At 40.2% G+C, this 144,179-nt stretch overlaps 1 protein-coding gene and 1 long non-coding RNA gene across 5 annotated transcripts; one reads left to right on the top strand and one right to left on the bottom strand.

The window, feature by feature from the left end:
- Nucleotides 1–43,122: 43,122 nt before the first annotated feature.
- Nucleotides 43,123–56,297, bottom strand: LOC105705625 (uncharacterized). The gene is made up of 3 exons (XR_001104713.3): nucleotides 56,095–56,297; nucleotides 55,338–55,509; nucleotides 43,123–45,668 (listed from the first exon to the last, which is right to left on the bottom strand). It is a non-coding gene; the product is annotated as an uncharacterized LOC105705625 (long non-coding RNA).
- Nucleotides 56,298–56,549: 252 nt separating this feature from the next.
- Nucleotides 56,550–142,944, top strand: TGFBR2 (transforming growth factor beta receptor 2). 4 transcript variants are annotated; one of them, XM_064378589.1, is made up of 9 exons: nucleotides 56,806–56,924; nucleotides 72,308–72,382; nucleotides 93,671–93,839; nucleotides 98,814–99,004; nucleotides 110,382–110,487; nucleotides 120,891–121,695; nucleotides 123,669–123,810; nucleotides 137,279–137,406; nucleotides 140,276–142,944. In XM_064378589.1, exons 1-9 carry the CDS (start codon nucleotides 56,831–56,833, stop codon nucleotides 140,453–140,455), a joined length of 1,890 nt encoding a protein of 629 aa, XP_064234659.1. In that variant the 5' UTR covers nucleotides 56,806–56,830; the 3' UTR covers nucleotides 140,456–142,944. The 4 variants fall into 4 exon arrangements, with proteins under 4 accessions (XP_064234658.1, XP_021522110.2, XP_064234659.1 ...); XM_064378588.1 differs by lacking the exon at nucleotides 110,382–110,487 and having other exon boundaries at nucleotides 56,550–56,924; nucleotides 120,893–121,695; XM_064378590.1 differs by lacking the exon at nucleotides 72,308–72,382.
- The last annotated feature ends 1,235 nt before the right edge of the window (nucleotides 142,945–144,179 follow it).

Below are 144,179 nucleotides of genomic sequence, written 5' to 3'. Positions count from 1 at the left end.
GGCCAGAAGAGTTCACATCTCACAAAGTCTCAGGCCTTGGCCAAGATTACATCTGAACTAGTCATAGGTTGTTTTCAATGCCTGGCCAGCAACTCTTCACCCTTATTTACATTTTCATGAAGTTTTTCCCTTTACTTACAGTACCAGTAGTTACGATGAAAATGCTCCCTATCTGCACTATGCAATGTGGTAAGCTTTACCCACATGTGGCTACGGAACACTTGAAATGTGGCTAGTGCGACTGAAGAACTAGATTTTTAATCTGATTTCGTTTTCACGGGTTTAAATTTAAGTGTGTATTTCAATAGCCATACGTAGCTAGCAACTACCATATGAGACATCACGAGTTTTAAATTGAATAGGGTTCTGATTGTCTACAGAACAAAGAAGAGTGCTGAGGATTTTCTTTTTCCACAAGTGACATTAATTATTGTTCAAAGGTGTCTTTAGGTAGGAGACCCACCCGATCTGACCTGCTACGTTCTGTACCTTTCACTAGGCTCCCATCCTTCAAAATGTATGTATCCCATGTCTCATTTCCGAAACTCTTGTCTCCCAGTTACTTACCTGATAAATTAACACAGTAAAAGATAGCCAATAAAAGCAGAAATGTCAAGAAACAGTGCCTTCCCTAAAGACACTTTTAAGTCTAAAAAGAAACATCACAAATTTATAAGAAAAAATAAATCTATGTATGTGGGGCAGGAGTAGAGGGTATATGGAAAATCTGTGTACTTTCCTCCCAATTTTGCTGAGAACTTAAACCTGCTCTAAAAAATCAAGTTTTGTAAAATCCATTAATTAATTAACCAGTCACTCAGGTTAGGATAAGATAGGAAAAAATCACTTAGAAATTATAGAAAATCCTTACAATATAATATTTGTAAGATCAAATATATATAAAATAATACCAATTTTGTTTATGTGTACAATCCTTAGGTGTCCAAGTTATTGTATAAAACAAAAGTGTTATGGTTTTATAAAAGGAGACACAAGAATAGAAGGGCAAAGCTGACTCTTTCATGAGAGAACTTTCTGGAAAATATGTAAAATGGAAGGAAGACTTATATAACCCCGGACTTATTTATTATTTAATCTGTCTATTGTAGTAATGCAATAAAAAATTGTGTCAACCCCATCTTTAAGTATCATCCACAAATCTACCATAATCTTTTCAATGAGCTTGCTGACTCATAGATGAGCAAATTATATTCTTTTTCTCTGTTCCAGTGTTTCCAGCTCAAATGGAAATCAAACACCTGAGCGACCTCCCTACAACTGAGAATTGTGTGGGGACATCCTACAAAGTCTCACCAGGCAGTTGTGAGTGGAAAACGATTGCATCTTTAAAGAGTTTTAAAGAGTAGAATGTGCTTTCCCCCACATGGCATTCCTTTTTACCCAGTTCGCACATTTTTCTTTTAGAGCAATTGCCACATTTCAACAAGTAATTGGAAAGAACTGGTCTACATTTCTCTACTCAGGGCTTAGCCACATTGCTGTTTTGCTTCCAGGCAGTGCTTACATTACTCATTCTCATTCTGATAATAAAAAGTGACTTCTCCAGTCACTAAGTCGAACCTTGGGAGAGAGAAAGCTGCATATTTTTATAAAAGAAAAAGGCTCACTCCTTTTTATTTTATATGAGTTCCACCTAACCCACCTAAAATCTACCTCAAACCTCGGGGGTATTTAACCTCAGCTACCTTGTTGCTATTTATTTGCTGTCATGTTCTATTTTCAGTTGTCTATGTTCTGAATACTTTTCAAATTTATATAATTAAAATGTTTTTCAATAAAATTCTTAAGATATATGAAAAATTAAATTAACATTTGATATGTACATAGAAAAAAGATATTTTCGTTTTGGGGGGACACCAATCATGATAATTGACACAAAGGTATGTTTTGGTAAACTTAATATCAAGAGAGAAATAAATGTCAGTAAAGCTAGTGCCTTAATTAGAGCTCACACACTTTTACAAACTCTTTGAGGTGACACAATAAAGACAAAAGTGTACTTCAACTCTTTGTTTTGAATTACCAATGACAGAAGGATGAAAAGGGGAAAGTTACATAGGAAGGGGGAAGCACAAAACAATTGTGTCAAAAACGTAAGGTCCACGTAATACTTTAGTCCACAAATTATGTACTGAGAAAGAAAACTAAGATCCTGAGCCCCTCAACTGACTAAGCAGACTCCCTCTTGGCCAAGGGACTGCAGAGAAACGTTCTGATTCTTCACCATGACAGGATGATTAGACACACCTCAGTATGCTCCTTCCTTATTAGCCTTTAGAAAACAAGAAACAAATCACGTATTCTTTTATTGCCTTTAGACGCTCATCTGAGGACACGACCAGACCTCCTTCTTTGTAATTTCAGCTTGACAGGTCACCTGTTTCACAATGCACCCCTTACTAAAAACTGACCACCATCCCCAGACTAGTTTTGGCCGGCTCATGGAAAAGGGACAGTGAGGGTTTTCATATTCTCTGCTTCACTTTTCAATATGAGAAGGCCAAAATCACCACCGTATTATGCTGACACAGCTGGTTTTTGAACATGCGACCCATGAAGAGGCATGAAGCCCAACTGCTCATGTTCATGTTCCTCCTTTCCTGAAATATTCATGGCTCCTCCTATGGCCTATTGAGTATGTGTAATACTTAGCCAACCCACTCAGCGTACATTTCTGTTCCCTTTACCCTGCATCCCCTCCAAGCATTTGCCCTGGGCTTCCACCAGAGACTATGCTTCTCTGTAGGATGACCAGCCTGCAGACTAGAAACCCTTTATGAGAAATAAAGCTCTCTTTTCCAAATGTATGAATCTCACCATTTTTCAGTTGGCAGCGACAACCGTATCAATACTCAAGATTAAAACTGTCAATCCTCATCTGCACTTGACAGAGACTTCTCCACTTGAGTCTGTCCCTACATTCTAAGGAAACTAGGGAAAGGTCCATTTTTGAGCCTAGAGCTCAGGAAAGGAAAAACCTGTGACTTCTACATTAACCCAGGCAGTCAGAATACTTTCCTGTTCTATGAAGTGGGCCCCAAGTGACATTTATAAACCAGATATATTTTTGTGACATAGTTGTCAAATCATGAGCTAAAAAGGGAGTTTCTGTGAGTAGAGAAGACATTGTTTTGAGCTGAGCTGTGTTCCCCTAAAATTCCTGTGTTGAAGCTCTAACCCCCAGAACCTTAGAACAGGAATGTTTTTGGAGCTAGGCCCTTTCAAGTGTAATTGAAAGGCCCTAAAGTGTAAATTTGATTAAATAAAGTCATAGGAGACAGCCAAATGCCTAGGCAGATAAAAAGGGGTCCCTGGAGAATTGCCAACCAGCCCCACAAGTGTTGACGTCAGATGCTTTTGTGCAGATGAGGAAACCTGCCAGGGCCCTGTCTGAGCATGCCCACGTGTGCACTGGGGGACAGGGTGGAGCCACAGTTTGCAGGAGGAGCCTGGCTTCTTCAGTTCCTGTGTGGTGGCCTGAGATTGAATCTGTGAGGTGGTAGGCCTGTTAGCAGGATGCCATCATGCTCTGCTGTTTTGTTGTTTTATTTTGCTTTCCCTCTTTTTGCCCAGTAAAATCCTGCTCTACTTACCCTTCAATGTGTCCGCATGCCTAAATTTTCCTGGTTGTGTGTCAAGAACCCGGTTTTAGCTAAATTAAGGAGCAAAATTCTGCACCAATATGGGTGGGCCCTAATCTAACATGACAGGTGCTTCTGTAAGAAGAGAAGATCACAGACACACAGAGAGGGAAGACCACATGAAGACCCAAAAAGTGGACCTCTGCCAGCCAAAGAGAGAAGTCTTAGAAGAAAGAGAAGTCTTAGAATTGGCACCTTGATTTGGGATTTCTAGCCTTGAAATGGTTAAGAAAATAACTTACTGCTGCTTAAGCCACCCAGTCTGTGGTTCTTTGTTATGGCAGACCTGGCAAACTAATACAGGCACCTCTCCAAAATTTCTAAATCCAGTTGTTTCTCAGACTAAATGGCACACAGAAGAGCGGTTAAAATGAGTCCTCATGACTATGAAAAGAGTGTCATCAACCCTGGTCTGACTTCTACAAGTCTGTCATGCTGATGGCAAGACTTTCTCACTCCACTTTTAAACACAAGATTTTCCCCAAGCCAGAGAGGATGCTGCCTGTTCACTTTTCTATTTAAAAATGCTTAGCAAATGGAGCTGCTAAGTAATTGATAACGTATGGTTAACAGGAGAAAGAGAATAAAAGAAAAGGACAATCTCTCCATGGCATTGTTCTCCAGACCTTTTTTCCAGCTGGGCTTGTACCAAAGGAACCACTCTGAAAAGAAGCAAGTGAGGAGCAGTCTAAAATGTGAGACGCAGGAAACCATCAAGCTCACTTCCCAGCACTTGTGTCTTTGTCAAGCAACAGGAACACCAGAATTGCCTTAATGGAGTGGAACAATGACCTATTTATTCTGATATCCTGTCTCCTACTGAGACTTATGCCAGGTTCTTTTCAGGAAGGGCTAAACACCACATAAGCACCCTATTGTGTGCCACTTGATTGCATATGGAGTTGGGAGGCTTTGGAGAGTGTGGGAAGGGTGTTTTTCTTCCTGAAACACGTGGGATGTATAAACATTATCCAGTCATTTGCCCCCCTAATTTGAATTTCTAGAGACATCGGCTAGCAGGATTTCTGAGCTGCAAAGAATATAGAATAGCAGTAGTCACACACACCACTCTGTCTTTTATTATTTTCATCTACCATTTGGTTTCTGTACCTTGTCTGCTTTGCTCTTGTGATCATACTACCACCTTTTTAAAAATTGTTATTTGGACCTTCAGTAAATTTCATGTATTCAATTTCCCATGCCTGCATACAGAATATGACTAGTTTCTAGTACTCCATACTGACAAAGTAGGAACAGGGCTTCATTTCAGTTCATCCCCACTAGAGTGTTCTCCCATGCATTCCCACTGATCGCAAAACCCATACCGCCACCTGACACTGTACCATTAACTCAAGGCTTTAGTCATAGAAAGAAAATAACGTTCTATGTTGTTTTTCTGAGCTTTCATCATGTTTAACCATGCCTTTTATTCAAAGAATTTCAGGAAGTGACCTTAGGAAATCCAAAATATCGAACCCAGGTTGCAGAGTGTCTCACCTCTGGAAGAAGTGCTGGACAATCGATTACTCAAGACAACCATCATAACCAGACAACGCTGACCTTCATACCTTACCCCTGATATCCATTCCTGTGCTTTGCCTAATACCCCAGCTGACTCTTTTTGGAGAGTGAGTCAGGGAATTCTCTCTTGTGCTGTCTCTCTTATGCCCATGCATGAGCTCCAATGAAGGCTTGTCTGGGAGAACTCTTTTGGCCTCATGTCAATTTCCATTGCACTGAAAACCCAAGAACCCACGGTTGGCAACAGATCCATGAAAAATCTATGATCCTTAACTTTGGCTGGACATCAGAACAGTATATTATTTACCTCTATTTGATATCTATTTTTGTGAGCGGTGGAAGAGATCTGAGTTACCCTGAGTTAGTTACCGGCAGCAAATCCGGACGGGTTCACAGCAACTTCAGTCCTTGCTTCCTCAAAAGAAAGAATTTGACTGAGGGGCGTAAAGCAGAAAAAGAGGCCAAGGCAAGTTTCAGAGCAGGAGTGGAAGTTTATTTTAAAAGACTTTAGAATAGGACAGAAAGGAAAATTCACTTGAAAAAGGACCAAGCAGGCACTTGAAGATCCAGGAGAGAAAAGAGAACAAAAGAAGACAGCAAAAATAATCTTTACCTATGATCCTAGGACTTTGTAGGCTAACCTCTTTCCCATGGTTCTTCCCTTAGGGTGGGTTTTCCTCATGCTCAGTGCTCTCCTTACTTTTGGGAATTGAACATGCACAGTATGTTTAGGTAGTTATACACGTGCCCAACTGAGGCTTTCTTCCCTTTTCCAGTGGAGTGTGACCCAGAATATTATGTCTTTTTCTTTTTTTTTCTTGAGACAGAATCTCGCTCAGTCGCCCAGACTGGAGTGCAGTGGTGTGATCTCGGCTCACTGCAGCCTCCGCCTCCCGGGTTTAAGCAATTCTCTGCCTCAGCCTCCCAAGTAGCTGGGATTACAGGCACCCACCACCATGCCCAGCTAATTTTTGTGTTTTTTTTTTAGTAGAGACGAGGTTTCACCATGTTGGCCGGGCTGGTCTTGAACTCCTGATCTCATGATCCATTCGCCTCCACCTCCCAAAGTGCTAGGATTACAGGCGTGAGCCTCCTCCTGATCCAGAATATTATACCTTAACATGCATGCCCAGGAAGTTGCTTCTCCCCGGGGCCTGCATTCAGTTCACACTTTGATGTTAACAGCTATGGACGATCGGAAAATGGCCTCTCCCTAACACTGCTGAACTATCATTTGTAGAGAGGCAATGTGATAATTGCTGAACCAACTCCTGACATTTCTAGTGGGTGGGAGGAGAGCCCTCTCCCTCCCTGCTCATGCCTAACTACCTGTAACATTTTCACGCAGCTGTAAACAAACAACAATAGGAAAAAAACTACTTTCTCTTTGGAATGCTTTCAAAACCTCAAATTCATCCTTGTATTTCCTACTCCTTGCATTATTTTGTTAGATATCTAATGCTGACCCAATTATTAGCTTTTGTATTACATAATGTTTATTTCTATTTATGAAGTTTCAAACTACACCAACAATTTTAACTTGCTAATGAGTAGCTGCTGATGGGGCTTAGAACACACCACCCCAAAATATGACTGTAGATCTGAATAGGCCACTCCAAATATGCCTTTTTCCACATAAGGATTATTTTGAGCTGGTTATATTCACTAAGTAGGCTGACACAGGCATAGCTCTTAAAAGTTACCTTTCTGTAAAAGAAATTCCATTTGTAAGGGTATACCTCTCTGTACCGAGAAGCGAAGGACTAAATCACTGAGACTCCGTAATCAATGGAGAAGGCACCTGCATAACAAACCTTACCTTTCACTTCTCTTCTCATCTCACCTTAGCTGGGCCTTTCCCCACACCCGTCGCTGTTTCAGAATATGGTGATATTTAAGTCTGAAGTTTAAATGCCTTCTTCGAGATCCATTCTGGAGACTTCTCATTTCTCTGGTTTTCTCTGACATATACATGAGGAATACATGTTAACTAACTTCTATTTTTTTCTCTTTTTTTTACATTTTTAAAAATACATTTCTCTTTTTAATGTCTTTTGTTAGAAGGAGTCCCAGTTAAGAACTATGAAGGATAGAGAGAAAATTATTTTTCTTCCCCAAGCTGTATATTCTCTTAAAAAGAAATTTACAAATCTAATGGCATATTCACATTCTAACTGTCCCTGGTTCTATTATTTGTCACACTGGTGATATGATGCCCTCAAACTGTACAACGTGAAATCTTTTATATGGTGAGAGCTATAAGAAGATAGATAAAAATTTACAGAAAACATTGTCAAAGCAATCTTCTCTGAACAGAATGCCCTGACGAAAGTGACAATGGAATTCGGATGGAAGAAGGCTTCATTAGAAACACAAGAAACCCAGGGCATGTTTAGAGGACTCTTCAGGGTAACCTGAGGGAGTGGATGAAACACAGGAGAAGATGAAGGGGCTAGAGACATTGACATTCCATTTGAGCTTTCATTTATTCTGGCAAATCTTTTGTTATCGAGTAATTTATGTTGTATGAAAGTAATTGTATCAAACTCAGTGCATCCACTGATTCAAAAAGCAGAAAATACAAAGCAATGTGCCCATGTAACCTGAAGCCTATAATAATGCAACCAAATGGGGGAAATATCTGAAAAGGAAAAGATAAGTGTTTTACATGGGATAAATAAGAAAATGGAAAGACCAACAATTGAATCCTGTTAATTAGATTCGTGCAATCAATGAACAGTCCTAGTCCACATCACTTTGCAGGATGCTTTGCAGAAAAGGCAGAGCACATTTCCCATTTGGTCACATACTACCTTATACTAAAAATGTTCACAACTCACCACTTCTTAGTATTCTGGTTCATTAGAGAATGAACAGACTTCATTTAATCGCAGGGAAAATGCTAAATTTAAGAGTATAATCTGCTACAAAGCCTTTTATTGTATAACAGGGTTTGGAAAAAGTTTTCTATAAAGAGCCACATAGTAAACACAAGATCAGGACCGCAGTGAGGCAAGTCAGGCACCTCAGTCACAACATTTAAGGAAGCTCTTACTAATCCTGACCCTAAATAAATACTTTAGGCTTTGCAATCTAGTTGGTCTCTTACAACTACTCAACTTTGCCATTGTAGCCCTAAAATGGCTAGAGATTATACTAACTGAATGGGTGTGGCTATGTTCTAAGGAAACTTTATTTATAACAATAGGCAAAGGGCCAGATCTGGCCTGAGGGTCATAGTTTGCTGACCCTAGTTTTATGGGAATACATAAAATAAATATAAATATTTTATTATTTAATTTGTACATAAAATTTTGTCAGTATGTAGAAAGTGTTTAGTTATACCAAGTGATTTTTTTTAAAAGAAAAAGTTTCTAGAACACGATTTGAACTTATATAACACTGGAAAGAAGGTTCCAGAACTGGGATCCAAAATGTCACTGATTCCTTTGATACTCTATGCATACATATGCTCACATCTTTTAAAAATGTTTTCTCCTCTCACCCACCTACTTTCTAGTTCACCAGTAAAAAATCCTACTCATTCTCGCAGTGACTCATGCCGGTAACCCCAGTTCTTTGGGGGCTGAGGCGGGTGGATCACCTGAGGTCAGGAGTTTGAGACCAGCCTGGCCAACATGGTGAAACCCTGTCTCTAATAAAAATACAAAAATTACCCAGGTATGGTGCTGCACTCCTGTAGTCTCAGCTACTCGGAGGCTGAGGCAGGAGAATTGCTTGAAGCTGGGAGGCAGAGGTTGCAGTGAGCTTAGATGGCACCACTGTACTCCAGCCTAGGTGACAGAGCAAGACTCTGTCTCAAAAAAAAAAAAAAAAAAAAATTATTCTCTCTAGGAAACTGTCTCTCCTTGCCTCATCTCCTCAAATACAAAATGACTCGCACTCCCTCTGTGCTGATACAGCTTTGGTTTGGAATTCTATACTGAAAGTCTTCAAATTGTCTTGGCTTATAATTAACTAATTAACTATAATTAACTTATATATGTGTCTCTCTCCTTATGGGACTATAAGGGCAGGGCTATCTTAAACTCACCTAATTTTTCTGAAATAATAAAGTATATTGGATTCTTGATGGTCTTAAATATGGATTGAAATAAAATGAATTGACTTTTTTTGGCAATGATTTGTTCTTTAGGTTTTATAAGGTGCCACTCTTAAATATCTTGCTCACACCACTGCACTTGAGAAAGAAGTGCCCTGAAGCCATGTGGGGAGCATGTGTGGCAGACTCTTGGCTCTAGACCTTGATCACAGCTCATACTTTGTGTTTTAACAAGCTGATATACCACCCACCAGTTAATAATTACACTCTAATTTTCTGATGCTATGTAACTCCTAATAAGAAACTCTAAGAGTTCAAACATGCTATCCTTTATTAGAAAAAGATTCATTGCAAACTATTTTTCAAAGTTATTAAACCAAATGCTATGATGTCTGGAATTTTCTTAATAATAAGCTGGTGAGGCAGGGGAAGAAGGAGCATAAATGAAATGAGAATAGTCATGAGCTGATTATTGCCATACTTAGGTGCTGAATAACTGGGTCTCATTTTACAATTCTCTCCAGTTTGTATATGTTCAAAATATTTCAATAAAAATTCATAATAGCAATTACACTAAAAAGTAGAATATTTTGAATTCTTCCTTTGCTTTTAGTGTACACATACACAGACACATACACACACATATTATACACACTAAAGGCCTTTGCTTTTGCTTTTCTTCTTTTCTTTTTTTTTTTTTTTAGACAGAGTCTTGCTCTGTTGCCCAGGCTGGAGTGTGCAGTGATCCAATCTTGACTCACTGCAACCTCCGCCTCCTGGGTTCAAGCGATTTTCCTGCCTTGGGCTCCCCGGTAGCTGGGATTACAAGTGCACACCACCAAGCCCAGCTAATTTTTGTATTTTTTTAGTAGAGACAGGATTTCACCATGTCAGCCAGGCTGGTCTCGAACTCCTGACCTTAAAGTGATCCGCCCACTTAGGCCTCTTAAAGTGCTGGGATTACAGGCACGAGCCACCACGCCCAGCTAAACGTTTTTCATTTTTCCTCTTTTTCTAACTTTTATTTGTCTTCCCTCAATTTTTTCTAGACCTTCATTCATTGGTCAGGATTTATGTTTACAGCTTTAGTAATTTTTTTTATTGTTCAGAAAAAGCCAAAAGCATAGTATTTTGGGATAATGGGGGTGAAAAAAGAATTCTCACATTAATACTAGCTAGCATTTATTCAGGGCATGATATAGACCAAACACTTAAGTGCTAGATGCTGATATACTTTATCCTCCTTGTACACCAGCTAATGAGTATACAATCCTATTTATTACCCTGTTTTAGAGAAGACTTTATGTAACTTGACCAAGGACAAACAATTTGCCAATGGAGGATTGCAAATTAGAACCCATTTTATAAAAAAAAAGACATTTGGCAAAATTTAAAGAATTTACCCAACCAAATTTATATTCCCATTCTCAGTGGCTGACCCTACTTCCCAGCTTCCAGTCACAATTTCTTCCTTAGCTTATCATTTTTGCACTTTTGCAACTTTCTCCTTGGACTACTTCTCGTCAATGAATTGTTGAATCCTCTTTGTATGAGTTTTGCTGCAGTAACAAAACTTGAAATTCTTACTGGCTTACAACAACAAAGGCTTATTCCTTGCTCATGTCATGTTTCAGCTGTGGATTGACTGCAGCCAAGCTGTAGGTCTGTTTCACATGTCTTCTCATTCAGTGAAATAGATGAGAGAGGAAGCTTGATGGCACAGGAGAAGAGCAAGGGCTCTGCTGAAAATTCGTGATGCTTCATAAGGTTTCTATGTGAAATTCACATTCCATTGGCCAAAGTGTATTCCATTGGTCAAGCTTAAAGTTGATAAGATAGAATGTTTACTCTTCTCCCAGGAAGCAAAGCAAAATGTATTGGAATAGGAAGGAATGATTGTTCTCTGATAAGAAAAACATAACAAATAATTGTGAAAAGTGATTTAGTCTATTACTCTCACTTTAATATCCATCTATATCACATTATTCACTTCGCCAATACTCTTTGATCATTAGGTACTGTTTTAGCATGCCTCTACATGCTACCATTCTCCATTCCCTAGTTCAAGGTTTTTCTTGAATCATACAAATACATGCCTTCAGAGTTCTTAAGTCCAACCCTCTCATCTTAGAGAAAATGGAACCTCTTACTCATTCTTATTAGAACACAGGTCTCCTAAAGTGTTTTCTAGTGTACTGTCCATGGTTCTCCTCAGAATGGAGAAATAAAAGGCTACCAGCTCCCAGAACTTTGGTGACCAAAGTTACATCTGGAACTAAAAAAGTTTTGTTTAGGGCTTCATGCAAAACAAAGAACATACACCCTAACTCATGGCCTTAAACATCTAAGGGGTCCATTTTCCCCACATGATTAAAAACCCCAACGGAGACTTTCCTGACTAGTACAGTCAAGAACCCAAGTTCCTTCTAATTTTCTACATCACCTATATGCAATGTTCTACTTCATACTTACATGAAATAAACTGCCTCTCTGGCCGCATGTCTATGTTGTACACAGACAGAAAGGTAGAAGAATGGAGAGTCATGCAATAGTCTGCCCTTCCTAAGTAAGATAAAGTGGCTAACCCAGGATCACCACCTGCTTATATCTCATTGGTCAAAATTAGTTCACTAGGGAATCCTTATTTCCAAGGAGTTCTGAGGTCAGTATCTTTATTTTGTTTAAGTTTTTATGTTGAAATAATGACAGACTCACAAGAAGCTGCAAAAATTACATCAAAGATCCTCTGTAGCCATGATGTTGCATCCCTCAAAGGTAACCCCTTACATAACTAGAGTACATTTTCAAAATTAAATTTACATCAACAGATCACAGTTAATTAGTGTAGATGACAGACCCTCCTAAGATTTCACTAGTTCTTGTGTACATTCAGTTTTCAGGTTCTTATATGTTCGTGTACATAGTTCTGTGATTTTATCACCTGTATAGATTTCTATAACCATGGCCACAGTCAAGATACGGAACAATTATATCACCACAAAGAAACTCCAGGTGATGGGTCTTTTTAACTACATACATTGCAGTCCTGAACATAATCAGAGATCCTGCTAGGAAGGAAGAAGGGGAAATTGATTTGGAATAGGCAACAAGCAGTACCAGCCACAAAGGACAGCTATTTTTAAGAGAAGGAGTTTTCCGTGATCTTGGAAGTATAAATAGAGCCCATCCACCCCCATCCTTCCTCCCGACACATACACTTCTTTTGTTCTTTAGAAACCACTCAAACAAATGCCATACAATTTAATTTATCTCATGCTGTAAGGCTGTAATGACTCCAGTGAGATGTGGAATTCAAGATTTCAAGAAACAGCAAATATGTGTCTGAGTTCAATACCACTAAAAACACCCAAGAGACCAATGAAAGAACAAAGCGTTTTTGTTGTTATTGTTCTAATGAGAATAATTCCTTGACACAGGACCAAAAATCAACCAGTGGAGGGAAATGGAAAACCCAGAGGGTCTCAAATTACATCATGTTTGGGCAGGGGGGTGGGGGAAAGAATGGCCTCTTAAACAGAGGTCCAACCATTATGTGCAGTCCAATTCCAGAATTGCCTGAATAAGATCCATCAGTTTGCTTACTATAGGACCTGGGGAACATTCCATGTTGTTCTTGCACAAGAAAGTTCTTAAAGTGACAACAATGAGGAGAAATGAATATGAAGGTACATATAGAGACTGTTCCTATTCATAATGAGATAAATATATTTCCCAAAATGTACAAACATATGTGAGAAAATAGGGCCATTTACTAGGTGATCTTTGCTTAAATGTTGGACAGAACAAATGTTCTATCAAAACAAGGGCAAGTTCGATCCGATTTGATTGACTGGTGACTAATAAAGGCAATCTCACGATATTCTAATAGTTTATTCAAGATTTTTTTTTCCCTACAATTGTTAGCTATTAGTGAGTCTACTGAAAGCCCTGCTAATATAACCAGCAATAGGCTGATCCAACTCCGGGAAAAATGGACCCAGTTCAAGTAATTGAATAGCTACCAAGAAAGCAGTTTGCCTTTTGAGCACATCTTTTAAAACACTGCATTTTTCGCAACATTTGAGGTAGGCTTCAGGATAAGATGATTGACATAAGACATCAGAGTATGCAGTGTAAAAATAAGAGTCTGGGCTGGGCGTGGTGGCTCACGCCTGTAATCTCAGCACTTTGGAAGGCTGAGACAGGTGGATCACCTGAGGTCAGGCCTTAGAGACCAACCTGGCCAACCTGGTGAAACCCTGTCTCTACTAAAAAATACAAAAATTAGCTGAGCATCATGGCAGCCACCTGTAATCCCAGCTACTTGGGAAGCTGAGGTAGGAGAATTGCTTCAACCTAGGAGTTGGAGGCCGCAGTGAGCTGAGATTGTGCCACTGCACTCCAGCCTGGGTGACAGAGCGAGCCTGCATCTCAAAATATAAAAATAAAATAAAATAAGAGTCTGGACTGAAACCCTAGTGGTCAGACTTCAAGACAGCCAGCAATAGTAACCAGACAGTGATGACCATTGTTATGTTCCAGCTCTCCCACCATTGAGCAATGCATGCATCATTTCTCTCTTCCTTCAATTCACTATGGCCCTAGTTCTAGGACCTACCCTCAATAGCTTCAGATGCCTAAGTACTGAAGGAAGGAACACTTTTTCTTTTCTTTTCTTTTCTTTTCTTTTCTTTGAGATGGAGTTTTGCTCTTGTTGCCCAGGCTAGAGTGCAGTGGCGTGATCTTGGCTCACTGCAACCTCTCCCTCCCAAGTTCAGCAATTCTCCCGCCTCAGCCTCCAAGTAGCTGAGATTACAGGCATGTGCCACCACACCTGGCTAATTTTTTGTAATTTTAGTAGAGACGGTGTTTCTCCATGTTGGTCAAGCTGGTCTCAAGCTCCTGACCTCAGGTGATCTGCCTGCCTCAGCCTCCCAAAGTGCTGGGATAGCAGGCATGAGCCACCATGCCAGGCCGAGTAATACACTTTTTAATGTACTCATTTCGTTTTATGTTGGAGGTTAACTTCTGAGCTCAAAAATGCTAAAGATCAGAGAGGGCCATAGAGCTAATGAGACCTTCTCGAGTTCCAGGTGCTAAACAGGCAACATACAAAAGCAAAGCAGATCAGCGTATCACAATAAGGAGTAGTAAGGTCTGTGCCTGAGTATCATGAATGGTGTACACAATGCCTTAAAACAATAAAAACATACTACAGAAAACATCGACAAAGCACAATGCGTTTGCTGGATACTCTGAGGGACAAATTCAATCTGGGATCCTCCACTATGAGATTGCTACCAGGTATAAGGCAAATATGAGACCCCTTGCATTCTTCCAAAACGTCTCACTTTTTCTTTGTTGAATAACTTAAATCCAATTTTCAGCCTTTCTCATAGTTCCTTCCAGTCATAAGCATTTTTGCAGAATATTTAGCACCTGGAACTTGAGAAGGTCTCATTAGCTCTATGGCCTTCTCTGAATATTTTACTATCGGTCTCTAATACAGGCTATTCATTTTTCAGTTGATATACAAAGCCTGAAAGTCAACATGCTAATTAGTCTTACAGATTGAATACTGAACTGTGATGACTGGAGTCATCAAACAGCTTCTGGTAAGTAACAGATGCCTAAGCACAGAATTGTCAAGGTCTGAGGGCTTGAGTTTTCATGTGGCCCAATTCTCAGAAGAGAAAATAGAGATAGCTGATTTTAAAAAGAAATCCTGTGTTTCACGATACAAAATAGGTTTTAGTGCTACTGAGAAAATATTAAATGATTAGTAGCACAATGTCTTTTTGTGATCAAAAGTCTTCAAATGAAATTTTTTTCTAAAAGAATTTAAATTATGTGTATCCTTATATTGAAAAGCTTTAGCTTTTCAATGCCACTGAAGAAGGAATACGGTCGCATGAAATGATGTAGTGACGCATGTCTCGGACTGGACCAGGAAGGTATATTCTTGATGTAGTAGAATAAAGATGGTTGGGACTTCTCTATTCTCTTTCCATTGGGATGTGGAGTTTAATTCTTCGCCCCTTGAATTTACATTGACCTTTTATGTCATGCTTGAACAATAGAATGCAGTAGAAGCTACATTTTGAAACTTCTAAGACCAAGTCTGAAAACACTTTGCTACTTCCACCTGGGTCTCTTGGAATACCGACTCTCTAAGGAACTTGAGCCACTATATGAGGAGTCTAGTTGCATTGAGGCTGCCAGGCTGGATAGGTCATGTGTAGGCACTTTCTTTGACAGTCTTAGCTGAGCTCAGACTTCAGACCAGACCAGCCACCAGACAGGTACCACTGAGTGACCCTAGTCAGTTCTTTGAGCAGCAGAAAAATTGTCCATAGGAGGCCTCCTAAATTTTCCACCTACACAATCATGAGATAAAATGTTTGCTTTTTAAAGCTACTAAATATTAAGCTAACTTTTATGAGGAATCGATAACTAGAACCCAGATGATTTATAACATGGTGTAGTTCAAAGCTCACGGTAGAGCAAGCTCTAAATAGGATAATGGCAATCACTAATATAATACTTATGTCCCTGGCACTGTTTTAAGTAGCACATGTGCTCCTCACAAAACTTCATAATCAAGTACTGTTATAATTCATATGAGGAAACTGAGGCACAGAGGATTATGTAACATGTCCACAGTCACTCAGATAATAGGCAGCAAGGCTGAGATTCAAAGCCAGGCAACCTGGCTTCAGAATCTGCATTCTTAACACTTACATTGTAATCACAACACTTTTTTTCAAGAAGTTAGTTTTCATCACTCAACCCAAGCAAAGGTTATCCTAGTGTGCCCACGAATCCTTTTTAACAGGTCTGTTTAGACTGACTCTTTGTTTTTCTGTGCTTTATATTCTGTGCAATAAGCTTGATGAGCCAGGTGTGGTGGCTCACGCCTGTAATCCCAGGCTTTGGCAAGGTGAGGCGGAAGGATCGCTTGAGGCCAGGAGTTTGAAACCAGCCAGGGCAACATAGTGAGACACCATCTCTGCAAAAAAAATTAGCTGGGCATCATGGTGTGCATCTGTGGTCCCAGCTACTCGGGAGGCTAAGGTGGGAGGATCACTTGATCAGTTGATACACAAAGCCTGCAGTGAGCTATGATCGTACGACTGCACTCCAGCCTCAGTGACAAAGTGAGATCTTGTCCCGCCGCCCCCCCGCCAAAAAAAAAACAAAACAGCTTCACAAAGGACCAGGCACCCTGGTGAGATGATGGAGGCAGAGGTCCCAGGATACCATACTACAAAGCCTGATTACACCACACAATACTCTATTTATAAAAATTCTCAGGGAATAATTCCTTCCTGACATTTGGATCAGGAATAGTTACAGTTGTTCTGAACAATTGGTTTGCTTCAAATAACTACTAGTACTTGGTTTAAAAATAAATATATGGCCCCACCATATAGCATCTCAGGTTATGCTTTTCTCTATTTCTCTTTACCTAGGCTCTATATCATGACTCAGCTCTTGCTTCTCTTTTGACTTTGCTCTAAGTCTTTCTATGTAATGTGTCTGTAATTTGTGAATAGTTATAAGTTTTTCTAAACACATTTTGGAGGAAAGCAAGGTATATCTATTAATCAATGTTTTAAATGATGTCTAACAAGATTGTTTTGAGTGCTGGTGAGAGTTACAGAATTTACCTTTGGGTATTCTGATCTTGAATCTGAACTAGAAATGTACATGTGTGTGTTGTACATATTACACCACTGGTCACCCAGTTAGAAATGCTTTCAATTTTTAATATTATATTACTTCAAAAGGTTCCTGGGAAAATATTCCACTAAGAGAAGATGACCCAGTGAAGAAGAAAAAAGTTTGTTATAAACAACATCAATTAGAATGCTCTTAGGTACAAGAAACAAAAAAACAGCTAAGAAGGCCTACAATTCAAGGATATTAATTTTTATATAACAAGAAACTTAGAAGTAGACCCTTCTGGCTTTCAGTTATCAGCTGCACCATGGTCTGGCAGAAAACAAGTGTCTCTGTCATTCTTCTGGCCTCTCCTTGGGATGACGAGGCAGCTGCCACCATTTCTGATATAACTTTGTGTGATCACTTCCAAAGGCAAAAAGCAGAGGGCAGCCAAAATGTCAAGAAAGCTCTCTTCATGTATCCTGCTGCTTTTATCACCAAAAAATCCTTTTTCATGCTGGCTCCAGAAGAATGTCTCTTATGTTCGTTCAAAGCTGGGTCGCATGACCGCTCTTCGCTACAAGGGAAGCCAAGGTTAGCACTGGCTTTTTCATCCTTTTTCCATCCTGTTGTAGAAAACAAAAAAAGCCCAAATGAGGATGGAAATGGTTGTTAGGCAGCCAAATGTTGCTTTCTTTCACAACAATTCAATCAAAAACACGGGTGATATAAAACAGTTAAAAATGGGTTTGCTGCTGGCCGAGCACGGTGGCTGATGCCTGTAATCCCAGAACTTTGGGATGCCAAGGTGGGCAGATCACAGGTCAGGAGTTCAAGACCAGCCTGGCCAATATAGTGAAACCCCATCTCTATTAAAAACACAAAAACTAGCCGGACGTGATGGTGGGCGCCTGTAGTCCCAGCTACTTGGGAGGCTGAGGCAGGAGCATTTAACCTGGGAGGTGGAGGTTGCAGGGAGCCAAGATAGTGGGACTATACGCCAGCCTGGGCAACAGAGAGAGACTCAAAAAAACAGAGGCTCAAAAAAAAAAGGGGGGTGTGTGCCAGGGAAATAACTAATCAGAATCGAGGTAGCCTTGAACATCGGGTTAGACTGTCTTGGGGCTGGCCTCTTTCTTATATGTTAGACTTGATTAAAAACCACATTCCCCCACCCCCACAAATGTTGGTGAAATTCTCACAAGAATGTTCATGTTAACTTTTTGGTTCTTTCCAAGGGGAGATACAAAAGCTATTGTTTAATCAAGTTTTGAGGGCAGAGGAGAACTGGTTGTCAGTAGTCCACGGGCATGGATTACCTCTTGAGGCTGAAGGGCAGGCCAAGTAGGCCAGTCTTGAGAACGACAACCTGCCTTTGTCAGAGCAGCTGTTTTCTTTCCATGCTGGGTTTAAAAAAGCATTTAGCTGCTAGCAAAATGTCTGATAAACACAAGTAATCTGTTACAGCTGCAGTGTAGGGCTTCCCAAAGTGTCATCCTCATCAGAATCTCCTAAAATCTAAAATTCAGTTTCCTAGATCCTATATCAGGCCCATAAATTAGGTTTTCTGATTCCTAGATTTTTGGTAGGGCCCAAGTTTCTGTATTTCAAGTAAGATTGCAAGGTTCTTCATAACCTATACTGCCCTAAAAAGACACCTCTTTAAATAATTGGGGATGTGTCTAAAGATTAACATATAAAGATGATTGGTTGTTTTTAATTATATTTTTTAATTTTTCTTTTTCTTTAAATTCTTGTGTTTGACATTTGGCTTTGAAATTCTCTTAGAGAGTCTGAAATTACGTGTCTGGTTTCTCTTTGCTTGTGTCCGTGTAAAGGGTAAAATATTCATTGAAAATGTTATGTATAAATCACTTCTTGGCCCCTGCCAGAAATGTTTTATTCCTTTCATCAATGAGGCAATATTTTAGAATAATTGTTTTAAATGCCTGATATGGTTATTTTCCCCCAGGAATTTAATAAAAACAGGCAAGCACAGACAAATGCAAGTGGTTTGTAAATGGCGGAAATTCAGGTGCTCTTTTATTAGATCACAGCACTGTGAAACAGATTAAATTTCAAGCATGGAGACTTTCAATATTGTTCTTGTGATTGCAAAGCATTCAAATGCATTCCTTGGCACTAACAATTACTCTCTCCAATAATGCAATTGTTCTAGAAATTAAACAGACAGGTCCTAACTAAATTATAGTTTCTTTTTGTTTCTCACAGTAGTCGAGAATAAACTGTAGATTAATTAAACTCTCTTGCATTAGTTTCTATATGGTATTGATTTTCAATTCAGAGGTAAAGCTTATCCTCTCATACTAAAAAAGCCTGTTTATAAGATCATTTTAATCCTCTTCTGAAAAGATTTAATTTATAATTGTGTTCTCTACTTTAATTGATTATAACGAATGACACAAATGCATAAATTATGCTTCAAAAATGCCCTTTATTACATGGAAAATTGGGACTGAGAGCATTCTCATACATCGACTTTCAGTATGTTTTCACAATTCTTCTGGAAATGGTATTATATTTGAATAAGCACCCTCTGCTATTACAATGGAAGCATTAAACAAAAGAATGAGAGCATGGATTTCTGTCACTGAGGAAAGTCCAGTAGACTCATCACAATCAAGAGCAGCAGCATTGTTTAATGGGCAACAATGATAATTCTGTTCAGGCTTCCTTTCCCCAGTCTTTGCCTTCTTCTGGTCCCCTGCTTTTCTTTCCTCCTTTTAATTCCAATTACTTTTCACTTCTTGTTAATCTTTAAAATTCCTTATACTTTGTGTAGTTTAGGAAAATATTAAGGTAATAAGGAAGAAATAAAAATTGAAATGGGCAGTGAGCGGTAGTACATTGCAAGTAAAGCAAACAAACAAAAACGTATCCCTAACTTACCAAACCAATTAACACGAAATGTTAGCACCAGGAAAAATGAGTATGTAAAGAAAAAGCAGCAAAGATCGTTCGTACCTTGATTAACTCTTTCACCATAAAAATAAAAGAGGTTCATTAACATGTAGAGAATCCGTACTTTAATTTTGTCTGTTCAGTTTGGGAACTTTCATTTGTTTCATTTCCATTTCCATTTGTATTTATATCTTAATAGAAACAGCCAACATAATCCCAAATGGACCTCAAAGTCACGATGTAGAATGGAAACCATTGACAAAAGATAATCCTCCTTTTCTCCCAGCCTAGTGGGTACAAGCTGGATGGATTAAACAGATTTGGACCAAACTAACAATGGTTTATAAAAGGTGAAGCTGTGAGCTTGGCATCAGATCAGAAACCATTTTTTGGATGCTCTGCCCATAATAAAGGAATAAAGTCAAGCTCCTCTTTATAAGCATGATGGAATCACTAAGGAAACCCAAGAATAAAAAATCTCACAAAATTCAGAGACCATAAACTGGCCTGTAGATATGTGTTTGTCTCATTAAGGTTTTAATTTTCAACATTTCATTTCCAACATTCAAAAGCATAGGATTGAACATTTAAAAAGAAGGTAATTGATCTTTCTGGAGAAGTAAAAGTATCCGGCAATACCAAGCCTGCCTGTGGCATTGATTGGTGAATATGGAGCAGATGCTACCTGCTTGGGACAGAATGTGGGCTGCCTGGTTTTTACAGTCTCCACTCCTCCCTTTTACTCAGTCCTTGCCATCTGCACTCACGGTTATTACCTGCTAGCCTCGGTAGGGATGTGTGTGTCTTCTGATGTAGCCTAACATCTGCACTTTTTCATATGAGGGGAGACTCAGTTGTAAGAAAGAAAAGCCTTGACTAAGGTTGCAAGCTTACAGTTGGAATCAGCTGCTCCCTCAGTGGGTAAAGGAAATTGCAAAACAGTAAGTCAAACTCCTTCCTGCTGAAAAGATGATGTGGTAACATTCCAGACGCAGGTGAGCGAGAATCTCAGAGGGCAAGATGTGTGGACAGAATTCCTTACCTGGATATGCTTCTGCTTTCTCCTAATAAACTTCAGAGTTTCCTACTGAAACCGAAGATTAGACTTACTGTAACCTGATTAGACTTGCCAAACTTGCCTCCGTTGGTTTTAGTCACTTGCTTTTAGATGACTTTGAAACACATCTAGCCAAAAGTCACATAGTTAAACAATATATATCTAAACTCTCACCAGTTTCTTTATAGATAACATCTCCAATGTATGGGTCACCATGGCAACAATTGCTTCAGTTGTTTTTCAAGAATTTGGGGTCAGTTCTTGTCCAGTAAACCACCTGAGGCCACTGGCCCTTCAACTGGGCCTATGTGAATGTTTGATAGGTGACCTTTTGACTTCAGAGGGCGAATAACTCCACCTTCCAATCATGCTAACCACACCATTGTGTGAATGAGTCTTGTGAAGAGCCATAAAGCTTGACCACAGTAGTGTAGATTACCAGCTGCCTAATATTTCTTTACCTCCAATCACCTTTCTCCATGCCTTGGACCACTTTGCTCCTCTACGCAATAAATATCCTTAAAACTAGTCTATGGGCAGTGGATTTGAGATCTGTTTTCTTATCTCCTTACTTAGCTTCCTGGTGAATAAACTCTTCCTTTGCTACAGAACTTTTCATCTTAGTGATTGATACACTGAGCAACAAGTAGAATGGGCCTGATGCAGTATTGATACCAGGGATTTGAGGTTTACTGGTATTATTATTCACAACAATATTAACCTTAATAAAAAGACAAAGCCTATTTTCCAGTTCCTGATTAGAAATGATTTAGCCCTACCCTCTATCAGATTTTCCAAGAAGAGTGGCATTCCAAGGCTGGGACTGCCAAAGTTGTCAGCCTCACGCACAGTGCAGTAAGACAGATGTAGTGCATATAGCAAATGGTAAAGCAATATAAAACTAACTAAAAGTCAGTCTACTTCATTAACACTATGCATTAGTGGGGAGGTAGAGCAAGATGGAATAGAGAGCTCCACTGATTGCTTCCCTGCACCCCAGGCATTAACACCAAGTTAACAACTTATCTTCACAGAAAAATACTTTCATAAGAACCAAAAATTAGATGAGCACTCATAGTACTTGGTTTTAACTTCATATCACTGGAAGAGGCACTAAAGAGATAGAAAACACAGTCCTGAATCACCAAAGCCACCCTTCCCCCATCCCCCACAGCAGCAGCATGGTAGGAAGAGCATCTCTGGGCACTGAGGGAGGGAGAACACAGCAATGTGGGGGAGACAGTGAACTCAGTGCTGTCCTGTTACAGCAGAAAGAAAAAAGAAACCAAACTCATCTGAGGCCCGCCCATAGAGGAAGCATCTAAACCAGCCTGGGCCAGCGAGGAACTGCAGATCCCAGAAGTCTGAATTTGAGTGGCCAAAAACCTCATCACTGAGAGTCGAAGTGCTCTCAGTCTCTAAGTAAACTTAAAAGGTAGTCTCAATTATAAGGATTAAAACTCATAGGTGACTACTAGGGCTGAACTAGGCCCAAAGAGAGGGGACTGGGGAGACATGTGACATACTGAGACACCAGCTGGGCAGTCAAGAGAGTACTGGAGTCACCCCTCTCTTAGCGCCAGGCTGCATGGTTTATGGCTCCCAAAGAAACCCCTTTCTTCCATTTCAGGAGAAGAGAGGGAAGAGTGAGAAGAAATTTGTCTTACATCTTGATACCAAGTCTGCCACAGCAGGATAGGACACTCTCAGCTTTAGGTGGCTCAGAACAGAGAAAGAGAGACTCCGTATGCTTGAGAGAAACTATGGGATGAGACCAAGAGTCTCTGCCTGGTAATGCAGAGAATTTTCCCAGATCTTGTCCAAGACCATTAAGACGGTACCTCTACAAGTCTGCAAGAACCACAGTGTTATTTGGCTTGGGGTGCCCCCAAAACAGAAACAGCCCAGGTCACAACAGTCAAGTCCTTTTAAATATCTGGAAATCCTTCCCAAGAAGGGATGACTACAAATAAGCCCAGACAGTAAAGACTAAAATAAATATGTAACTCTTCAATGCCCAGACACCAGAGAACATCTACTAGCATCAGTGTCATCCAGAAAAACATGACCTCATCAAATGAATAAAATAAGGTACCAGGGACCAATCCTGGAGAAACAGAGATATGTGACCTTTTAGACAGGGAATTCAAAATAGCTGTATTAAGGAAACCCAAGGAAATTCAAGATAACACAGAAAAGGAATTCAGAATCCTACCAGATAAATTTAACAAAGAGATTGAAATAATTTAAAAGAATCAAACAGAAATTCTGGAGCTGAAAAATGCAATTGGTATACTCAAGAATGCATCAGAGTTCTTTAACAGCAGAATGGAACAAGCAGAAAAAGAATTAGTGAGCTTAAAGACAGGCTATTTGAAAATACACAGAGGAGATAAAAGAAAAAAGAATAAAAAACAATGATGCCCACCTACAGCAGGATCTAGAAAATTGGCTCAAAAAGGCAAATCTAAGAGTTACTGGCCTTAAAGAGAAGGTAGAGAAAGAGCAGTAGAAAAGTTTATTCAAAAACATAACAGAGAACTTCCCAAACCCAGAGAAAGAGATTAATATTCAAGTACAAGAAGGATATAGAAAACCAAGCACATTTAACTCAAAGAAGACTACCACAAGGCATTTCATAATCTAACTCCCAAAAGTCAAGGATAAAGAAAGGATCCTAACGCCAGTAAGTCAAAAGAAACAAATAACATACAATGGAGCTTTAATACTTCTGGAAGCAGACTTTGCAGTGGAAACCTTATAGACTAAGAGAGTGGCATGACATATTTAAAGTGCTTAAAAAACTTTTACCTTAGAATAGTATACAGTGAAAATATTCTTTAATCATGAAGGAGAATTTATGACTTTCCCAAGAAAACAAAAGCTAAGGGATTTCATTTATAACAGACCTGTTCTGCAAGAACTAAAGAGAATACTTCAAAAAGGAAGAAAAGGACATTGATGAGCAATAAATAATCACCTGAAAGTAGAAAACATACTGTCAATAGTAAGTATACAGAAAAACACAGGTATCAGAACACTGTAACTGTGGTATGTAAACTACTCATCCTAAGTAGAAAGACTAAATAATGAACCAATCAAAAATAATAACTACAACAACTTTTCAAGACACAGTCAGTACAATAAGATATAAATGTTAACAAAAAGTTAAGAAGTGGGAAGATGAAATTAAGGTGAATCATTATTAGTTTTATTTTTGCTGTTGCTTTGTTTATGCTAAGATGGTTAAGTTGTTATCAGGTTCAAATAATAAGTTATAAGACAGTATTTGCAAGCCTCATGGTAATATCAAACCAAAAAATATAATAGACACACAAAAAATAAAAAGCAAGAAACCAAATCATATCCCCAGATATGATTTCATTAGAGGAAGACAGGAATTTAAAAAAAAAAAGGAAGAGAAGACTATAAAACAACCAAAAAACAAATAACAAAAAAAATGGCAGGAGTAAGTACCTACTTATTAATAATTATATTGAAAGAAAATGGACTAAACTCTCCAATCAGAAGACAGACTGGCTGAATGAATGATAGAGCAAGAACCATTTATCTGTTTCTACAAGAAACACACTTCATTTATAAAGACACATAGAGTCTGAAAATAAAAAGATGGAAAAGATTTTCTATGCCAATGAAAACCAAAAAAGAGCAAGAGTCACTATACTTACATCAGCCAAAATGGATTTCAAGACAACAAGTAAAAAAAAGAAACAAAGGGGGTCACTATTTAATGATAAAGGGGTCAATTCGTCAAGAAGATATACCAATTTTTAATATATGTGCACCCAACATGGGAGCCCCAGATATATAAAGCATATATTATTAGAGCTAAAGAAAGAGATAGACTTCAGTACAATAATAACTGGAGACGTCAGCCCACTTTCAGCATTTGACAGATGTTCCCAAAAGAAAATCAACAAAGAAACATTAGACCCAAACTGCACTATAGACCAACGGATCTAATAGATACTTACAGAAAATTTCATCCAAGAGCTGCAGAACATAGATATATTATCCTCAGAATATGGATTATTCTCAATGATAAACCATATGTTAGGTCACAAAACAAGTCTTAAAACATTCAAAAAATTGAAATAATATCAAGTATCTTCTCTGACGACATTGAAATAAAACTAGAAATTCTTAAGAGGAATTTAAGAAACTATACAAATACATGGAAATTAGACAATATGCTCCTGAATGACCAGTGGGTCAATAAAGAAATTAAGAAGGAAAGTGAAAATTTCTTGAAACAAATGATAATGGAAGCACAACACATCAAAATCTATGGGATACAGCAAAAGCAGTACTATGAAGGAAGTTTATAGTTATAAGTGCCTATATCAAAAAGAATAAGAATTTTAAATAAACAATTTAACAATTTACCTTAAAGAACTCAAAAAGCAAGAGCAAACCAAACCCAAAATTGGTAGAAGAAAAAAATAATAATAAAAATCAAAACAGAATTAAATAAAATTGAAATGAAAGAAATAAAAGATCAATGAAACAAAAAGGGTTTTTATGAAAAGTTAAACAAAATTTGCAAATAAGTCAGACTAAGAAAAAAAAAAGAGAAGATCCAAATAAATAAAATCAAAAATGAAAAAGGAGACATTGTAACTGATACTGCGGAAATTCAAAAGACCGTTAGTCAACGAGCAACTATGTGCCAATGCATGGTAAAATCTAGAAGAAAGTGACAAATTCCTAGATACATACAACTTATCTAGATTGAACCTGGAAGAAAACTGAAACCTGAACAGATCAATAATAAGTAACAAGATCAAAGCCATAGTAAAAAGTTTTCTAGTAAAGAAAAGCCCAAGACCTGATGGCTTCACTGCTAAATCCTCCCAAACATTTAAAGAATAAACACAATCCTACTCAAACTATTCTGAAAAATAGAGGATGAGAGAATGCTTCAGAATTCATTCTATGAGACCAGTATTACCCCAATACCAAAACCAGACAAAGACACATCTCAAAAAGAACAAGCCAACAGCTCTGATGACTGTTGACACAAAAATCCTCGACAAAATGCTAGCAAACAAAATTCAACAATACATTAAAAGGATCATGCATCATGACCAAGTGGAATTTATCCCTGGGATGCAAGAATGGTTCAACATATGCAAATCAAGCAATATGATACATCATACCAACAGAACTAAAGATAAAAACCTATGATAATTTCAATTGATGCCGAAAAAAGTATTTGACAAAATTTAACATCCCTTCATGAAAAAAAGCCCTTAAAAACTGAGGATAGAAGAAACATGCCACAACATAATAAAAGCCATATACAACAGACCCACAGCTAGTATCATACTGAAAGAGGAAAAGCTGAAAGCCTTTTCTCTAAGATCTGGAACATGACAAAGATGCCCACTGTTACCACTATTATTTAACATAGCACTAGAAGTCCTAGTTAGAACAATCAGACAACAGAAATTTGTAAAGGGCATCCAAATTGGAAAGGAAAAAGTCAAATTATTCTCACTTGCAGATTATATGATCCTATATTTGAAAAAATCTACAGACTCCACAAGAAAACTATTAGAATTGGTGAACAAATTCTGTAAAGTTGCAAGATTCAAAATCAACATAAAAAATGAATAGCATTTCTATATGCCAACAGTGAACAATGTGAAAAGGAAATTTAAAAAATAATCTCATTCACAATAACCACACACACAATTTAATACATAGGAATTAACTAACAAAGTGAAAGATCCCTATAATGAAAACTATAAAACACCGATGAAGGAAATTGAAATGAACACACAAAAAAATGGAAATATATTCCACGTTCATGGATTGGAAATTGTCCATACTACCCAAAGCAGTTGACAGATTCAATGCAATCCTATCAAAATATCAATGACATTCTTTATGGAAATAGAAAAAACAATTCTTAAAACGTATATGGAGCCTGGCACAGTGGCTCACACCTGTGATCCCAGCACTTTGGGAGGCTGAGGTGGGCAGATCTCAGGAGTTCGAGACCAGTCCGACCAACATGGAGAAACCCTGTCTCTACTAAAAATACAAAATTAGCTGGGCATGGTGGTGCATGTCTGTAATCCCAGCTACTCACGAGGCTGAGGCAGGAGAATCGCTTGTACCCGGGAAGTGGAGGCTGCAGTGAGCCAAGATCGCATCATTACACTCCAGCCTGGGCAACAAGTGTGAAACTCTGTCTCAAAAAAAAAAAAAAGTACATAGAATTGCAAAAGACCCAGTATAGCCAAAGCTATCCTAAGCCAAAAGAACCAAACTGGAGGAATCACATTATCTGACTTCAAACTATGTTACAGAGCTAAACTAATCGAAACAGCATAGTACTGGCATAAAAACAGACACGTAGACCAATGGATTAAAATAGAGAACCCAGAGACAAATCCACACACCTACAAGGAACTCATTTTTGACAAAGGTGCCCAGAACATAGACTGAGGAAAAAACAGTCTCTTCAACAAATGGTGCTGGGAAAACTGTATAGCCATAAGAAATAGAATGAAACTAGATTTCTATCTCTTGCCATATAGAAAAATCAAATCAAATGGGTTAAAGACTTAAACGTAAGACTTCAAATTATGAAACTACTACAAGCAAACTTTGGGGAAAATCTCCAGGATGATGGTGTGGGCAAAGATTTTTTGAGCAATACCCCACAAGCACAGCAAAAGCAATCAAAGCAAAATTAAACAAATGGGATCAGATCAAGTTAAAAAGCTTTTCACAGCAAAGGATACAATCAACAAAGTGAAGAAATAACCCATAGAATAGGAGAAAATATTTGCAATCTATCCCTCTGACAAGGAGTCAATAACTAGAATATATAAGGAATTCCAAAAACTCTATAGAGAAAAAATCTAATAATTTGATTTTAAAAACAGGCAAAATATTTAAATAGACATTTCTCTTAGGAAGACATACAAATAGCAAACAGGCATATGAAAAGGTGCTCAACATCCTTGGTCATCAGACAAATGCAAATCAAAACTAAAATGAGATATCATCTCACTCCAGTTATGCATGCACATAGTAAAAATGGCTTATATCCCAAAGACAGGCAATAACAAACTCTGGTGAGGATGCGAAGGAAAAGGAACCCTTGTACATGTTGGTGGGAATGTAAATTAGTGCAACCATTATGGAGAACAGTTTGGAAGTTTCTCAAAAAACTGAAAATAGAGCTACCATATGATCCAGCAATCCCACTGCCGGGCATGTACCCAAAAGAAAGGAAGTCAGTATATCAAAGAGATATCTGGACTCTTATATTAGTTGCATCCTGTTTACAACAGCTGAGATTGGGAAGCAAACTGTGTCCATCAATAGATAAATGGATAAAGAAAATGTACATATACATTATGGAGTAATAGCCATAAAAAATAATGAGATCTTGTCATTACAACAACATGAATGGAACTGGAGATCATCGTGTTAAGTGAAACAAAGCAGGCAAAGGAGGACAAACATCACATGTTCTCTCTTTTTGGTGGGATTCAAAAATAAAATCAATTGAACTCATGGACATGAAGAGTAGAAGAATGGTTACTAGAGGCTGGGAAGTATAGTAGAGTGTTGAGGGGGAGGTGGTGATGGTTAAGGGATACCAAAAGATAGAAAGAATAAATAAGACCTACCATTTGAAAGCACAATAGAGTGACTGTAATCAATAATAATGTAATTGTATATTTGAAAGTAACTTAAAGAAGGTAGTGGATGGTTTGTAACTCAAAGAATAAGTGTTTGAGAGGATGGATACTCCGTTCTCCATGATATGCTTATTTCACATTGCATGCCTGTGTCAAAACATCTCATGTACCCCATAAATATATATACCTACTATGTACCCACAAAAATGTTTTAAAATAATTTTTTAAAAATACTATGTACTTGCAAATCTGAATAATGTCAGTGACGTAAAGATTTTCCTCTGTAAAAATTGAAATGTGTTGTTGGTTTAAGCTCTAAAAGTTGCTGTGGTTATAGTTGAATTTTAACCATATATATCTGTGTGTGTGTGTGTGTGTGTGTGTGTGTGTTTTAGTCATTTTGTGTGTGTGTGTGTGTATGTGTTTTAGTCATTTTGTGTGTGTGTGTGCACTGCTGGAAAGGACACCACAGACTGGGTAATTTATATTGAACAGAAACATATTGGTTCACAGTTCTGAAGGCTGGGCAATCTGAGATCAAGGGGCTGGCAGCTTGCAAAAGCCTTCATGCTATATTGTTCCATGGCAAAAGGGCAAGACAGGGTGAGAGAGAGAGAGAGAGAGAGAGAGAGAGAGAGAGAGAGAGAGACAGAGACAGAGAGTGTAAAAGGGTGCCAAACTCTTCCTTTTATAACAAACCCATTACCACAATAATGAACCCACTTTTGCCATAATGGTATTAATCTACTACTTTCCTCTTATGGCCTAATCACTACTTATTAGCACTCACATTTCAACACTATTATATTGGAAATTCAACTTGATACCTGTGGTGTAAGAGGCAGAAGAGGCAGCACCATCAATCTCCAAAGTGCCTTCAGGGTCATTCTTCCAGTGTGCCATGGCTAGGCTAGTCTCTGGCTTCACTCTGTCTATACTAATCTCATTGTCGAATGGTCTCTTGGCCACACCCTTGGTTTCCTCTTCTGAAAAAGTTCTTTCATTTCCTACAACAGGGCCAGATTGAGAATCATTTAAATCCTAAAGTAAGTCTAAAAAGTTTCATATTTTTACTACCGTTCTCTTCTGAAACCTCACCAGAATCATATTACTGCTCTGTTTATGGCAAGACAGCCTTTTTCTTGCCTGTTTCTCCAAATTCTTTCAATCTCTGCCCATTACCACCAATTCCAAAGAGCCTTCCACATTTTCGGGTATTTTCTATGGCAACACTACACTTCACTAGTACCAGTTTCCTTTGTCCATTTTGTGATGCTATAATAGAATACCACAGACTGGGTCATGCATAACAAACAAAAATGTATTGGCTCATGGGTCTGTAGGCTGAAAAATCCAAGATCAAGGGGCCAGTATCTTGCAAGGACCTTCTTGCTATGTCATTCCATGGCAGAAGGGCAAAGAGAGGGTGAGAGACAGAGTATGAGGGGGCCAAATTCTCCCTTTTATAATGAATGCACTTCTATGATAATGAATGCACTCTTGTAATAATATCGGTTTTAATCCATTCACTCCACCATCATGGCCTAATGGCTTCTCCTTAGGCCCTACCTCCTAACACTGTTGCATTGAGGATTAAGTTTTCAACACATAATTTTGGGGGAAACACATTCAAACCATCACAATATATAAGTAGCAAATTAGCATATTTTATAATTTCTACATTAATAAATTTTATATTCTGCATGAAAATTGAGAGAATCCTCAGTGAGATAGCTTGACCCAGAACACCTAGACTCAGCTATATAAATTCACTTTGAGAGGAATTCGTAACAGTTTGAAATCCTTTGAGCTTGCTTCAGGCTAAAGTTCTATTTCTAACTCCTACTGCACTACATATTCCTGTGTTTAAGCAGTAGCGTCGAAATAAACAATGATAGCATAGTGATTGCACAGACAAGAAACAAAATTTAGGTGACTTTAATATGTCATATGATGTTTTAATTTCTGTTTACAATTCTTCAAGAGCAGAAACATTTAGAGGCTTTAGAATCAATTACGCTATCAAAAAAGAAACAAAGTTATGGGTAGTTGCATTTTCTGAAATTTATTATAAAATGGAATTGTTATCATCTCTGCCAAATGTATCCTTGTGTTTAAGGCTTTACATAACTATTTTGTATATGTTGCTTCATGTTAAATACATTTTCTGAAATGAAAAGTAATCAAATGTATTATTTGATCAACTATGAATGAAAATGGGTAAAAAACTCTAGCTAGACTATTTTGTTTTCAGGAGTATGGTGAAGATGATTAATTTTGATGAAGTCATCAACAATGACAGAAATTAAGCCTCAAACCAAACTAATATAATTATTCATTAGTATAAGTGACCAGTATGAAGGTATACATATTCCCCTTTGTTCAGAGAATTGTTAAAGTAATTACAAATGTTAATCTATTACATTGTATTTCCTTTCTGGTCAGTTTTATTGTTATTTCTTTTACTTCAGGGTGAATATTGAAAATAATTTTATCTTATAAGAAGTGTGGTGTTAAGTAAGATAGGATCAGCTCTGGGTATCAATTATGCCAGATCTTTCATAATGCAAAGCACTACCTTCACCCCAAACTCATGATTTGTTGGATGTAGGTAGCAGATTTTCAACTGTCCTGCATCTGGACTGAATTTAGTGCCTGCTTATTATCTACATTAAAATTCTTTGCACTGCGATGTTTTCCCAGAGATCCCATTCCCAGAGAGGAAGACAATAATTCTCTCCTTGGTTGATCCTGTTGCACTTTGTCCACAAATAACTAAGTCAGGAATAAATAGATGGCTGACTTTCTTAGGAGACATGAGCCCCTATGAAACGTGGAATGTGCATTAATTAATTTCTACTACATTTCAGGCTCTCAATAAATTTCATTGAATAGATGAATAAATGCATGCATAAAAGAATAGTGCTCTCATCTGTGAACATGAATACATGCAATTTATATTCCTATGAAATTAAATAGATACATTTAAAAGGAATGGTACTTTTAAAGAGCATATTCTAATCTAATGTCATTGATATCACTGTAAAATCAAAACTTGTATTTATCAGTAAATCTGAATAAATTATTTCAAAATTCTCAAATAGCCAATCAATGAAATGAGAGCCCAGAATAGTCTAGTTTCCCAAACATCAATCACTGCATACCACTTCATTATTTATTTATTTATATATATATGATTATTTTGCTCTAGCTATTCCTATTTAAAATAAAAATCTTAAACACATACCTTATCCCTGTTGTAAGAAAGAATATTCATGAATATTAGGGTTTTATGTGCCTATTACATTTTTTAATGCACGCTAAAATAAGTGCATAAATATTGAAATATATCATGTCTACCCTACTACTATCTAAAATCACCTTGTATATAGCATGAGAAATTCTGGCAGAGTGGAATAAACATAGGCTTTGGGGTGAGATGAACTGGTATTCATCTTTGCCACTTCCAAAGTAATATAACCTCTTTATATGAAGGAATTGTATCAATGATTCATATAAATATAGAGATAAGACCAGCCTCAGAAAATTTTTGTGAAAATTAAACATGTAAATCACCTAATGGAAGCCCTGCATAGATTATTAGGTACTCCACAGTTACAGCTGCTAAGATGATACATGATACATACGTTCACCTTTCAGAACAGACTGCACTCCCTCTTTCTCCACTTCTCACTTTCTCTAATAATCTGTTGGCCACTCTTATTCTAAATATAGCCTCAAAGAAGAAATGGCCAGATGTTTTTTGTTTGTCTGTTTGTTTTGAGAAGGAGTATTGCTCTGTCACCCAGGCTGGAGTGCCTTGGCACAATCTTGGCTCACTGCAACCTCCGCCTCCCAGGTTCAAGCAATTCTCTGCCTAAGCCTCCCAAGTAGGTGGAATTACAGGCGCCTGCCACCATGCCCAGCTAATATTTGTATTTTTAGTAGAGAGAGGGTTTCACCATCTTGGCCAAGCTAGTCTTGAACTCCTGACCTCGTGATCCACCCACCTTGGCCTCCCAAAGTGCTGAGATTACAGGTGTGAGCCACCACGCCCAAAGTGACCAGATTTTATGCTAAATAGATATTACTTATAGCATTGTATGGGATAAAAAATAAATATGGACAATATAGTGTAAGAGCAAGAGACAGAATCGAGGCTTCTTCTCCAGGTGCTGCCTCCATAAGTTATCTGCCACCTCAAATATATCAAATGGGCTCTCTGGACCTGTCCCTTTATTTAATAAAATTGAAGGAGAAAATTCTTTTTCTATTTAAAAAGTTAATGAAATGTTTCAATATTTGACATCCTTTTGCTTTCTTATTTTTTCTCTCTTCAATTTTTTTCTTATTCTTACTGTGAGAGTATTTGTGGGGCAAGGTTCACTGTGAAATGAAAGGCCTTCTACTGGAGTTTCACAAAAGGGTTTTGCAAGTTCAAATAAGTTTTAACTTCAGGTCTCTTAACCCTTCTATTTAACCATCAACTGAGACCCTTATCAGGGTATTCTAACCTCCTCCTCCTCTTTTACTCAGGTGGCACTGACTCGCTGGTATTTATTCTTCTCTTGTTGGAGGACTTGCACTCTCAGAGAGAAAGTCAGTTAAAAACAAGAGCAGAAATCAATAGCTGCAATCTTACCAGTGGACAGGAATCTTAGTTTACTTTTTTTTTTCCATAGGGAGAAGAGTGCTTAGAGTTTTGATTGTATGGTAGAGACCTCTAAAGCATTTAATTAAGATGTCTGAAGCAGATAATAACAAATTTAGAGGGCTCCTTGAATGATCATCCAGCAGACATCCTGGAGACAAACACACACCAAAAGCAAAAACATGTTTCTCCTTCTGCCTCTTCATCCTGTGGACTCAGCAGGCTGACCAAGCATGTCCCCCAGAGGTCAGTCCCACTGTGGTTAGAAGAACATAGATTCTTCCTTAAGGCAGACCTGAGTTATTATCCTGGATCTACCACTATCAACAGTAAGACTAAAAGTTACTTAAGCTCTCTCACTCTCAGTTTCTATCTATAAAAATTGAGTTGAGAAATAAAAATAAGATCCCCTATCCCCTAACCCACTGAACAGACTCCCTCTTGGCCAAGGCAACTCCAAAGAAACCTTCAAAACTGGGTTCCTGGCCGTAACAGGACCAGAGGTTGGATACGTCTCAGTATGCCCCTTCCTTATTAAACTTTAACCAGAATTCTTTCCTAAGAAGTAAGCAGAAACAAACTCTGGAAAACTAGCAAGAAAGGATTCATTCCTTTATTGCCTTTAGCTAGTCTTTTCAGGCTGCAACTGGACCCCCATCCCTCTCTGTGGTTGCAGCATGACAGCTCACCCGGTTTCACAATGTATCCCTTCCTAAAAACTGACCACTATCTCCAGACTGGTTTGGCTGGCTCACAGAGGATGGACAGTGATGGTTTTCGTGTCCTCTGCTTCACCTTTTGACGTCAGGGGGCCAACCCAGCCCCCCCCACACCCCTGCCTGCAGACCATGCTAAGGCTGCTGTTTTTTAAACATGCAACCCATGAAGAGGCATGAAGACCAGTTGTGCATGCCCTTGTTTCTCCTTTCATAAAATATTCATGACTTCTCCTATAGCTTATTGACTATGTAAATTCAGCCACTCTGCTCAGCATAAATTCCTGTTCCCTTTACCCCTCCCTCAAAGTGCTTGCTCTCATCTTCTGCCAGAAGTGATGCTTCCCTGTAGGATGGCCAGCCTGCAGACTGCAACCCTTTATGAGAAATTAGGCTCTCCCTTCCAAATGCATGAACCTCGTCATTCTTCAGTTGACAGAGATGATACAGAGTTTTATGGTTTACTAATCAAAACAGTTTACCGATAAACTGTTTCCATTATTTATTACTGCATAACAAACCACTCCAGAACTTGGCATAACAATGAGTATGTTATTATGCCCATGGTAGGAGTTCAGATGACATAACCAACATGGCTTGACCATACTCCACAATGTCTGGAACCTCAGTTTCGATGACTCCGACTTGAATGGCTGGAGGCTAGAAGTATCTGGAGACTTCTTCACCATCAGGTCTGGTGCCTGGGACGGAAGGACTCATAGCTAAAGCTCACTGGCATCTCTCTCAATGTAGTCTCAGGACTTCACCTTGCGATTTCTCCTCCAGTCCTCTTCATCATGTAGACGTCAGGGTGGTCAGACTTCTTATATAGAGCTCAAATGCCAACAGTGAGTGCTTCAGCAAACAAGGTGGAAGCTGAACAGTCCATAATAACCTAGCCTTGAAAATCACATAGCATCCTTTTTATCATGCTCTGTGGGTCAGTGCATGTTCCAGCCCTGAGATTCAGGAGGCACATATATACTATATTAGAAAGCATCAGTCCCCATACCTGGAATACTGCTGGAGTTCCAGAAATGTTATAGATCATATTGCCATAAATCAATTATCTGTTGTAATAATACTGTAATAAATAAATCATAAAATATGTGAGCCTATACTTTATAAGGTACTTTTACATTCATTAACTCGTTATGTCACAATGTTCCTCTCTGGCCAGATAAATCTTTTTCCTTATTTTGGAAATAAACAAAATAAAATTCAAGGAGGTTAAATTAGTTTACTAGAATCACGACAGCTAATAAGTGGTGCCACTGAGGACAAAACCCAGGATTTCTGTGGCAGGGTGTGGTGGCTCTTGCCTGTGAGTCCAGCGCTTTGGGAGGCCAAGGCAGGAGGAGTGTTTGAGGCCAGGAGTTCAAGACTGGTCTGGGCAACATAATGAGAAAACATTTTTAAAAACTTAGCCAGGTCTGGTGGCACACACCTGTAGTCCTAGCTACATAGGGGGCTGAGGTGGGCGGTTTGCTTGAGCCCAGGAGTTACAGTGAGCTATGATCCTACTATTCCAATCCAGCCTAGGCAAGAGAATGAGATCCTGTCTTTAAAAATACCACCACCAGGCTGGGCACAGTGGCTCACGCCTGCAATCCCAGCACTTTGGGAGGCCGAGGCGGGTGGATCACGAGGTCAAGAGATCGAGACCATCCCGGTAAACATGGTGAAACCCCGTCTCTATTAAAAATACAAAAAATTAGCTGGGCACGGTGGCGCGTGCCTGTAATCCAAGCTACTCAGAAGGCTGAGGCAGGAGAATTGCTTGAACCCAGGAGGCGGAGGTTGCAGTGAGCCGAGATCGCGCCATTGCACTCCAGCCTGGGTAACAAGAGCGAAACTCCGTCTCAAGAAAAAAAAAAAAAAAAAAATACCACCACCAAAAACAAAAACAACAACGACAACAAACCCAAAACAAACCAGGATTTCTAATTCACGATGCAATCTGCTTCACTTTGTAGAGTGAATGGTAAATAAAAATACATATAGATATGTAAGTATGCAGTGTCTTATATTAGGAAGATCTGGTAATCATTGACAATTCATCTCATCAACTATAAAACTTGCTCATACGTGTGTGTGTGTATACTTATATATAATGCAAGTTCTTTTTATTTACATTTCTTTTTACTAAGTTGTTAGAAAAATAAAGAGGTAACAACTCACATTTGTAATATGTGACAATATGTTCTGTGAAAATATTCTTTGGCTAAATCCTCCCCTTTTTGCATTACAGGAGATAAAAATTCCTGACAGATAGCCTTCCTAGAAATCATTAACAGTTATTTATATCTCAACACAAATTAGTTCTCAGACTTTCTCTCGCTATGAATTGTGTACCTTGAGGGTGACACGCAATCGTCTATTCCACTTCTCCCTCAGTGGGAACTGATCTTATATCAAGGTGTGAAACTGATGGGTTAACATTTAATTCCATCCTCCTTATTAAAGAAAGTTTCAGGAATGATCATATGACCACATTTTGGCTAAGAAGCAAGAGAAAGTTTGTTGGGGCTTCTTAGAAGGTTTTCCTAACTCTTTTGAAAGACTCATAGGAATTTTCTTTTCTCTTTCTTTTTTTTTTTTTCTTGAGATGGAGTCACCGGGGCTGAGTGCAGTGATGGATCTCAGCTCACTGCACCTTCACCTCCTGAGTTCAGGGGATTCTCCTACCTCAGCCTCCTGAGTGGCTGGGATTGCAGGTGGGTGCCACTAGCTCAGTTAAGTTTTGTATTTTTAGTAAAGATGAGGTTTTGCCATGTTGGCCAGGCTGCTCTCTAACTCCTGGCCTCATGTGATCTGCCTGCCCTGGCCTCCCAAAGTGCTGGGATTAGAGGAGTGAGCCACTGCGCCTGGTGGACTCATAGGAAATTTAACACTCTGACTCCCTCAGGATCTGCATAAGAAAAGCAGGTTTTCCAAGTGTGAGGGGAAATGCTGAAGATAAAATCCATACATAGAGAAAGACATGTCCAAGAGAATCAGAAAGATGCAGCCACATTAGATGCTGCGAGTGCCTTACTCTGATCCCCAAACCAACTAAGCATACCACCACTAACGGCTGTTCTTTCCGCCTAAGAATTGCTCCCTTTAGATGAGAAGCTCGACTCCCCTCTGCTGGAAGTTACGCACCTGGTTCATCCCTGAAATAACCCTCAGCAAATGTCTGACTGCCATAAGGGTACAGAAGACCACCTTCCTGTTTCAAGGTGGGACTGGCTTTGTGGTGCAATTCATGCCCCGAGTTCCCTGTGGAATTAGGCAGAAGCCAGTTCCAGTTGATACCACATCTTTGCTTCACTCCTCCTCTGCCCCATCCTATTTTCCTCACTCCGTTTCTTCAGAGGGCGTTTCCTCCACAAACTACATAGACCCAAACACCTGTCTTAGATTCTTCTTCTTGGGAACCCCAACTTAAGGCAGTGCCTGAAAGCATTACTCAGCCGTGCATGACACCTGCCCTGTCTGTGTTCCGCCAGTTGTGTGCATTAGTACAGTTTCTTGTGTTTGCAGACAGTATGTATAAGGTTTTTCTGTGACTTGTAGCCTGAAGTTTCCTAAGGAATAACATAGAAGTGAATGGACTTTGACTGGGAAATCTGAGCCAGAAAAGGTACATGGCATGAGCTAGGTATAAAGGACCAGATTTGACGTTTAGTGTAGGACAGAACAAAGGAATCTTGCACTCAGTGAAGGGCAAGGGGTTTCTGAGATAAACATTACTGAAGGTATGCAAAATATGTGTTTCTGTGAGGTAGTATTTGCGTCTACACCTTAGGAATTCTAGGAAGTCAAGCCAGGTCATATCCATTAATGAAACTGTAAGACGACTGAGAGCAATGAAGCAGGAGGAGTTGACTCAAATGACCAAATATCACTGCCACTGTCACACACTACAATGAAGAAACAACTTAATCCCTAAAGGGGTTATTTGGGATATGGAATTTTAAGGACGGATCTTGAGTCACAAGACCCATGTCCCCATCTTTAGGGTGTACACAGATGTGGTAAGATCTGGCCTGTGCTGACCGATACGATTGCCATTCATCGCAGGTAGCTACTGAGTGCTTCAAATGTGACTTGTCTGAATTAACATGTACCGTAAATACAAACTATAAATGAAAATCAAAGACAGTACAAGAAAATTAATACGTCTCTAATAATTTTTTAGTGATGTTTCTTCTGAAATTTTAATGTTTTGTGTATATTAGGTTTGATATTATTAAAATTAATCTTATGTTTCTTTTTATATTTTTTAATGTGGCTGCTGGAAATTTTTAAATTACAACAGTAGTTTACCTCAAATGGCTAGTAAACAGCACTGATTTGAATAGTTTAAGGCACAAGTCTGTGTCATGCCAATAACATGAAGTTCAGGTCTGCATCAAGATACTAAAATTTCCTAAAGAGAAGCAGCTTGTATTTATAGGTAATATTAGCATGAAGACATCATGATTAACTAGATAACTAAAAGTCAAACATCCAGGAAATCTAGTGAAGATTAAATCATAATATGTTCAGTTGAATACTTTACAAAATGACATGCAATACGTATAAATGTGTTTTTTTGTGGCATAGTAAAAATGGCTGAAATAACATCAAGGTACAACGTAGCAACAAAAAGCATTTGTCAGTAAACTTACTCAGAAATTCATAGACGACACTGCCAAATGTTAGAGCAACTCGCACAATGTAGGAAGATGATCTACAAGCTGAATAAAAATACAGATGTGTTAACTCATCTCAACTAAGGTTATTCGTTAAATTTCCTTTGTGATGCACCAATGCCTTGAAGAAATACATTTTGGAGACTGTTAAAAGGAAAGATGTGCATAGAGGAAATAACATATTCTTAAGATATTTTAGCAAAGCACTGTGACTGCTTTGACAATTAATAGAAAAAAACAAGATTCTGAAGCAAAATGGCAGAAACAGCATTCTCTTCTTCTGTGATAGTTGGATAATCTTCAGCTAAAAGATTATATTCTCCAGTCTTCTTTACAGCTGTGTTATGGTCAAGTGATTAGATTCTAAACAATTAGAAGTTATTGGAATCTCTGAGAAGTCCCCTTAAAAGGGGAGAACACAGAAATAGGATCCTTCCTTTTTTCCCTTCTTGGGCCCAGATATGATGATCAGGGCTCTGGTTGCCACCTTATCACTTGGAAAGGGGAAGCCACATGAGAATATGGGGACAGAAAGGTTTAAGGAGCTTATGACACCATGGAGCCACCATATTGGCCCTAAAGGTCTTATTTTATATAAGAGAAAAAAGTTTGTATTTTCACATTTTTTAAACTGATAAAGGCATACAACCAAACATTTTTGGAGATCCCTGGCCTGTGAGAAAGCTGGAGCACCCATGATGGGTGGTAAGGACTGGATACAGCAAAGAGTGAGTAAACTAGGTCACAGGGGAATAGGAAAAAGTTTAGGGAGGAAGAAAAACGCCTTTTAGAACTGCACCAAGCTCCACTAAGGTAATAATTGAACCTGAAAGCCAAGGAGCTCTCCTTTGCTTAGGTTCCTTCAGAGCACACTAGAGCTTTCTTGAAAGAATAAACTCCTTCATCAGCCTTGGCCACCACTCTGTTCTCACTTCCTGCCACTCCTCTTCCTCTCTTTTGCTCCACCATTCCTTTTGAAGACTTGTTCAAACATTAATTCTTTATCAAAAGGGCAAAGTCCAGCGGAAGAGTGAGAGAGATAAAAGCAGATAAATGTAGATAGGCCGCATTAAAATCATTAAACTGCAACTTATGAACAAGACCAAGTGGCCATATTATTGGCTGACGGTTAAGTTTTGATTGTAAAAGGTTGTAAAACTCAAGAATCAAGGCAAATTTTTATACAGACAAATAGAAGAGTCCATTTGTTGCAAAGCATCGTGACACTAACTTCAACAGAAGTCTCATGGCTATTGAACTCACTTTCAACATCATAGTCAAAGAATGAATTTTTGCACTTTTCTCTTTATTCCGTGCCTGTTAATGATATAAGGCATATGGTTTCAATTTTTGAATGAGAATATTTAAGTTGCATCTCCACTTTTTCACCTTCAATAAATAAATTTTTCCAAAAGCAGATTCTCCATGTAACAGATTGACTTTGAGCCCTTTTTGAACTCCTTATGAAATCTTACCAAAAATCTTTGCCATATTTATTCATTCAACAAATGTAAGGTCAAGATCTTAAAAGCTCAGACTTGTGTCTTCATAAAGAAAACATAAATCTGATAATCATAAATATATATATATAATATAAACACATAGATCATTTCACAAAACCCTTCGTTTAAGGAAACTGAGCTCGAAGGACTATATGAGTTACACAATGGATTGTCATTGTTTACACAATGGATTGTCATGATTTCAGAGTCCTAGCCTTAGCTGCAATGAAACATTGGTCTTGTTTCTTTTTAATATAAAGTATTTGTATTTATACTCAAATCATGATTTGACTGACAACTAAAAACAAATTAATTATACAGAGACAAAATTTTCTTTCTCTTTAATATTCACATTTGACCACTTCCTTAAATTATTAAATGTTTTGTAGCAAGCAATGTAATGTTAGATATACAATTGTAATGCTTTAAGGATGTAACTAAAAAGGAACATATGTAATCAATGCTATTATTATTGCTAGATAATGCAGACTTGAGTGTATATTTACATTATTTGCAGTGTGTCATTTTAAATAAAATAGATTTTAATTTAAAAAGTAATTAAGATTGTATCAGTAAGGACCCCCTTCATATGCATGTTATAGAAAGCCCTATTCAGATTGATTAATATAAGGAAATGTATTGACTCATGAGGTTGAAAAGTTCAGCATTAGGGCAGGTTTTAAGTTTGATCCAAAGGTCCACAATGTCATCAGGTCTCATTTTCCTGGAATTCTCTTAGCTTTACTTCCTCTGTATATTTTCTTCATCCTTTAGCTGGCTTCCCTCATGTCAGAATGTTAAGAAGACAGCTGCCAGTGACTTCTAGGGCTCCAGGCCTTCTTCTTCGGTGGAGGAGATTACTTTCACCACAACCGTCAATTAAAAAAATCACATGATTGTATCATCCTTCATCATATTATGACTTTCAAACTAAAGATATCAGAAAAAAAGATGGAATTATCTTGATTGACTTGGGACAATTGTGACTGCTAGAGTTAGGGGTGTAGTCAATCTCATATGAACCTCATGTCTGTTATTTGGGGTAAAGAGTGAAACAATCCATGAGAGACCATCAGAATGTTTCCTGCTAAGGAGATAAGCAGTATTTCTAAAGCATACTGTTTATTTGCGCTATTAGTATGTCCAGTCATATGAAAATATACGGTTCTTACACTGGAAGAAATCACGCACTAGACTGTGTAAATTTTACCTATAGGGAAATTACAGTCTAGGAGAGGAGATCAGTGAAGTGATCAATAAATGCAATATTGTGTGACAAGAATTGCGTAATCAAAACATAATCTTGGAATTACATCAAGCTTGAACTCAAGCTCTGCTATACTACTGTAGTTGTGAGGCCGTAAACACATTCCTTGTGCTATGTTGGTGTTTGCCTTCAGTGTTACCTTCATGTTTGCTAGATGGCTTACAGGGGATGCAACCATCTCTTCATACAGCCATGTCAACAGACCTCAAAGAGAAAGTTAAGATGTTAATTATAGGGGACAGTGGGTGGGGGGGGTATATGGGAACTCTTTGTACTGTCTTTTCATTTTTCTATAAATCTATAACTGTTCTAAGCAATAAAGTATATTTTTGAAAAGAAAAAAAGGAAGTTATGCATCTCTTGTTAAGAGCGACAAAATTGGGCCGGCGCGGTGGCTCACGCCTGTAATCCCAGCACTTTGGGAGGCCGAGGCGGGTGGATCACGAGGTCAAGGGATCAAGACCATCCTGGTCAACATGGTGAAACCCCGTCTCTACTAAAAATACAAAAAATTAGCTGGGTGCCTGTAATCCCAGCTACTCAGGAGGCTGAGGCAGGAGAATTGCTTGAACCCAGGAGGCGGAGGTTGCGGTGAGCCGAGATCGCGCCATTGCACTCCAGACTGAGTAACAAGAGCGAAACTCTGTCTCAAAAAAAAAAAAAAAAAAAAGAGAGAGACAAAATTCTGTCAGAATCCACCTCTCCCATCTACTCACTATTAGTCCCAAGCACACAGTAGGTATACAACAAATATTCGTTGACTAAATGAATGACATACCCTAAATAAGTGGTAGCAGTTTGCACTACAATTTGATTCACTTGGGAAGGTAACCAAAATACGTCCTCCTAAACCACCCTCACAGGTAGTGTGTGGAAGGATCTTAGCATAGTGTATAGTAATGCAAGAGCTCAATCAATGGTTATTAATGTTGTCTTAAAAATATTTCATCTGATCAGGGAAGCTTTCCACAAGATGAGTCACTCTGACCATTGGAGACAGAGGCAGTGTGAAATTTCCCAGTTGAGAAATGACAAAAGAAGGAAGCCAGAATTAGTGAGTGGGGAAGATAGACAATTAAGGAGATGCTAAGTACTCAATTTCCAGTTTGACATCATCGGGTATAGAAGAGGAGTCTAGAAAGACCTCAAGCTTTCTGGCATAATGGAACTAGTGTTGGTAGATGTTGGTGTCATTTGTTAAGAAATGAATGCCAGAGAAGTGTCTGGTTTGATTGCAGAGGCAGAGGTGCCAGTCCTGGGAGGAACATGATAAATCAGAGGTGTCTGCAGGACATTCTAGTGCAGATTTAATTGTAGTGCAAACTGCTACCACTTATTTAGTGTATATCATTCATTCAGTCAACAAATATTTGTTGTATGCCTACTGTGTCCTTGGGACTAAGTTGAATCATTGATAAGCCTTCTCTTATGTAATTTTTGTGATAGTTGGCCAGTGATCTCCAGCCATCACTTTTGAGGCCAGTTTTGGAATCCATTCACAGCCACATCATTAATAGTTAACTATCTTGTTGGCAGCAACATCCTCAAACACAAAGGCCACATTACATGTGTTAACCCAGGAGTGTTTTTATCTACCTCTCATTATAATTAGAATCAGGCCTGCATCCTCATTAACTATTTCTCTTTCCATAGACGTTGGAGAACCTGACAAACAAATGCTTGAAAATGCATTGAGTGCAATTAACTGATGAAATACCAGATTCAAACACCTGTTTAAAAAGTTTAATGTTATATACACACACATATATAAAACTTTTGTTATATACATGTACATATATATATATATATGTAACTTAATACGCATCCATACTTTACAAGTTATAAAAAGTTTTCATAGGTATGATCACATTTGATTTTCAAGAAAACATTGACAGGCACGATTTTTAAATTAAACTTTTATTTTGAGATATTTGTAGATTCACATATAGTTATAAGAAATAATGCAGAGAGATTCCGTGTACCCCAACTGAGTTTTCCTTCAGTGATAACATTGCAAAATATGCAGTGTCATATCACAACCAAGATAATGCTATCCACACAGTCAAGATACAGAACATGCCTGTTACCATAAGCTTCCTCATGTTGCCTCTTCATAGTCACACCTGCTCCCTACTGCTTTGCTCCTTCCTTAACTCTTGACAACGACTAATCTATTCTCCATTTTTATATTTTTGTAATTTCAAGAGTATTATAAACAGAAGCATATAGCATGAAAGTTTTTGCAATCAGCTTTATTTTGTTGGCATATTTCTCTGGATATTTATCCAGGCTGCTGGTATCAGGCTGCATGTATCAGTAATTCATTTTCTTTTATTGCTGAGTACTATTCCCATGGCATAGATGTATCACAGTTTGTTTAATCATTCACTAGTTGAACAACATTTGTGTTATTTCAAGTTTGAGGCTATTAGAATTTATCTGCTATAAACATTCTTGTCCATTTTGTGTGTGTGTGTGGGAATACACATCTTCATTTTTCTGAAATAATACTTAAGTCTACTTCTGTTTTCCTATTTCTTCTGGCTCTTAGTTCTCTGTTTACATTTTTCTCCCTCACTCAAACATTTTTTCCAAAAATTATATTTTGCCTGGCCTATAGTATTTTGAGTGCCTTTCTTTGTACAGCTTATTGGTGGTTTTACTGGATATATACATAACTTATTGCAGTCTCCTGGTGCCACTATTTTATCAATTTGAATGACATATAGAACCATCACCTGTCTTTTTGTCTTTAACCCTTCATTGCAATCATTGTCTTAAATATTTCCTCTACATACATTTAGAGCCCCATCAGACCGTGTTATATAATATGATTTAGAAAACTCTGAAGGAGAAGGAAAATTTATTGTGTTCACTCACATTTTTACTCTTTGTATTGTACTTTTTCCCTTTCTGATTTCCAAGTTTCTTTTATCATTCTTTCTGTTTAAAAAAACATTTTTAAGGATAAGTCTTTAGGCAACACATTCTCTTAATCGTACTTCATCTGTGAATGACTTGATTTCCTTTTTTTTCCTAAAGGATATTTTTATTAAATATAAAATTCTGGGTTTAATTTTTTTTTCTTTCAGTGCCTGACTATATTATGCCACTTCCTTTTTACCTTCATAGTTTTGGAAGATAAATCTGCTATCATCCTTATTTTTCATCTATAAGTAAGACGTTTTACTCTGGCTGCTTCAACATTTTTTTTTTTTTGGTTGTAGGCTTTCAACATTTTAATGATCATATATCCTGACATCAATTTATTTAGCCTTATTATTTTCAGGCTTTGTTCAGCCTCTTGAATCTATAAGTTTATGTCTTTTCCAAAAGTGGGGAGTTTTCAGCCATCATTTCTTCAAGTATGTTTGCGGTTCCTCCCTCTTTCTCTCCTTTCAAGACTCTGGTGTCATAAGTACTAGATATATTGTTATAGTCTCACAGATCCCTAAGGATCTGCTCTTTTTATTTTTCCTGCCTATTTCTCTTTTTTTGCTCAGATTGAACAATTTCTATTGTTCTGTCTTCCAGTTCATCAATTCTTTCCTCATTCCTCTCCAATCTGTTTTTTATTCCATCAAATGATATCCTTATTTCAGTTATTATATTTTTCATTCTAAATGTCCATGGCTTTATTTTTTATACTTTCTATTTCTTTGCTGAGATTTTCTATTTCTTGGTTGAGGTTGTAATTTTGTTCCTGGCATTGTTCCTAATTGCTTGTTCAAACATTTTTATCATAGGTGCTTTAACATTTTTAGCAGATAATTTTAACATTTCTGTTTCTTGGTGTTGAAATTTATTGACTATCTTTTTTCATTAAGTTTGAGTCGTTCCTGGTTCATGGTATGATGAATCATATTCCATTGAAACCTGGATATTTTTGCATCATGTTACATGATTTATGATTTATTATAAACCATTTGTTTTAATAATTTTGACACTGCTTCAGTGAGATGGGAGGCACCACTTTTTTACTGCTCTTAGTTACTACCTCGTTACTGCCAGAAGAAGTCTGGGTTCCCCCCTTGACATCCAATAACACCTGTGTCATAGAGGCAGGGAGGAGAGGAGCATCTCACTATTTCCGGGTACAGGTTGGAGTTCCAGCTCCCCGTGTGGTCTCCACGGATGTGGTAGTGGCTTCATTACTCTAGGCAATAGTGAGAGTCCTGAATTTCCAATAGGTCTCTTCTGATACCACCACAGCGAGGAAGGATAGAGACACCTCGTTACTGCTGGATGTGGTCCAAGCTGCTCATGTGGTCTCCACTGGCACCATGAAAACAAAGGGAAGCAGAGTGGGCATGTCATTACTAGCCAGTAGGGATGAAAATCCTTCCTTCTAACTTGGCCTTCCTTGATGCTACCCTAGTAGAAGTGTTAGGGGTCCTCATTACAGACTCACAAGGGTAGAAACCTAGGCTCTTCATACATCTTTTACTGATATATATCTGTGTGAGGCCACAGTATTTCACATAGTATATTTTGTTGGAGAACGTATTGCGTAAAATGTTTCTGTCTTGATAGGTTGCCTTTTTCCTAATGTTTTGGCTAGAGAGAAGAAGCTTTTGTTGGAGCTTAAATGTTATTTTCTCTTGCCTCTTGTGTTTATAGGTTTCTGGCTTCTTCAGCTTCATGTCTGAGATATGTGAAGCAAACAGGAAGCCCACGACAATTACTGCCATGTGCTTTCCCTCGGTCCAGGCATCCCAAACTGGCTTGTCTTTATCTTTCCTCCCTTTGTAGTCTTCTTCCATTTGCCTAATACATCATGTCTGGGATTTTATTGTACTTACCAACAGGAAGAGGAAAAATGTTCCTATGCCATCTTCATGGAAATGAAAGTCTGGCATGACTATCAAAAATAAATTGGACTCAGGAATGTTGAGTAAATTGCTCAGGGTTACTCACTTAGAAAGTGAAAAATCAAGAAAGAAGTCAGAATAACCACTCTAGGGTGCAATGGCCTGAGTTTGGTTTCTAGATCTATCACTCACTCTAAATATTATTGGCAAATTTTTTTTTTGACCCCAGGCCCCTTTGAGAATAGGATAAAAGCTAAAATCTTCTAGTTTGAAAAACATACTTATGTAGATACATATAACAATTTGCACTTCATTTGAGTTAATTCCATGAATCCTAGGTTAGGATCTTCTGTTTTGGAAAAAAAAGCACGTTGTAGGCCTGTATGTAGGGAAGAGAGAAGCCACATTTATAAGAAGAGAGCAGAGAATCACATTCTGAAAGGCAGTTTCCTGGTTCAAGTGTGGCTCTCGGAACCAAGAGGCTCTGAGGCCTTGAATGAATAGAGAACAACCACAGGGGCATGATGGAGTGTGCCAAGAGCAGTGGTTATACTACAAGACGCCATCCTCATCCCCACTCCCCCCAGGGATGATTCGCCTGACCAGGCAGCTCCACTGGGCTCCTCTGTATGTGTAGATATCATCTGCTAACTGATGATCACCAAGCTAGAGAAGCTAGAGCCATGCACTCAGGGCACTCTGGCTCCAGAGCACTTCTGGACCCTTTCTGGATAGGAAGCAAATGATATTGCTTCGATATTGATATTTCTGGATAGGAAGCAAATGATTTTGCAAATGGACTTAAGCACACCAGTGTACCCTGAGCTGGGGACAGACGTAAAAGACTAGCATAGAGTTTGACATACAGGACAACAGAAAAGAAAGGTTAAGAAAGCTATGAGGAATAGAGGAAAGAACAGACAATTTGTATTTTGGCATTTACTAGCTAGGTGGCTTTGGACAAGTCACTAATGTCTTTGAATATCAATGTCTTCATCTGTAATATGTTGATAACATAATAATAATTATATATTAATAATTTTCATATCATATGTTTTTTTTCACATCATATAGTTTTTATGTGTAGTAAGATCACATACGCAGAGCTTCTTTGTGAATTGGAGAACACTATACCAATATTATTTTCTAGGTCTAGCCAGAGATTGTATACTTCACCAGGAGTAGAATTTTATGTATAGAATTGTTACCTTTTGTAAGATATTTATGTAAAGGATTGATATGAAAACACATAACAATTCTATGGTAAAATTGTGATCTAGTTTTCTCTACTTAGAGAAAAATGTCCTAGGGAACATGGGTGCTCCCCATAAAGAAAAAATATGTTTTATTGGAGCAGATGGCTGAGGAAAAAAAAGTAGAGTGTAATAAAAGCTATCTATAAAATTAGTCAAATAAAACATTAAGTGTTACAAACATAGTTCAATGTTTTAACTGTCTTTTAGGGGTTTTACATGTGGAGGCGAAATAATGATGATAAATATCAAGGCAACCTCTCTGAACTATTTTCTCTGCAATCCTAAAGAACTGGGAGCATTCTGATAGTCTTTAGGTGAGGAATGACTAAGTGAGGAACAGATGATTCAGTTTTATTATAAGTTGGAGACAGGCATTCGTCATGGCAATTCTAAGCAATAACCAATGAGTCCATTGTCAGATTCAGGAAGGAGGCAACCCTTTGAAATGCCTGAAGGCAAAAGTATCACAGGTTGTTCAAATGATTCTGTGGGTTAATAATTAAAAACCTCTTGAGACTTGCACAAATGATTATGCAAGAGCACCTATCACACTGTGCATTCCTAACCTCTGATACACTAAAGCATAAGTGTTTTGTTACCAAATGGTATTTGTGATCTTTCTTAGCCATTAAGCTAAAGTTTCTGCATTTCGAGAGCTGTTGTGAATTGACCAAAGTCAATTTGTCATTGATAAATATTTAGTTAGCTTTCGTAGATGGGAGGAGTTAGAAATGGGTAAGAACTCAAGGTCTCCCCACATCCTTGATACCCAGGTAATGTTTAACAATAATAATAAATCTCAGATTGAATTTTCTACAGGTACAAATTTTTATTGCTAAGCCTGCATGGACCTTTTCTGTAAACTAAGTGAAGACTTTGCTCTTGATCCTTCAGCATGCTGTGACAGTATTTTGCAGGAAATCACCACTTAGGAAAAATGTGAAAAACGTTGAGCAGTAGGATACAGTTAGTCTGAGATCAAATGTCAGACTATTACAAAAATGGCATAAGACAGGACTGGATGCTTAGGCCTAGTTTACTCCAAAGGATATAAGATTGTATGCCCTATTCATGCCACAGGAGGCGTGCCGGTACAATCCTGTAAGCCAGTCTATATATTTTTTGCACAAATCATGTCAACAATGAAAATTTATTTCTGACCTCCATTATGTGAATTAACAAAGTTTCTGAAGTTAAAAGAAGAAAAGGATTGGCTGAAGCAATTGCAGAAGCTTTCCAGGGGTGCAGACTTTTGAGAAGACTTTTCCAAATGCTACCACATCTTTGAAATATTTATTTTTGATTACAGTATAAAATTTCCAGTAAATCTGAAGTATTTGTTGAATATAATTAATATGCACTCATTGTATATGTTTTAAGATGTATAGTGTCATGAATTTGAAGTACATACCCATTAAATGTAACTCTTAAAACTGTTATTATAATCTTTTTTCTGATAGCAACTAAATAAATCCACCTTAAGGTAAATTTTTTTTTAAGTCAATTAACCTATATTTGTAAGTGGCTTTGTACTTCTGAGAAATGAATAATTAAAACAATTTGTTGTAATTAAAGGAATTAATTATGTTTGATGAAGTGTCTGACTTCCAAGGTTTGTGGCATAGTTTTTTAGTAACTATTAAACTGAATGACTGTGGCACTTGGAATGTAATGTCCAAATGGGAGTGTCATCCAGTATTTTTAAGGAAGCACATATTGAGTTAGACAGAAAGATTGAAACTGTTTGTTGTAATATTCCTTTTTTAAAAATTAAGAATTTGAAATGAATGTTTTGCCATGATGAAATTTATTAACGTAACTATCAAGGATATAAATTCTCTCTCTGGAAATGAAATCTGTCTTCATCTGCTTGTGCCATTTTCAATTTCACAAAGCATATTTCAGCATTTTAAGAAGTTTTGTGCAGGTGTCTAAATTCTGTGATGAGCATTATGACCCTTATTTGGCGGTTAGGCATTGTGGGGCCAAAACTCACAACTTTCAAAGTCCCAGTTCTTAAATATTACAAATGATAGAGTTTAGTCATTGAAGCATTTTCTTATTCACTGGTATTCATTGAGCAAAACATATGGATCAGGCATAAGAAGCTAAAGATGCTAAAGACATGGTCCCTGCCTCAGGAAATCACAGCCTAGCAGGGGAGACTGAGAGGTGGTTGGTGTCATGGCAGCAGATGACAGAGTGGCTTAGAGCCTGGGTTCTGCAGCCAGGTGTGTTCAGTCAGAATTCTGACTCTGCCATCTCTTAACCTCTCTCTGGTTTTTTCCTCACCTATAAACTGATTATGTATGACACTATCTACCTCATAGGATTGTTTTGACGACTAAAGTCATTTATTCATACAAACACTCTGAATGGTGGATGGCATGTAGAGATAAATGTGCCGGACAACACATGTTGTCTATAATTATTATGTTAAGTGTAGGTTGCTTTGAGAGCTGTCTCCTGCTAGAATTTCTGTGTCACGCCATGTCAACTCAGGTAGGCATTCCTACCAGACTGAGCTCCGTATTACCTTTTTAATCTATTGACTTCCCTCTAGTCTCACGGTCATGACTTTGGTTTACGCTTTGGTTATTTCACACTTGTTTTCCTGACTGTCTTATGCCCTTGGATACATTTTCCAGACTTTCTAATCATTGACTTAAAAATCTTATCTGATTATCCATTATCATCTCCCTCCCATGATCAAAATCTCCTTCAATGTCTTTTTATTATCCCCGTTCTGAAATGAAAAACAGGGCCTCTCAGACCCCAAAAGTTATGCTGGGCCACTCTTGGGTGTTGAGATTCCTTCTTGGTGAGTAAAAATAAATAAATGCTAAAATAAAAATCAGGAAATGTTTTACATTTATGTGTCTGTAACATGGAATCACTTTAAACATATACAATATAGAAATATGCATAATTGTGCAATTCACAAGATAACTAAAAGAAACCATGCAATTCTCAATTTATAGTTGATGTGCCTGTGTATTTGGTACACAGGTTAACAGCTTATGGTAACTGAAATGTTTTCCTCTTTCAATTTCATCAGTGGATTTCTCTGTATTAGAAATGATTTGGGCTGGAACTAACAGTTTATGCAGTATCAATTATTTCTCATAGTTCTGCAAAGTGGGGATCATCTTGCTAGTTCTCCTCTCCCTGGTATTTGCTGGGGCTAGAAAAATCCAAGATGTCTTCTTCACTCACATTTCTGGTGCCTCAGGTAGGAGGGCTAGAATGGTGGGTAGTTGGCCATTTCTCCACGTGGCCTCTCAAATGGCTAGCTTGGGTTTCCACGGGGCATGATGGATTCTGGGTATTCAAATTTCTTATGTGGTAACTGATTATATTTTTTAAATTGCATTTTGTTTATTTATTTATTTATTTATTTATTTTATATACAGGGTCTCACTATGTTGCTGAGGCTTGACTCGAATTCCTGGGCTCAAGCAATCCTCCTGCTTAATAGCTCCCTAATGGTTGGGACTCCCTAGTCTCCCGAATGGCTGGGACTACAGGTGCACTCCACTGCATCTGGCAAAACTGGTTTCTGAGAGAGGAAGTCTCTTTTTGAGGCCAGTCCCAGAATTGGCACTAATGGTCAGTATCACTTCCACTATGTTCTACTGCTGAAAGCAAGTTACAAAGCCAGCACAGATTCAAGGAAAGGGAAAACAGACTCCATTCCACCTCTTATTGTGCAGAACAATGTGTGAGTACAGTGAAACAAAGAGGAGATGGTGGCCATCTTTACAGATTATCCACCATACTCAAATAATGTCTGCATTGAGGTAGTTGCTGGTATTGATTCAGTGGTTCTTCGCTGATGCTCTTGGCCTTCTTCTCATTGTTGACAGGTGATTGGAGCATCTCAGACTGTTTTATACTCTTCCAATTATGTTCAAAGGTAGGAAACAGGTGGGGGTAAGGGACAGAGTCCTTTTCCTTAGGCACTTCTTTTTGGACAGGTAGAAAGAAATTTCCCATGAGCCCCCATCACTTTTTCTTGCAGCTCACTGACCAGAACTGGATCATACACCCACCCTTAGACAAGGATGGGCCTTTTCCTTAAGAGGAGCTGTTTCCAAATCCTAAACAAAATTAGTGAACTAATGGCAAGATGGGAGAGAGAGTGGACTTTAAGTAAACAAGGAAGGATGTTGGTCATACTCTTTAACTGTATGTATAATTTAATTTGTAGATAACCCTAAAAGTCTAAATTGCAGTCCCACTGCCTTCCTTATCTTCAGCCCCCATGATAAACCTCATGGTAGTTCTTGTCTGCGAGAAACTTTGTAGTTTTACCACCTGAAAATTATTTAACCTTGCATTTCTATGATTCCTTACCCTTTACATCCCTTATATCTCTTAGCTATTGCCTCAAAACTTCTGGATAGCAAACCAACCCAGATTTAGTGATTTAAACAGCATTGACTTATTCTTACTCAGACTCCTATGGATGGGCTAGAGGTAGGGTTGAGATTGGCTGATGGAGGTCTGGCTTAGATTCAATCAGGAGGTTGGTTCACATCGGTTCCACATGTCTCTCGTCCTCCCTGCATTTGCTGTTCTTTAAGTGCCTTCCACTGAAAATAATCAGTATACCAAAGCAGCCTATTCTGGGGTGGCATTTCCTGAAATCCTTCACTGGTCAGGTGGCGAAGATGAACCATCGGATCAACTTGTTTTGGAGAGTGGAACAAGTCTGGAGCCAGACAGGACTAAGTTCAAATCTGGGCTCTGTTCTTTTACTAGCTATGAGATCTTTGCCAAATACTTAATCCCTTTAATCCTCAAATTCTTCATTTGTAAAGGGAAAGATTAGAATAGTACTGCAATGACATGCTCCAAAATTTAACGAGGATTATCTTTGGAAAATAGGGTTAAGAATCCTTTTAACTTCTGCCTTAAAAAAAAATCTATATTTCCTACCCACAATTAACATATATTACCCTTGTAATTTTCAAAAAGCTATTTTTCCAAAACATACTATTAATGCTTTCTGTACACATGTGACATAATTGCAAGTTATATTAATATCTGTGAAGAACTGCAAACAAGGCAATGGATTAGGAAAACTGATATTATTTTTCTCTCTATTGAAGACAAGAAACACACACTGACTATTCTCTGTAGAGCACAGAGTGTGGTTCTATGTTGAAAAAGGAATATTTTGTGCTTTCAAAAAATTTACAATTGGTATGGAAGCATTCCAATAAATAAATAACAATAAGGCATTCCATGTTAGAATGGGGCAAACATTTAAAAAAAATGGCTGAATAAACTAAATGCTCCCTGGGTTATCCCTGGGAAAGGAGTGAGCATAGTAGACGAAGCATCACGAATACTTCCTGGAGGAGGTAGCATCCTGGATGACCCAGCATCCTGGATGACCCACAGAGGTGTATGACCCTAACAAACTAACAACAGTCTCAGTGCTTACTGGTTTGCTTCACAATAAAAAGAAAATTGGTCAAGAGATAAGAGCTGAGAATGAGACTGGTTAATTTATAAGGAGAGGAATCTCCCTGTTGACTGCTCTAGCTGACAGTAACCTCAACAGCTACATGACAAAAAGCTCAGGGAAGCAGGAAGTTCTTCCCTCATCACAACTGAGAGATGCAAGGTTTAAATAAACCACACTTTGATTCAGTTCAACTATGTGCGTGTGTGCGTGTGCGCGCACGCACAAGTGCGTGCAGAGTTTGTAAAACTGGTAAAATAAAGATTGTCAGCTTTTAAAATTTCTGTTCAAATTGATATTTACTGTTTTTCAACTCTTTAAGGGCTTAAAAATTATCTTCCTTGTTTTTTAAACCCTGAATCAGGCTATTATTCTTTTGTTCCCATTTGCAAATGGCCCAGTTTTTTACACGTATATATTAACTGCTGATATGAATGCACAAAATATTACACTAAAGCCTTATGTGGGAAAACAATGTCTTGATTGAGGGTATCAGACATTCCTTTCAATAAGAATTTCAAAAGGAAGGGCATCACGACACTTTTTTTTTCTTTTTTTTTGTTTTGTTTTTGAGACAGGGTCTCACTCTGTCTTCTAGGCTGAAGTGCAGTGGCACAATCATGGCTTACTGTGGCCTTGATCTCCTGGACTCAAGTGATCCTCCCACCTCAGCCTCCTGAGTAGCTGGCCCTGCAGATACACGCCAACATGCCTGGTTAATTTTTAAATTTATTTTTAGTAAAGATGAAGTCTCACTATGTTGCCCAGGCTGGTCTCAAACTCCTGGGCTCAAGTGATCCTCCCGTCTAGGCCTCCCAAAATACTGGGATTGCAGGTGTGGGCCACTGCACCCAGTCTGATGAATTTTTAAAATTATCAAATTGCCATATACATGAGTTTACATCTCTATTATTTTTATTATGATGATTTTCAAAAGACTAGTTTGCACTTGCCAATGCTGAGTTCTGATTCTTCTCAATTTCACAGGAGATTGAAGATTAAATCAGAAATGTTAAGGGCAAAGAAAATCAAAATCAATGTAAATGATTTATGATGACAAAGAACACCAGTTAAATATCCTCCCATGGATTCAAATACCTAGCCTCCAACAATGTAAAGCATCTGTCTTTGTGAAAATTATGGAAAAGAAAGCCTTTGGAATCTTTTGGACATTTATTTGCCACATTGCGTTTTGAGAAGAAAGAAAGTACATGTATGCGATCCACAGGAACTTGGGCAAATGTAAGAAAAAACAACAACAACAAAAAAGAAAGAAACCCACATACTTCTCCATTCTTAAGAAAAGGAAGTAATGGTGACATCATTCTCGGCTAAAATGTAGTCTGTTTATATCTCAAACTATTAGGTAACAATCTCTTCTCCAGAGTTATGAAGTAACTAGAACGATCAATTTCCTTCTAAATTTTCTTCTAAATCTTTATTGCTTGATTCATTTATTCATCCCACATATATTTATCAAACATCGATTATGTGTTAGATGCTTAGGAACACAATAGTAAGTGGAGGGAAAGACATATCATACCTGCCCTCAAGAAATTTGGAGTTGAGTGGAGAATAGGAATAGAAACTAAAGAATGACACAAAGAATTATAAAGGGACAGCTGTAGTAAGTGCTTTAAAAGAACGGCATATGGTGCCACAAGAACCTATAATAAAAGATCTACTCATGGCGGTCAGGGAAAGTTTGCCCATCAAAGAAGTTATGATTCAATCCACCAAGACCAGAAGTTGGCCGGGTGAAGAAAAAAAGGACAGAGGAAGGAAGTCCATACTGGGGAAGGCTCTGCGCATAAAGAGTAGGAGGGATACAGAGGCACATTCACGGAATTTGGAGAAGGCTTTCAACAAGCAAGGAGAAGCCAAAGGAACGTTTAGAGCAGAGGTGGAGGCTTGAAGACACGTTCAAGTATCTGGTTTTTATCTTCTCTTTATCTCAAGAGCAGTGGGAAGCCATTAAATGATTTTAATCAGAGGGTTGGTATAACCAGTTTTGTATTCAGCTCTGGTTTGAGAAACTGAGTGAAAGAGCCCAGAATGGCCGTGGCTGAGTGTGACTGGTGGGAGACTCCTACGCAAGGGATGGCCGTGGCATGGGCTGGTGGCAGAAGAGGCAATAGGGAGAAGATCTGGAACTCAATCTTCCTCCATTGCCAAAGTCACACCAGCCTTGGCAAGGCAATTAATTGGTGGGAAAGAAGATGTCTAGCCCTCCTGATTTCACTGTGCTTTCTGTATCTTCAACATGAGAGCTGGGAAGTGTCAAAACAAGCAGAGGCAGCTTGGGTGTTAGGTGGAGCAAGAGTTAAAATTCCAGGATGAAGCGAATGAACTCTTAGAATCACAGGGAAGATCTGGGAGTTGGCTTTGGGGGAAGGCTATTTACCTTTATTCCCTGGAGACCGTGGCACAAACCCTGGCCTCTGCAATCTTCCTCTTAGGTAAAGGAATTCATTAAATGAGTCGCTGGAAGATCTGACCAGAGGGCTGTACAGAATCATATCTTTGAGAGTTGGAAGTACGTTGATCACATAGTTTATTATCCAATCAGGACATATCTGAAAGAGAAAGGGGGTTCTATTAATAGTTAAACTATAAAACAAGTACATGAGGAATGTCTTGGGCAAATCTGGTTGCCCTAGCAAGAAAGGAAATTGGAAAGTTTATACTGTCCCGCTGCCATATTACTCCTTTTGCACGTGAGAGGCTAAGTATTCTCTTTCTTGACCTGTATTAAGGGAATAAAAGCACAAGCATTCAGGTGACTCCCAAGCCCCTTTTAATTTTACAGTTTCTGCTATACTCTATACATTCTGAAAATTACATTTCCCACCATTATGGCTTCGTGATAGGTGATCATTTAGTTACTCACTCAGCCTCAGGAAGAGGCGGTGCAAAGTAGGAGGCTCTATCCAGGTGCTCATTAGAAAAGCAGAATCTCAGCCTGCCTCCTAGACCTACTGAATTAGAATCTGCGTTTTCTTTTAACAAGATTCCCAGGTGATCAATATATACATTCAAATGAGAAAAACCTCTAGACTTTGACCTACAGTAAGAAAAAATTTTACAACTTGACAGTGTATGCACATACATACTTGCCTAGAGACACAACTGAAGCAAAAGTTTGATGAAGTCATACTTACCGTTACTATTTTATTCGGGAAAGAAATGTGCTCCCGACTCACTAGATTTGAGTATTCACTTGAATCTCAACGTGTTATTTGAAAACGCATCTCTCAAGCACCTAGGGGCAGGGCAGGCTGCAGACAGCTGAGGGGAGGCAGCCGATGTTCTGATGGACCAGGGAAAACGTGGACGTTTTCTGATGTTACTTTGTGAACTACGTGCACTTAGTCACTCCTGAGTAAATCCTTGGAGCGAGGAACTCCTGAGTGGGGCGGGAGGGCGGTGAGGGGCAGCGGAAAGTCGGCCAAAGCGCTCGCAGGGGCTGGGCTAGGAAGCTTGATTGGCAGCTACGAGAGCGCCGGGGCCGGGCGCGGAGGAGCGCAGAAGGCTGTCGGCGGAGCGAGGTCCTGCCCAGCTGTTGGCGAGGAGTTTCCTGTTTCCCCCGCAGCGCCGAGTTGAAGTTGAGTGAGTCACTCGCGCGCACGGAGCGACGACACCCCCGCGCGTGCACCCGCTCGGGACAGGAGCCGGCCTCCTGCGCTGCTTTCCTCGGCCGCCGGGGGCCTCCCCGCGCCTAGCCGGCCTCCAGTCCCTCCTGGCTGGCGAGCGGGCGCCACATCTGGCCCGCACCTCTGCGCGGCCGGCCCGGCGCGGGGTCCACGGAGGGCGCGGCGCGGAGGCGCAGCCAGGGGTCCGGGAAGGCGCCGTCCGCCGCGCTCGGGGCTCGGTCTATGACGAGCGGCGGGGTCTGCCATGGGTCGGGGGCTGCTCAGGGGCCTGTGGCCGCTGCACATCGTCCTGTGGACGCGCATCGCCAGCACGATCCCACCGCAAGTTCCGAAGTCGGGTGAGTGGCCCCCAGCCCGGGCTCGGCGGGGCGCCAGGGGTCTTCCTAGGCTCCCCGCCCCTCCGCTGCGCTTGACAGTCGGGCCCGGGCACCCGGTGCCCGGGCGGAAACCAGGAAAGTTTCCCCCGCGGCACCCGCGCAACCCGACTCCCGTAGCCGCGGGGATGTGTGAGTTTTTCTTGAAAAAGAGAAGGAAAGTTCAGCTGCCAGGGGCGCAGGGCACGTTCGGGCCCCTTTGTGCGAGCAGGAAAGGCGTTGTGCGGGCCACGTTCGAGGCGAGCCCCCACCCCCGGAAAGGGAAGTTTGAGAAGTTGGTTATCTGAAGGCGGCCGGGAGCCGCGGCGCGGGGCGGCAGCCTGAGCTGCCAAAGCAGCCAGCACACCTGGGCCCCTCCGCCCGTGGCGATGCCGCGCGCCCACCCAGCTCTTTCCCAGCCACCCCTTCCAAAGGCCAGCTCTTCAGTCCTGAGCGCCTGGACACGGCCACGCATGCCCTCAGGCCCGCTTCTTGGCCCGGAGTTATTGGTTACAAGTTTCAAGAAAATAAGCGATTTCCAAAGGAAAGTTAGCTGGCTCCACTGACGCCTTGGCATCACGGATGGGTAGGGAGTGGAGACGCTCAGGGGAAACCGGGAATCCTTCACTAAATGCCTACCAGGTGCTAGGGGCTGGAGATTTTGCCTGGAACAAGACAGTCCTGTCTTCAGGGAGTTGATGGTTCTCTGCAATTATCGTTTTTTGGAAACCGAAGGGTTAAAAATCCCAACTAGGCTACCCACCTGATCGCTGTCTCTGAAGATTTTGAAGAAAAAAACACAAAAAACATATATATATATATATATATGCAGGAAAGGGGGTTCTTAACGATTTGTTATGGAAAGTGTAAAACTGAGACCTCAAAAGTTAGACTTTTTTTTTTTTTTTTTTAAGACTGAGTCGCCAAGGCTGGAGGGCAGTGGCACGATCTCGGTTCACTGCAAACTCTGCCTCACAGGTTCAACCGATTCTCCTCCCTCAGCCTCCTGAGTTGCTGGGATTACAGGCGCCCACCACCATGCCCAGCTAATGTGTGTATTTTTAGTAGAGACGGGATTTCACCATGTTGGCCAGGATGGTCTCGATCTCTTGACCTCGTGATTCAACCGCTTCCGCGTCCCAAGGTGCTGGGATTATAGGCTTGAGCCACCGCGCCCCGCCAAAAGTTAGACTTTTTGCAGCTATGAGCCAAATAACAGTATCTGCAGCTGGTCTGTGTAACCGCGTATTTAGGCAAGTCATAGAACTTTTTCTAGGCCTTAGTTTCCTCATCAGGAAAATGGCAAGGTTGAATCTGAGTAATTTTACATCATCTTCATGTTTAACATATTATGTGTCGTGCCTCTCCACTCCTTTTCCCCGGCACTTCTGGTGACTTGGAGATGAGCCATGTGGACTTTGGGTGAAATGTAGGGGAGCTGACAGTCCACATCACCTTGAGGTGCTCATTTTATCTACCCAGGGCAGATTCACCTTTAGATTTGTCTAGAGAAAAATGCACATCACGGTCTGTTGTAAATTTCAGAGTACATGAAGTAGATTGAGAACTTTTTAAAAATTATTGCTTACATTAAAGGTGACATGGAGATGGAAGTTTTTAATCAAATTATGAAGAAGCACTATTGCAAGCAAAAAGTCTTAACACAAATTTGAGTTGTATGGTTTTAATAAAATCTGAGTTTTGTTCTTGGCATTTTTCCTACATTGTAGTACCAGAATGTTCAACTGTCTTTCATTTTCCTCTAGACTCTTAAAACCTGAATTATATTTTGCTAATAAATATTTAAAATGGCACCCTTAATTTTCTGTGAATGTTCCAGTTTATAAAAGAAGGAAATTAGCAGGCCCTCATGTTGTTAGCTGGGTTCTGTTTACAAGGATAAGATTTATGATTTGCAAATTCCAGACCCAATAGTCATGAGTCAGTTTCATTTCATCTATATACACACTTTTAAACAATTAGCTTAAAAGTGTGGTGGCTTTTTATTTGGGTTTTTACACAGTTTTGCAAGGCCAACAGATTTCATATTTTTATAGAATTGAAGTTTCAAAATGGTTGAATTAATGAATCATTTTTAATTTGTATTCATTTGAGTCGAAGTAAACTTTTAAAGTTGGCTGAAGGTTGAAGATAGATATATTGAAGACGAGAAACCTAATTCTACTTACATTTTAATTTTTCATGTAAGGAGTTTCTGATTTTTTCTAACAATTGGTAAACTGAAAACATTTTTTAAAATATCTTAATGCAAGATAAGATATGAGGGAATGAGATTGTTTATAAAACAACAAGCTCCTTTTATGTCACCTATAAAAGCCAAAAAATCTGTCTTCTGTTTAGTAGCTTGACAAGTATGCAGAGGATTTAAATATAAGAACAAATTTCACTAAGAAATATATCATAAAATTTTTTTATATTTGTTTTTGACTTCGTTTAGATTCACTCTTCCTAAATGATCAAAACTGAGAAGTTACTCTTTTGGGGAAAACTGTAAAGTGTACAGTAACTCTTCAGGTCTGAAAAATATGACTTTTACTTTCCAGCTTCCTAAAAGTAGATTCTTATTGAGGACAGAGAATTTGTAAAAGTGTCTTAGGAATATGGGTTCTTCAAATCACTTTAATAACATGCTATTTTGTCGGGGGAAGAGACTGACATCATTAGGCCTCAAAGCTGATCTTTGGTCTACTTGTGCTTTTTTTCCCCCCTCATAAAACACATTTTCACCTTTAGGCCACTTCCTTTAACAACATCTTATTTTTAATGAGTTATGGTGTATACAAAATACTAATCACGTTTTGAACTCATTGCCTTCCTTTCAATGTAGCAGCCCCTAATGATGACTGTTGTCCGTGTAGTCAACATAACTGCTACCTGTTTTCTACTCAAGTATGAGCATGACTTTTTAATTTTTTCTGTAAGGTTAGTTTTAACTCTGAATCACTATGGCATCTCATGGATACCATTGCAAAAAGTGGCGACTTTTTCGTCTACCTTCTCAATCGTATTTATTGAGTATCTCTTGCCAGGCAGGACACTCAGACCTGGGACATCATCTGATGATGAAAAAGACAGACCTGGTCTTTGCCTTCATTGAATTTAGCAACTGGGAGCATGTTATGAGCAAAGAAAAGGATATATGTTTTAACCTTTTATCCTTGGAAGCATTATCGAATACTGGTGTTTTCAAAACACCTCATTTTCAAAAGCCTGCTTTTTATTGTTGCTGTCTATACACTAGGAGGATGTACATGTTGAATGTTTCCTTCTTGGTCCCCCTGAATATATTTTTGAATCAATTTATTTTCACTTTCCTATTCCTGCCTTATTACAGAGCCTGAGGTGGGCTGCCTTTAATTGCATTCTCCATTCTGTAGCCAGCAAGATGGACCCGATGTGTTCATTTAGTGGTTCTCTTTGAGGATAGTCTGGTGGTAGAAGAGTGAAGGGTATAAACTCTGGAATCAGGCCGCCCTGGTTCCAAACCCACTTCGCGTTTACTGGCTGTGCAGCCTGTTGTAGTTACTTTACCTCCTAGTTGTCCCTGTTCTCCTTTATAAAAGAGGATTGTGGAGTTATGGTGAGGATTAAATAAAATACTGTTTTAAAATGTTTAACATGGTGCCTGCAAAATAGTAAGTGCTCAATAAATATCAGCTTCTGTTATTACTATTATTAACTCCTGAATTAGGCTTACCAAGGGCCTCCAACCTGGTTCTGATTTGACTCTGCTGCTTGACATCTCACCACAGCCCACACTTGCCCAGTCTGTTTGTGTCACTGCACATACACATAGTGTGAGCGATTTAGGCAGCTGTGCCTTTGTTCAGGGTGTCTGGAACTCCTGCTACCTGGATAATTTTCACTCATCTTTTGAGACTTAGTTCCAGTGTCATCTTCTTGAGGGTACCTGCTTTGAATGCCCCAGTTTGAGGTAAATATCTCCTATGAGATACAGACCTCTCACTTAGCTGGTAACAATATCAAACTGAAGTCATATCTTTACGGAACTCTCTTGCCCAGTAAACCTTTCCTCCTCTCAATCTTATTCAGTTCTCTATCTCCGAGGTCTCCAGCAGCGCCTGCCACATCATTTAGCACCCAGGAAATGCTGAGCTGAGCCTCCGCTTCATCCTACTGTATCGAGTGCAACTGAGGGCGAGCATTGAACTAAGCAGTCACTGTTTACTAGGTGTTTTTACTTTCAGTTAGAATAGTTTTAGCTCTGATCACAATAAGCGATTTGGCTGGTTTTGAACTATGGAATTGGTTCTTGTATTCCGATGAAATATGGAAAAAGATGTTTCAACTTCTGACAAACACGATGGAAATCTGCTAGAAGTTTTCATGCAATTCTTTTAGCCATAAATTTTGAACTAGTGTAGGACCTTGAAAGCCACTGCAGGACATTAAATAAATTCACCAGAGAAATTATCCAGTAGCTGCTGATTCCTCTTTTATTTTTATTTTATTTTTTTCTAGAAGGATGTCGGAGAGAGAATGTTATTACTAATGAAGTGCTGCAATCTGAATTCAGTTTTTAAGTTTCTTTCTTCGTCGGGTTTTATGTTTTGGTTTACACGGGTGAAGCAGAGATGGGTTGAAGGGAAGTGTGGTCCTCTAGCCACCACTGGCTACTCTAGAATAGTGTGGATATTATTTAGGTCTGATGCAAACCACCAAAACAGTTTTAAATAGGTTGCAAGGGAAACATACTTTCTGGCTACAGCCATGGCGTTATTTGACCAAGTTCCACGTGAAAGCATAACTCTGGTACCTTGTTAGTGTCTACCCTCCAGGTCCTTACCCACAGCTTCAGCAGATTTAAGTTGCGATTTTCAGTAGAACAGATACGCATTCGCGGCACGAATGCCCATTGCTTATTTTGCACTCTCTACTTTCCTGGTAATATTTTGCTCCACAGATACTTGTCGCTTGTGACTGAGGCAAGATAATGACTCTTAGACTTAATTGCTTGGCATGCCAAAAGGGTTTGGAATGCTGTACCAGCAGATTGGCTCATCTCAGGGAGAAGTCGGGGAGAAGGAAGAGAAAGAGAATTAACGTTTGAGAACCTACCCTCAGCCAGCCACTTCGCATTACTTATCTAATTTAATCCTGGGAAGAAATCTCCAAGATAAGTTTTATTATCTTTATTTTATAAATGGAAAGATGGATCCTGCTCAAGCTCTCTCTGGAGATTTGCCTGGGTGTATGTGTGTGTGGCCCAAGCTTCTCCTGCTTGCATGCTGCTGGGTTCTTTTCTGTCATCTCTCTGTGCGTATGTGTTAGGAGGGAGGCTGAGGAAGAGTGAATGGATATCAGATTTGAGAGTGGGGAAGCTTACCATCTAATGTCATCAGTTGAGTGCTCCTGATGTAATTGATTTGCTTTGCTTGCATCATCTGCCTCCTTCCTGACTATCTTTGTACCACAGAAAATCAAGATAAGGCAGAGTTCCTTTTCATAAGGAAATGCTACACCCCACAGTTTGATAATGGTGCCTTAGTGGCAGGACCCATGGTAGGGGTCCTGTGGTTTAGCCACTTACAGCAGTTGGACATACCCCATTTGCAAAGATGTGTATTGTAAACCCCAAATTCTAAGCATGTAGGAAAATCATTTGTGTGTAATCAAATGTGTACAACTGCTGATGAGGGCAAGAAGAGCAGTATCAACATAACAGGAAGAAAGGGACAGTTTGACTTTTGAAGGGGACAATTTGAAAACTTGTAGTAGGTTAAGATCCTCTTCCTTACCCATGACATCAGGATTACTGCTGCCTTTTACTGGCCACAGTCAACTTTTTAGGTCTTAGCACCCAACAAGGAGCAACTGTCCTCTCGGATGCAGTCAATTTAGTCTACTTATGGCCTCATGCTTAGACTCTTAAGGATTTCCTAGCATCTGTGTTTTGTTTGGAGGTTTGAAGCTATCATTATTAGAAGAGATTTAGCTTGAGGGCCCGTACCTATGACTGGGGAGATTCTATCTGGGAAAGGTCAAGACATGTAGCTCTTTCCTTTTTTCTCTCTCTCTTTTCTGATGGAATATTTTCCTCCAATTTCTTTCAGCTCTACAACTAAAATACAGGCCTATTATATGAACAAAAGTGGCCTCTGTCCTGGGCTTTAGATGGCACTCTGCTGTCATTCTTCTCTGGTCAGAGCTGTGCCTATGGGCTAAGGTGACTTTTAGGCCTTCCAATCTTACTCTCTTTTTACTTTTAGACTATGATTTGGTTACCTGGGAACCCAAATCCCCTGCCCAGAAGCCCCTGAACTGGTATCTGCAGTTTGCATGGATCCTTGGAGCCATCTTCCTGAAGGTCTTCATTGCTACTGGTTGAACAGTGTGCCTGTGGGTGGATCAAGGGATAGCTGTGTGTGTGTGTGTGTGTGTGTGTGTGTGTGTGTGTGTGTGTGTGTGTGAGAGAGAGAGAGAGTGAGCACTTGGTTGTCCACATACGCACATATCACAAGGTCCCTCTTGATGGAGCAGGCAGTGGAGAGGAAGGCAGATTGATTATCAGGGTGCAGGATAATGTCTCTCTTCAAACCACCCATTTCTGAGGAAGCACTATGAATATTGTAGGAGTTCTAAAGTTGTACCTGGTCTTCCAAGACATTGAAAAGATATATTTGTCAGTCAAGGCAGAAGGATAAAACCTATTTTATTGAGCAGTTTGCTAGCTTGATTTGTAACTTTAAATGTTTTGACTTATGGTAAATGGGCCTCTGTTTGCTCACTTGCCTTGGGCCTTCCCATGTTGGGGGTGGGTCTGCAGCAGCAACATTCCTTTGCAGAGATGTTAGGTAGAAATTAGTTTTTTTAATTGTGTCATTTTTCCCTGGAATAGACAGCATTGAATGTTAAAGAAAAAGATAACAGTTACTTTGTAGACAGTGCTGTATTTCCTTTGGGAAATGTAGTTTTTCTTAGTGTTGTCCTGAAGGGAACTTTAGCTCTGTCCATTTGACTTGATCTAGCTGCTGTTTCACTGATCTTTTTTTTTTTTTTTTTTTAGATTTCCTAGTGTCTTAGTTTCATTTCTTTGTGTATTGAGACCACCAGAGCAAGGCAAAGTTTATCTGAATGTTTTTTCCTCCTATTGTAAATATTTTATTTGAACCATCCATGGTTCAAATAAAAAAGAGGCTTGCTTCTTCTCAAGCCTCTTTATAGAAAATAAGGAAAAAGTCTTCCCAATGCTTTAGAAGATATAAGATTGTCATTGCTTCATTTTAAAGAACTAGGGATTTGGCTGAACTAACATGAATGCCTTTGAAAGAAGATATGGGTTGGGTGCATATTTTTAGTATATGATGTAGCAGCTCTTTTTTAAAGTATAAATCATTACAAAGTCTTCATTTCCTGTGGGGGGTGGTAACATTGCTGCTTTGCGGATGACTACCTGTCATGCCCAAACTCTGCAAACTTTTCTTCATAAGGAAATGGAATTGGCCTTATGCCCCCTGTAGCGTTACTCAATAGACTTCATGGACTAATTTCCCAATAATCATAGTAGCTACCACTTAGTGAGATCTTGCTACTGCCTGGCTCATGCTGAGTACTTCAAATGTATTAACCCTCAAAACAACTCTACAGGGTAGGTTGTATTATGCGTATTATAAATCCTCCAGAGTTGATAAACTTGCCTACATCCACCTAGTTAGCAAATGAGTAGGCTGGGATTGGAACCAAGATGGTCTGTTTGGGGATCTAGACTCCTAATTGTTATACTGTACTGAGACTAGTCTGCCTTAATTGACATAAATTGCTTGTCCATTATAGCATGGGTATTGGAAGACTAGGAGTTAAGAGAAATAATAATATCCAACATTTTTCTAATATTTTGGCATTCTTCCTGTATTATCCCTTCGAATTTCCTTAGTGTAATAAAATAACACTTGGTTCATACACCAGATAGTCAAGCATCATGCCTGTCTTGTGACCTCAATGGGAAAATGAAGTATATACCTCAAGTGATAGTCTTGGCTGAATCATGGAATAGTTATGCCATCAGAGAGTTCTGAGTAAAACAGGCGATTTATTTTAAAGAACTGGGAGAGTTCATAGATGCATCAGATATGTTGGGGGTATATATGCTAGGCTCAGGTGAATTTGCTATGAAGTGCTTGAACTTAATCTTCAAGGCTACCTATAGCCTGGTATAGGACTTTCTCCTGGTTCTAGGAGAGGTCCTGGCAATGTGCTTAACAAGTGTCATCAAGTTAAATATTATTTACGAAATCTTGCAGTGCTCTGAATCTTACAGCTCACCTATAAAATTAACCTGATAAAAGTTTTCCAAATTTGGAGTCAATCCAAAAAGTTTATATGACATTACCTTCAATGAGTTATGAGGCTAAAAGGAACTTTTCCAAATTATTCAAGAATAAATTACAAATTCTGATCTACAGCTCTAAAGGGAAGACTGAATTATTTTTGTATTATCTCAATAGAGAATATTTAAAAATGTTATTGGAAGAGGTGATCTAAGAGTGTGCAACCAAAAAATATAGGAAAAGTACGTATGTCAGTCAGTTAATAAAAATATTGGTTTTTGCCGAGATCGCGCCATTGCACTCCAGCCTGGCTAACAAGAGCGACACTCCGTCTCAAAAAAAAAAAAAAAAATTGGTTTTTAAAACCCTTCATATTTGTGGTTTTTACAGCTTTTAAAAATTTGTTCTTTGTATGATACTATTTTTTTTTTTTTTTTTTCCCCAGAGATGAGATCTCACTCTGTCACTCAGTCTGGAAAGCAGTTGCATGATCATAACTCACTATAGCCTTGGATTCCTGGGCTCAAGTAATCCTCTAGAGTAGCTGAGACTAAAGGCATGCCCCACCATGCCCAGCTAACTTTTTAAAAATTTTTTGTAGAGATGGTATCTTACTATGTACCCGGGCTGGTCTTTAACTCTGGGGCTCCAAGGAATCCTTCCACCTCTGCCTCCCAAAGTGTTAGGATCACAGGCATAAGCCGCTGCACCCGTCCTGTATACCATTTTAATTTTAAATAAATATTAACTTTATTCTTAATTTTGTATTCTTATTCTTAAAGAGTGCCCCTGAAATTTGCAAGCTTCAGATTCCAAAGACCTGAGTCTTTGAGGAATGGTAGGATTTGTTTGTTGGTTTAGAAAATAAATGTTAAAAGATGCCTCCTCCTCCTTCCCCTGATCACAAACAGAGACTGAAATCTGCATTGTTATTTCACAAAACCAAAATATTTTTCCCCCAGGTCTAGCTAAACCCCTCCTCATTTTCCTACTTTAGAGCCCCTTGCCAAGTAGAAAAGAAGTTGCAAAGATGTAATTATCACAGACCTTCAACTTGGATGAAAGATAACCTGGCTCTGACCCTTAGTTTGAGACTAAAAAGACTCTACGCGGGAGACAGCTGGTAAAGACTTAAGGTTGTACCAGGAATCGAGGTGTCCGGGTGACCAGGCTGGCTTTCTTCCTGCTGGGTTTCCTTTTCCTTCCATACATTGACAAGAATTGGACTAGATAAGAGTTCCAGTATTTTCTCTTCTGAAACATTTTTTTCTCTCTCTCTCTTTTTTTTTTTTTTAAAGAGATGGGGTTTCACCATGTCGGTCAGGCTGGTCTTGAACTCCTGACATCGTGATCTGCTCACCTTGGCCTCCCAAAGTGCTGGGATTACAGACGTGAACCACCATGCCCTGCTTAAAAGATTTTATTCACTCTTATCCCTCTACTACTTTGTTAGTAGAATAAATCATTGAAGTTGAGTTAGAAAATCTTTACTTAATCTTTAGCTAATCAAAATAGAAAACTAACAAAAGTCCTAACAGGTAAGAACTGAGAAATACCACAAACTTCCACTGGTGTTTGTTGGAGATGACTACTATGAAAAAAAGAAAAGAAAAAAACCATAGCTATTTTGAGAATTTCCTACTACAGGTATCTGAGCATACATCCTGAGTAAATAGCATGTTTACTTTAGCTAGAGCTCACTCCTTGCTAAAGAAAAGGCTTAACTTGGTTTCAGGGGTAATATTATTTCTCTTTGGTTAATTATGGTGTTTTCATTCTCCCCTTCCTCTGAACTGGTAACCGTGTCTGTGAAAGCTTTTCCTAAGGTAGAAAATTATGAAATGCTCTGCTGTGCCTAGGAGAAATAAGCCTAAAGGAACTTTTATATTGTTGGGAAAAAAAGGGAAACTATCCATTATAGCATGGGTATAGATATAATTAGTGTTCTGTTACCCTTCAAATATTTCTCCACCACTTTTCTTAAAATATTCTCAGAAAAGACAGAATTTGCAACAGATTGGCAGTTTTCAGACTGCTGTTTTAGACAGGGGAGTAGCTGCTGGTTCCCATAATGGCACTTCTGTAGAGTGTTTAGACACTTGCTAGCATAGACTAGGAATCTTTCAACTTTTGCTGTGAGTGACTACCCCGTTACTACATGTTGGATTTTCATCCCATTCTCTAAAGCTCATAGTATTGGGGGGAGGGGGGAAGGAAAGAAAGAAAGAAAAGAAAAGAAGGAAAGATATAATTTGTCCTTCAAGTATGTGAAAATGAAAAAATCTAATAGCAACATATTTTATATTCATTATTTTGCAGTTCCTTAAATTGCATTGTCGTAAAATCTAATAATCTTAATCCCTTTGGGTACTCCTACTTTTATTTTTATAATTTATATTGTTAGAATAAATTTCTGTTCTCTTAGGCCTTTGTTCATTCTACTTTCTTACTACTTCAGAAGCCTCATTCCTTCCTATTACATTTCATGAGTTAGTATACGCATCGAGGCCCGAATCTTGAGCTCCAGCATTCTGACCTTGAAAATGAGGTTTCCTAACATCTTCTGATAACAGCATCTGAAGATGTTCTAATACCTTGCTGCTCCTAGGAGATCCAGGGACCAGCAGCATCAGCATCACTGATGATTTATTGGAAATGAGAATTGTGGGCCCCTCCCCTCCTGCAACAGAATGTACACTTTGACAAGGTCCCCAGGTGATTCCTGTACACATTGCAGTTTGAGAAATACTGCTGTAATAGCGTTAAATCATGTTCCAAAGAGTAACCAAATGATCTGCAGTGGTTTTAGTGGATCACATCAGGCTCGTTTCTGTCAGTGAAGAAGAGAAGGATTCAAGGAAGAGTTGTACTTATTTTTATAAGAGTCTTTTGACTCCTCCTAAGCTGTTTTAACTGCATGGTAACTATGATAACATGCAAAAGCTAGCAGAAGACAGAAGGCACTGGTGGCAAGTCAACTAAATGAGTCAGTTTTTAACCAGTCTGTTTCCCCAATCATCCTTCATGAGTCTTTTGTCCACTGATTGTCCTTCCCTTGACCATGGTGAACTGTAGAACCCAAGGACCCATTTCTATGCTGAACTCAATGCATTAATCATGTTTTTACCTCATTAGGCATTCACTCACAGATTGTCTTGACATATGTAGGCCTTAATTCATTCCGGAGCTATTAGACCTCAGCATTTCTTAAAATATGTAGCACTCTGCTCCATACAAAGTAGGTACTCAATAAATTAATGATTCGATGACAGGTTTTCAGGAAGTGGTTTTACTCTTCAACATTTTTAATCCTTCTCTTTTGTCTTGAGGAACTTATTTGTCTGATGCTGAGGAAAGACTCACTAATTCTTTCTTGAATCGCTCAACATTTGTTTTAGACTGTGCTGAGAGTGCCACTGTAGTCTTTCTCATTGATTTGCTTCTTTATTTTGATACCATAAGGCAGCTTTTTGTGCCTTGGTTACTTTTGCCTTCCAGAATTATGGGTCTCTGTCAGTTACTAATACTCTTAAGTAACATAGTGGCCACAATAACCAGTCCTTACAGGCAGTTTCTAATATTTCCAAATAATTTCATTTTCTGACATTTTTTGTTTTGTGTTTGACATCCGAACTATACTTGGCAAGAAAAAAAAAAAACCATAAAACTTTCCATTGCAACTCATGTCTCATGTTGCTTCCTGTTGCATCAAATCTCAAGTTATTCATCAGAAAAGTTACACAAAACCATAACCATTCGCTTTTATGTTTGCCCTTGAATTATGCTACAGTAACAGAAAGCTGAACTCTTATTTTTGTCATCGGTAAAAATCACCTAATTGGTTTCTGCTTATGGACATGTTTTGTTCCTTCTCTGTCAATAACACAGCCATTGCCATCAGTTAAATCTCCTCCTAGACAGCATTCTGAATAGCTGGCAGCTGCTAGAAAGCCTTCCATGGATTCTACGAATCCTAGATCATCACGGGGCCTTCCCTTCCTCTTTGAGCATGGGGACTGCCTCAGTGTCCCTTGGCTTATAAGAGAATGCCTTGTGTAGATGAGACACAGGACCAGTTTGATGACTGCACATGCAGATGAAGCCATACCTCTTACCCATCTTCTGTTCCAGCCTTGGCATCCCTCATGCCCTGGCTCCACTTGAACCCAGCTGCCTCACACATCATTTTTGCTTACAAATTTTCTAGCTTGTGACCATTCTCCACCACTTGCCCTGAGTTTTACCATTCTCTACCTGTGCCCTACAACAGCTCCACCCTTTGAAATAATGCCTGGTCTAAATGTTACTTCTTCTATTGGGTCTTCCTTGATTATCCAGCCCACTGCGATTCTTTCTCCTGCCCATAGCCTTTCTAACAAGTCTTGCATCCTCATTCATATGTCCTTGCTTGCCAAGCTACCTGCGCTATCTCTGTGTGTTTTAAACTCTTATTAGAATGAAAACTCTTTGAGGGAGAAACGTCTGTGTGATTTTGCCATAGCTCTTCACACACATTCTCACTAATTGTTTTTGTTTATGTGTTGTGTTTGTTGCTGTTTGGAATTCATTGCTTTTAAAGGCCGAGGAAACTTGCTTTTAGATACAAGGCTAGGAGTGCTACCTTTTTTTTTCTCCTAGATGGCTTACCTCACCACCAAGTGTGAATGTCAGTGGCTTAAAGCCACCTGTGGCATTGACAGAACCATAGGCTTGTGGAAAATCTCGTGTGATCTGCTTTGTGCAAATTGCTCTTTACAGTGGAGACTTGCTGTTTCTGCAGTCTTGTTTCTGTGAATTTTGGGGAGCTGTGGAGTGTGGGTGTTAAGCTTGATTTTCTCTCCACCACCAGCTCCACCTTTGATTCATTTATCCTCTCATGTGTGAATCCTTTGCAGAAGGCTCAGTGCATTATGACTACAGAGGCCAGACAAAGTCATAAAGTAAATCACACCATCTGACACAGGACAATTTTTTGCCACTCCTGCCTTTCCTCCTTATGAATCATAGATTATCTCAGTCCTTGGGATTGCTGGAATAGGGATGGCTGAAGGGGTCTCGGTGCAATGGAGAGTGCCTGAAGATACTCTTCTACCTACCTGAGGGCAAATAATCCCATGTTGCAAAGGTGACCCCCGGATGTACTTTTGGAAAGCCCTGTTAAAATGACACACGCTAAGGAGACTTAAATATGAAGCCTATCTTACATGGGTACTTAATAAAAGCAGGTTTCCAAGGAAGGTCTTGAAGGTGGCCTTCGGCCTTTTCCTCCGCCATAGTCTCCATCCATCTGGAATATACATGCAGTGTAGGTACCACAAGTAGTGTTCTCTAACACAAGCAGAGCTTCCAGATGTGTCTCCTGCCTCCCTTCCAGCCAGGTTATCACCCATGTGGCCCCTCCTCTATGGGAATTCTGGAGCTACCACTGACATCATAATGTGACATAGATTTGGACTGGCAATGCCCTACCTTCTCTGTCTATAGAGGAAAAGGAGATGAAATAAGAATTTTAATTTTTTTTTTTTTGAGACAGACTTTTGCTCTTGTCATCCAGGCTGGAGTGTAATGACGTGATCTCGGCTCCCTGCAACCTCTGCCTCTCGAGTTCAAGTGATTCTCTTGCCTCAGCCTCCTGAATAGCTGGGATTACAGGCGCCCACCACCACGCCTGGCTAATTTCTATATTTTTAGTAGAGACAGGGTTTCGCCGTATCGGCCAGGCTGTTCTCAAACTTCTGACCTCAGGCGATCTGCCCACCTCGGCTTCTCAAAGTGCTGGAATTACAGGCATGAGCCACTGCACCTGGCCAGAATTTTAATATTCTTAAGTCTTAATATTCTGTAGCACTCACTGGAAATGGTTGAAATATAATGCTTTTAATTTAACATGTTATTGTAGGTTTCAAAACTGTGAAAGCACTTATCTTTCAAGATTTTAATGATGATGTTGGTGAGAATATTTGTGGTAATTAGATAATCACTTAAATTTATTCAACACTTTACAAAGCATTTTCACAAACTCTGAGTATCCCGTTATCAGTTTATTAATGAGATGCCTGAGGTGTCTTCAGGGGATAGGAGAGAATATGTTAACTTACTAAATAACTGCTGTAGCTATAGTTAGCCATCTATGAGCCAAGCCTATTGGCTTTGTTACTCCCAAGGTAGAAATTATTTCATATAAAAGCAACTTGACTAAGTATTAGATGTCTGTATAAGTCATTTTCTGCCAGCCAAAACAATTTTGTTCTTCTTTATATCTTTCTTCAGACGTACATCTTTAATAAGTTCTGGGAAAGGAAGTGCAAAACAATGATTGACCTCTGATACAATGTACTGTTTTGATTGTGATCAGCACTTTAATAAAATTTATCATCAAGAAAGTCTTTGGAGTGAGTCCCTGAAAAGCTTGGGAAAGTGATCGATAGGGTGTCACTTTTCTTAAATTACCTTCCCATGTTGCTTAAGATGACCGGGGAGGCTAACTTGGCTCTTGTGCTCTCTAAATTGATGTGTCCTGAAGTTACAAGAAAATGGGGTGATCAAACTCAGCAGATTGTGCTGGTTGAAAGCAGCCACTTAGACCTCAGTTCGCTATATGCTTCTGTGTACTTTATTGGTGGTGACCAAGATGCAATGAAAGGTCCTGACTGTGTCCACATTTCTGCCCACACCCTTTTTGGTGCATACCTTTTGGGAATATATAAAATGTCTTTCGTTGTTAAAATAGCTGTTAAATAATAGTAAAAAAAAGTCATGAAAACAGTCATTTGTCTACTTCTGCAGGCAGATAGAAAATTAGTACCAGGAAAGCAGAAAAGAGAAGTGATTTGAATAATTTTGCTATGATTGAGACATTCGGGTGAAAGAGAACCAGAGGGAAAAATGTCTAGTCTGATAACTTTCAAGAAAACATATTGACCATGTCTAGTTATAACAATCTTTTAATAATCTCACAGTAATGGAGAGCTTCATTATTTTCTAAACAATTTCACTTGCATACCATGTGTAACCTTGAAAATAACTCATTGAGATGGATATAATTATCCTGTTTTACAGATGTGAAAATGGAGCCCCAGAAAGATGAAATCATCCGCCCAGGCTGTAATAGGACTGCCCATCCACTGACACATAGTAAAGTATCATTAATTCATCTTTTCATGTTTCTATTTTTAGTCATTGTGCTCCCTCACTGCTTAATTTGTAAGTAAATCTAAGATAAAAATCTACAGTGTCCTTGAATTTTCAGACCTAAATTGTCAAAGAGGTGGTTGGCGGCAGTGTAGTCCCCAGCGACGGATTTTTCTTGCCTCAAACACTAAAAGCCCTATTTAAGACTAGAGAATTTCCTCTTTGAGGGTTTTGTCCACCAGTCATAAGAGAGTTCAGACTATGTAATGAGTCATTTTACTTTTCCCCTTTTCTTATGGGCACCGCTTCTCTTTTGTACTCTGTGTGGTCTTCCCTCTTGGAAGTTATGTCACCATTGTCAATAGACAAATGCTGCCATAAAAGGCTGCTGTAAAAGGCTATGCCAGTTCAGTCCTGTAGTTTTGCTCTTCACTAGAACTTCAAGTTGCCTCACCTAATCAGAGATCTGGGCATCTTTACATAGGAAGTGTACTTCTTCATCATATAGACATAGAGGTCAGGTATAATTATCTTTGGCTTCCTTTCTCAGAACTTCTTAAACATGAAGGTCTGAATAAAGATACAGAGAAGACACTGGGCATGGTGGCTCATGCCGGTAATCTCAGCACTTGGGGAGGCCGAGGCGAGTGGGTCACCAGAGGTCAGGAGTTCGAGACCAGCCTGACCAACATGGTGAAACCCCGTCTTTACTAAGAAATACAAAAATTAGCCTGGCATGATGGCAGGCATCTGTAATCCCAGCTACTCAGGAGGCCGAGGCAAGATAATCGCTTGAACCCGGGAGGCAGAGGTTGCAGTGAGCCAAGATGGCACCATTGCACTCCAGCCTGGGTGACAGAGCAAGACTCCATCTCAAAGAAAAAAAAATAAAAAAAGAATCACTTTGATTAGCAGGAAGTGTGTTTGGCTTGCCATCATAGAAAGCTAAGCTATACTTCTGGTTTTCTACTACTAGCTTTGTAGCTTTATATGAATGTTATTTTTCCCCACAACATGAAAGAAAAATTGGGTCATGTTGTTTTATTTAATTTTTGTTAAAGAGCACATTAAATTAGCTCTCATATCGTGGTATGGACGTCTTTCTCTTTTCCACCAGTGTTTTTCAGGTGATTTTTCCAGTGAGCTTGGTTGGGACTGTGTGGATCTTTATGATGGTTTGTTCTCCGTGGGGATTTTCTGGCAAAGAGGAGCTTTGTTAAACAATGACCGAGTTCATGGATTTATAATTGATTTATAATTGATTATATAATTTATAGTGATTTTCTTCGACTGTAATAAATTTCAGTGTTACCTTTTTCTGAACGTCATTTTTAAAAGGGATTCCACAGCAAATCTTCTGGAATAATACCTTTTATATAATCCTTTAAAAATTGTCATTTTTACATACTGATTCCTGTTAAAGCAGATGTTATTGTATCAAGAAAAGACTCAAATTTTGAGCATATTAAAAATAGTGTTTCTTCAGGTCTGGTGTGTAGGTGATGCTCGATGTATATTTGTTTAATGGAATAAAAAAGAAAAATATCACAGATCCTAGGAAGAGAAATTAAGTGGCAGGGATAAATTGTTTGTGTAATATCTGTTCAGCATTGCGATTTTCTGAAGGGAAGGCTATCCACAACTGTTAATTCTGATCTAAGGAACTATTTGCCTTCTTAACATCTTTGCTAGATTATCTAAAGGGAGATATGCTTTCTCACATTTGTCTCCTTGAACTCACTCCTCATGTTGCCTTGTAGGGTCAAAACTTTAGAAATACAGCTTTCTCAGGAAACCTGCTCCTCAGGTCTTTCAGACACGTCTTCCTTTAAGCTTACTGTCCCCTTGGGAATTGGCAAAGGATTTCTACCCTTTAAAAAGACAGGAACTTGTACACTTAAAAATTAATCTAAAATTATTTTTCAGGAAGAATTTATACAATCACAATTAAATGCCCTGCAGCCAGTTATGTTTATGATTCCTGCCTCATCTCCAAATGGTGTTAGAGTTTGAGTCATATGTGAAATTATTTGGGTTGGGCTTGATTGTACATGCATGCATACATACATAATAAGGTTCTGGTTGTAATGCAGTTTGCAGTTTTTCTAGTTACAGCTCAAAGCAAAGATGAGAAGCATCGCCTATGGGCCTGACTGCCCTGTCCAGTACTGCCATGCCCCATCTCTAACTACTACATTTTTTCCTATTGAGTTCTCCAATCCATGTAGGATAAGTCCCTTCCTGAACTCAGTTTGTTTTTCTAACCCTGGCTGCACGTTAGGATCACCTGAGAAGTTTTAGAAGAATTCCAATGCCTGAGCCAAGCACCTAGAAATTCTGACTCATTGCCCTGGGTTAGGGCTTTGGCATCATCATTGTTTTAAAAGATCCCCAGATGATTCCGACGTGGAACCATGGAGAGAAACACTAATCTAGCCTAAACAAGTGAGGTTACAAATGAAGAATTTAACTCAGGAGGTCAAAGTACTTGATTTCCCACTGCAAAGAAATGCCATTTACTGGGTTCAAAACTCCCATCTATTGACTTTAAATCCAGTATAACAAATATGAGCAAGGTTTTAGAAGGTTTAGGAAACTTATCTGCAGAACAGAGTAAATATAGTCCCATTTAAAAGGACACCTCACAATAAAGATGGTTAAAAACAGAGGCAGAGCACTGTTGGTGGAGCTGGTGGTGGCGGGTGTGGATGACTTTCCAAAAGAGAAAACACTTGACCTGGGTCTGAAAGGCTGGGTGTGATTAAAGGCAGGCACCATTGTTCACTTGTTAGCCCCAGGGCCGCGCTACTCCGCTTTCTTCAAGGAAGCAAAGGTAAGCTGGCAAGTGCCTGCCTGGGGTATGTGTCTACCAACCATGCAGAGGCAGTTCTTCAGCACTGTCAGCCATGGCCAAAGCAGGCAATATTTGAGCCACCTTGGACCCCTCCTGAAGGGCAGCGTCAGACACCAGGCACCCTTTCAGACATCATTCTTGGAGTCTCTTCCCTCCTTCATGTAAACCTCACAGCCAACAGTGAAGGCACTGAACTCTTTCCAGGAGCTGGGTAGGCTGCCTCGAAGATGTTCTTCTTGACCTTAAAATATACCTGCTAGATCGGGTAGTGGGGTAGAAATTTTGGTGGTAGGAAAGCCAGCAGTTATCAGGTCAAAGGGTTTCTGATAAAAGTTTTGTTCAGCAGAAAGGTAATCAGATTATGGGAGCCTTAAGTGCCAGTTTCGGCTAAATTCTTTGAGTCACTGGCAAATTGTAAGTAGGGGAATGATGTAATAAAACCACTGGAAGGCCGGGAGTTTGTGATGGGAAGGTGTGCAATCCCTTTCTTGTTTTCCCATATGACTCTGCAGTTAGGCGAAGGCAGAAGAGTTTGTGCATAAAGGCAGCACCTGGACCTTCTTATTTCTGATCCCACAGTGGGTCTAACGTTGCATCATCAACACGTTATATTTGTTTAAAAAACAATGGTTCCCTCATTGAACCTCTAAAGATGTGTGGGGAAGCTCTCAGAGTATCAGGACTTTCAGTATCCCTCAATTTAGTGTTAGGTTCCGTCCAGACCTCATTCCACACACAGTAGCCTAGGGACACATCTCTGGAACAAGGTGTGACAAAAAACAAGGAAATACATTTATTAATTTCAGAAAATGCCTTCTTTTTTTTTTTTGAGTTGGAGTCTTGCTCTGTTGCCCAGGCTGGAGTGCAGTGGCGCAATCTCGGCTCACTGCAACCTCCGCCTCCTGGATTCAAGCAATTCTCCTGCCTCAGCCTCCTGAGTAGCTGGAACTACAGGTGCGTGCCACCACACCCAACTAATTTTTTGTATTTTTAGTAGAAATGGGGTTTTACCATGTGAGCCAGGATCTCAATTTCCTGACCTCATGATTGGCCCACCTCGGCCTCCCAAACTGCTGGGATTACAGGCGTGAGCCACTGCACCCAGCCAGAAAATGCCTTCTTTTTCCTAGGCCTCACTCATAGATATTTTCCTGACAAGTCCCTACTTCAGATTTCAGAGAAATATGTACCATCCTTTGGAATTCTGAAGAAACTCATTTCAATTGAGCTGAGTCTCAGTGGCATGCATTTTATTACAACTAATGCCATTGTAATATGTTTGAAACTGGGGAGATGAAGACAATTGGTCCTTACGTATAAACCACTACAAAGAGTTCACCTGAGTGTGGAAGGTAGCCGGTAGCCTAAAAACCCTGTATTTTGGAGGCTGTTACTTCATAATCCCTGTTACGAAATTGGGAAAAATGACGTAGTTACTCTCTAAGATGGTCTTAGATGCACAGTTCAATAGAACTCTCTGCAAAGATGAAAATATACCTGTGCTGTCCGGTGTCATAACCATTAGCTACATTTGGCTTGAAATGTGACAGGACAGATAAGGAACTTAATTTCAAATACAGATATCTTTTTATTTCAGGTAACTTGAATTTAAATAGCCACAGGTGGCTGCTAGCTATCATCATGGATATGACAGTTATAGGGCATCATTAAAGTTCCCATTCTTCTCACGTCCCAAAGAGGTACATTGAGTTAATTTCTTAGCACCTATAATCATAGTGGGATAGATTAAATTACTTGTACCTCTCCATTCCTGTGCTTTGGAATTATAGGCTGTTTGTCCTGGAAACCTGGCAGTCTAATGTTTGTGGAAATACTCCTTAGTAGCGCACTATAATTATAATACTTTATTGTGGGGGGATCCAGCCAGGCCTTTTTTTATCATCTGTGTTTTCAGTTTTAATCTTAAAAGGATTGTAAAAATAGTACTGTCTTGTGGGAGAAAAATATGCTTAAAGTCTATGAGCATGGAGTGATAGAGATTATAAACCATTCAAAGTTTTCCTGGAAGTTCTAGGGAGAGGGAAGTTAAAGCATAGAAATCTCCTAGGAGAAAATTTGTCCTGAAGATTTGCTTTTAATTGGGTTCAGTTTTTATCAGAAGTACCCTGCAAAAGTGGGTTCCCTGAGGGCATTTGGATTTTCCCCTGTGAATATATTCCGCCCACTTTGGTCACCTCTGTGCTGTATTCTCCTAGAAACCACCTTTATTTGGCCTGCTGTGACTTAAATGCCTCCCCCCACCCAATAAAAGAAAAGCTTTGGGAAAAAAAAAGCCAGTTTTTCTTTTTTTAAAAAAAAAAATGTTAATTTCCTTTACTTAGGCTTGTGTGGGCTTTGACTAGAAACTTAATCTATGTGCCTGGGCTCTGCATTAGGTTTCAGTCATTGAAATGGGGCTTAATAAGAATTATTTGATACCTTAGGAGCCAGAGGAGCCTCACTTTTATCTTAGGCTCAGGGATTTGCATTTTGAGAGGTTGTGCCAGCTGACTTGAGCCTTTATAGGTTTCAGCTTGTTGCAAACCTAGTTGGGTCCATTTCTCTCACTTCTGAGGCCTTTTGCTGCTGCCACTCATAGCTAACGGATTTTCCATGGAACACTACTCCTTGTCCCTAATTGTCTTCTCTCCCTACCTCAGCAGTGACACTACAGACAGCCGTCATTTAATACCAGATACATTCCTTAAGAAGTTGGGATAGAACTTTAATTACACAAGGCGTCCAGGCCAGCAGTCATGGCCCTTTCCAGTGCGATTACTTTTCTAGCTCTGCTCTGCTTCTCCTTCTAGGTCCCTTTGGGCCTTCGTTTTCAGATCTCCTTGGAAGTTGAGGAACTCAGGTCCTTTTGAATTTCTTTAGATTGGTGTTGTCCTGTAGCACTTTCTGCAGTGATGAAAGTATCCTGTCTCTCTTCCTGGCCAGATGTGGCTATTAAGCACTTGAAAATGGTTAATATGACTTAGAAGTGAATATTTGATTTCACTTAACTTTAGTTAATTTAAATTTATAAATCTACATGTTCTCATGGCTATTGTGCAGCTCCAGATTATGCCCTTGACTTTTACATGGTGTGTCTTAGAAGAGTTCCCTTGGCTCTGGCCCTCCACTTTGAAGAAGCAGCTCCTCCCAGGGGGGAAAGAAGAACTCTCTTTGACTTCAAAACTGACTTCCTTTTGTTGCTAATTTAGACAGGCTAAGCCTTGAGCTTTTTCTCTTTAAAACTCTTCACCGACTGTTTATACCCTCCATACCTGGCTTCAGCATGTCCTTTTTTCTTTTTCCTCTAGTCCTATTTTCTCTGTGACCATATCCTTATTCTTTATCCAGCAACCGCAAGCATGCATTTATTTTCTACAAATATGAAGGTTTCCCCTGGAACTTAAGGATGAGGTATGAAACTTGGCTTCAGAGGACTTAGGGATAGGAAAGCTCTCAGTAAGTGTTTATGGAGTACCAGCTACTGTGTGCCAGCCAATGCTTGAGATTTGGGGAGTGCAGAATGAATTAAACAAAGTCCATGTGCACAAGCTAACAAACAAGATTCTATCAGTGTGTCAGCAGATAAGTACGGTGCAAGGGTCTGAGAATAACAGTAGATGCTTGTAATTTTAGAAAGGGTTGTCAAGAATGGCATCTTTGATAAAGTGATATTTGAGCAGTGATTGGAATGAAGTCAGGGGCTGAAGAAGCAGATATCTGGGTTAAGCTCATTCTAGTTGGAGGGAACAGCAAGTACAGTGTCCTAAAAACAGACTGTGCTTGTCATTTCCTCCCCTCCTCCCCCCGGTTTCTCATTTTTGCTTCTCCATGCATTTTGCATTGCATGGCATGTTACCTTTCTAACAAGTGAACGCTTGTGTGGCGTTTTTACTGTCTAGAAGATTTTCACATGTGCTTCAAGCATGTTTGCTCTTCATCGTGACCCTACATTTGTAGACACACGTTTTTACACTGGACATTACAGGAAATTGAGTCAGTTCGCAACTCCACTGGTATTGGTAAAAAGATTATGCTAGAATGGATAAAAGACTATGAAACATAGTCAAAATGTACTTCTCGGTCACCTCTGGCCACAGGATTTTTTTTTGTTTTTCAGACAAAGTCTCACTCTGTCACCCAGGCTGGAGTGCAATGGTGTGATCTCAGCTCACTGTAGCCTCCAACTTCCAGGTTCAAGTGATTCTCCTGTCTCACCTCCCAAGTAGCTGGGATTACAGGCGCACACCACCACACCTGGCTAATCTTTGTATTTTTAGTAGAGATGTGGTTTCACCATGTTAGGCTGTAGGATTTTATGCATCTGGGTTCTTACCCCAGAATGAGCTAGGTTTAATAGATAAGATTCAGTGTGGGGCAAATTTAAGGTACTAAAGTTAGGTACATACTAGAACTTTTATAAAGAGTTGTCTTAAGAAATAGAAAGCATTGTAGTTTGACTAGCCAAAGGTAATTCAAAACATTTCAAAGTTTAGGTCACTTATTCCACTCTTATCTCTAGAACTAAATGTTATTTCAGCGCACAAATGTGGTCATTCCCCATGGATGGAAGGAGCCAGCTGTGTTCCATGGAGACTGTGTACATGGTTCTATTCTGCATCTTAAAATCACTGTTGGAATCTATCTTGACTTCTCCGTAGCCCATTGACAATTGTCATCATGTAAATACTGTCCTTTTTTCTCACCGACTACCATGGCTGATGTCTCCCCTCCAAAATTTGTGTTGAAACTTAATCCCCATTGTGGTGGTATTAAGAGGTGGAGATTTGGGGGAAGTGATTAAGTCAGGAGTGGATTAGTCCCACGTAAGAGGGCTGGAGGTAACCAGCCTGGGTCCTTTTGCCCTTCCACTCTCTGCCATGTGATGAAACAGTGCTGATCCTCTCTAGAGGACTCAGCAACAAGCTGCCATCTTGGAAGCAGGAAAGTGGGCTCTCACCAGACATCAAACTTGTCAATGCCTTAATTTTGGACTTGTCAGCCTCTGGAACTATGAGAAATATGTTTCTGTCCTTTATAAATTACCCAGTCTCACATATTGTATTATGGCAGCCAAACAGACTAAGTTACCAACCTTAGTGGGTTCGGGAGTAGGACTTGTTTTTTGTTTTGAGACAGAGTCTTGTTCTGTTGCCAGGCTGGAGTGCAGTGGCACAAATCTCAGCTCACTGCAGTCTCCACCTCCGAGGTTCAAGCAATTCTCCTGCCTCAGCCTCCCAGGTAGCTGTGACTTCAGGTGTGGGCCACCATGCCCAGCTAATTTTTGTATGTTTAGTAGAGATGGGGTTTCACCATGTTGACTAGGGTGGTCTCCATGTCTTGACCTCATGATCTGCCTGCCTCGGCCTCCCAAAGTGCTGGGATTACAAGCACGAGCCACTGCGCCCGGCTGGGAGTAGATATTTTACTCACAGAAGGGTAGCATTGTGAAAGTTGCAGCTGCTTACCACAAGGAGACCTTTATGCTGTTTACTGCAAATAACATCAAGGTCATGACAGCAATGAGTAATGCAGAGGAAAGGCAAAGATCAACCTTACACTTTTTCATCTAACTGCACTGTGAGAAAACAAGCAAAATTGCCCAGTTTAAGGGCAGATTCTCAGATTTTGTTTCAAATTTCCTGCCCTTTGTTGTCCTTTCTAGAAGCTTTAACAATACTTGAAACCTATTTCTTTTTTTTTTTTTTTCACTTCCTCTGCTTGAAAAACACGAAAGGGGGCGGTTTCAAAATGTTTGGTGTTATCTTAGAAACCAAAGTGAATCTGAATGTGCCTCTTTGTCCTTTGGGTGTCATTTTTCAAAATGAAAGGGACCTTTAAGTTCATCATGGCCAACCCACTTGTTCGACTGGTTAGCGAACAGGCACGGTGTTGGGTAATTGCTCTTGAACACAACGACAGCTCGTGGTCAGTTCAGGGCCTTCTCTACTGCAATCTGCTCCCACTCCCAGCGTGGTGAATTCTCCTCCAGTAGAAGTCGCACAGCAATGTTTTATAATTAACTTTTACATGAGCAAATGAGCTCCAGGAGAGAAGATTAAGGAATATTACTTTCCATATATCTGGATGGCCAGAATACTTTTTAACTAGATATTTAAAAATCTAATACAATTATTGTGGCTCATATTCTTCTGTAAATCTTTCATGAGCTGTGAATCAAAGTATACCAGTTTTATTTCCTTGAAAAATAAGCCAAACATAAGTTTATTTCAACATTTTAGAATTCCACAATCTTAAGGCGCATCATTGCCTTCCCATCTCTGCATGTCAAACTTTCTAATTTTATTAGCATGTTACGAAATAACACACTAAGTGTCTCAAAGCCAAATTAGATCAGCTCTCACCTGATGAATGTGCAGGAGTCAGCAGAGGATTTGAAAATTGAACTCAATTCTCAAGTTACTGCCTATTTGCCAGACTTATGCTAGTTATGAACAATATTTCAAAACCAGATTATTTGGTTCTAGATGGGTTTTTTAAAGATCCTAAAAACACTCTTGGCAACTTTGTTGTAACAGTGATTGATTCCATTATATCTTTGAAAGCTTCAGGGTGCAGTGGTAACAAAAATTACTCTATTTCAATTTGTCTATTCATTCATATTTCCTAAAAGGTTTTTTAGAAGTTATCAAACTGCCACATTCTAGTGATGAGTAGGAATAGATTTACCAAACTCATGCTTATCTTGTCATTTCTTTCCTGTAATTTTCTTCGGTGTGAAGAGAACACTGAATGGAATGTTACCTTTCTAACAAGTGAACATTTGTGTGGCGTTTTTTACTGTCTAGAGGATTTTCACATGTACTTCAAACATGTTTGCTTTTCATCATGACCCTATATGGTGCCATTTCATAAATCAGGAAATGGAGATTTCAAGACATTAAGTGGCCCACAGCTAATATGTGTAAGAGCCTGAACTTATACTCAGATTTTTACCTTAAAACTCTTTGGCTTCACCAAGCTGACGTTATTATATATGTCTCCTAAAATAAGTGAAGTAATTGCAAAGAACCAAAGCTCGTGTCTAAGAAACTTACTGCTTCCCTGCCCCCTGTATACTTTCTTCAACTCCTAGTGGCCACACCCATGTATTTGCCTTGTACTGGAACACATGTAAAGTTCTGCTCTTGAACTTTTATGATGGAATATCTATTTCATTGTTGACTGTCAGGAAGGATGAGGGCGTATATGTCACCACTGGCACTGTCTCTCATTAGCTTTCTCTCGTTGACCTTTGATAAGTTATTTCATCTCTTTGACCCTTAATTTCTTCATCTATAAAATGGTAATGACACAATTATATGGTGGTTGTGATAAGTAAATGAAATAATCATCACAGTACTTAGTACTGGACTAAGCATTTGGTCTGCATTCAATAAATTGTGGTAATGGTAATAATAATCATCATCACACAGATCTGATTTCTAAAGTAGATGGCCTCTTTCCTTGAACTGAAATGTGATTATCCACATTAGAGAATTAAATGCATGTTAAAAAATCCATATTAGAGAGTTAAATCGTGACTTTTTACATTCTAGTTAAACCCTAATATTAGAAGAGAGAATTGAATGGGCAGATGAAATAATCATTCACTGTAAAAAGTCAGGTGGCCACAGGGGCCAGGCGAGGAGTAGGTGACATTAAGGAGTGTCTGGGAGGAGGCAAATTTGAGGACACAGACACCTTCTTAAGAGGAGCGTCACAGTTCACAGCCAGCTGACTGTTATCATGGGGTGAAGTAGGCCTACTGTTGTCTTTTTAATTTTTTTAAGTGGAATTAAAAAACCAGCTTTGCATATGAAATCTCCAGATTGTAAAACTTGATTTGTATTTTAAAAAGAGTTCAGGCCAAATGGAACACATCTGTGTTCTGTATCCAGCTCTTGTACCCACTGGAGCAATTTCTGCTTTAGCTTCTCAGTCTGTGCCCAGGTTATCTGGCTGGTAGAAACCAAGTACCTTAGACCTCGTTATATCACCTTTTAAAGGGATGCCTTTCCCAAATATGCTAGTACTCTGGCCCTTTTCCAGAGAAAATATGGAAATCATCTGTTTTGAGCAATATTTTCACGTATTTAATAAAACCATAATTGAAAAACCTTTTGGGTACCAGCATGCGCAATAAACCTGCAGCATAGTTTGAAAAAATGGAGCAAAAGCCTCCACAGAGAAATGTATCAGTGAAGATTCTGCTCTCACAGGAAATTGATATTCGGACGAAATTCCATGCTTAGTTGAGGCAAATGGCTCATTTCAGGGACTGATTTTTCTGATTCTCTAATAGTCACTACCTTTTAAAAGTCTGTTCTTAAGAGATTTTGTATTTCTTTCTTCATTTTCCGTTAAGCTACCTCAGTACTTCGAGATAAAGAATTGTGTAAATCCTAAATGAATAACTTAATGAAAAAACACATCTTTATTTAGACCTTTCTTATATCCAAAGCTTTTTTGATGAAAGTCATTTTGTGCATTAAAAAAAATTCCCTAGAAGGATTTCAACATCTTGAGGAAAGGACCATGGCTTAGCCTGTCCTCCCTTTCTTCAAGTGTTAAAATACGAGGGCTCTCACAGAGCAGCACATTTTTGTTTATGTTGACTAATTTTGCTCGTAACAAATTATATTATTTGAGTTGGAATGTTATAAAACTCCATAAATCGTGTGCCATTATCTTAACCTCTCTCAGACTGTGCCATTTACCAGTGTTGTTCTGAATGGCACCAAGAGAGTTATTTAATTATCTTTTATTTTCAATAATAAATTATTTTCCTGTTGCTACAGCACACCAAGTCCTATCGACTGAGGGAGAATTGTTTTCTCAGTTGCTATCACTTTAGGTAAAGTACCAGCTTTAAAGCACCTCTCAGCAGAGGCATGAAGTTATTATTTTGACAGTTCATGAAATAGTGCTGCATTCTACTCTTTCATTTGATCTAATAGACCATTTGCATTTGTGCAGCTTAATTTTTCCTCAACTGGCTTCCTCTTTTCCTCAGCCCCAAATCCTACATTCTGGTTTTCAGCTCATGTCATAGTCCCTACAGTCAGTCTTTGCCAGAGAAATCCACGTTAAAGTGAGCTTTATCAATGAGAAACTGAAAAATGTCCTGTATTGATGTCAGTATTTGCTAGAAACTGCTTGCTTCTCCCCAGCTTTCAGAAATGTATTTTATTCACATGAGTCGTATTAGATATGAAAGAGCATGCATGATTGAGAAAGCTAAAATTGTTTTAGTTCTTTGAATATGGCACAAGTGGTCTAAAATACCACCTCTGTCAACGATGTAGATATTTCCACCTGCAAGAGTCATTTGAAATGTTTAGGTTTTGTCTCCTGTTATGTGGCTGGTATCTCAGACAGATCCTCTGCTACTAAAAACAAACAAACAACAGAAAAATAAATAAAAATTCAGTGTATTGGGGGGACTCAAATTGTACTTCATTCCTTGATGATACAAATAAGCAAGAAAACCAAGTATATGTTTTTAGGATTTATCTGGAGTCATTGGGGCTGGGAAGTGTTAAATAGGAAAGGATGCAACTGAAATTCCAGCTCAGTTATTTTATGTTTGTCACTGGAGAAAGCCAATTATTTTTCCGTTCAGCTACAGCTTGTTTCATTCTGTAGAAGACTTTAAAAAAACTTCCTTGTAGATTACATTTAAAAATTTTTGAGTTTAAAGATACAGCCAAGATTTCAGTTTAATGTACCTCATTGGATGAATTCCTTTGAAACAAGTAATAATTCCTTAATCCCTTAATTTAATTGTTTGGTAAATATAAAATTATGTTTATGCAGTTTTCTTAAAGCAATCATAGCAAACAACTAAATTCATGAGCCAAAATGCTAGTGAAACTCAAACCGACAAAGCTAAATTCCCTTAGCTGAACAAATCCAAACGGGGAAATCACACACATAAACACATAAACACACGCACACACTTCCTGTGTCAGCTCTCTCTCCATTTCTGACCTCATGTTTGCATTTAAAGGCAAGTAACTATTCACGATTCACGGGAGATTGCAGTTGTTAATTTTGCCTCTCAAACTAGAATATAAGCCACAGGAGGGCAGGCACCAACCTGGTGTTTGTTTTAGATCTCTTTGTTGTGTTGAGGGTATCCCAGACATTTGATATCCTTAATTGTTGGCCCGATGGTAGGCAGTTTCAGTGCGAAAATATATATATGTGTGTGTGTGTATATATATATATATATATTTTTTTTTTCTCACTAGGTTTCTTTACTAGAATTATTTGCTCTTTCAAAGAGATTTTAGAGTATTATGTCATTCTTGAAAGGTTTTAAAAACAATATTAGTATTACAAAAACACGTGCATGAATAGGGAAATGGTTGCTTTTGAGCTTATCTTTATTTTCTGCCCAGGTGGTGGTATCCCTTTTAGGTATGGTTTCTCCCCTTCTGATCCTGGTGCCCAGAGGCCATGTGGGACTGTCACTTGAATGAAAGCTGCATGCATCTGCCATGACAGAATCTGCCTTGAATTTACTTATTTATAATGAAAACAATTTTTTTAAGTACAGAAAAATAATAGAAAATTCAAAAATGACAGAGGGTATGAAATAAGAAGTTGCTTCTCAACCTCAGTTTTCTGGCCATTTGTTTTCCTTTTACAGGGTCAAATAATGTTTGATTTTCATGTTCTTGCATCTACTCTCAGAGGTAGTCTACATGTATAAGCATTCATGAGTGTGTGCACCTGTGTGTGTGTGTATTCTTTAATAAACAATAACAAAACAGAAATGGTGGTGTGTCAGCCAGGGTTCCAGTTGCAAACAGATGGCACCCTCAAATTAGGGAGATTTAAGGAGAGTTTAATAAAGGAAGTACTTACAAAGGTGTGGACAGAGTCAGGGGAAACCACCACAAAAGGGGAGAAACCATAGTGCAGATACTTGGGATTAGTAATTGCTGTGTTGACTTGCTAGGCCTAAAGGCGCATGGAGAGGGAAGAAGTAAGTCTTAGAAGTGACCTCCTCAACGGAACCTGTGATCTCCAAGTAAGGGACTCAGCCAGCTGGAAAAAATTCTACAGAGAGGGAGCCAGAGCACAAGTACCCTAAATGTGCTCCTCATTGCTTCTTTTATATATTGCTGGGTCTCCTCATTGGCCAAACTTAATGGAGATTGAGGGCAAGACAGCTGGTTGATGTAGTCCATAAAGATGAGCCTCCTGGGGCAGAGAGTCTGGTGACCAAGGGTGGAGAACAGATCTCTAAAGGCAATAGAAGACACCCAGCTCAAGTAGCTCTATACATTGGTCTCTACCTTGCTTTTTTTTTTTTTTTTTTTTTTTTGAGTGCTATAAGCTGGGCTTCAACACTTACAAAGATAGCCACAGGGAGCTGCCCCCTGCTTTTTAATCATTGCTTTGTATTTGTTGTTTGGATGTGTCTAATTTATTTTACTAGTCTTCTCTTGATGAATGGTTAAAAAAAAAAAAAAACTATTTGTCCTTACAAACAACACTGTAGTGAATTTATCAATGAATATCATAAAGTTTTAGAAGTGAAAGTGCTAGGCAAAAGGTCATTTGCATTTGCAGTGTTGATAGATATCAATAGCATGTACTCCTGAGATGTTACACCAGTTTACACCCCATCATTATGAGAATGCTTGTTTCCCCATACTTTGCTCAGCTTACTGTGTTATCTGACTTATGGATCTTTTTCAATATGAGTTAGGTGAAATATGGTATGCATTTTTAATTTGCATTTCTCTTATTAGCAATGAGGTGATATCCTTCACTTTTAGAATTCTCTGGTGGCGGGGTCACGAGGTAGTATTTAAAGCAGCATTTTTTTTAACACAATGTAGAGAACTTATGTGATGTGTTATTTGTTTCCAGTAAGCATTGATAATGATTTTAAATGGCATTAGTTCTTCTGGCACTTGTGAGTACTTACTATTTAAAAGCAATAATTATAAGGCATTGCCATTTCACAGAGATTTTAGAGTATTATGTCATCCTTGAAAAGTTTTTAAAGTATTACTACTACAAAAATATTTGCATAAGAAGGAGAATTGATGCCTTCGGGTCACTTGTCTCTGTTTTCTTCCTGCACATATCATGGTCTCCCTGTTAGCTAAATGATGGTTTCTCTAGTATTGACCCTGGCACCCCAGAGACCTTGTGGACTGCCACTTGAAGGAAAGCCCTGCACCTCTCTTCTCTCCAGGTGCTTATAATTCCGTAAAGCATCAGGGTTCAAATACATTTTTAAAAACTAAAAAGAAGGTATTGTATTAGAAGTTCCAATGGTAGTGTGCAATCGATTTTCAGAGAAAGGAAATATTCCTAAAATGTTCCTCTCTTTGGCTTAATCACAAAGTGTTTTTGTTTCTTTGGTTGGTTGGATGGTTGGCTGGCTGTAGTAATTGGCCAAGGTATCTGATTGGCTTATGAATGTCTTCCTTTCCTGAAGAATTATACAGGGAATCCTCCCAGATTGCTTGACTTGCTTCTTTGTTCTGGGTGGAAGAAAGTGTGTGACTGGCCAATAGCCTTGTCCCACCTTGTCTCAAGGGTCAGAGCTGCTGTTACCAGCATCACAGGCTACGGTGCTGTCTGCCAGATGGCTGCCTCAGTATCTGACTCGGAAATGCTGGAGGCAATTAAAAACCTTCTTTCAGAGAACAAGGCTTTCAATTCTGGTCCCATATGGTGATCAGGGCCTCTGAGCTTGCAGTCATTTAAGAGGTCAGGCTCAAGAGAAAAGCATATGGAAAGAACTGGCAGATGAGAAATGTCTGTAAAAAGCTGAATAATAGGCACTTAACTTCACTTAACTGCCAAAGGAGTGGAGAAGGGGAAACAATGATCAAAAACTGGGTTCTCCACAGCCATCCCACTCAGCACGTGGTGGGCTGGCAGCAGGGCATCACCCGGGGCAGAGCTCCCTTCCTATCTGTAAGGTCGATTTTGTGTGTACGTGGCTAGGTTCTGGTGCCTACCAATCTCGATGTTGCTGTGAAGCGTTTGTTGCAGATGTTATTAACAGCTAAAATCATTTGACTTTAAGTAAAAGAAGTTACTCTTTATAATGTGAGTGGGCTTTATCCAATCAATTGAACAGCCTTAAGAGCAAAAACTGAGGTTTCCTGAAGAAGAAATACTGCCTCAAAACAGCAGCACTGATTTCTGCCTGAGTTACCAGGCTGCCAGTCTGCCCTGTAAATTTCAGACTTGTCAGCCCCTACAATACCACTACGCTACACCTGCAGGTTAAAAATATTCCCAAAGGATTTGCATGTATTAATATTTGAGAAGCAGTGCTCTAAAACAGTAAATTCTATTCACCGGTTGCCATGGATTATTCTTTGAGATGACACATTTAATTGTGTCAATTTCAGTGGTCTTACTATGAATACGTAACACTAAGCAAGACATCCACAGGTGTTTGTAGAACAAATAAATTTCTAAGTTTCCCATACAAACATTCCAGAAAAACAACAGTAGGTAGATACATGAATTCAGTGACACACGAATACATTTCTGACCAAGTGTTTAGGATTATTTGTTAAACGTTGAGATTTTACCTAATGGTTCAACTAATAATAAACACCATTTCAAAGATTAGAACTAAGGTCATATTCAGAATTCCTAATATTTATCTGAAATGAGTCTAAATCTTATTAGGCTGCTCATCTGACCCTCAAAGACAACAGTACTGTTCCAGAAATAGACACAGCTAAGCAGTCAATTCACATTCTTAAGACCTGGAACCTCTGTCTGTAGGCAGTGAGTTTGGGGAAAATGTGAGGTAAAATGGGGAAGATGGTATGACCCAGTGAAGGTTTTGATATTATTCATGGGCTTATTTGAAGAGAAGTGAAATAGTATGGACCATGTGATACTATCATATGCTGAGACATGCTACCCATGTTCACTTCCTTTAGTGGATGGCTTTCTAGGGGAGACACATTCTTATTGGAACCTCTTTTTGGAGACCTTTATGAATAACAAATTTGCCTGTTAGGGGTAGAAAATTCTCTAAAGATGGTTGGTTGCTCACAAGAGTCTGTAGGAACTGAAGTACAGTTATCTCTCAGTGTCCGTGGGGGATTGGTTCCAGGACTTCTCAAGGACACCCACGTCTACAGATGTTTAACTCTGTTATGTAAAATTCTGTAATATTTACATATAACCTACACACATCCTCCATATCCTTTAAATCATCTCTAGATAACTCATACCTAATACAATGTAAATTCTATGTAAACAGTTGTTATACCGTATTGTTTAGGGAATGATGACAAGAAAAAAGTCACATTCAGTACAGCCACAACTATCTTTTAAAAAAAAAATTTTTTTTTTCCATCCACAATTGGTTGAAACCACAGATGCAGAACCCACAGGTACAGAAGGCTGAATATACACTGCCTTAATATGAGAATATCTTAACTAAAGAGACTTAGACTAATTTAACAATCTGGATTAACAATAATTGTGAAGTTAGTTTAGGGTTTGCTATAGGGTTAATTAGGTGGGTTTTGTATCGTTGTTTAGAGGAGAATCTTTGATCCTAGCTATGCACATGTGTGCATTTGCTTTCCTTCCCATTCCTTTGGCTTTTTAAACATTACGTGTTAAACATAAGGAGATGTTGTTTGATATGTGAGGTCGCGACTGATAACATCTTTTCCTGTGGATTGGAGTGCACAGATGCAATGTCCCATACAGCAAATGACCATTACCCTCCCCTCCCACTGGCTCCCATCCCACTCTGACTAGCAGTATGCTACTTAGCATGTAATTAGTGACGCTTGAGGATTCTGGGGTTGGCTTGAGATGCTTTAACTGGAGCTTATGGGCCTCAGAGAATCTGGGAAACCTCTCAGATGATCTACAAATGTTGTACTTGTTTCTCTTCCCCTACTCCGAAGTGTGTTCAAAGGGCTTGTGTCTAACTTAGGTGACCCCAGCAAAGGTTAAGAGTAGCTTTGCCCTCTGAAGTTAACTACCTGTTCTACCAGTACATGTGGTATGCATAGAAGGACCTCAGGGCCTCTGTCACATAGAGGAAAAGAATACTGGTTTAAGACAAAGGTTGGAATGTATATGACCTCAAAGGCTGGCTGAGATTGTTAAACTTGGGAGCCTCCTAGGGTCAACTAATAGGGAGTCGCTGGCTGGTGGTGAACCTGTCCTGCACACACGCTTTGCAAACAAATTCTGGTTAAGTTGTAGCAGTGGTGGCTTTTGGTAGCTTCTGCCATAGCAAGGAGAAAAATGCAGCATCCCTGGCTGGATCCTTGTGAAGTGAAATGCTGTATCTTTGGCAACTTTTCCTTGTACACAGTGGGTGCTCAGCATGTGTAAATTCCTACTGTACGCTGCCCCTCCCGCCATGTGCCTATGCCTGTATTGCAGTACAATTGCTTGTTTGGCTTTTCTTCAAAATTCAATGGAGAGGCTTTCTCTTGTTGGGTCTACCCATAAAGTGACACGTACTGTATCTCTCCAGGGGCCCCATTACAGTGGCGCACCTGGAGCCGTGCAAATTAGTGGTCCTTCTCTCTCTCTTTCTCTCTCTCCCCTCCCCATTCTTTCCCTCCCTCCCTCCCTCCCTCCCTCTCTCTCTCCTTCCATCCTTCTTTCCTTTCTCTCCCTTTCTCTCTCTTTCTTTTGATGGTCCTTTTTTCTCTTCCCTGTTGATTGTGTTCTGCAAGCATCAGACCTGAACCACTTGCACTTGTCAACACATCTGTGGCCACCACTGCTCCTAGCCCCCATCTCATCTGTTTTCATTTCTGTCTTATCACCGCTCACTCCTGTCACTTTTCTCACATTTCTAAGCTCTTGCTAGAAAAGAAGTGGCCAGCACAGAAAAGAAATTCTCTCTATCTGAGGTGTGAAAGAGCTAATCACCTCTCCTTAGATGAATGTTTTTCACAAGGGAACTTTTTCCAGCTTCATCCAGGTGCTGTCCCCTCAGCATAAATTGTATATGTGTTTGCAGTGGTGGGAGAGAGGGTCGCTGTTTTGGGTTTTGCTTATTTTTTTGTGTTTTTTTCAGCTAATTATAGGTCAGGGTTCTCAACCTTGGTTGCACATTTAGAATCATCTGGGCAGCTTCTAAAAATCCTGATGCCTCAGTTACCTTCCAGTAAATTAAATCAGACTATCTGGGGGTGGGAGCCTTTCACTATTTTTTAAATTTCCCCAGGTGATTGATTTCAACATGCCCTCAAAGTTGATAACCACCAATCTTAGCTAAAATTCTAAAATGTTGGAAGGCTGAATTTCAAGTCATGGAAATTTGATTTTATATTTATAAACAACAAACCTTCCTAATCAGCAAATAGATGCTTGTCCAAAGCATACTCTATACAAAAAATACATATGTATGAAATAAACAAAACATGGTTTCACTTTTTTTTTTTTTTGCTTTAACAATGGTAAGGAAACCTAAAGGGTTAAATTGGTTGTTTCAAAAATTGATCCAAATATAACCATTTTAGAAGAAAATACATATTCATTGTTGTGTTTCTCCCAAATTTAACGCACAGTTCAGAGAGCATTTCTGCCTATATTTTTAGCTAAGCATAGAGCTCTTGGTCTGGGAGACACTGAGAATTTCAAAATAGCTTGTTACCTAAAAATATACTTCCTGAAATGAACTTGAGGCCCGAGAGGGATGAATGGCTTTATTTTTTTCTTCTATATTTACTGTTACCACAAGAAAGCAAATCTTACATTTATATGTGTTTATATTTTTAGAGACCCAGGAAACAGGTGCTATGCCCAAGCTACAAAGACAGTTGCAGGGCAAAGTATCTACGACAGAAACCTAAAATTCATAGGACAGAGAATGACTGTGGAAGGGCATTGAAAGTGCTCCTCTCTAGGCAAGAGCGTAGGAAACACGAGGCTTTGCTTATGCCTCTCTAAGGGTTGTGCCTTGGAAAACTACCTAACGACATTCTGTGGCCCAGCAACTCCTCCAGCACCCCATGCAGTCTAAGTGCTTAATCCTTCTTAGTCCAGCCTGTAAGTCTTATTCCTGTTTGTTGGTCGAGTGCCTAGTAGCCTTGTCGTACTTCACTGACTGTCCAAACTAATGTCTTTAGTTAACACCATCACCATGTCATTGAGAAAGAAGATAGGGAATGGGGTGTTACACCTTTTTAAAAATTGCCCTTAGCACGCAGCATGTATTTTGCAGAGAATAGCCTGTCTTCCATATTTTATTGAATGAATGTGAATGAATATCACATTTATAATCACACTCCTCTCTAATCTGAGTGAAGAAGCTCTGTATCCTCTCTCCTACTTGGCATCAAGGACCAACCATGAACTGCTTGTGTTCATCCTGTGTTCACTCATTTATCCAGTAAACAGTTTTGTATGTCTTCTGTGTGACAGGCTCTCTTCTTGGCACTGGAGACATCGTAGGTAAATGAGTTGGATTATTAGCAAGTATGCGATGCAGATAGTTTGTGCAGACAATAAAACAGAGTCCTGTGGTAGTTACTTGCAGGTTGCTGTAGGATGAAGAGGTGATGTTTAACCAGAGACCAGAAAAGTGACAGGAATCTCAACAAAGGGAATAACAAGTGGAAGGCCTGAGGAGGGAATGAGCGTGGCTTCTTCCCAGAAAGGGGCAGGAGGCTGGCGATGGTGCTGGTAAGGGATGAGGTCAGAGAGGGACAGAAGGCTGATCCTTAGGTGGACTCAGCTTTTATTTGCTGTGATCATAACTCCAATGCCTCACCAACGCTTGGGATTGTGTCTAGGAGGCACTCAGTAAGTGCTGGTTAATCAACTGATTTTCCTCAAACACAGAGGGAAGTCAGTACAACTAGTCCCTTGAAAAGAAGACCCTTCCAGCTCTTTCAGGAGTAGGTCAGGAGAATGGCGGCAAAGCCTTGTGCCTTCTTTTGCGTTGTACTTCATGACACTGTGAGGTTGTAACCTCCCTGCCCAGCTGGGCGGTGACACTCGCCTGGCTCCCACATCCTCTGTGCTGCCCTCTATTTTGGGTCACCCTGACTTGCTCTGTTTCCTGTCTTATTCACCTAGCTCAACTATAATTTCCTTAAGGGTACTTTTATTTGTGGGCCCAGTACTCTGTACTATGCAGCGGGGCCATCTAGGTTTCTTTATTGAATGATAAGGTTTCTGTAGAAAGCGGGCCTTATGACAGTCATTGACAAAAGCAAGTGGCTACTCAGCCATCCCCACCCCTCACCACCCCTCACCATCGTACAATGGATTTGATGACAAATTGCATACATGAGGGAATTCTAATCTGATGTGAAGGAAGTATTTTGCCTCTCTTCAGATTCATTCTCATGACATCAAGTTCACTTAAAATTGCATAACATCTTCAGGAATTCATTGGCAGACTGCCTCGCAGTTGGATGATCATTTAATGTATCTTTCTCTTCCCTCAGTTAATAACGACATGATGGTCACCGACAGCAATGGTGCAGTCAAGCTTCCACAACTGTGTAAATTTTGTGATGTGAGATTTTCCACCTGTGACAACCAGAAGTCCTGCATGAGCAACTGCAGTATCACTGCCATCTGTGAGAAGCCACAGGAAGTCTGTGTGGCTGTATGGTAAGAGAGCCTTTTAAGAAGTTATTCTTTCTTTCCCCGTTTTTATATAATATGTTCTCATAGTACATAGAGTCAGTGTATCTCTGTCCCGTAAGTATAAACATCTGTTCCATCCCCCTTTCCTTTAGAACATCTCTCTTTCGATTATTAAATGTAGTTTCCAGGGCTGTTCTCTGCATGTATGTGTACGTTTATGTGGGTATGTTATGGTATATAAAATGAGGTTTAATATAATAAATCTGGAAATTCTTCCTTGTATCAAGAAGAGGGATTTGCCACTTAGTAGTCATTTAACTGATGCCTCCTCAGTACTCCATAGTGATAGCAGGAGCTTTGTTCTCCAGAGGCAATCTAAGGTCTGGAAGAAGAGGTGATGAAAGCTTGGCTGTTGGAAAAGAAAACCACCTGCCAAAAATGGGGAATATACCTGGAGAACCAGAAAAACAACCTATTTTTTTAGTCAGAAATCCTGGTTATATCATTCATTTAACCACTGGGATAGATATGACTTCTTTCTCTTGGCTCAAAATGGCATATTTCTTTCTTTCTTTCTTTCTTTCTTTCTTTCTTTTTTTTTGAGATGGAGCCTTGCTCTGTTACCCATGCTGGAGTGCAGTGGGGCAATCTTGGCTCACCGCAACCTCCACCTCCTGGGTTCAAGCGATTCTGCTGCCTCAGCCTCTTGAGTACCTGGGCTTAAAGGTGCCGGCTACCACACCTGGCTAATTTTTGTGTTTTTGTAGAGATGGGGTTTCACCATGTTGGCCAGGCTGATCTCAAACTCCCGACCTCAAGTGATCTGCTTGTCTCTGCCTCCCATAGTGCTGGGATTATAGGCATGAGCCACTGTGCCTGCTCAGAGCTATATATTTCTATTTAATCACATTTTCTCCTCTCTCTCTCTTACTTTGTTTTATTCCCTCCAACTCATACTCACATCTCAGATAGTTCTTATACATACACAGCGAATACTCATGAATCATCTGGTTAATTCATGGTTGTAGATTGTGAGCATGAACAAGAAATAAACAACTTTAATCTTTAGAAGAGTTGTAATTTTACAAAAGGCATAAATTTATTAATGAGATATGACATTTTGAAGACTTATTCTGATGTTTGGAATTTATTGGCCATTTTTTAAAAAGTAACTTCCGTGGCTCCTGGCTAGTTGGCAAACAAGAATATAAACCCAAGTATCTCTCCCCCTTTTTTGGGAATTAGTCATTTGACACCCCCAGACCATGCAAAGCCAGCCTTGATGATAGATTTGGAAACATTGCAAATTTCTGTACCTACCAGGGGATGAACTGGTTTCTTAAGGACTGAAGGAATGTTAACAGCAAATACTGTCGTGACATACTTGCCAATATGATGCGGTACATATCCATGTCCACTTCTAGGGAACACTTTCAAAGAAGGGATTTGGACAAAGAGTGTCTTCAGAGGAGAGAGACCATTGTGGTTAGAGGCCTAGAAATTGTGCTGTCTGAGGTGTGGCCTGGGCAAGTAGACATGGTTAGTGCAGTGGAGAGAGGTCGTGGGTTCTGCTGATGAAATGGAAGGGCTCTCAGGTAGAAAGTTTAATAAAGTTGTTCTGCATGACTCTGAAGGGTAGAGGGAGGATCCGTAACATTTACAAGAGGACAGACTTGTGCTCAGCATAAGTTTAGAGATTTTCACAATCATGATTTCCAAACAGCAGAACGGGCTTCCTTTTCTGTAAGCACCAAGTGAAGATCAGGAGAGGCTGGATGACCATGTGTCAAATAGAGTGCAGGAGAGATTGAGACACCAGACTTCGATGGCCTCAACGCTTCCTTCCGTGGTTTCTTAAATATCTACGGTGGTGTGAGCACTTACTTCTGCTACCCGAAAAGCTCTTTTAGTTAATATTTTTGTTTTGTTACCAGTAATAAAAGCCCAAATCATTGAATGTGAATCAAGTCTCTCTAGAATAGAGGCTTTGCTAGCCTCAAAAAATGTGAGCACTTCGAAGAGAGGAGGCCTTCCTGTCTTTTCTGTGTCCCAGCTATAAAGGGTAAATACAGTGAACATTATTTTGACCTGTCTTGGCCAAAGAAAATTCTCCTGTGATGTAGCGGTATTGATAACGAGAAGGGGAAGTATAGGGGGCGCTACAGTGCCCTCCTTGATCCTCCTTCATGACCAAGGCACTCTCCCTGGGAGGGCTGGCTGTTGAAGGATTGCTGCTGAGTTTCCCCTCCAGTGATGAGAGCTGCTTCATTCACGTTGGACACTTTTCATGGGTAGCCAGCATCCCATGGCTAGTTGATGCAGAGAAACAAATTCCTGGTTATTTTGCTTTAATATGGGACATCTTTGAGGGACCATCTCACTTTCAGAGCTTCCAAGGCATTCTCCGAGGCCTTTGCTGCAAGCTACATTATAGTTGAGCTTTTTCCTTCTGTGCAATACTGCTTGCTGCCTGTAGTCCCTTACAGATGCATCTCCAAAAACCTCCCGCACAGAACTCTCACAGCCTCAAGGTCTGTTTCCAGGAAACCTAAAGTAAGACAGGAGGTTATTATGAAAATAGCCAAATGTGGAAACTGAAAGGCTCTACTATGATTTCAGTGTTCTTTAAAATCAGTTTTAGTGTTGTTTTCATTCATTCATTCATTTAACTAAGGTCAGTTGTGTGCCCATTCCATGTAAAATGCTTAAGCTCCTTCCAAGGCTATAGGAATAGTTTAGAACCAACGTTAATTTTACCATATTGGTTCTTCTTTCAGTGAAAATTGACAATCTCTTCAATGTCTCAGAGCAAATGTCTCAGGACAAAAAATGAAGTCTGTATTTACTTGCTTGTATTTACCTTTCCTATGCTCAGCTGCATCCAAAAAAGCTTTGAAAAGTTAGCTGTGCTTGGCAGGAAGGCCTGTTACAGGAGTGAGTGAAGAAAGCACTTAAGGACTTTACCAGGTCTCAAGCATTACAGTTGTTTTCTGTGAGTTTAGTTCTCTAAGCAGCTAAAAGGTGGAAAACCAGAGGCTCTGGAAGAGCTGCCCAATAATTACAGAGCAGCTTTCTTTCATGGCTCACAGTTCCTTCTTTGACCTCTATAGTCATCACAAGCAAGAGGGACCATGCCTTTCCCTGAGCACAGCATGCCTTGACACACACACACACACACACACACACACACACACACACACACACACACACACACACACACACACACACACCCCTGTGGAAGCAGGGAGAAAAGTGCTCTTGTTCCCTGACTGCAGCTGATTTGAAGACTGCCCAGTAGCTTTAGGGTTAAGGATGGGTAGATTTCTAAATGTACATCACTTGTGTGATCATGCCAACTTTCATTTAGATTCATTTGGTGTCCTGATAGCCACCCTCAGCTAAGTGTTCTGCTTGCTACTCTTCCTGTCACAGCAGGGACCAACTTAGCAAAGCCTTGCTCCTCTTGTGCCTTCTGGAGCTCTAGTTTAAGAACCCTTGAGCCCTTTCACAAGCAGACACAGATACCTCCACTGGAGTCCACTCTGGGCTGCATGGATGTCTACACTGGCACCATTCCCGCCTGGGCTGTCCTCACTCATACCCTTGCCCTTATCCCTTTGTCAACATTGTCCTTTAGCGTCCTTGACTTAAGCACTAAGAAGGTGGTATTGGTCAGAGTTGCTCTTTCTCTCATGGGGATGGCCCACGTCTTTTACAGATGCAAACTGTGTCTTAGCTGCTGCTCGCTTCCAGCCTGCCTTCCGTTTTCCTTGTTGTGAGCAGTGAGCTTTTGTGTATGGGGCAGGGAGGATTAGGGGAAAATTAGTGAGCACAGGCATGCATTGGCTCGTGTGTGCACTCAGAATCTTCATAGAAAATTATGCTAGCAAAACTGACTGGACCTAATTAGCGCTTCCTTCTGCTCCAGCTCTAGACAGAGAGAATGCAATTTAAGACAATAGGTGTTTTGCATCTGAAAAGGACAGAGGTGAAAAGGAGGATGTCAGACTAACCTTGTTGGACAGTCATCCAAGATAGTATGTTCACGAGGGAGCAGAGGGAAGTGGATACAGAGGTGATGCCCTTTTCCAAGAGAGCCAAAGTGTTCTTTCGGCTTTTCAATTATAATAGTGGGCATTAACCATGTTGTTTTAAAATCTAATCTGTACTGAGAGCTAATTGAGCACTTCCCAGGGCTCAAGGAAAATTCTGTGTGAGAAATTCTCTGAGCCCTGGGCTGAGTTAGTCTTCAAATATATGCTACGAAGGGATACTAAATGTAAAAGTAGTTAATGACAGCATAAAATATTTCATTGAGCTGTAGATGAAGAACACCCTGAAATCCTTTCCCATTTTTTTTTTTCTGATTGCGCCTTTCTGTAATTTGGGAAAGACTGCAGTTCTTTATCTGGGATGGTTCTTCCCGTTTTTCTCAGCTGAACCAGCTGTCGACAAGGAGTATGCCCTTCATACACAATGCTCTGGGGCCCAGCAAACAAAAAAAGAGGAACTGTGACTATCTCCCCAAGCATGCTCTTTGAACACAGTTTACTAGACAGGACAGATTTTGCCAATTAAACTAAGGGTGTGATGTGAGCATTGCATTACATTCAGGATGGAAGATTTAAAACTATCCTGAGTCCCTAGGAATGTTCTTTTTTCCCATGCCTTCTCCTTTAATGATTTAATTCAGACTTAAATGTGTAAAATTCTCCAGCAGGCCTGCCCCCATGGAACACTGTCTGCTCCATGTGATGTTTATAACCACAAATGTGTTCCGAGAATAAACAAAGGAAAAACAGAAAACAGTAGAAAAGCACAGGAGACCGTAGGACAGCCTGCAAATGCTGGAGAACAGGAATCAGGGGCCTTTGTTAGGAACAACTTTGTGTAGGAAAAGTAGTCTAGATTGCCTTCCTGTATGGAGGCCATAGTATTCATTTGTTCTCCTTCTCTCTCTCCCTCTTCCCTCACCCCCAATGAATCTCTGCACTCTAGGAGAAAGAATGATGAGAACATAACACTAGAGACTGTTTGCCATGACCCCAGGCTCCCCTACCATGACTTTATTCTGGAAGATGCTGCTTCTCCAAAGTGCATTATGAAGGAAAAGAAAAAGCCTGGTGAGACTTTCTTCATGTGTTCCTGTAGCTCTGAAGAGTGCAATGACAACATCATCTTCTCAGAAGGTGAGTTTTCTCCTCTGAAGGGACTGGGCCTGACATCTGTGCCAGGTTTTTGCACTGTTGGTCTGAAGTGTCACGGAGCACGTTCCTCCTGTGGTGGATTCCATACAATGGATTACAAGCCCATTCCGCTGGTGAAAAGAGGGGTTTAGGGAGTAGCAGGGTTTGTTCTGGTTCTCATCAAATCTAGTTAACTGGGGCAAACATTATTATTTGTCTTTCACAAATAGTTTCTTTCACCTAGAGCAGTGGTTCTCAAAGTGCAGCCCTTTGAGCAGCGAGCATCAGTATCACCTGGGGACCTGTTATAAATGCAGATTCTCAGGCCCCGCTACATCAGAAACACAGGGGGTGAATCCCAGCTATCTGTATTGTAACAAGCCCTCCTAGTAGTTCTGTGCAGCTAAAAGTTGGTGACCGTTATTCTAGAGATTTGGATGGGGTTGTTTAATCCTGGAGGAGGACTTTCTTTATAACTGAAGCTGTTTCTTGTACATCGTCCCAGGTAGGGTACTTGTCATCGATCCCGTTTAAGAGAAACATTGAAATACAGAGAAGAAATAATAAGCCAAAGTTTACCCTTGGAGCCAGGAAAAGAGTAGATTAGATACTAGCCTTCATCTTTGAAGTTCAGCGTTCACTCAGCTTGAAAGGAAGGCACACACTCTTCCCTCAATTTTCAGTAAGAGAAGTATTCAGTGGTTGGTTTTTAATTACAAAATTAGTATATGTTCTTTATCAGAAATTCCAAACAGTCCAACAGTGTGTCAGAATTAAAAATGAAAGTACATTTCCCTCATCCCCTCACTCCCAATGCAACAGATCATCTGTATTGACAGTGGACTGGATGCACACACGTGTCTCTGTCATTCATTCATATCTCCCACTCCCAAACACTCCCTCTCTTCCTTTCTCCTTCCCTCCTTTCATCCATCCGTCCATCCTTTTATCTGTTCCATCCACTCATCCATCTTTCACTCCAACTGTTTGATCATATTGTAAATGTTATATTGCAACACTTTTTACACCCAACCACTTTTACAGTTCCTTCTAAACAAGATAGAACACATAGATATACCGTACATCTTCTAATTTTAGTCTAGAATTTCATATCATCTTCCATGATGGATCTAATCATGACCCTGTTGATGGATTATTTTGGTATCTTCAGTTTTTCCACTTCATGCTACATTGAATATCTTTGTAAAAATATCTCATGCATTTTGTGCTAATATTTCTGCAAAACAGATTGCTAGAAGTGAAATCTCTGGTTTAGAAATATGTGCATTTTAGATTTGAATAAGCACTACTAAACTATTCCCCTCCCAAAAAATGTAAGCATATGGATTTCCATGTACCTTCTCCAACACTGGGGATGGATACATCTTTTAATTTTACCATCATGATAGTGTAAATAAATATTAATAGTACTCTTTTGGTTCTAGGGATGTAAATTCAAGGAAGTGAAAGGTTAGTTTAGTCAGCAATGGGTCTGATTTAATTAAAAATCTTTTTGGAACACCAGTGCTGGCTCTACACCCTATCTCTGCTGCCACGTGTGTTCCACCTCCGAGAAGGGATGTGTCCTCGTGTTTCGTGTTTGGTGCTCAGCAGCACTGCACATCCAGCTCGTTCTCTTCCTGTGTCCTTCACCTACTGCCATTCTCCCTCTTCCTGTCCAACTCCCCCCAGGCCAACGTCTCAGTGAACTGAAGACAGGCACATCTTGTCAGGGCAACACTTTCCAGATCACTCTTCCTTTCTATGTTCCCTTCCTACAAATGGTCCATTTCTCTCATTTTCTTTCTTTCTTTCTTTTTTTTTGAGATGGTGTCTCGCTCTGTCACCAGGCTGGAGTGCCATGGTGCAATCTCGACTCACTGCAACCTCTGCCTCCCAGGTTTAAGCAATTCTCCTACCTCAGCCTCCGGAGTAGCTGGGATTACAGGCATGTGCCACCACGCCCAGCTAATTTTTGTATTTTTAGAAGAGAGGTGGTTTCACCATGTTGGTCAGGCTGGTCTCAAACTCCTGACCTCAAGTAATCCACCCACCTTGGTCTCCCAAAGTGCTGGGATTACAGGCGTAAACCACTGTGCCTGGCCTCATTTTCTTTAAGTGATTTGAGTTAGGAGGGAAATCTAAATGATTAAATCATACTAAACATGGTAATACCTGATATTCTGACTTACCACATCAGCTTTCTTCAAGTAGTTCACCTTTTAGAAGAAGGCCTAGGCTAAGCCAAAGGAATTAATCTCTAATACTAGAATACCCAGGCACATTTACTAGCACTGAAGAAACTTTTCTCTCCTTATGTATACTGGCTTGTCTACAGTAGACAAGTTTATTTTATCCAGAAGGACAAAAATTGATAAATGGCCTGCAAGTTGGATCTATATTTTAGTATTGAATTTCTTTGTAAAAACATCTCATACATTTTCTATTTTACTATAAGCCTTTCAGATATTAATGACTTCCATTTTCAGAGTGTTTCAACTCAGGTGATCATCATGGGCATCCATCATATTTTTCCTCATATTTCTTCTCAGAGTTTCTTATGAAGTGAGATAATAAGCATAAAGGTGATTTCTCACTGTACAGTTCAGGAAGCTTTTCACAGCTGATGACTCAAATGTCTTGGTGATTTCAGAGTCTTCTAAAATGTTCCAGGAGGTGGGTTGGTGGGGTGTTTGCTGTGTAAGCATCTCTCTTATCTGTGGTGGGATATTTCTTCCACCTAAAACAGCAGACAGTAGGAGCAACATTTTGTGTTCCATTTCTCCTCTTATTGTCACCATCTCTTCTTTATACTGAGGAATGAAAACTTTTTTTTTTTTTTTGAGATGGAGTCTTGCTCTGTCGCCCAGGCTGGAGTGCAATGGCATGATCTCAGCTCACTGCAATCTCTGCCTCCCAGGTTCAAGCGTCCTGCCTCAGCCTCCCGAGTAACTAGGATTATAGGCATCTGCCACCATGCCCAGCTAATTTTTGTATTTTTAGTAGAGACAGGCTTTCACCATGTTCGTCAGGCTGGTCTCCAACTCAACCTCAGGTGATCCTCCCGCTTCGGCCTCCCAAGTGCTGGGATTACAGGCATGAGCCACCACACATGGCAGGAATGAAAACTCTTGATGTTTATTTCTCTACTCCAAGTCCAACAAGGTGGTGAACACGAAAGCTACAGAGTGCATTGTGGCTGTGTTATTAGTGGTACGGCACTCTTCTTGCTGCCAGGTTTCTGATCTGCAGCTGCACAATGGATGATAATTACGTACATCTTCCTTTCCTTAATATGTAAGGAAAAAAGGGTTGGGCCACAAGATTTTCTTTTTAAATATAGACCTTTATTTCTAGTGCTACTATTAATGATAGTTAAGATTCCAAGAAAACATACTGTTGCTGTGTAGGGAGCTCAGCCGTTTCCAAGCATGACCTCATTTCATAGCCACCCCATGCGGGTAGGCACTGTTAGCATCCCTGTTTACGCACGAGAAAACCAGGCTTAGAGAAATTTAGCACTTTGTCTATGATCAGACAACTAGTGAATATCAAAACTCGGATTTATATTGGGATATGTAAGGCACTAAAACCTGTGAAGGTTTTCCTTTTTTCCTTCTTTCTTTCCTTTCTTCCTCTTTTATTTCCTTCTTCCTCTTTATCTCTCTATATATTTCTAAACAGATAATATATGCACATGAGAACAAAATTCAAGTGCTAGACATATTCAAACACCTACACTAAATGGTGCAAAGGTTTAACATTTTGTTTTTGTTTTTTGTAAACTAGGCTTAGTTGTCTATAGAGGCAGAGGAGCACAGTAACATCTTGACATCAGAGACCGGGTACCTTTTTCATAGATGCCCATTCTTCAGAGGACTGAGGTCATGGTATTTAGAATGAAAGAGTTAAAGAAACCTTGCTGTTTTATTCTTTGAAGTGGGTACCTAACCTTAACTATGAAATCCCCCAATGGGACCTAGTGCCAGTTCCCCTGCCTCCCTACAGTGACCAAGGGCAGGCAGGAGTCAAGAAGCAACTAGAATGGGGCTGGGGTGTGCCCTGCACAACTATTCTCTCACAGTCATGCTTCCTTCCCAGTCTCTCAAGATTCCCTCCTGCCAAAACATTTTGTGTAGCATTCTAAGGAAATCAGAATCTACTCCTGTACTAACCAGCATATAAAATTCCTGTTAGAAGAGAGGGTGTTGGGATTGGTCATGATGGGTGGTCTGGTGACAGCTGTCAGTCAGACGAGACCTGATGGGCACCAAGACTGAAGCCAGCACAGGAGGTAGGAAAGGAAAGAATCCTAAGCAAATAGCCACCCTGTTTACTTGCAGATGACATCCCCACTTTGCAAAGACTTGATGTGGTTATTGAGCCCTTACTGAACCTGTAAGAATCAAACACAATAACTCAGTTTATTCATTTCATAAACGGTTTCCAAGTGCAGTGAAGACATTTAATTTGCAGAACATCGAGCGAAGAGGTGATTTCTGCTGGTTTAGGTAAGAGAGAAACAGTCTAGTGGTAATGCTCAAGAATGAGGCGGTTCGCCTGGATTTAAGGCCTATTCAATGGCTCATTAGCTCTGCTGTGTTGGGTCAGTGACTTGACATCTCCGTGCTTCAGTCTCTTCATCTGTAAAATGGAAATACAAAGCGGGTGGGAGGTGCTGTGAGGATTGAGTCGATTAATGCATGTAAAGTGCTTGTAGCATGGCCTGGCATGTCACCGTCTGTTAGCTGTTAGCAGTAGTTGGCCTTTTTACAGAGGGTTGGGGACTTGTCCTGGTCTGAATACAGGAAACCAGGCCTGTTTGGCCTTAGGTCTGTTCTAACACTGAGGTTTTGTAGTTGAGTGCTGACTCTGGTGCATAAGCCGAGCATTTGGATACCTACATATCACACCACAAGGTTTTGGAGGGGCTCACTCTGCTTTAATCCCTGTTTCATCCAGTTTCTTTTTCTCTCCACGTGCCTTCACAGAGGCAAGGGGAGCATGCTGGGTCTAGAATTTCTAATCAAAGCTAACCACGTCCCTGACATTGTTGGATAATATTACAAATTAGGCACATTGTTCCTGTTTTGACTCAGAATCACAGCAGGAAGCAGCTAAATAAAACTGAAACAACTCACAAGTGCCTTTCACATCAGTGATTAGGGTAATCGCAGTTCTGTACTTGCCAAAGGGATTCATTCCCTCTTCATTTTTTCCATGGAGAGTTTGCTTTGGGCCACAAGGCCTTCTCTTTGAATGACTGTGCCATTATTGGCCAAGTAGTGCTGATAAATGGTACCTGTGGGTTGTTGTGGGATTCAAGGAGATGATGCCTGGGAGTGCTCAGCACATAGACTGGCACACAGTAGGTGCATCCTTTCTTACTCCTTCCCTGATCAAAGAGAACGCTCTGTGCCAAGGCACATACCTCTTCTGAATGGTATAAACCGTTACTACTGAAAGTGTCTAGACCAGCAGCAGCAGGATCACCAGGGAGCTTATTAGAACTGCACAACCTCAGGCCCTCTGGGGCCTATTGCATCAGCATCTGCCTGTAACAAGGCCCTCAGTGATTTGTTTGCACATCGAAGTGTGAGAAGCACTGTTGTGAACTCACCAGGTCGGGATGGAACCAGAGATGGAAGTCTTGTTAACTTCATGCTAGTAACTCCCTGAGCTAATGGGCCCGTGAGGAATAAATTTGATCTAAAACCTGGTCATTTAGAAATGAGCATTACTCAGTCAGCTTGTATAACAGAAGCCTCCAGTGGCATATGGGTCTTTTTCAGCAGTGACAATAAAGGTTATTTTTATTTTTATTTATTTATTTTTTTAATTTTTCGAAAGGGAGTCTCGCTTTGCCCAGGCTGGAGTGCAGTGAGTGTTGCAATCTGGGCTCACCGCAACCTCCACCTCCTGGGTTCAAGAGAATCTCCTGCCTCAGCCTCCTGAGTAGCTGAGATTACAGGCATCTGCTATCACACCCAGCTAATTTTTTGTGTTTTTAGTAGAGATGGGGTTTCACCATGTTGGCCAGGCTGGTCTCAAATTCCTGACCTCAGGTGATCCACCCACTTCAGCCTCCCAAAGTGCTGGGATTACAGGCATGAGCCACTGTGCCTGGCAATAACGTTTATTTTTTAAATATACTCCACAAATGTTGTTCTAGTATGGATCTTAATGTAGAGAAAATCAGACACCTTTACAGTAAGCATTTCTGTCGTTTCCATGATCATGTTCATGTTAGTTTATTGTATTTGTATTAGTTTATCTGTGAGACTGTCCCCTGCTATTTCTCAAAGCAAGAAGACATTTGTGAATGTTTTCAAGATGCATTTTACAAGGTATTGTTTTGAATTAGATCTACAGAGGAGATGTTTGGTAGCCCTGGAAAACCCTGGAGAGTAATAGTGTGGTGCTAAGAAGAGTTGGCCTGAAGCAGTCCATTCCTGGGTTGTTTGCTAAGATTATCTGCTGGAGGTGGGTAAATGGAAAGCAAGACAGTGAGCCAAGGAGGGTGAAGGGAGGCATGCTGCTGGACCACTTGAGCTCCCAAATGACTGGATCTTGGCCATCCTGCTTTTCCTGCTAACTTAGACCTGAACTGCTTATTCTAGAAAATGAAAGGCACTGGGGCCACATAGGAAAGGGATAGCACTGGACTTAAATCCTGGACTTTGAGTAGTTTGCAAAAGCAGTGTCCCACCCTTTTCCAACTGAAATGTAGGCAAGGTGGCAGCAAGCCCATGGCCTAGCATGTGGGAACTCAAAGAACAACCATAGTGACGATCGCTGCCTTGGATTGCAGCCTACTCTGAATGTGCACACCTGTGCTAACTACTTTCAGGTGTGTTGTCTTGTTTCATAGAATCATTACATTTTTATGACGAAGTGAAACCCGTGAATTGTCTCTTCCAGACTTTTCATTTTAATGACAAAAAAGTGGGTTTCCAGAGAGGAACTGGAATTTTCCAAGATCCCATAGTTGGTTCCTCATTTTTTGTCCATAAGAGAATCACAGAAGAACCAGCTAATCCCGTCTCTTCCTGAAGGAATACCCTTACCCTTCCACATTCCCGTGGTGGTGGTGTGTTTGCTTTTTTATCAGTCTTGCACCCATGGGAGGCTGCACACCTTACATAAGAGGCTACCTGTTTGCTGAACAGCAGCCCAGACCCTCACCTAGCATGCTCTTGGCAAGAAGCACAACCTCAGGCTGACGCTGTTTCCATGTATGAGAAATGATGTGTATAGATGATGGCCAATAAGATGCTTACCTATTGGGAAGACAACTGAGGGCAGGGCTGAGAGCATGGCTTTCCTGCTGAGATTATGTGTGTTCAGATCCCAGCTCAGCCATGTATAAGCTCTTTGTTCTTGGGAGGACTGCTTCACCTGTTTTCCTCTCTGAAAAATGGGAGTAGAAATAATGAATACTTTTAACAGGATTATTTTGAGGATAAATGTATTTATTTATGCAGAGAACTTGGCATGGCAACTGGCATAGAGCAAGCACTTAGTAAATTTTGACTGTAAATAGTCATTACTGTTCCACTAGATTCAAATTTCTTATCTTTGGCTTTAGTCAGATGAGTGAGGAGCTTTGTACCAACGTCATATATTCTCCTCCTCCCTGAAAATTCCTCCACCTGAGTCATATTGAGGTGCTACCCATCATAAGGAGTCCTGTGAATCAAAGTGATATGTTTACTGTAAAGAACGTTGGGGATGTGGTTCACTGCATTGTATTGTTATCTTTACGAGGAAGCCAGGAGCTTTCTGTTTTATAAAGGTGTTTTCTTCATGAGGACCTGTTTGCTTCTTATCGTAAGGATGCTTTGAAACATACCAAGCAGGGGTCAGCAGACTTCTTTGATAAGGGGCAAGATAGTAAATATTTTCAGCTTTGCAGGGGATAGAGTCTCTGTCGCAGCTACTCAACTCTACTGTGGTAGCAGCCACAGGCAATGTGTAAGCGATTGGACGTGGCTGTGTTCCAGGACGACATCATTTACAAAAACAGGTCTCAGGCCAACCCCTGATAGAGATGTTCATGGTTTTTGTGTTTCTCTCTCAAATGCTAACTACCAGTAAAGCTTAGTGTCAAATCTGAACCATGCTTTGAGCAAATATGTACCTACACATTTAGTATACTAATATCAATCTTGCTTACCAGTTTTTACCATTTTCTCACATTTATCATAATTCTAGCTCCTCTCTTGATTTTATCTGCTTTCACTGTGGTTTCTTTCTTTTTTTTTTTTTGGAATGGGATAGGACTGTAAGTAAATAAATCAATTATATTTTGCTAGCTTTGAAACCAGGACTTGAGAAACCACTTCTGACTCAAAGTTCAATCTGTGTGGTTAAATAGGGAAGCAGACCGTAAGATGTACGCTGTCACCGACTGGCGCACGTTGTGACTGTCAAGCTATGTGCAGGCTTTAGCACTTGGTGTGGTGATGCATGCTCTCTAACTTGAGAAGTTGAGGGAAGGGTGGAGAAGAAGACTTCTTGTAGCCACAAAGTTTCATTCCTTCTTCTCTGATTGTTGTAGCATTTCTTTTAAGTGAAAACAGCCTTTTTGGTTTGCAAGCCTAACTCTGGCAGGAAGACAAATGATTTTTTTTACAGTATCAGACACGCGGTTTCCTGTCTATGTTTAACTTGCTAACAGAACATCTCAGCCAGCTGGTTCCCTCTGGACCCATTGTGTCCTTAATGTCGTTGCTTTGCACCATCCAGCCAGCCCACTCGGTGTATTGATCACATGCCTTGAGCATTTTCTTGACTTCTGTTGCTTTCTGAGTAAGGGAAGTCTTAGAAATGTTGCCCTCTTTCTCCCAAATCTCATTTTGTGTTTGTTCAGCTTCAACATCAGGGAGCTGGCTTCTTGGGGAAACGCTTAGTTCTTGCGTGTAAGAAATGAAACGCGTAAATGGTTTTTTGGTAGCTCTGGGGGATTTTAGGTATGCTGCCTTGGAACTGTACCCTCACACTTCAGAATAGCTGGCTTTCCAGCTGTGCATTTTTGTTTCAAAAGAAACAAACCAGATTTACTTTCTGGTCTAAATGCAGACAGAAAAAATAAGTGTGGAAATATGGTAGAGAAAAGTTGTTAGAAGAGGAAGAAAATTATGGATTAAAGTTGCTAGTCTCATTCCTAGGAAGAGAAATCAGTCATTTGAGGTGATGACTCAGAGCTGAAGTAGCCTTTGGTTGTGAACCAGCCTTGGTTAGAAAGCACACTTTGAATTCATCCATATGGCTCTGTGTCTGGCCAAGGAAATAAAAAAGATTTTGCATGCTAAAGGACACTGTGACTCAGTTGAAGGAAGCTTAGAATGTATTTGAAGTGACTTAAGGCAAAAGCAACTCGCTTTTAAAGATTTTTTTTCCTAAGTAGCAAAGTAAACAAAACTGCACAGAGGCCAGATGTGATTTCTGGTTGTGAATATTTGTACTCTAGAACCTCATTCTGATGTGAATCATGGCAGAGTAGAATCCAGTATGGACACAGACTGTCTCAAATTCCATGCACTGGATATGAGTGGCCAAGAAAGCAATCGGACCCATACTGCTGGTGCTGTAGCAAGGTTCTGGTGATTCCTCCGAAGTCCCAGCCTCTCCCACTGTGGCCTCCACATGTTCCATAAACTGTACATCCACGTGTAGTGGCCAGAAGGGTCCACTGAGACCTTTTGCTGCTTTGAAAGTCTCTCAGTGTCCCACCAGGGGGAAAGAAAAAAGCTCAGCTTAGCTAACCACGGTGAAATTGGCTTTTCTTTCCACCCATATAAACTCCAGAGACTGTATACACCACCATTTGGACATCTGGGGGACTTGCCTTTGGAAAATCTTTTTTGATTCTAAATTCCTCCTGCACGTTACCTTTTACGTAAAATATCAATTTTACCATGACAAATTATGCTTATTTTTAAAAATGAATGTTAACTTTTAAAGAAATAATGTATATTTGCTTATCTACTTTTAAAAATATACATATATATGCTTTTTGTTGTCTAATTAGAGGATATAGTTGGTTCCACTGTCAAGAACAGTTTATCTGAAATTCAGTCATTAAAATTCTTTCCATGTCTTCCATTTTCCAGGCCCCATCCTATTCAAAATACCTATTTCTTCCACCAGGCTGATGTAGTCATTCTCAGCTTTGGCTGCACATTGGAAACACCAGAGGAGCTTTAAAAACTACTCATTAACTGGGTCTTACTCCTGCAGTTTCTGACTTAATTGGTCTGGGGCCTGGTATCAGGAATTATTTTCTAATTCTTCAAGATATTTTAATATACAGTCAACATTAGGAACCACTGGACTCTAGACAGTTTGTTCTGCCAAATCTTTTTATATTTTTCATCATGTTCCCCATGTAAGCTGGAAAGGGACAGTAACAATTAAAGAATGGCAACCACCACAGGAAGGAGCCAAAATTCTGCCAAGGTTAGAGAAAAAGAAAATCCAACACCTGTTTTACCCCATCCACGGAGGAATAACAAGATTCTGTAAGAGAGGATATTATTGTGTTTTCTACAATTTACAAACAATTGCTTTAGAACAAGGTCAAGGTCCTCATTGGGAATAGGCATCTGAGAGTTTAAAACTGTTTTAATTATACATTAAAGGAAAGCACATTTTAAACCTCAATGTGTCCAAAAGGTTGGATGGCAAGGTTTGGGTGCCATCGCCTTGGCAGAGACAAGGCAGGGACCAGGGAGGCTGTATGTGTGGTTTTAGGAGGTGAAAAAACTCAGGTGGGAAGGAATTGCAGAAGCCTGTGATTCACATGGAAAGCGGAGGTTGGGGGGGGGGATGTATTTTAGTGACCTAACAGGTATTGTGAATAATTAATGTGCTTTTCCAAAGTGGTCTGGTCTCCCTGTTGGAGAGGATCCTAAAATAACTTAAGAAATGTATCTTGCTTTCAGGTTTCCTGAGAACATGAGGGCCCCTAGACAGAGTACAAGGTATAGTTCAGACAGGCAGCCAGAAAACGAATTATAGAATCCGGGCAGGTGTGGGGATCCTAACAAAACCTCAGCTTTTAGTAGTCAGAAGACTGTAATAACACCGAAAGGAAAATGAAAAACAAAATCTTGCGCCAAAGAACATGTATCAGGTATGAAGCTCTGTCTGTGGAGGGACAGATGTGTCATCATTTCCTGGACAAAGCCTGGTACCTTGTAGGCACCCTCCTAATGTTGCTTCCCCTCCTTTTAAAGTCAGAGCAAGAGAAGTAGCAAGAATCTATATCCTAAGGAGGAACATGAAGGCTGAAAGCACAATGGAAGGGGTGCCCAACAGTAAAGGCTGAATCAGGGTTTTAATGGCCTGAAATGACCAGTTTTCCAAAACTGGACAGGTAGACGTAAAATCAGACACATAGGTTCAAACAATCAATTGCAAAGGGGCACTTATCAAAACACTGGCTGGGCATCTGCTCTTGTGATAAAGACCCCAGGGCTTAGAGATGAGTTAAGGTCATTTTGAAATCAGGATGATCTGGCTAAAAGAATCAAAACAAAACCAAAAGAACAAACCATCAAGAGCCTTAAACTTCACTCACTGGAAAGGAGGTGAGAGTCTCCTGTAATCTTTGCTATACAGATTACATTCCAAGTATTGTATCTGTGTCTAGCAAAACACATGATGAAGAATATTAAATAGCAAGCGTGGTTTCAGAGAACAGATCACTTTACCCTTCGAAAAAAGGTCCTGGCATTTATTGGGTGCTATATGCTGGGCAGGCTGACTTTAGGGTCTGATAAATATGTCAGACTTTAGAGTCTCATAAATATATCTCTTGAAAAGTAACTGAAGAAAACATGGCTGTTCAACCTGAAAATGAAATGATTTAGGGGACATGAATTTAATGTCCAGCAGGAGTTTAAGAGCTCTCATCCCATAGAAACTGGACACATTTGGTTGCCTTTGGCTTCAGAGAACAGTAGAAGGGTCAATAATAGCAGTACACAGAGGCTACATTTGACTTAATGTAAAAAAAAATTTAAAAAATATCCCAATGTTTAGAATTTATCTCAATATATCTGCAGCTAGAAATATTGGAATTTGATTATGGAATGATAACAAAGGAGTGGTGTCTTTCTACCATAACATTTTCAGGTAGAGATTTTACCTCTACCTCCCATGGGTATTCTAGAAGAGGTTGTCATACTGGGTTAGAATACATGCAAGGCTTTTCCATCTGGAAGGGAGATAAAAGAAATAATACAAAGGAGACTGTGCATTGGGATAGGAGAGGTGGGGAATAGCTTTGTTCTGAAATATGTGCAGTTGGAATAAAACAACCACATTGATTGGAGAGAAGACTTCTTCCATCATTTGAAGAAATAATACTCTTTCAGTGTATCCAGAATGTCAAACAATACTATCAATAGCTGGAAGTTAAATTCAATCCTGCATTCCTAGTGAGCTTACTGTCCTTCAGTTGTTTAATTAAAATGATTTTTTATTGTTTGCCTAAATTGTGTGCCTTTTACTGGGATGACGGATGGAGAATCATATCTCATTCTACATTCTTCCACCAGTTAATTGACTAGAAAATTCTCATGGACCATTTTCTCATTGGCTGGTACTGAATACAGTTGTACGAAAGCTTTGCAAACAATTCCACTAAGAATTTTTTTGTAGGAGGAAAGCATCTCTATGGCAGAGTACCAAGAAACTTTATTTTTGCTAAACTCTTTAGCAAAAATAAAATTTACCTCTGAAACTTGAATATGTAAATGAATCACCAAGAGAACTTTTAAATGCAGATTCTGTTTGTTGAAGACAGAGCTAAGACTCTGCATTTCCAGTAAGTTCCCAGGGGATGCTGTTGGCTTCTGGGGGCGCACTTAGAATAACAAGGGTACTAAGTTATTCTTTCTGTAACATGCCAACAAAATTTTTTAACATGCAGAAAACGGTGGTGACATCTTTGAACTCTACAATGTGAATCATATATGTGAGTGCTTAGGTTTCTGTCTCTCACTGTGTGTGTGTATACAGACATTCAGACACAGATACACTCACGTATATACATCTAAATATACGTTACAGTCCATATTCAAATTTCTTCAAAGTTACGGGTCTGTTGTTTAAATTCAGAATCCAGTCAAGGACAACACATTAAACTTGATTGTTGTGCCTCTACACTGTGTTTTTTGGTTTTCCTGACATTGACTTTGATTTGAATAGGCCAGGCCATTTATTTTATAAAGGCACTTTCTAGATTTGTCTCATGGTTTGATTAATTCAGTTTAAACATTTTTGTAAAGATTCTACCGGTGTTTTTATTGTAGGAGGTTTTTTAAGAAAAGTAATTCTGCAAAAAAACAGGGTTTTCCATTTGTATTCAGTCATATTAGTAGCAAGATGACTACAGATGCATACTTGGATGATAAAAACAGTTTTAAAAAGACTCAAGGGCTGGGCGCACCTGTAATCCCAGCACTTTGGGAGGCTGAGATGGGCAGATCACCTGAGGTCAGGAGTTCAATATCAGCCTGACCAAAATAGAGAAACCCCATCTCTACTAAAAATAAAAAGTTAGCCGGGCGTGATGGCGCATGCCTGTAATCTCAGTTACTCCGGAGGCTGAGGTAGGAGAAGCGCTTGAATCCAGGAGGTGAAGGTTTCAGGGAGCCAAGATTGTGCCATTGCACTCCAGCCTGAGCAACGAGAGCGAAACTCCATCTCAAAAAAAAAACTCAAGAAAATGATAACTATAAAAGTCAGGAATAGTGACTACTTTTTAGAGGAAAGTAGGGATCTCCGATTGAGTTGGGGAACATGAACAGTTCTGGGGTGGCCAGCAAAATTATTTTCTGATTTCTCAGAAATAAATTTGATTCAAAACACAGATATAGAAAGTGCATAAAACAAGTGTCTGGCTTAGTGAATTATTATAAGGTCAACACTCTTGTAACCACTGGTCAGGTCAGAAAATATTTTTACTGGCCACCCCAGAAGTCTGTTCTGAGAAACATTAATTTTCTCTCTCTTTCTGTGTGTATGTGTGTGTGTGTACAGACATTCAGACACAGATACACTCACATATATACATCCAAATACATATATACACACACACACACACACACACACACACATTACAGTTTAAAAATCTGTGTTTTTCAATCAAATTTAACGTATTGTCCTTGACTGGATTCTGAATTTAAGCATCAGACCCATAACTTTGAAGAAATTTGAATATGGACTGTAATGTATGTATATTTAGATGTATATATGTGAGTTTATCCATGTCTGAGTGTACATACGGAGAGAGAGAGAGAAAAAGAAAGTTGATGTTTCTCAGAACAGACTTCTGAAGTGGCTAGCAAAAATATTTTCTGACCTGACCAACCAGTGGTTATAAGAGTGTTGACCTTATAATAATTCACTAAGCCAGACACTTGTTTTATGCACTTTTCTATATCTGTGTTTTATTTTGGAATGAATTCTTTTTCACAAGAGAGAAATCGGAATAATAATTTATGAAGGCTATCCTGTGCTCTTGGGCTAAGTATATGTATTATTTTAAATATTCTTAGGATAAAGGAAAGAGGGAGAGAGAACTAACTTTTGGAGACAGGGTCTCATTCTGTTGCCCAGGCTAAAATAGACTGGCGTCATAGCTCACTGCAGTCTTGAACTCCTGGGCTCAAGTGATCCTCCTGCCTCAGCCTCTTAAGTAGCTCGGATTACATGCCCATACCACGACATCCAGCTACTTTTTTATTTTTATACACACAGGGTCTCACTGTATGGCCCAGGCTGGTCTCAAACTCCTGGGCTCAAGTGATCCTCCCACCTCAGCCTCACAAAGTGCTGGGATTACAGGTGTGAGCCACCATGTCTGCCCCCTATTTTATTTAAATCATCAGAGTGACTTCAAAGCTTTTGTTCTTTCTGTACTACCAAGCTGTCTCCTTAACAATGAACCCAGAGATACATTTAATAATTCTGAAAATATCCAACCACTTTGGTCACAAATAGAGGCCAGACATAGTTGCAGATAAGGAGCCATTTGCAAATGTCAGAGTCTTGATACATAAATATTTTTTTAAAGACAAATGTCAAATTCTTTTTTTTTTTCTGTCTTCCGAAGATAAATGTTAGTATGCCATAAAAAAATACAAACTGGCAGAAAACCTCAAGGGGAAACCCTGTGATATACTTTCCTTTGGAGTGATTGGAAAGTAAACAATTTGTCTTACCACTTGAATATGCATGTGCACACACACACATGCACACACGCATGTGCACATACACATTCTCCCAGCCTCTTTTAAGTCCTTTGTTATGCCGACATTAGTTTCTAAAAGGAACTTAAAACTGAACCTCCCTAAATTCACTTTTAAATAAAAGTCACTTGGATCAAAAAATAAAAACATTCAATTAAGGCCAACTTGGTAAATAAAATCCTATGTGGATCAGTTAATGTGTCTTGATGAAAAACAAATCAACATAGCCGAATCTGGGAGACAGGCTCCTACTTTAATATTTGAAGTAGGTTGGCAATTCCTCCACTCAATAAAGGAGTTGAGGGCGAAAATTTACTGGGATACTAATTTATCTGAGCAATAGAAAGGGACATGGATGATAGTTTTTCACATACCTTCGTGTATTAGTACACGAATGGGCATCAGATCCCAAGAGAGATACTTGTGAAGTTGGCAGTGAAGCTGTAACCACAAGGATGTTCATATGCCAGCATGTTCACCTAAAGCAAGAGTGTAGATGCAACTGGCTGAAATTCAAAGAAGGAAACTGTGCTAAAGAGAGATAGCTGAGGGGAAGGAAGAACTTCCTGTCTCAAGTCATTATGTTAATTATAACATTAAAAGGACAGCATTCATTTATTGAGTGCTTACTAGAAACAACTTTTACTTAGGAAGAATACGTATTTACCAAGCAGACAAAAATGTAGATGCAACCAAGACTCAGAATCCTCCTCTGTAAAATGGAGGTAAGAGAATCTGACTCCTACATAGGGTTGTTGGAGAAATAAAGTGAGATCATGTTTACAAAATAAACTGCTCAGTGTATATGAGTTATCTTTCTTACTGTTAGAAGATTTCGAAGGAGGGCTTCTCCTCATTCTCCACTGCAGAGCTCCCTTCCCATTCCACAGAAGCTCTGACAGCATCCGGAGTTGTCCATGTACAGCACAACAAATCAAGCCGGGCAGATCTACCACTGGCTCTAGTTACCAGCTTCCAGAGAAACCCATCAATCTCACAGTCTCTGCTCTAGGAAGTCCTGGAGAAGAGACTAGAGCCCAAATGCCTTCACTCTGCCAGGGGAACTTCCCTTTTTGTGTGTATGTGCCATGGACTTATTGAAGTAAGGAAGCCTGTGGACTTCTTCTCACAATGATGTGTTTTAAATGCATAAAATAGAGCACGGAGTATTTCAAAGAAAATCAATTACATTGAAATACATTGATCACATATCTTAAAAATGAATTTGTGTTACAGTAATATGTGTTTCTATAGTAATGCTTTAAATAACAATAACAGCAGATCTAAACAATTGAAATGTCTAAGTGATGAGTGTCAGTCACATGCTGAGACATCTGCAGCAACAAAATCATAGGTCCAGCTGATACTAGGAAGTATTAATTTTCAATTAAAGGTTAGAGAAAATAAAAAAGATGCAATTTTTGCCCATTCAAATTCACAGACCCACTGAACTCTATCGAGGCCAGGCTAAAAATATTTACGATTATAGCCTAATTTTTTGATGGGCCTTGGAGAAATTCCACCATTGTTTTTAATGCCTTTCAGAGCTGTATCTAGTATGGAGGGTCCCAATAGTGCAACAGTTATGTTTTGAGCCCTGCTAAGGTCTAGGCCCTGAGAATAGGTTCTGAGAAAAGATAAAGGTTTTAAGATTTTCCTTCACATGAAACTTTATTTTCTGGCAGGAAAAAGATGCATATTTATAGAGACACTACTAAAGTGTGGTTCTTAGTTCAGAACAAAGGAAAATAATCTCTAAACCCAAAATTTACTCCTTTACACACATTATACAAGAATTGCCAATGTCACTTGGTGGATGGCTATAAAATCACTTGGTCCAGGCTACACTAAAGACAAACACTTTATCAAATTGGGTGGTTATATAAAGTCATTCTTTTTTTTTTAAAGTGGGTCTTGCTCTGTTACCCAGGCTGTAATGCAATGGCAGGATCATAGTATGCTGCAGCCTTGAGCTCCTACCTTAAGTAATCCTGCCTCAGCCTCCCTCGTAGCTAGGACTACAGGAGGCACCACAGTGCCTGCCTAATATTTTTTATTTTATTTATTTTTAGTTTGTCTAGAGACAGCCTCACTATGTTGCCCAGGACGGTCTCAAACTCCTGGGCTCAAGTGATCCTCCTGCCAAAGTGCTAGGATTACAGTGTGAGCCATCACACCTAGCCTAAAGTCATTGTCATTCTTAGTTGGTTCTCACCAATATGAAGTTTAGAAGTCAGGCATGGGCTGGAGATCAGAAGTCTCTCCAATCAGGCAGTGCTCATTTTAAATACCAGCTTTGCTGTTGCCTAAATTTATCATCTTGGAAAATTACTTAGCTTCCCTATCTGTAAAATGGGGTTTATAATAATAGCAGTTTCTACCTCATAGGGTTTTCCTGTCAATTAAATTTAAATATTCTATAAAATCCTTAGCACACAGCCAGGAACTTAGTAAGTGTTCTATTTATGAGTTTCTCTGTAATTGGCGGCTGATGAAAAGAAACATTTCCTATTGGTCTCCCAGTAAAAGAGATGCTGGCTTGTACCTACACCTACGGCTGTTGGTTTTTCTAGTAGCAGCCCAAGGGTTAATACTGCCAGAAGGTGTGGGCGGCTCCTGTTTAGATAAAGCCACATCTCAAAGCTTCCTTCCAGCCTTGGTTGCTATTGTTAGAGTTTTTCACCACCTCTTTGAAGTTTCGAGATTGATAGATGTTATTCAAGAATTCCTCCCCCTCCAAATTTATTAAGTGCAAGTTTTCTAAAGAAATCACAGGAAATTTTAGGAGAAAGTAAAACTTTGGTTTCTGACATTGAACTGGGGATTTCTAGAATCTTCTTCAGTCGGTGCTGCACATAAGGGGATTTCTGTTCTTGTGTTTCCTTTAGGCTAAAAAGGAATTGAAATTAGCAAACAAGACTGTTTTTATAGATAGGAATTATAAAATAAAATTATCCATGACGAATCAACATTTCATTTGGATGTTTTAGTGAATTAAGGACACATCTAAGTAATTATGTACTTAATATTTAAATTTTTTTGAATTTCATTTTCATATATGTGAAAAAAAAATTGACTACATATTCACATTTGGCCAATCCAGATTCCGCCAATGAGGTTATAATAATAACACCTCTAGGACAGGGGTCAGCAAGTTTTTCTCTGAAGGGCCAGATAGTAAATATTTTAGACTTTCTGGGCTGGATAAGGTCTCTGTTGCATGAACCTCTTAGTTTTATTATTTTTTAAGCAACTGTTTAAAAATGGGGGAAAAAAATCATTCTTAGGTCATAGGACTGTACAAAAGCAGGCCATGGGCTCTTGAGCCATAATTTGCCAAACTCTGCTATAAAATATAAAAAATTGAAGAAATGTTATTTCACATAAGTAATCATTAAGCTTCTAAAACAAACGTTTGTTGAACACCATAAATGGCCCCATTCTGCCCCAGGTGCTCGGTATATCTTGGTAATCAGAATAGATGGCCACTACCCTGCTTTGTCGGGAGAGAAGCAATCAGATAATCAACTGGATTTATGATTATAAGCATTCCATGCAGTTACAGACACAGAGAATGGAGACAAGTGGGTACTTCAAGCTAACACATGCATTGGATACCTCAGATAATAGAGGCAGAGTTTCAGGGAGGGAGCATTGTGGAAGTGATAAGTCTAAGTGGAAATGCCAACTGCTCAATTGGCTGTTTGAACATTAGTTTATCTGCCCCCTTAATTTTATTCTCCAAGTTTATGCTTTGCTGGACAACAGGGACAGTCCATACATCTCCACAAGAACGTCTTTTTTCTTTTGCATTCAAATCGTTCTGCAATTGCTTTATCCTACCCCATTTCTGCCCTACTCTTGCCTGTTCTTTGTCCCAATCCTAGCCTCCCAGAGTAAGAATTTATGTTTTTAAGGGTCAATCACCAAATTTTCTCACTTTCCCTATATTTTAAAAATGCATTCATGTGGCTTTTCAAACAAATGATTTTTTTTTTATCTTGGAATTCTCTTGCTGGAATTCTGATATCTTGGGGTTGCTATTCTAGTTATTAGACCCAAGTTTTTCATCTAGAATATACAGTCAGTGGAAGTTGGCATTTCCACTTAGACTTAAGAACAAGTAATCATATTAGACTTAAATCTTAAAAATTGATATGTACTAGCATCATTTCTCACTGTGTTTTGTTAAATCAAAGTATCAGATGCTGAAAGAGCTATGTTGTCTGGGGTATATAACCTGGGGTTCATCATCATGACCCATGAAAATTTAGGATGTGAACACACACGAGGAGTTTAGGAGCATAGGTTTAAAAGGCAGAAGAGAAGAGAAAGAGAAACAACTCTCTATAGAGAAAGGAGTCTCCAGTGAGTGGAAAGGACGGACTCGTGGTGAATACGCTGGATGTTATGGTCCGGTTTGAGGAGGCAGTGTCTGATTTGCATAGGGCTGACAGATTGGTTCGATCAGGTATGATGTTTACATAGTATGTGGAGAAGGCTGGTCACCCCACCCTAATTTTATTATGCAAATAGGCCTTCCAGTTGATCGGTGCCATTTTATCCGCTCTTTACCGTACACATGGCTGACAAAGAGAAGGGAAGATGGAGCCACCATCTTGAACATGTCTAGTCCTTAGTTCCTGCCGGCATTCACCAGTACAAGCTCCCAGCTTGCCTGTCTATGTCTGCAGCGCGACTTTACAGGTTGCTCTTTGTTAGAAAATGATTTGGGGCTGCTTTTATTACAAAGAAAAGCCTTACTGAGGACTCCCATGCTCTTATTATCTGCCCAAGTAATTTCGTCTTAACTTCTTTATCAATATTGTTTAGGTAATGGATTCCCTTTGAGAGAATATGGTAAACCTCATTCCACCTGGACCATATTCTTATCACCTTTTTTTTTTTCTATTCAAACACCTACAGTAGGTAAAAACTGACAATTGAATAATCAAAAAATCATTCTTTGACAAGGAATTCAGTTCCATACCACCCACCCATTTTTTTTCCTTTCTACTCCCCAGGTGCAGAGTGGTGAGTATGGGAGAATTGCTCTTCCTTAGATAGATCATATATTCTTTCTCCTTAACAGAGCACTATTTCCACTCATCACTGACTTCTCCCATTCTTCAGAGACCAACTTAAAGGCAGATTTTGCTACTGTGCCTTCCGCGTTTCTCTAAGCTTTTCCACATTCCTCTAGTATACAGATTGCACCATACATTTAGCCCTATCCCAGATGCCATATATTGGTCATTTGTATATATCCACTAAGTCCTCTACTGAGTACTCTTTGAGGGCAGTGCCATGCTCATCATAGACACTCAGTAGTGATATATTTGATGAATGATTCTAGCATCTGAGCATGAGGCCTCCTCATTAATGGGTACTTTGGATGACACATAAAGCAATAGAATTCTGGCATGTTTGCCCAATGAAAGCAGCCCAGCACAAGCTCTCATTGAACTAGAGCTGCCTTTTGCTGTCTCCTGCTCACTGTATGTTTCTATTCATGTCCTTCTTCCAAAGAGGGAAAACTATTTCACCAGCTCCAACAAGGCCAGCACATGAACCAAAGCTTGATGTACAAGCTATTATAGTTAGATATCTGGTGCTAAGGACTCTCCTCATCAGCCCACAGGGGCCTGCATCAGTATTCCAAGTCATAAAACTGCAGCATTTCCATTTTTAACTCATCTTACCTTTGTGGCAATGTTTTCATTGTTACTATTATTCTATGAAACTACAATTTGCATGCACACTGAAAAGAGGAATGTTGGCTAGATGTAACATCACTGCCGAAAGACATCCTTTCCACGGACTCCTCCCCTTTTCACCCATAGGCCCAGAGCTGTTGTTTCAGGGTCGCCTGAGTGCTGATCAGAGCAGAACAAGTTGGAGCTTAAAAAAGAGCAAAGACCATGGTGGAAACTGTGGCACTCCCTGTGTTTTTACCAGATATCGTACATGCAAGTTTTTCGAAGGCAGAAGCTGTGTCATTTTTTTTCCAGATTCCCATGCCATTGAGTTTAGGTAACACTCAGTGAATGTTTCATCTTTTTATTCAGAAGCTATGTCATTTTTTTCCATATTCCCAGTGCCTTGAGTTTTAGATAACACTCAGTGAATGCTTTGTCTTTTTATTCGGCACTATTGAGGACCTGCTGTGTGCTAAGTGCAGTCTACGGTATCGAAGAAGACATGGTCCCTGCCAGCATGGAGTTCCGCATCCATGGGGGATGATGAGAGTAGGGAAAGACAGATGTGAAATCAGGAGGTGGAGTCATAGTTCATTTGAGTTTAAGTTGTACTGAATGGTTACCTAGGAAAAGTATAGGGTGCTATGAAAATGTATAAAATAAGATAATTTTCCAAGTTTTTCTAGGCCTCCCTTGAGGAGTGACATATAAGCTGAAGTTTGAAGGAAGAGTAGGAGATGTCAAATAGATGGCCAGAGGCAGAGAAGACGGAATGAGTGTGCACTGACATCTCTGAGATAAAAATTAACAATATATTATCTATAAAACTGTGCAGATGTTAAAATCTGTAGATGTGCGGGCATGAACCCACTTCCCGATAATACCTACTACATCCAGCTCCTTCTCTCCTTGTTTTGTTTCCACATCAGACTATAATACCAGCAATCCTGACTTGCTGCTAGTCATATTTCAAGTGACAGGCGTCAGCCTCCTGCCACCACTGGCAATCGCCATATCTGTCATCATCATCTTCTACTGCTACCGCGTGAACCGGCAGCAGAAGCTGAGTTCATCCTGGGAAACCACCAAGCCACGGAAGCTCATGGAGTTCAGCAGCGAGCACTGTGCCATCATCCTGGAAGACGACCGCTCCGACATCAGCTCCACCTGCGCCAACAACATCAACCACAACACGGAGCTGCTGCCCATTGAGCTGGACACTCTGGTGGGGAAAGGTCGCTTTGCTGAGGTCTATAAGGCCAAGCTGAAGCAGAACACTTCAGAGCAGTTTGAGACAGTGGCAGTAAAGATCTTTCCCTATGAGGAATATGCCTCTTGGAAGACGGAGAAGGACATCTTCTCAGACGTCAACCTGAAGCATGAGAACATACTCCAGTTCCTGACGGCCGAGGAGCGGAAGACGGAGTTGGGGAAACAGTACTGGCTGATCACTGCCTTCCACGCCAAGGGCAACCTACAGGAGTACCTGACGCGGCATATCATCAGCTGGGAGGACCTGAGCAAGCTGGGCAGCTCCCTCGCCCGGGGCATTGCTCACCTCCACAGTGATCACACCCCCTGCGGGAGGCCCAAGGTGCCCATCGTGCACAGGGACCTCAAGAGCTCCAATATCCTCGTGAAGAACGACCTGACCTGCTGCCTGTGTGACTTTGGGCTTTCCCTGCGACTGGACCCTGCTCTGTCTGTGGATGACCTGGCTAACAGTGGGCAGGTAAGTTAGAGCTAATGCTGAATCCCTTTACCTTGTGCCTGGCCTCACCCTACCTCTTGATCCCTGTCTCCTGGCTCTTATCTCAAACAGCCCCGTCCTCTGGACACTGGTCTAGGGAATTTAGCCAAAGTATGGAGTCTGCCTTGAGCCTGCTCTGCTCTCTCCTGCCTGAGCATTTTTGCTAATGGACAGCATTTCTCCTCCCGTCTTCAAATCCCTTCCAATTGAGCACATTTTCCCTCCTGGATCCATCCTCATTTCTCTTCCAGCAAATGTTTTCTGTTTGCTTCAAGCACTGTTAGTACTTTACCCCTGTTTTTTGCCTCTGTTATGGTTATACTCAGTCCTTTCTACGCTGTACTAGCCATAGCTGTGTTGGTTTCTCTGTATTAATAGCATCGTGGAAGGCAGTCTCCCTGAAGTCCAAATCTACATCCACATGGTCACCCAAGATATCTAGCACAATGCCTCGAACAATGAAGGTAAAATAAGTACTTGTTGACTGAGTGAGCACTTGCACCCGTGAAGTACTCTCACAGATTAAAATGGAAACGTTTTTGGCTCAGAAACTATCAGAAGGTGACGAGAAATCACCACAACATCCCTTATAAGTGACGGGCCCAGCGTTTTCACACAGTGGGGTCCATGGAGAGTGGCACTGTCTTCTTTTTTTTTTTTTGAGACAGTCTCACTCTGTATCCAGGCGCCAGGCTGGAGTGCAGTGGCACAATCTCAACTCACTGCAACCTCCACCTCCCAGGTTCAAGGAATTCTCCTGCCTCAGTCTCCTGAGTAGCTGGGACTACAGGTGCACACCACCACACCCAGCTAATTTTTGTATTTTTAGTAGAGATGGGGTTTCACCATGTTGGCCAGGATGCTCTTGATCTCTTGACCTCGTGATCCTCCCGCCTTGGCCTCCCAAAGTGCTGGGATTACAGGCGTGAGCCACCATGCCCTGCCGGCACTGTCTTCTTGAGCCAGGTGGCAGCACCCACTTTGAAGCATTCAGTTACTGCTCAGTCAGCCCTGTGCCCATGGCAGCACACACAGTGTTGAGGTAAACATGTCGAAACGCGGACAGACTAATACCAGGATAATGAGCCATGCACTGACCTCTTGAGAAGAAAAATTTTTTCTAATACATGCCAAGAAGAAGCATTCCTTGGCGTGATATCAACTCACGTGGCTTCCCTAGATCCTTGGGAAGGGAGGACTTGATTGTTATTTAGTCAGTCAATACATACTACAATACTAAATATTTAAGTGACCCATTCCCTGGAACATGTTTTTTTCCTTTTTCATATGGATCTCATGTTTGCATATTATCAGTCAGAGAGATTAGCACAGACCTAAACGTCAAAATAAAACTACACGGCCCACACGTCAAAATGATAAAGTGATCCAGATTTGGTCTTTTACTGTGGAAATACTTTTATACAATTTAATTTAGTAGAGATATTATGCAATTATATTATATCTTTTGCACAATGGAATGTGCCATGGGATAAACAAAGATTAAGAATCAGTCCTGAAGTGATCAAAACTGATAGCAATTATTATTTTTACCGTAAGTCTTGGGGCTTCAGGAATTAAAAAATATTTAATTTTTGAAAAGCAAAAATAAACATTTAAAATACCACAAATATTGTCTCCCAGGTTATCTGTAAGGATGTTATTGAAAAATGTGATGACATAAGTCATGGGGTTAGATAAGGCAGTCTGGGGTTTGGCACTTCCTTATTTTGGCATGCTTTGTTTATAGTCTTTAGAGAGTTTTCAGGGAGAGAACATCTATTTTTAAAAATAATCATCTATCTGTACCTTTCTGTGCATTTCTCACTATTTAAAAGAGGACTGTGATTTTTTTTAAAGATCCTCTGCACATGTCATGGACCAACATCAGCTATATTGTGAAAATTAAAATGCAACTGGAATTAAATGATGGGCCTCACTGTCTGTTTTTGCTGTAGGTGGGAACTGCAAGATACATGGCTCCAGAAGTCCTAGAATCCAGGATGAATTTGGAGAACGTTGAGTCCTTCAAGCAGACCGATGTCTACTCCATGGCTCTGGTGCTCTGGGAAATGACATCTCGCTGTAATGCAGTGGGAGGTATGTATGGACCAGCGTCATTGTGTAGTGGTAAACTTGTCTTCAAAATAAGATCATGTGTTGCTTCAAGCATCATTCCAAGGGTTACAAAGCAGTTATTAGAGTTAGTTGAGATCTGGTATTATACAACCGTTCCAGAACTATTTGGGGTTAGGCTAAACAGCCTGGGTTTTTAAGCTGAAAGCTACATTTGGAGCATAAAGCTATATCTGGAGCATAAAGCTTTGTATCTCCTTTCATAAAGCTTTGTATAATTACTCTTCTCTTGACACGTCTCTCCACAATTATTTAAATATCTGGCAAGAGATGAATGCTAATACAATGTATAAGAATTACCTTTCATGATCATATGGATAATATTCAGATAAGCATCTGATTTCTTTTTCTTTGTGTTTTAAGGTTTTTCAGAATTCTGTCTGGGAAAAGGATTTGATTAAAAATTTACTTTTATGGACATGACATTCTTTGGTTGGGCAAAAAAAATCATTGTTTGAGATATTTGTTTAGGTTTTGAAAATTCTAGTGAAGAGTTTATTGAGGAAGGCCATCCTGTCACTCATTAAGCCTGCAGGACTGATTGGGAGACCTGGTTTTCTCCTGCAAAGCCCAAGGTGTCCAGCTGGCTTGCTCTTTTTCTCCCCAGTTCAGCCACCTACTTATCTTTCCTTTTAGGATCATTTCTCCCTGAACACACTGTCATAGCCTCCCAGATGCCCTCTACTATGTCTTCTCTGCAGGTTGTATGCTGAGTCCTTTTCATTGTTAGAGGCTATTACTACTATTGACTGTGAGACTGTAGATAGGATGGGCAACAGAAATCTGGGGCGCCAGGGTGAGACTATTGTTCTGGGAGTATTGTCCGCTGATTGCAAGAACAGTTGAGGTTTACATTGCTATACCCTTTCCTGACTCTCTCCTCAGTACCTTGGAGGGCAGATGAATGACACACAAAGAAATAGAATTCTGGCATGCTTGGCCGATGAAAGCAGCCCAACGCAGGCTCTCATTGCACTAGAACTGCCTTTCATGTCTCCTGTCCACTGTATGTTTCTATTCATGTCCTTCTTTATTTCTCAGGTGAGACAGGGTCTTAGGTCTCACCTGAGTAATCTGTGCACCCAAATTGGTCCTGGTTGGCTACCATATATGAGGCCAAGCTAACTCCATTTCATTTTTAACTTTTTGTTTTGTGATAATTTTAGACTTACAGAATAGTTGCAAAAATACTCATTAACTCAGCTTTGTCTGGTGTGAGTATCTAACCTAAACCATAGTATGACTATCAAAAACAGCAAATGAACATGGGTTCGGTGTTCTTAATTAATCCATATGCCTATTTGTACTTCCTAGTCCCCAGTAATGTTCTTTTCTGAAACAGGATCCAGTCTGGAATCCCGCATGGATCTAATGTACACGCCTCCTTAGTCTCCTTGACCTGGTGACAGTTCCCCAGTCTGTTTTTGCCTTTTATGACCTTGACACATGTGAAAAATTTAGAACAATTATTTAGACCATCTCTCACTTTGGGTTCACTGATGTTTTCTCATGATTAGAGTGAGATTACATATTTTGGGCTAAAATACCACAGAAATGATAGTGTGCCTGTCTTCAGTGCATCATGTCGGGGAACAAGATGTCCATGTGTCTGATTATTAATGTTAAATTTGGTCCCTTGGTTAAAGTGGGTTTCTCCTCAGTAAAAAATACTGTTTGTCCACTTGTAAGTAATACATGCCTTTGACCTGTTTCTAAAGATACTATACCTGTTTAGTAAAGGTACTAGAACTTTCCTATTCATAATTTACCCACTAATTTGATGATATATGACTAATTCTTGCCTATAACAGTTAATACTATAATGTTTGCTTAATGAAGATTTTCTATTTTTCTTGTTCCTTCTATATTTATTAATATGCATTCTAGTTTAAGAAAGATATGTCTCTTCTGTCACCATCCCTGTTCTTTGTTTACTAATTATGTATTTATGTCAGCAGGGGATTTTGGATACTTGTTTTATTATATGGGTATCCAGTATTGTCATTATTTATTTTGTTGCTTAAATTGCCACAGCTTGGGTCACTGGTCCAAACTACCCAACATTTTGCCCAAGGCAGATTCAGTTGGTACCACTGCTGGCTCTGCTTCTTCGTCCTGTTCAGAATATGCATAGCCAATTCTCCAGCGTGGGTCCAGGTCACCCCCTCCCATCCTGCACCCTGCTGAACCTCATGTGTTTTCCTGAGACCCTGGCATGAGGAAGGCACTTCCTATCTAGCTGACATATTTTCTAGTTTCCTGACCGAGATTTCTTCCCCAGCACACTTCCAAAAGTTAACTTTGTTTTTCCTTGCACAGTGAAATTTGTTTAACCGAGTTTCAACCACTGAGAATAATTTTCTGCTTGAAAGCTTTGACAGTTCCAAAATGAATCTTTAGGTGGGTATGAGTTCTGTCAGAGACAATGCTGTTGTCATTGTCAGAATAAATTTACCTAGATTTCAGTATCGTTTCCTATCCTTTCAACCCTGTTATTCTATAAACATGAGCGAGAGATTGTGTCTCTGTCTTTCCCTCTGTCAGTGCAGCCAGCTTATTAAGGCCCTAGGTGAGCTCCCAGCTTTCATTGTTATCACTGACAAAAACCCTTTCCTGTTGATATTTGCTGAGTGTGGAAGAATTTAAGCTAATGAGGAAGAACGAAGTTCACCAACTTTTACAAGGTCTAAAAACAGATACAGCATAAACAAATTTTCCCAAGGAAGGAACTGGTTTATTCAGCTAGTCTCAAAAAATCTTTCATAACCTTAGGATAAGAACAGACAGCCCTAGGGAACCGGAAAGAGGCCATCCCACTTCTCATTTCCTTTGATCTTAAGCCTGCAGTCCTGTTTCTCCCATCTTTGCTCAGACTGCAGACACCAAGGTTATTTATCCGTTCTCACACTCGTCCTGACACAAAGCTTTTCACTTGATTAACTGTGTGAACTCACGTAGTAAGCTCCTTCTCCCACCTTGATTTCTGCTTTTAAAGGCAGCAGTGGTTTTTGTTTGTTTGTTTGTTTGTTTGCTTATTTTTGGTATGTCTCAAAAACCTCAAAGACAGATTTTCAGCCTAGTCTTAGTTTCAGAGATTTTCTTTCACATTTAAAAAGTCCTTTAGAAAGTACATGAAGTCTGAAGACAGATTACATTCCCTCCAACTGCCTGTATCTTCCTGTTGTCCCCACTGTAGCTTTTGTAGAAACACAGATGGAAAGACAGGTCTTGACCTCAAGAAGCTTATAGTCTACAGGACGCAGTCATTTGGGTTTTTTTTTCTTTCTTTCTTTTTAAAAAATTTACACATGCAGATATGTTTCTTACCTTACAAATCAAATAAATAATGAATCCCTCTATTTGATGTTAGACTTTAATTTTAAGGTATAAGGAAGAGGGAAGGCTGTAAAAGGTCTTTACTAAGCTTGAATTTTTGCAGTTTGCAGTACAACATATGTAATTACCATTTTTTAAAATCAGCAGTTTCATTCCATAAAAGGAAATGTGCAATATGCTTACCTTTGCATGACGAATTATAGATGGACAGTAAAGGCAACCAGATCTCCAGTGTCCTCTCTGTAGCCTCTGAGTCTGTGTGTGCTTATGGGATCACGGATGGGGGCCACTTCTGTGACATGGAAGGCTTATGATCTCACCCATGAAGCCAGTGACCAAGCACCTACAGCGAGGCCTACTTGAGAGGTGTGGTGCACCTCGACTGCGTGCAGAAGGATGGTGGGATCCAAGTCTCCAGTGAAAACAGCTCATCTACACGACAAGTGTAGTGATCCACCCGCTGAAGGAGGGTAAATGTGGCTGCTTAGATTTCTTAGGATGACTGCACTGGTAATATGGATATAGCACCCCATCCTGTACTGAGAGAGTCCCCAGTTGTACTGAGGACTTTTTTAAGCTATGGAACATTGACCTTTCTGTTACCAATCGTTAATGAGCTGTTGCAGAAGTGACTATTTGTTTTAGTTTCTTAGATGTTAGAAGAAAAACGTTCTAAGTAGCAGAAGATCTAACTGAATGAAGTAGGATCCAAGCATTAGGGACAGAAGATTCCACAGAAGAATGTGAAATCCCACCTCTCCTGCCTTTAAGCGGCTCCTTATGTTTGAGCCCAGACTCTTCACATGGAGATTAAGGCTCCAAGCTCACCTCCACACCCCCGTCTCATTCTGTGTTCATCAGTTCATCATCATGAATGTACTGTAGGTCTCACCTCCAGATCACGCTATTTACTGGCACTGGCACTGGCACACTTAACTAGTTTTTAACAGGCAAGTGCAGTTCAGTTGTGATAAATGCTTAGGAAGGGAAGGCAGTGAGCTCAAGGGACTGAACGCCCAGGTTGGCTACAGAGAGGGCAGTGTTAGGGTCAGGGAGTGAGATCTAGGTCAGCTCTTGGAGGAAGAGGAAGACTGGGACGTCCTTCTGAGTTACTTCTCATCAGGCAGTCTCTCCTCTGCGCAAGGGAGCACAGGGAAAGCAGGAAGAACAGCACTGCACTGGAGAAGCCTCACTTGTATCAGGTGAGAAAATAAACAGATGATAATAGAGCTCTTCAAAACTTAGGTGGTACAGCTTCATTTAGCACAAAATTCCACCAGGGAGCTCAGGAGATGTGTTGCAGTTAAGTGAAGAGAGAGGTCAGAGAGAAAGGCTTCTTACTGAAAGTACATTTGGTCCAGATGAAGAAAGCCATAAAGGAATAACTACCACTTCTTGAACGCTTGCTCCAGACGTTAACTCATTTAATCTACCAAAACACTTTGAAGTATGGACTGTTATTAATCCCATTTTACAACGAGCAAACTGAGGGCTCAGGAAGTGGGAAAGTTGTTGAGCCAGGAATCAAAGCCTTGTTGTCTGACTCTGTAGCTCGCAGGCCTTACCATTCCTGGTATACTGCTCTGGAGAATGTGTTTGAAAAATAGTAGCTATGCCCAATGGAGAATGTGTTTAAAAAATAGTAGCTATGGCCGGGTGCGGTGGCTCACACCTGTACTCCCAGGACTTCGGGAGGCCAAGGCGGGCAGATCATGAGGTCCAGAGTTTAAGACTAGCCACCCAAGATGGTGAAACCTCATCTCTACTAAAGATACAAAAATTAGCCGGGAGTGGTGGTGAGTGCCTGTAATCCCAGCTACTCGGGAGGCTGAGGCAGAGAATTGCTTGAACCTGGGAGATGGAGGTTGCAGTGAGCTGAGATTGTGCCACTGCACTTCAAAGTGGGCAACAGAGCGAGACTCCATCTCAAAAAAAAATACACACACACACACACACACACACACAGTAGCTGTGATTCCTATGTTCATTATGGATAGGGTAGTCAGAGCTACTCTCTGCATCCTGGCAGTTGATATGAAGCCTTTCCAGCAGTAGCTGAGGAGACAGCCACACATTTGAGGAACGTTCAGTGATGGCCTCACTTCTCTGGGTGAATCCCTGTTAACAGCCCCCAAGGCTGTTCATTTCTGTAGCATTTCACAGTATTGATGCCTTAAAATTTGAGATAATTGCTTTATCTTGATTTCTCTAAAGGTATATTTATTCATCCATTCACTCCAAAAGTATTTATTGAGTACCTATTGTGTCGCAGGCATTATTTAAAATGCCAGGGATACAGCAGTTTAAAAAGCAGTATCTTTCCTTCAGGGACAGGAAGTCTAGTGAAGAGCCAGTGTTTAGAGACAGGTAATGAACAAAGAGATATGTAATATGATGTTGGAGGTAGGTGGGGTGGATGGGATGATTTTAGAAAGAAAAATAGACTTGGGGATAGATAACGAAAGAAGGTGTCATTTCAGACATTTTAATCCTCTGAAAGAATTCAAAAGAAAAAAGAAAACAAATCTTTCAGAATTGTTTGAAGTAAGAACAAGACAGAAGGAGGTGATTGGTGTGTTACTGTTTTATGAAAAAGGAGAAAATCCTTCTTCATGAAATCGCTATTCAGCAAGGACAGAACTGGAGACTGGTTCTCTTTTACAAAGAAATCTCTGTCCCAGGCATTCAGTCTGTTTGGTGTTCATGCAAGTGTTTGTGTGTTGTGTGGGAGGCGGGTGAAGGCCATCCATTCAGGGCCCCCTTTGGTGAACACAGCAGGCGCAATACTCACGTCATCCCCAGCCACACTGGCCTACAAGCACAGTGACTTCCACGTCCCTAGTCATTTAGTCCTTTGAATAGAAGCTGACACACAGCAGTCAGCTGAGCAAGTATTTAACAAGGAGTAACACAACTCCAAGAAGGGGTCCTTAGCGTATTGGCAAGTTGCTGCAGCCTTGTGAGATGGAAAAAACAAAGTGCAAATGAACCAAAAAGAAAGGGAAGGGGGTGGGGGGAAGAAAAAGAGAAAAAAATAGGGAGGCATTGGAGAGAAGGCCGAAAAGAGACCAGGATTGAAACACTTCCTTTTCCTGGATTTCAAGGGAGCACGGTTTGGAAAGCAGATATGAAAACTCGGGGGTACCACTTTAGGGAAAACCATCAACAACTTTGCTGCCCTGTTACGTTAAACTACAGTCAAAGCAACAGCTGTGCACCAGATGTTGACTTTCTGAGGGACACCATTGCTGTCCCAGAGACCTGCCCTCTGAGTGTTGTGGAACTGGGAAGAGACAGGCAAGCATAGTTTTCTCTCAAGAGCCCTTTGAGACAAATTATAAGAAGCTGCGAGGGCCAGGCAGTTGCAGGTGGCTTCCATCCACGAAAACACTGCAGGGAGAGATGGCGGGAGGGAGATGGAAGGAAGAGAAAGTCGTTTTCAAGCAGTGAAATCAAGAGGTTTTTTAGAAAAGATGCTGTTTGAGGCACTCAAGGAGATCTTGAGTGTTGAGCTCTGCTCGTCTGGCTTCAGAAACAGTCTGAGCGTGAGACAAAGCCTTGGCTTGATGAACTAATTCTGCTGTGTCGGCATATGTCTTGGGTGGAGTGCCTCCCACCCTGGAACAAGAATTTGAGTGCAAGTAGTTTATTTGGGAAGAGATTGCAGGGAATGCCAGTAAGAGAATGAGGAAATGAGTCAGGAAAGGGAAGGAAGCCAGCGAAGGATATCTTATCGAGTGAGTTACCACCATGGGCAACTGGAGTGTCCCTGCATGCAGTGCAGAACACATACCTCAGTGTCATGCCACCTGACTCAAAGGTAGCTGGGTGTTTATCTTTCCAGCCCCCATCAATCGTTGCTGGAGGGTTTGCTCCCCAGCCCTCCTCGCCTGTTCCACCTGGAGTTGTGCCAGCCTAACTGGAAGAGCCAGTGCGATGGGGTTGGGAGGTGGTGGTGCAGCTGGCACTGCAGGATCACACTGAATGATGGCGGGTGGCACGTGTGACTGTTCTCATTTTGTGGATACAGGAAGTGAGGCACAAACTCTCGACATCTCTCTTCCAAGTCCTCATACCTACTTTTTTGAAGGAGTTAGGGCGAAAACAACAAACAATACCTACGATGCATATTGTTAGCTCTACCACTTTTTACTTGCTAAACTCAGTCTTACTCTCTCAGCCCTTTGCTTTTTTCCTTAGCAGTAATTCCAATTTTTTTAAAAAGGTGTTTCTTATTATAGGTTAGCCAGGTGTAACATTGTCTCCGGACTCAGCCCAAGCACTCCTGAACTTGCTTTCTCTGCAGTTCTTCACAGGAAAAGAGGCCTTTCCTCCTGCACATGTGCAAAGAGGAACTGCACTAATTCTGTTGCCAGCTATGCCCTGATCTGATGCCTGTGGTGAAAATGAGATTCTCGTCCTTACCTCACCACTAGTCACATCTACTTCCCTGAACCCAGAAAGGACAAGTGTTTGGGCTTAATGTGGGTAAATAATAACAGCTAAGGAGAGGGCTGCTCTTTGTAAATTTTTTTTATTTGCGTAGCTTGTTTAGAAATGACAACTAATAACCTTCCAACAGATCCCATAAAGTTCCCTTCTCACGGTTATATGCTGAGGAGGGCTCCATCAAGGCAGGAAGGGACACACTTGTCACGTTTGGGAAGGGCATATTCCTACCGGGGACCGCCCCAGCTGTACTTGCTCTGGTTAGGGGAGAAATCTCTGAAATGCTTGGCAGAAATGAGCAAGCATGAAAGCTTCCTAAAAAGGAAAGGCAAATTTCTTCAGAGTAACAGTAATACAGTATACGATTCTAAATGCTCTTCCTGGAATCCAGTGTACTCCTTGGGCCTCAGTTTTCTCAACTGTAAAATGAGGATGTTGGATCACGTCTCTGAAGACTTTTTCAACATTCTTTGTCTGACTCATCTGAAACCCTTAAAATATGTTTAATAACTTGTGTTCTTTTTCCTGTGTCAAAACGCATCTCACATTCCTTATGACGCATTTAGAGCAATGCTACCCCAAGTGTGGTCTTTGGAAGGTGCTGGGTCCTCAAACTCTGTTTCTAATTTGCAATATAAAGACAGAAACCAAGATGTGTTTAGTAACTTTAATAGCAGTTTGATGTTGCGACAACACTCAAGTGGGATTCATTTTTTTTTGTAATTCATTTCTACTATATTCTACCAAAGCCTTTATCCCCAGTGAATGAATGGCAAAACACCTTGGCTTGTATATATATATAAAAAAAAAATAGATTGAGAAGTGCTCATTTATAAGTAATAAGGGAAAAATTTTAATCACTTTGATTCTCACTATTCAACCTAAGCCACTTTTGTGAAAGAAACAGTGGTTAGGAATTGGGGAGAGGGTTGCATTTCTTTATACATAATTATTTAGTAATTTCATAGTTTTAATCACATACATTTTCCAAAATAAAAAATATTTTAAGCACTATCATGAAAAATAAATAAGATACACAGTTTGGACCCAATGATTTTGCCAAAGTGGATTAAACATCCCAGTCTCCAGCTGCCTGAAACCTTGGGGAAAAAGTTGGAGTGTCAGAGGTCTCAGGCCATCAACTTGTTGCCAATTGCCAGCTCTTCCCAGTTCCCCAGAACTGCCTGGGTTTTGTTGCATGAGGTCTCATCCTAGGAAGGACCATTGGTATCCATCTGACTGGCAGAGGGCTTTCTGCCTTCTAACCTCCTCTCACAGGGTTCAGAGTTTCACCCAGGTGTCTCTGGCCACCTTCTTCTGCTGCTGCTGAGTCAAAACAAATGTCTGAGGCATTCTGAGGGATACTTACAACTGAGGAGCAGTTGAGAAATGCCGTCCAGGAGGGAATGGCCTCCATGTTACATGGTCATCCTACAAGTCCTAATGGAGGCCCTGGGAATCGCATTGCCTTAATGGCCATAGAAAGAAAACAAGCAACGTTGCCTGCTCACTGCAATTGGATAGCAAAGACGTTAACTGAGAGGCACATGTATAAACACTGCCAAACATTAAAGCATCTCCATACACATCGCAGGGCATCAGGAAAAAAATGGGGCTGGGAGTAGGATGTCCGACATGAGAGAGGAGGGTGAAGAAGAATTGCAAAGATCCATAGTTAGAAAAAAAAAAAAGCAAACATGTGTTTAGCTGTTTTGGAAAATCTATATTACATAAATAGGACATTTTTCAGAAGTTAAAGAAAGGTCAGCTTAAATCATGCACACACCACAGATTCCCATCCCTACTCCTGATCTGAAAAACTCATATTAAAATATAGGAGTATGACAGTTGCGGTCAAATGATGATCCCGCCTCCCCAAACTTGTCTATTTTAAACTTAGGAGGAGCCAGAAGAGCCATAAATTCTCTCAGTGGGGCACAAGAAGGCAGTCCCTTTGCCAGCACCTTTCAGGCTACCCGTGACCTCCCTTCCTTGTGAAATTACCCATAAGTCTAAGATGGGAAGCAGGCCTTGTATCCCTTGGGAATATTAGAGAGTCTTACAACTTCCCAATATTTTAGGAAAACTAGGAAGTGACTCATTTATAAATCTCTTTGCTCTGGGAAGGGATTATTGCCTTTGTCTTCCTTTCTCAAAAAGCATTCATTAATTTTTCTTTAAGTAAAAATATGCCTAGTGCCATCTCGTCTCATTCCTCATGGAAACTTGCTTTGATCCACAGAGCGCTTATACAAAAATTAAAATAAATTCTGTAGTTTATGTAATTCGGAAGATTAGGACTTGAAATGAATTGGCTCTGGGTTTATAGTCTCAAGGACAAGACTTTTTCTTTGTTCTCAAGGACCATCAGCCATGAGATGGACAGCTGGGGTTTATTCTGATCCCAGCATTTTCCTCCCCTGATGTTAGTCATGTCCTCCCCTGTCACTTCTGACCATGAGTATAGGAATTGTTGTTGATGATCGGAGGAGAAAGAACTCTCTGAAATGCTTGGTGGAAAGGAAAAAGCATGAAAGCTTCCCAGAAAGGCAAAGGCGTTTCATCAGAGTAACAGTAATACAATGTGAGATTCAGAATGTTCTTCCTGGTTTAGTAATTTCACCTTCACGAGAAGGAGCTACATCAAGGCTTCCCCAGGGTAACTTTGTAGCCACAGTCAGATTGTACAGATTTGCTGAGACAAAGGCTTGGGGAGAAAGGAGAAAGCACTTCCTTGGTAGTTGTATTGGGCCAGCTTTTCAAGAAGTAGAGTCTGACACAAAGACTTTTGTCCAATAATTTATCGAGGATAAGCGCTCAGGAAAAGTAAGAGAAGCAGGAAGAGGCATGGAAGGAGTTAAGTAAACTTGTAGTTCAAGAGAGGTCTAACCTCAGCCTGATTGCGCAGGAAGCTCTGGAGAGTGTGAATTGCACCAAGAGCTAGGAGAGTTGGTCTGTTAAACTTCAACATCAATTTGTCATTGACCATAGGCCGTCTGTGAGAGTAAGGCAGTCATGTCCAGGAATCTCCAGGATAGGCATCTCCCATCAGCCAAGGACAATCTCCCAGAAAAGGGTGAAGGTGTGAGCCCTTATGAGCCAACACCTGTAGCAGCTGGAGGCTATTGGCCCTAGCTTGGTAAAGGAGACCTCGGCAGGTACCAACTAAAATTGCTACAGAAGCAAAAACAATTGAAGATGGAAGGTCTGTGGACTGTACCATATCTAAGGAACAGTTTACTTTTTATTTATCCTTTACTATTATATTGTAGTACACACATCTCAAGATATGGTACCAAGAGGGCATCATATTTGATTAGACTGGATTATAAGATAAATTTAGAGAGGAACATGGAGGTAGGTCAGTTCAGTCTATTCATTTTATAGAAAAGAATAAGTATGTCAGAGTAAACACTTACTGGAAACCAGATCTGATTCTCAGTTTTCTCTTTTGCTTGAATTCCACCCAACTCATATTTATTAAATTCTTACTACGTATAAGGCACAGTTATAGGCACTGAGCAGATAAATGAAAGGCACAAAATTCAGCCACTGCCTTGGGCCTTAGGCATTTACAGTCTGGTAGAAGATAAATAGAAGAAAAAAATAACAGTGTAAATATTATGCAAATCACAATTCAGATCTCACCCAAGAGCAGTGTGGCTTAAGTGCTTGGGCACTTGAAGGCAAACGCGTGACACACGGGAGGGTGGTTTGTGCTTGTCTCAATGTGATGGGAGGCCTTCATCCCAAATTCCCCTGTATTTAAAACTATAAAATAGAAAATATCCTGGCAGCTCTACTATTTGGGTGAGGCTGAAGAAGATAAATATGCAAGTAGGGTTCTGGGAAAGGGGAAGAAAGAAAACAAACAGAACATAGACAAGCCATCCCTTTTCAAAATGTCATCTTGCCGTGAATGCTTCTTCAATTCTTAGCCTAGAAGTGCAAATTTATTGAAAATTTTACTCATTAAATAAGATTATTTTAAAGCGAAAGACTAAAAGTGCTACTTAGTTTGGAGAAAAGTGTTGAATCTAGACCATTCTCTCCTTTCAGCCCAGATATGTTTTAGTACCGGGGTGTCTTCTGTCTTTTTAACTATCCTATGCTCCGTTGACACCTATATTAGTCTGCTCATTTAAATTGATGTTTTGTTGTCTTATTCATCCAGAGTTTATGTACTGCCACTTTGGGAGAATCTAAGATTCATTCATTCACTCACTCAACAAAGCATTTGTTGACAGCCTGTTGCATGGGAGACCCTTGCAATTGTCACCAAGAATACGAGACTGAGAAACGGACTCAACTTGCATCCAAATGCTCACAGTCCAGTTAGGTGAAAAAAATAAGCAGGTGAATACATTAAATAAAATGTGGTACATGCAAGAATAGAGCCCTGCCAAGAGCATCTAACCAAGATGGTCTCTAAGGATGTTCAAGGAAGTTTTTATAAAGAAATTGACCTTAGTTGAAGCCTGAAGCCTTGGTGAAGGGTTACCTCCTCCTCTATCATTTTCTTTATAGACTATACCATCAGAGGAAGATTATCTTTTTAAAATTTTGTTGATGTTATTGTTAATCTGTCCTCTCTGTCTTCCCACTAAAACAGCATTTTTCCTTTTTTAAAATCAGTGATATAATAAGGAGTCTTTGTAGACAAGTTTTTTGTCATTGTTGCTTGTTTTTTATTTTTTTTTTATAGATACGGGATCTCACTATGTTGTCCAGGTTGGTCTCAAACTCCTAGACTCAAGCAATCCTCCTTCAGCTTCCTAAAGTGCTGGGATTACAGACGTGAGCCACAGCACCTGGCCTGTAGACAATATTTTTTTCTAATCACTACTCTCCATGATTTTTTTCTATAGTAAAATAGACATAAAATTCATCTTAACCATCTTTAAGTGTTCAATATACTGGCACTGAGTACATTCCCAGTGTTGTACAGCCATCACCGTTATTCATTTTTCTGTAACTTTTTCATTTGCCCAGCTGAAATTCTCTACCCATGAAAGGTTAACTTCTCATTTCCCCTTCCTCCCAGGTTGCCCCTGGACAATCACCATTATACTGTCTCTGAATATACCTGTTCAAGGTGCTGCAGATAAGCAGATTCATACGATATTTGTCCTTTTATGTCTGGCTTATTTCACTTGGCATAATGTCTTCAGCCAGAGTTTCATTCCTTTTTATGCCTCAATACCTACATGAAACTTAATACCCCATTTTAAATCTCTTTGTATACTCTGGGACTTTGGAGGCTCCCAAACCATTGTAATACGTAAGATGTTTCCACTTCCCAAGAACCAGTTTCATCCTTTCGGTGCAATATCACCCTGTAGAGAATGCCTGTGTTCAAATGTAAGCTCTGTGACCCTGTCAATCTTGTCCACTCTGTCCCCAGCTGTTAGCATAGCACCTAGCACACTTTAAGTACTCAACAATCATTTGTGGACTACTTCTCTAGCTCTTCCCCTAACCATTCCTTCCTTCTTATTTCAATCCATTATTATTACAATTTGCTCTTCATCACAGATGTATTTGTTACTTTGTGCTTTATGCTCCCTGGCCAGGCATCTCACCATGCTCATCTCCTTGGCTGCACCGCCACTCTCAGTGACCCTGTGTTTGCTGGCTTTCTTCACAGAAGTAAAAGATTATGAGCCTCCATTTGGTTCCAAGGTGCGGGAGCACCCCTGTGTCGAAAGCATGAAGGACAATGTGTTGAGAGATCGAGGACGACCAGAAATTCCCAGCTTCTGGCTCAACCACCAGGTAAGAAGCGACTGTTTAGAAAGGTCAGTAAGATTCATCCGAAGTTGTCTCTTAGGTGACAGAGAATTCTGGAATATTGGGCTTAAATCTGAGGGCAGGTCCCATTGTGTTCTATGATCCTGTTAAATTTTGTTTATAAAGAAAATTTCAATGAAGTGGATGACCCAATTATTATAGGTTCCAACCAGCTGATATATACTCTGAGAGCTCACAAATAGGCATTTGGAGGGCATTTGTCACCTTCTCCAAGCCCCCTTGGTTCTGGGTTAAAACATTTTGTTCGTAGCCTCTGCTACTTCCTCACTCCTGGGCCTTCACGTCAGGAGTTTACATTTCATTCCCTCTGGATTCCAAATGTTTTCTTCTGGGAATCTTGAGCTCCATAAGGAAATACTTAGCAGATGCAAAACAAGCAGAGTTTGTCAGGCAGCTGGACGGAGATGTGACTGTGACATGCTGAGGGTTGTGGACAGGTGTCTGCAGGCTGTGCTCACAGACTTTGGAGGTCTCAGAAAGCACATGTGGAAAAGAAGAGACTGACTCCTCACTCTAGAATTAAGGAAAGCAAAGAAGAGGAGAATGCTTGGGAAGGAACGAGAAACCTGTCTGCTGGGAACATCCTAACGGCCTCTTATATTTTCTTGTCTAGAAATGGTAGCTAAAGCTTACGATAGCAGGGCAGTCGTTCTGGACTTAGAGGCCGATCCAAATTGTTGATGTTTGGGGGCACTTGGATGAGGGCAATGGTCAGAGAAAAAAGAACACGACAGTTTGTGAGTGAGACAGAAGTGGCCATGTGTCTGACACACCCAGGAAAGAGCACTTCATGGAGAATGAGAGAGAACACTGTGGCCCAGCTCACTGAGAAAACTTCTTCCTACTGACTAAAACCTCGTATTGCCTCTTTTGGATGAATTCCCTCAACCATGAAGGCTGAGGCTAAGTTGTAGGTTTCCCTAAGGGCAAGGCACATTCAGATAAGAAACAGAAACAAATCAGGCACAATCGGGAAGACAAATGGAACAGGAAGCCTGGTCTCTGCCAGTCCTGGCCCAGAGCCACTTCAGCAGACAGACCTTGCTAAAGTCCTTGGAGAGGGTGGGGGTGAACCAGGCTGTCGTGGGTCACTGGCTTCTCTGTTTGGGCAAATCCTCTTTGACTCTAAAACTGTAAGAATGTTTTGCATACATTCTGAAATCAGAATGTGCTGGAGTGTTGTTTCTTTCAAACTCTGTGGCCTCCTCTGCTGTATAGTTCTCGTAATGAAGCCATTATTCATGATGATAAAATTCTGAAAAGAATTTGCATAATACATTTTTTTCTCATAATGAGGTTTGTTGCCCTATTGATTTCAAGTTAATGCTTAATATTTAATTTAATTTACTGCCTGTAATTGCAGTGCCAGAATAAAATAAATGTTACTTGTGTACCAGCAATAACACTCTACTCTTAACAGGGCCATCAGTCAATACTGTCAATTAGGTGAATTATGCAATTAATTTAACATTATGAACTCATAGGATGGGGAGGGAGAGATAGGCTCCTAGGTGTGTTTGGAAAGTTGTTGGTATTAGAAGGCAAGTAGAGAAAGTGCCAGCTCTCCCAGGTAGTTTTATGATTTGTCCACCCCACTCCAGCCACCTGTGTGAGGGATCGCCATTGGCAATGCTGATCTCGTAACCGGGGGGAGCACACTCTGTTTCCACCTATCACACCATTTATTTAACTCCCGCCTGCTTTATTTCCAAAAAGGATTGGAAATGATAGCGAAAATATTTGCAATGCAAAATGAAAGTTAGACCAGTGAGAGAAAACTCTTGCCACTTCCTGGGCAGGATCTCCTGGATGGGCTCCTTGGATGGGGCCTTGATTGGGTTGGAGTGAGCCCTATGAAATGGCATAGAGTTAAGCCCGCTTGACCCACAAAGGCAGCTGTTTCATAGGGTCCAACCTGATGTTGTGGGAGAGGAATGGAGCATCCTGGAGGTCATCCTTGGGAGCTCGTAGACACTGCTACTGAATCACTCTACAAGATGTGTGGCCTTTCCAAATAAAACCACGCCAAGGCCTGCATACAACTCTAACTGGGGTAGTCAGCCCTGTTCCATTAGAACAGTGTGTATGACCCAGCTATATGACACTCTGGAAGAGGCAAAAAACTACAGGGACAGTAGAAGATCAGTGGTTACCAGGAGTTTAGGGGAATGGAGGGAGAGATGAATAAGTGGAATGCAGGGGATTGGGGGGCGGGGGGCAGATAAACTATTCTGTATGATACTATAATGGTAGATACATGTCATTATACAGTTGTCAAAATCCATGGAATATACAACACCGAGAATGAGCCCTGATGTAAACTATGAATTTGATTGATAATGATGTGTCAGTATCAGTTCATCAGTTATAACAGATGTACCACGTAGACGCATGATGTCAAGGTGGATAAGGCAGTGATGTGTGGGGAAGGGGTTTGTGAAAACTCTGCACTTCCCACTCAATTTTGCTGTGAACCTAAAACTTCTCTAAATAGAAAGGTGTGAAAATGATATTAGGGGCTACAACATGGGGAATTTTCAGGTGTTGTGTTAGTGTACCCCAGAAGCCCAGCAGAGGGTCACTGTGCTGTCAGGACCTATTGTGATCAGGTAGTACCAGAGCCAACAGGTACGGCAGGTTTCCATCACGGCTGCCACCCGCACAACCCCCGCTTTCCACGTGGAACTGGCTGGCCTCCAGCAGAGGGCGCTCCGTCAGCACACGTTAAATGCACAGGTACTTTTGGACCCTGCCCTCACTATAGCAACAGGGTCAGCAGGCCACCTTGCCCTTCGAGGAGCCCAGCAACTCATGGTGCCCTTTCCCGCTACAGGGCATCCAGATGGTGTGTGAGACGTTGACTGAGTGCTGGGACCACGACCCGGAGGCCCGTCTCACAGCCCAGTGTGTGGCGGAACGCTTCAGTGAGCTGGAGCACCTGGACAGGCTCTCCGGGAGGAGCTGCTCTGAGGAGAAGATTCCTGAAGACGGCTCCCTAAACACTACCAAATAGCTCTTCTGGGGCAGGCTGGACCAAGTCCAAAGAGGCTGCCCCTTTCACCAAAGAACACAGAGGCAGCAGGAAGCTGCCCCTGAACTGATGCTTCCTGGAAAACCAAGGGGGTCACTCCCCTCCCTGTGAGCTGTGGCCCTGAGCCGAAACAACAGCAGCAGGGAGTGGGTGACATAGAGCATTCTGTGCCTTTGACGTTGTCATAGGATAAGCTGTGTTAGCACTTCCTCAGGAAATGAGATTGATTTTTACAATAGCCAATAACATTTGCACTTTATTATTGCCTGTATATAAATATGAATAGCTATGTTTTATATATATATATCTATATATTTCTATATCTATCTATCTATCTATCTATATATATATAGCCATACCTTGAAAAGAGACAAAGAAAAAGATCAAATATTCCCAGGAAATTGGTTTTATTGGAGAGCTCCAGAACCAAGCAAAGAAGGAAGAGACCCATGACAGCATTAGCATTTGACAATCACACATGCAGTGGTTCTCTGTGAAACACGGGGAAAGAGGCTCCGTGTCTCACAGCCAGCTTTGACCACATGGCACTTGCTTTTGCAAAATCATCATTCCCTGCCTAGGGGTTCTCTTCTGGCCATGGAACTAAGTACAGTGGCACTGTTTGGGGACCAGTGTTCCTGGGGTTCCTGTGTGCCTTTGTTTCTCCTGGACTTTTCAGTTAAGCTCCAGACACCACATCTGAGGGGCTCCTTTAGAAACTCTCTCTCAACGTAATTTAGAAACTCCACCCCATCGTTTAATACCTTAAAGGTTTTCAGCCCCACTTTTTACCTTCCTGGGTTGCAGAAAAATCGGAACAGATTTCCCCATCCATGCAGTTGCCCCACCATCTACTAATGAAAAATAGGTCTTTTTTTCATCTTCCTCCTAAACTTACATTACTAGTCTCTGCTCCCAGCCTTCATCCTTTCCTAAAAAGGAGCAAATCCCCACTCAAGGCTTCATCTTTTTCATTACACTTGACTCAATTCTCTAGTTTTGTATTGAAACACCAATCAATGGGTTCCATCTTTCTGGGCTCCTGAGTGTTCAAGCACAGTTTGGCCTAATGAAGAGGCTTTGAACTGCACAATACTGTCATTGTCAGGACCAAGACCTTGGGCACTCGAAACATATGTATCGTTTGGTCAGCTCAGTGTTTCAAAAAGCGAAGCCATATTATAAATATTTGGAGATTTTGCAGAAAAATCTGGATCCCCAGGTAAGGATGGCAGATGGTTTTCAGTTCTCTCTAGTCCACGTTCACAAAATGTGAAGGTGTGGAGATGCTTCCAAAGCTGCCTCACTCCTCACTGTAAACATTAGCTCTTTTCAGTGCCTACCCCGACCCTCGTCTAGGAATTAAATCTGCACCTAACCAAGGTCCCTTAGCATCTATTCTCTGGCTAGATATAATTTTGACTACCTTGTCTGGTGTTAAAATTTGAAGTTGGTCTTTTACTGGACTAAAGGGGAACTCCTCTAAGGGTCCCAGTTAGCCCAAGTCTCTTTTGCTTCTATGGTAATAGTTTTACCCTCTGCATTGGAGAGAGGAGCCCTTTACTCCAAGAAGCTTTTCTCATGGTTACCGTTTTCTCTCCATCACGCCAGCCTTCCCTACCTTTGCAGAAATTGCTGGAGGACTTGAATGTGGGACATATAAGTCCCATTTTGCAGTTAGGAAATTTGTGTCCACAAGGACAAGAACAAAGTGTGAGCTTTAATACTCCATAGGAAACTTGTTAACCAACAAAGAAGTGTCAATGCTGCAAGTAATCTCTTTTTTAAAACTGTTCTTGAAACTACTTATTTTCAGCCAAATAGGAATATTAGAGAGGGACTGGCAGTGAGAAAATCAGCTCTGTTTGGATGTTGGAAGGTCTCATTTTATTGAGATTTTAGGATACATGCAAAAGTTTGGAATTAGACGGAACCTTTGGGCACCCTGCTCTGTGTGGGTGGGCTGAGAGGTAAAGCCATTGTGGCCGCAGTTGCATAGATGCGCCTAGAAATTCCACTTGCTCCGTCGGGCATGCGGATACCATCCCAATAGCTGTTGCTCGTTGACCTCTAGTGGTGAGTCTCTAGAATACTGGCCCATTCATGAGACATTCAAGATTCAAAAGAGTATTCTCACTTCTGGGTTATCATCAGCATAAACTGGAATGTAGTGTCAGACAATACTGTGGCATGTTTTATTTATGTTTTTTTTCTTAGTCAAGAAAAAAGACCAAGGAATAACATTCTGTAGTTCCTAAAAATACTGACTTTTTTCACTACTATACATAAAAAGAAAGTTTTATTCTTTTATGGAACACTTCAGCTGTACTCATGTATTAAAATAGGAATGTGAATGCTATATACTCTTTTTATATCAAAATTCTCAAGCACTTATTTTCGTTCTATGCATTGTTTGTCTTTTATATGAATAAAATGTTTATTAGAGCGAATAAAGCGAAATACTCAGGTGAGTGTCGTGCCTCCTGTTCCCATTCCTAGTAGCTAAGTCCATTCGCCTCATTTGGTTATTTTGCAACTTATGTAGAAAACATCACCAGATAAATCATCTCCAACTTTTTCATACTTACCATCTTCCTCAACTGACAGTCTCACACTCCTTTAAAAAAAGTCACAGAAGGCCGGGCACGCTGGCTCACGCCTATAATCCCAGCACTTTGAGAGGCCACGGCGGGCGGATCACGAGGTCAAGAGATCGAGACCATCCTGTCTAACATGGTGAAACCCTATCTCTACTAAATATACAAAAAGAAAAAAAATTCGCTGGCCGTGGGGTGGTGCGGACCTGTAATCCCAGCTACTCAGGAGGCTGAGGCAGGAGAATCGCTTGAACCCAGGAGCCGAAGGTTGCAGTCAGCTGAGATCACGCCACTGCACTCCAGCCTGGGAGACAGAGTGAGACTCCATCTCAAAAAAAAAAAAAAAAGTCACAGAAGCTCAGTAATATGAGATGAAGCGGATGTTGCTCATGCCCTGCCCGCCATGCTGACATTATGGCATAATGTCCCCCTGAATGCGCAGAAGACCTCTCCCCACCGTCTCAGGCGCTGCCTCTATCCACGTGGCTGTTTCTTGCAGGGATTTTCACACCAGATGCTGCTTCTGTTTTCTCCATTTCTCATACGAGCAAGCTGTTGGCTCTCTTCTTGACTCTTGTCATATTCCATGCTTCCCTTTTCTGCCCAGATACCACATCCATTTGGTGCTTTTAATTGACTAACCTGAATGGTGAGACGAATATGCCTTAGGAAATTGGCTCCAGGTCATTCCTGTGACCAAGTGCATGAGACTTTCTGCCTGAACTTCATGCTACCTGTTTTGGAATCAGAGATTCTGTGGCTTTTCTCAGTCATGTCATAGTGCCTGCACCAGGGCATTTCAGCCTGAGCACTGCTGACTTATTTTTGCTTTGGATGATTGTGTGTTGGGAGGAGGGAAGCCATTCTGTGGACTGCGGGGTGTCTAGAGCATCCCCGGCCACCACCCACTAGATGCCAGTAGCACCCATCCCACAGCTGTGACAACCAAAAATTTCTCCAGATATTGCCAAATGTCCCCTGAAAGGCAAAGTCCCTCTCAGTGAAGAACCACTGAGCTAGATGATGTGGTCCTACTGTGGGCCTTAGTTACAGTCCTGTCTTTACTAGTAGCAATTTTAGTCATTACTAGTTGTAGAGGCTACTTGCTC

Source organism: Aotus nancymaae, unplaced genomic scaffold (assembly GCF_030222135.1).
Source record: "Aotus nancymaae isolate 86718 unplaced genomic scaffold, 86718_ANA_hifiasm-v0.15.2.pri h1tg000019l, whole genome shotgun sequence".
Taxonomy (NCBI): domain Eukaryota; kingdom Metazoa; phylum Chordata; class Mammalia; order Primates; family Aotidae; genus Aotus; species Aotus nancymaae.
The sequence above is the reverse complement of the archived record's forward strand: the minus strand, read 5'-3'. Positions and strand labels throughout refer to the sequence as shown.

What these genes read in the sequence shown, in the direction of transcription:
- TGFBR2 (XM_064378589.1), top strand. Translation starts at nt 56,831, where the DNA reads ATGGGTCGGGGGCTGCTCAGGGGCCTGTGGCCGCTGCACATCGTCCTG. An exon ending in GAAGTCTGTGTGGCTGTATG is followed by an intron (nt 93,840 to 98,813) that starts GTAAGAGAGCCT and finishes TCTGCACTCTAG; the next exon opens with GAGAAAGAATGATGAGAACA. An exon ending in GCTTCTGGCTCAACCACCAG is followed by an intron (nt 137,407 to 140,275) that starts GTAAGAAGCGAC and finishes TTCCCGCTACAG; the next exon opens with GGCATCCAGATGGTGTGTGA.